At 45.0% G+C, this 144179-nt stretch overlaps 4 protein-coding genes across 5 annotated transcripts; 1 reads left to right on the forward strand and 3 right to left on the reverse strand.

Annotated features, from left to right (window-relative positions):
* Nucleotides 1-5972: 5972 nt before the first annotated feature.
* On the reverse strand, nucleotides 5973-47511 carry LOC146046424 (synaptotagmin-2-like). Its single transcript, XM_083165713.1, has 7 exons — nucleotides 47063-47511; nucleotides 46750-46934; nucleotides 44698-44760; nucleotides 43789-43953; nucleotides 29124-29232; nucleotides 21380-21513; nucleotides 5973-6487 (listed from the first exon to the last, which is right to left on the reverse strand). Exons 1-7 carry the CDS (start codon nucleotides 47175-47177, stop codon nucleotides 6242-6244), a joined length of 1017 nt encoding a protein of 338 aa, XP_083021839.1. The 5' UTR covers nucleotides 47178-47511; the 3' UTR covers nucleotides 5973-6241.
* Nucleotides 47512-57428: 9917 nt separating this feature from the next.
* Nucleotides 57429-63203, reverse strand: TMEM258 (transmembrane protein 258). Its single transcript, XM_083165716.1, has 4 exons — nucleotides 63046-63203; nucleotides 59991-60100; nucleotides 58288-58422; nucleotides 57429-57596 (listed from the first exon to the last, which is right to left on the reverse strand). Exons 1-3 carry the CDS (start codon nucleotides 63046-63048, stop codon nucleotides 58296-58298), a joined length of 240 nt encoding a protein of 79 aa, XP_083021842.1. The 5' UTR covers nucleotides 63049-63203; the 3' UTR covers nucleotides 57429-57596; nucleotides 58288-58295.
* Nucleotides 63204-63308: 105 nt separating this feature from the next.
* On the forward strand, nucleotides 63309-70008 carry FEN1 (flap structure-specific endonuclease 1). 2 transcript variants are annotated; one of them, XM_083165714.1, is made up of 2 exons: nucleotides 63309-63461; nucleotides 68681-70008. In XM_083165714.1, exon 2 carries the CDS (start codon nucleotides 68733-68735, stop codon nucleotides 69876-69878), a length of 1146 nt encoding a protein of 381 aa, XP_083021840.1. In that variant the 5' UTR covers nucleotides 63309-63461; nucleotides 68681-68732; the 3' UTR covers nucleotides 69879-70008. The 2 variants fall into 2 exon arrangements, with proteins under 2 accessions (XP_083021840.1, XP_083021841.1); XM_083165715.1 differs by lacking the exon at nucleotides 63309-63461 and adding an exon at nucleotides 63476-63583.
* Nucleotides 70009-93526: 23518 nt separating this feature from the next.
* On the reverse strand, nucleotides 93527-114734 carry FADS1 (fatty acid desaturase 1). Its single transcript, XM_083165719.1, has 12 exons — nucleotides 114180-114734; nucleotides 110794-110904; nucleotides 108440-108637; nucleotides 105944-106045; nucleotides 105285-105413; nucleotides 104368-104428; nucleotides 104202-104278; nucleotides 102208-102305; nucleotides 100688-100784; nucleotides 97755-97834; nucleotides 97551-97676; nucleotides 93527-95332 (listed from the first exon to the last, which is right to left on the reverse strand). The coding sequence occupies exons 1-12, from the start codon at nucleotides 114351-114353 to the stop codon at nucleotides 95281-95283; spliced, it is 1305 nt and encodes a 434-aa protein (XP_083021845.1). The 5' UTR covers nucleotides 114354-114734; the 3' UTR covers nucleotides 93527-95280.
* Between the last annotated feature and the right edge of the window lie 29445 nt (nucleotides 114735-144179).

Here is a 144179-nt window from a genome sequence, read left to right on the forward strand (position 1 = left end):
TTTACATTTGCTGCGATGCACACACAGGTCACATATAGTGGGTTGCATGCATACGCATTCTCCAGCTAGGCATACGTTGCTGGCCCCCAGCAGCAGGGATGGATTTTCCACAAGGTAACGAGCATCAGGCTGGGAGAGCCTGAGAGCTGTGCAGGGAGCGTGACACATGCAGGGCCGCCGAGAGGGGGGGAGTGGGTACTTATTACCCAGGCCCGGGCTTGCTAGAGGGGCCTTGGTCCTTCTCCCCCCCCCCCCCCTTCCCGGGCAGCAGCAGCACACACCTCTAACAGCATGTCTCACTGACAGCGTGAGAGCTCATGCTGAGCACATGCTGTAGGTGTGTGCTGCTGCTGAGAGGGGGGAAGACAATACCAACACACACACCCCCTCCCTCGACTTTAGACTGCCTAATTGCTGTAGGTGGCAACGCCCCCCCACGATTAGGCCACGCCCCAAAATTTTACCGGGGCCCGGCATACCTCTCGGCGGCCCTGGACACATGCAGTATACAGTGGTGAACTAGACACATGTAGCATATTACAGACAGTGGTCAGATCAATGGGAATTTAGGGCCTGTTTCCCCCTGTGAAAATCGCTGGCATGGGGAAAACCGCTCAGTGTTCATGCACCTTTAGTTATAGTTTCAGCTTTCCCATCAGGGATACAACATGCTGATATAAAACTAACAGTAATCTCTTTTTTTAACATGACAAACATATTTACTGTATATAATAAGCTGCTTCAAAGCAGAGATGTCTGTAGTTTCATCACACTGAAATATTCTGCTGAATGTAATAAAGTATTGTGCATCTTAATTGTGAAGCTAGTGGGGGCCTATAAACGTAGCGATTTTCAGGTTATTTTCTGAGCGATGTTCCTTCATTTAATTACATCGCTGTGTGTGTGGGGGGCATAGCAATAGCAATGCGCGGCCCCACGAATCACTATAGCCCGGCGATTCATATCCAGCACGCTGGATAAATCTATAATCACCGGGTGTCAGGGCCAGGGTAACTGGCTTTCAAGATAATGGACCACAATCACTGGGTTGCACAAATAATTTCCATCAGTCTCCAGACACTGACCCGCTGTTGAACAATTGTATTTATGTAACAGAGATCACATTCAGTGGATACAAGAAGTCGGTCTCTATTGGTAGCAGGCAGTCAGCATACAGACTCCGCAGTTTGCCAATTTACAGGTTACAGCATGGCAGTGTTTCCATCAGGCAACATACAGGCTTCACAATGTGGGTACAACACTCCAGAAGGCCCTAGCATAGTCCCCAAACCCCAAGCCTATTGCCCAGTCACTAACTGGCATTGGGAATCCTGACCCTCTGCTCTGAAGATACATTTAACAGGAAACCTCAGGTGTTGTTAATTAGCCAAAACATGATTCACATCAGATATTAGGATAACCTGGACTGGATCTAATCAGTCCTGCTGCTGCTGTAAACCCTGATATTTCTGTTCCATACTAACTCCATGTAGAACTATGCTGTCCCTGCCACAATATGAATAGAAACAAATACAGATATCAGTTATATTGTGTAATCATATTTGTAACCGAAAACATTCCGCTGTACATACAGTATCATAAAAAAGTAACAATATTGATATATAGTTTACGTTACACATCTCATTTCTGGATAAACGCTGATTGCTGATTTCACATAAAACTATTAAAGGAGTGCCATAGTGTGGTTTACTATCAGTCTCTCCCTTGAAATTGGATTTACACCTTCTTCATTGGACCTCATTGCACACTCATTGTCCAGTTTTAGTGTAACCCGGACCAGACCTCAGCACCACAAATCTGCATATTATTTTCCAGATGATCTTGAACATCTACATCATTGATTGCCAGATGATTACCAGATCCCTTTGGCTCTGCTCCAAGAACTCCTACTGCTCCCAGTAAGCCATCAAGAAAGGCAAACCTAACCCTAGTGAGTGTTGAAACGATTGCATCCGAGAGTATTGAAATCAGTGTCCATTAGAGGTCTTTTATATCAGGCATGGGGAACCCATGTCTTGCCACCTGTCTGTCTTTCCACCTGTGGTCGGAGCCCGGGACCTGCAGATTTGTCTTTGGTCGCGGCTCCCCTGTCCGCTCCTGGCTCCGAGTTCAGCGTCTAATGAAAATGGACTATCACAAAATGTCTGCCCCCATACAGCAGACAGTTTTCTGCTGTATGGGGGCGGACATTTTGTGATGGTCCGTTTAGATTAGAAGCAGAAGCCAGGAGGGGACAGGGGAGCCGGGACCACAGACAAATCTTCTGCGGGTCCCGGGCTCCGACCACAGGTGAGCTCCCGGAAGGCAGCAGTGGCAGTGGCATTACATAGCCCCGCAGACCCCGGCGCCCACAACTATACAGCACCTCTCCACCACCTGGGGGACTGCGGGGCTATTGTTACACCACTGGCATGCTGGGATGTGTAGTTCAGCAACAGCTGGAGGGCCAAAGGTTCACCATCCCTGGTTTATAGGAAGTTGAACGGGAAATGATACCATGCAAAGTACTGTATCATAGTGAGAGAGTGCACCTTCCCAATACCTGGTTTTATACATGTTTTTTAATATGATTCATTTTTTTTATCTAATTTACTACATCTTATCAGCCTAACAACTTAATCAATTGTGTGTTTTATATATCCCATAGTATGTTTATATATTTATCTATCTGCCATAAGCTACATTTCTCACATTGGGGCAGATGTATTAAAGAGACAAAGTGGAAGGCGATAACGCACCAACCAATCAGCTTTGTTTGAAAAATGGCAGTTAGGAGTTGACTTGCTGATGCTTTTTCACCTTCCGCTTTATCTCTTCACCAGGCCTAATACATCTGCCCCATTGAATCAGATGGATGTGTTATGGCCTTCCTGAGTAAGTTGTGGATCTACAGTAGAGTGTGTGGTAAATAAATATACCATGGTACACATGTTCTGTCCTTGATGGGGAAATACACCTTCTTTGTGGTAAAACTAGAGCTGTGCAGGTTCGGATTTATTAGGTTATTATCACCAAATTATCCCAAGTTCAGATTTTTTCCGATTGGCCATCGGCTGTCATGTGATTTGAATAGCCAATAAGATCCCGCTTTGAGATTTGTGTAAATCCAGGTAAAACCGAACCCAGCATATCTAGTTAAAACCTGAGGTAAAGCTGCTGACACTATTTCAGTATCTTCATATATTTTTACTAGCTCGAAGCAAAAACTTTGAAGGGTAGTCTGCCACCTTGTGATTGCCTCTGTGTTTCTGTATGTGTGAAAGAGAAATAGATGTAGTTTCACAAGACATGTGTGTGTATATGTATATATATATATATATATATATATATATATATACTAGGTGATTCATCGCGCCCTACGGGCGCTCTTCACACCGTCGTAAGGGGCTGCGCCCCCTTAATTTGTGAACATTTGTATATGAGAAAGATGGTTAGAATTGTATGAAAGATGGCCTGTATTGCAACTTGAGTTATAGGTGAAATGTGTTAAATAGAGAGCATATGATGTGGAAGGGGTGTGTATTGTTTTGTTTAATTAAAAAGCGGTTACAGAGTAAGATGTACATTGATAGTGTGGATGGTACAGTGACATTTGTGGGTGTGGGGGGGGCTGTGTGTGCATGTTGTTTAGGTGTGTGTGTGCAATAGTATAGTAGGGTGTTTTTGAGTCAGCGGATCCCCACTGGCGGAGGTCACGACACAGGAAAACAGGAGGCTGGGTAGTGATAGGGGTGTGTGGGCATAAGGGGGACTAAAGAGGAGGGTGGGAGATACTGTGCAGCTTCTGCCAGTGGGTGAGGGTCCAGCGTGGCAGTACAGGATGGTGGCCCTCAGTCAGTGTCTCCTCTTACTGGGTGGGAGTTCGGGTGCATGAGAGCAGGAGGCTGGGCTATGAGGCATGATAGGGGCATGTGGGCAAAACAGCGTCAGCGACTCCCCAGTGGTGGAAGTTACGGTTCAGGAGAGCAGGAAGCTGGGTAGTGATAGGGGTGTGTGAGTATACGGGGGACTAAAGAGGGGCTTAGGGGTGCCGTGAATTGCGGGAGGGGCGCGGGTGGTGCCGTGAATCAAGGGAGGGAGGGGGCGCAGGTGTCCGCGAATCGCTGGAGAGGGCGGGGGTCCGCAAAGCGTGGAAGGGGGCGTGAATTGCGCGAGGGGGGGTTGCGAATTGCGGGAGGGGGGGTGCGCGGGGGGTGACGTGAATCATGGTAGGGGGCGTGAATCGCAGGAGGGGGGTGCGCGGGGGTCCGTGAATTGCGGGAGGGGGGGGCACGGGGCGCGATGAATCACCTAGTTGGTTATATATTCTTGTAGAAGGATGGTAGGATGTTGCTGTCATTCAGAATGCATTTACATAAACAGTAATAGTAGCAGTAAAAGATCTGACTTAAAACACCTACAGTAAAACAGAACAGGTGTTATATATTATACAAAGAATTGGTTGATGATGTGTAGGTTGACGTGCACATAGTTGTCACTGGAAAAAAATTGCTACAAGAAAAAAATCAACACAGAAAGTTCAACACATGTAAATGTTGACATAAGTGTGGCACTTCATTGGTGTCCATGTCGACACATGAGAATGAATATGAAAACATTCAAAAAAAGAAAAATAAATCTTCAAAAACTCATGTCAACCTTTTTCATTGTCGACCATAGCCGTGCCAGTGTTTTGCATGTGCCATTTAATCCTGGGGTTGCCGTGAATCGCGCGCGGGGGTGGGGGGGAGGGAGGAGGTGAGGGGTGTCCGCGAATCACGGGAGGAGGGGTCGTGGGTGGATGCCGTGAATTGCAGGAGGGGGGGTCGCGAATCGTGGGAGGGGGGGCGCGCGGGGGGTTGCAGTGAATCGCAGGAGGGTGGGTCGCGGGGGCCGGGGGGTTGCCGCAATGACAGGCGGGGGGGTCAGGGGTGGGGAATCGCGGTAGGGGGGGTCGTGGGGGGCACCGTGAACTGCAGGAGGGGGGGCCCGGGGGGTTGGCGCAAATCGTGGGAGGGGGGGTCGTGGGGTGCCGTGAATCGCAGGAGGGGGGTGTCACGGGGTGGGGCCGCGAATCACGGGAGTCACCGGGGGTGCCGCGAATTGCGGGGGGTGTGCTGCAAATCGCGGGAGGGGGGTCGGGGGGGGGGCGCCGCGAATCGCCACAAGAAAAAATCAACACAGAAAGGTCAACACATGTAAATGTTGACATAAGTGTGGCACTTCATTGGTGTCCATGTCGACACATGAAAATGAATATGAAAACATTGAAAAAGTGAAAAATAAATCTTGTCAACCTTTTTCATTGTCGACCATAGCCATGTCAGTGTTTTGCATGTGCCATTTAATCGTGGGGTTGCCATGAATGGGGGGGGGGGAGGGAGGTGCATACCTCCCAACATGACCCTCTCCAGGAGGGACACATTGCTCTGTTTCTGGACTTTCTTCTTAATTTATGGATTACCATCACCTGTGCTTAAACACCTTTCTTATCAATTACCCTGTTTAAAACAGGTGATGACAATCATAAATTAAGTTGGAAGTCCAGAAACAGAGCATTCGGTCCCTCCTGGAGAGGGTCATGTTGGGAGGTATGGAGGTGTGGGGCGCTCACCTGGTGTGTCTGGTGAGTACTTGTGTCTTTGCTGTGTAACATGGAGAGGCAGAGGGTGTCTGGCACTGTGGGCTCACTGGGCTGGTTCTCTGTCATGTGAGTCAGTCATGTGAGTCAGTCATGTGAGTCAGAGGCTCCACCCAGAGTTAGAGCTTCAGACACACTTTGAGTGACAGATGTAGCCAAATATAAAAGATATATATATATATATATATACACACACACACGCACACACATGATGATTTTTTTTTTTTCAGTTTTCTTGGGTGTAGACAGGTTGTGTATCTTTCATTAATAATCATTAATAATCAGAACGGATATACCTTACGGTTGTATGATTTTTATTTTTTAATTTTTTTTATAACATGTACCATCAGTCCTCTGTTCCTGACATTAGGACTTTTTTCCTTATTGTGCAGGTAGGTTTGGAGATTTAGCAGCGCCACGCGCTGTGGATGCAGTTGGTGCCCACAGCCTGCAGCATAAAAAGACGTGTGTAAAGACCATTCCTACAGGAGATGTGGTAATGCCCCTTGCCAGCATGTCCACACCCCCCATGTGTACCACAACAAGATGGAACTCTTGAGTCATTTAGCAATTTGTTGAGGCCTTCATTATTTGGGTCATTCAGGGGTTGATATTGAAGCCTCCTTGACACCACAATATGCACATTTCTGTATGAATGGATTTATGTCTGTGAATCTCTGGTGGCTGAAGACTGTGCCACTGGGCTACCGAACTTCCAGTATGTGCAAGCATGTAGGACCAGTGCTGTAATGCATTCTCTGAAGCTCCGCTGCCTAAGTGTATCTTCCCGATCTCACAGTTATTGACTAGATCGTGGTCCCACACTGAGATTTTAAGATCCATTTTCTGAAGAAGGAAAGAAAATAAATGTTATACAGTCACACAGACTGGAATTGCCACGAGAGTCACCCATACTACAGCTGGTGGTCAATTAATCATGTCAAATACCCCATACAAATGGTTATATATTGAGGTCACTGTAAGCAGTAGAATTCACTGGTCAATGTTTAACCATTTAAATGGCTAATATTTATTTCACAAAATGGTTGTTTTTTTATAATCAAAATAGTTCAATGATTATACCTTAAACCTGATTAAAAATCATTTGTTTTCAACAGAAATTCTAAATAGAAAAAGTTTAGAGAGCTATTTATACTGTATAATGTGATATAAATATTATAAAGCAGGCAAAGCAGTGAAGAGTGAACAATACACGTGTTCATGTTTGAACAAGAAAATTCCTTCTTTTTCTCTGACATCTCCATCATTTCAAAGATCATCATGTATGCACGGTACATAGATGACCTCCTGCTCCTGTGGGGGGGAACACCTGAAGAATTACAGAACATCATTGATAACCAGGGGTGCCTAAAGAGGGGGGGGAGCAGGTACAACTTACAATTTTGCAAAAAAAGAAGAAAAAGACTCTCTCTTTGTTTGGGGCACTCTTTGAAAATGATTACAATTCAGTAATCGAAGATTTGTAAAAGTATGTCATAAGGTATTGTCAGTGAGTAATGAGTAACAACACAAGTTTGAGTAGGATGATATAAGTGGATATATCGTGGAGCCAGTGTCACTGGGATAGGGTAGGCTAGTTATGGATGCTAGTAACACTTGAAGGGGTGGGTTTGAGTGACCCAACCCAGAATGTGGTATAAGTTAAAAACTAACTTTTATTTGGTTTTATTAAAATAAACACTAGACAAGAACGTTTTTTAGGCGCTCACACACAAACATATAACATATATATATATAAAAATTGAGAGAATCACACTGACTCGTGTGTGCCCTGTGGGCATGACATCCCCTGGTTCGGCAACGCGTGTCTAGGCTCAAGAGGATACGTATGAGTCCTGAGTATAAAAACTCTAGAAAATGTCTCAGTAATGAGCCTATGAGGTAGGACTGAATTAGTGTAGCCCCACCCACAGCCCAGGTGATGATATTCCCCAACACAGGTAGTGGGTTAGAGGGGGTCACCTGCGTGTTGCTAGAACGGGATGTTATCTTTTAACACTTACTAGGATTCACTTAGTCAGAGCCACAGACTATCAATTAGAGAGTGGAGGTATAATGAATAGGTCAATACATGAAATTTCACCACAGTAAATAAATTGTATCAAGTATTACTGGAACAGTTAGTATTTCAACATTGTATCGAAAGGGTAGCAATCCCTCTGCAAAGTTTATCTGTTCTTGAGAAAAAATATAGTGTGGGCTGACATGTGACCCTCCTAGTTTATTTGCCAAAAAGGGAAAATATACATTTAGTTATAGTGAGATTCCGCATACTTAGGAATCTACTTTGTAAAGGACACTTTCCAGTGCCTGATGTTACGGACTGTTATATGCATTTGTTTGAACCGTACTTTCTGGTATTCTTTGCTACAGTCTATAAAAGTGTCATTCATCAACAATGATAGGCTTGCCTTCCAGGCCGGCAGTCCTATCTGCTTTTAACCGTCTATAAAGGTGCCCGTCGTCAAAAGTGTACTAGGGTATGACTCATTCAATGTAGACAGGCTCTAGTTCGGCTCATGGCCGGCATGTAAAGCATTAAATATAAATCGTCACAGTCTACCTGCTACCTTGTCGGCAATTACATATATATATGCAACAAAGATTGGTGTCAATACAGATAGCAATTAGCGCAAGGAGATAAGTTTATCTGTGCTGTAACAATCTCATGTTAGTTCAGTTTAGCCGACAGCTGTAGTGTCGACATAGTATGCTATACTGTCAGTATTTTCTGATTTAGTCCAAGCCAATCTCTAAGTATCAACAATATGCAAGCTGTCAAATCGGCAGTCTAGATAAGAGTTTCTAGATGACAGTTAATGTTTTATTTAATCATTAGCGGCTCAGGTACTGTTTGTGTGTACAGGTCTCTGAATCACAACATGCTGGAAATAATACAGATGCTCCCGCAAAGTAGTTGGATGGGGATTGGGGATATTAAGGTGGGGGATGGGGGAGGGGGTTTATAAACACAGGAAAAGAGGGAGAGGAAAATGACAAAGAAGATGGGGAGAAGAAGGAAGGGACCAGAAGGAGGTGAGGGTCTGACTGTATCCAAAAGGGTATGAGTGATCCCACCGACTTTATATACCCTTAACAATGGTGGGGTAGTCTGGTTTGAGGATTGGAAAGTCTCCTTTCACCTCTGGCAGGCTGCCCACTTCCAATTGTCAGCTGCCACCTAATAGTAGTGGGCTCTTATGGGTATTGTGGGGGAAGAACTCTGCCCAGTATGGAGTCAGAAAGAAAAGAAATTAGTGTTACCCTTTTAGTGCGAAAGCGGCTGCTGCCCACCTAATATACCTATCACTCGGGGTGGAATACTGTATGGAACTAGGAGAGGTCACCCTTCTCCTGTCATACCTTCATACGTCCCAAGTTAGCTGCCATCATTTATTAGGTGGGCTTTTTCAGGTATGGTGGGTGAGCGGGCTTATTATCACACTGTGGGGGATTTATAACACCAACGGTGTGAGTGTAGAGGAGAAGGAACAGGTTATGAGGAGGAGGACGGAAGGTCGCAGGTAAGAGGTGGAAGAGGGAACCAGGGAGGAAAGGAGGTAGAGGGAGTGCGGGTGAGCAGGTACCTGTGGGTGCACGCTATGCGCTGAGCGGCACTATGACAGTCCCGTCAGGAAGACTGTGGCTGCTGCGGCTGTTTGCGTCTTCCACGGTTATCGCATAGGAGAGGGCTGCAGGAGCTGGAGCTGATACGGCTGGTACGGCTGTAAGTATCAGGAGCGCTGGATAGTGCTGTAGCCGGTCTGTAGCGCGGCTGCTGCTGCGGCTGGTATGGCAAGACTGGGAGGCGCACAGTATCTGCGTCACTCCCACTAGAAACCAACGATCGTTTCACCTCTCTGGCTTCTTCAGGGTTAAGGTGTGTGATTAAGGCAGGTGCCTGCGCTGTCTATTTATCGCGTGAATACTGGTGCCTAATTGGTTCTCCCTGCTGTCAATCACGCAGTGGGAGAAAAATCTGGCAATGCTGTCAAAACGTATTTAATTGGTGTGAGACTTAGGAGACCTTTATTTTACAGGGTATCAGAGCACCTATGAAATGTATGTTTGTAACTGGCTTATCTGGAGCAGTTTATATAATGTTTATTTGTGTGATAAATAATTTACCACAGGGCATGGGATTTATTCGTGGGGGACTGACAGTTCTGAACCTGATATGGGAATAATGTTATTGGTCCCGTCGGTACAGTGGGATAGGCATGAGGGAGAATATGAAAAATGAATGAGAGAAAAAATAATAATATGAAAAAAAAATTTTAAGGAAAAAGGAAATGAGAAAAAAAGGGGGGAACAAGTCGATATGCGTGGAGTTTTAAGAAGGGGGTGAGTCTCCCCTTGTATAATAAAATAGGATAAAACTGCGATAAAGTGACCTGTGATGAGGTGTGGTGTGTGTCCAGGAGGTTCTAATTGCCATTATGCAATCTGGATAACTCCTGATGAGAGTGGGGATTGTGTGGAATATTGTGGAATAGAATATTATAGATACAGTACTGTGTGCCCTAAGTGCAGGAGGGATTACTGCCCAGGAGGGATTATTGCACCCTCAACAGTTACATAAAACAGAAAATAGTGCCAAGAGGACTACGACCCCGGATCTTCCCAACCTTTGAGCTGGCGACAGATGCCCTAAGAACAGAATGGGAAACATGCCTCCTCAAATGTTCAAACGACCTTATGGGGATTCTTGTCAAACATAGCATGCTCACACTCAACAGCTGTGAGAAACTAATTGATGAACTAGGGACCAAACTGGAGACATATGAAAAAGATCTAACTTTTCAAAAAAACTTTGAGCAAAACAAAGAAGACCTCAAAAGATACGAGGACACAATCATAGAAAGGAAAAGGGGCAAATACCAGAGGGACAAAAAGGACTTTGCAAGTGGCCACATCTTCAAGTGGACAACCAACACGCGGAGCAAAAACCGAAATCCGAATAGGAGATATGTCCACAATTATAGTTCTTCAGAAACGGACATCTCGGAGATAGATGAACCCCCTTCAGCCCAACAAAGACCTCAGGTTCCTTTTTTAGAGGAAGGCCCCATTGGCAGGGGCTACCGACAGAATCCAACAAGAGGAAGATCCGGAGAGGAAAGAAGAAGAGGCAGAGACTGGAGAAATTGGGACCCACCTCAACCCCAACGACAGTCATCGAGAACCAGGAAACAGAACAGATAGATGATACACAACTCACAATAATCAACCTATCGAAACGAGAGCTTTCAACAGAACATCTCAAAATCCTGGGCAAGGGGTTATCCTTTTCTCCCAATGCACCCCTGAATCGGTTCACCTGGGAAAAAGACTTACGCTTATTTGGTAGGAAATTACTCCTCAAGAAGTATTTTCACAATAAGGACAATATGACCCTATCCGCTTTGGGACACCCTACCACCACTCAGCACCAGGAACATCCGGAACTTACGGCCCAAGACCTCCAGATGATCGAAATTCTGGAGGAACTACAAGACTCAAACTGCCAACAGGACCAAGGAGCTAGACGCCCTATTCTGAGGAAAAAGAGCTCCTTCATGCCCAATGAACACCTTAGCGCAGAAATCAAGATCTTTCTGGATATGGTGTCTAGAGACATGAATGGCCTGATGACCCAACTGGACATGAGAAAGAACCGTCACCCCAATCTTACGGAACAAGACAGACACACCCTCAGGGACATATCCTCCTGGGAGGACGTCACCATCAAGCCATCAGATAAAGGGGGCAATATCGTCTTGTGGCCTAAGGACATGTACATGAGGGAGGCGAACAGGCAACTCCAGGACCGGAAATGTTATAAACAAATGATTCTGGACCCTACGAACAACTACAAAGCCTCATATAATAGACTCATAAACCAGGCATTCAGGGATGGAGTGATCCTGAAGAGCGAACATGCGTTCCTCACAGTGGAAAATCCAAAAACCCCCACGTTCTATATGCTCCCCAAGGTGCACAAAAACCTTTCAAACCCACCCGGAAGACCCATAGTGTCAGGGATACAAGGCCTATCAGAACAGGCCAGCATATTTTTGGACAAACACCTCCGACATCATGTCCTGACACTCCCTTCCTATGTCCAGGACACCAGAGACATTCTCAAAAGAGTGCATGACGTACACCTGGAAGCGGATCAACTCCTGGCCACACTGGACGTTGAGTCCCTATACACGTGTATAGAGCACAATCTAGGGCTGTCAGCAGTGAAATACTTCATTACAACAGAGGGTATGACGGACTTTGGGGGATTCCTCATAACACTCCTGGAATTTGTCCTCAAGAACAATTATTTCACGTTCGACGACAAATATTATCTACAGACCCGGGGAACAGCGATGGGTGCGGCATGTGCACCCACATATGCCAACCTGTTCCTCGGGTGGTGGGAACGGGAGGTGGTCTTTTTGGAACAAAATGATATACACACCCAGAAGATAATATCTTGGGTGAGGTATATAGATGACATTATGGTCATCTGGCAAGGAGATCAAGAGAGTCTAGTCCACTTTATCCAAAACCTCAACAACAACGACCTGAACCTCAAGTTAACACACTATATCCATCCCAACGAAATCACATTCTTGGATCTGACAATTTATCGCTCAGAGGATAATCTCCTACTTACCAAACTGTTCCGCAAAGAGACAGCAACAAACAGCCTCCTGGTTTCCGAAAGCGCACACTTCCCTCCCACTATTAAAAACCTTCCGAAAGGGGAATTCCTCCGTCTGAGGAGAAACTGCTCCACGAAAGAGATGTACCTCAGCCAAAGTGAAGATCTAGCCTCCAGACTCCGCATACGAGGGTACAGCCAAAGATCTATCAAACATGCCAAATACTTAGCTCTGAAATGTCAGAGGGATGATCTCCAGTTTTCTTCAAAAAAAGCAATTACAGCGGAACCAGCCACTAGGTTCATCACGAACTTCTGTGATCAGTGGCAAGACTTGCAGGGCATCATCCGCAAACACTGGCATATTCTTGAGATGGACCCTGATTTAGCAGACATCACGAACAGAGGACCACAGTTTAGCTGGAGACGGGCAAGGAACCTGAGGGACAGATTAGTCCAAAGTCACTTTCAGTGGACACCTAAAATCAAACCCAGGATCAGAGGCACCTTCCCATGTACAAAATGCAAAGCATGCCCTCACATGAAGAAACTGAACAAAGTAACCAACCGCTTTGGCAAAATACTGACAGTGGAACACTACATCTCCTGCGAAACCACAGGGGTTATATACTGCTTGGAATGCACATGCAGGCTACGATACGTGGGGATGACAAGCAGGAAACTCAAATTGCAGATTCTGGAACACGCAGGCAACATCAGGAATGCCCAATCGGATGTCCTGAAATTTAAAAAACTGACGTCAGTGGCCAGACACTTTTTGGCCAAACATGAAGGATCACCTCGGGACCTCAAAGTGTTTGGGCTAGAACAAATCAAACTGGGCATAAGAGGAGGAGACCTGACCAATGCACTGCTACAAAGAGAAAGCAGATGGATTTTCGACCTAAATACCGTCAATCCTTATGGTTTGAATGAGAACAACTGCTTCGGGTCCTTCCTCTAATTTTTCCTCACTCACTACCAACGGAATATTCGCCTTGAGGACACACTGTCCTGTGATCCCACCACCGACACTATTCTGACCCAATTGGGACCTTTGATAAAGCTTTTCAAGACCCTCCGCACATTGCTGCGGTAGGTCCTTTGCCCCCCTTTTTCTTTTCTTTTTTTTTTCTTTCTTCTTTTTTCTCTCTTTTTTCTTCTCTTTCTTCCTCTTTTTCTAATTCCCCCCCCCCCCTTTGTCCCTATGTAGATGTCGGGACAGGGCTACGGCCCCGTTAAAACTCCCACACAGACGTCTTTACTAACATTATATGTAGGGATTATCACTACTGTATAAATCGGTATTACTTATTAAGTGTAGGGATCATCACCACTATATTATTGTCCAATACACTACACTTAGCACGTCACACTACCATTCACCATTTGGACCCTATAGGATATCCCCCCAGCTTTCACTCCTATCACCGCGTGCATCACCTTCTCACATTTTTATTTAAGTTTTTCACAACCTTTTACACATTATAATTTTACAACAACTTCCTACCCAATTTTGGGCACATATCCCCCAATCACTCACCTAAGTCAACTCGCTTTGATAAAATCATAGCGCTTCATTCTATACACTATCACACCCAGCAGGTGCAATAATCCCTCCTGGGCAGTAATCCCTCCTGCACTTAGGGCACACAGTACTGTATCTATAATATTCTATTCCACAATATTCCACACAATCCCCACTCTCATCAGGAGTTATCCAGATTGCATAATGGCAATTAGAACCTCCTGGACACACACCACACCTCATCACAGGTCACTTTATCGCAGTTTTATCCTATTTTATTATACAAGGGGAGACTCACCCCCTTCTTAAAACTCCACGCATATCGACTTGTTCCCCCCTTTTTTTCTCATTTCCTTTTTCCTTAAATTTTTTTTTTCATATTATTATTTTTTCTCTCATTCATTTTTCATATTCTCCCTCATGCCTATCCCACTGTACCGACGGGACCAATAACATTATTCCCATATCAGGTTCAGAACTGTCAGTCCCCCACGAATAAATCCCATGCCCTGTGGTAAATTATTTATCACACAAATAAACATTATATAAACTGCTCCAGATAAGCCAGTTACAAACATACATTTCATAGGTGCTCTGATACCCTGTAAAATAAAGGTCTCCTAAGTCTCACACCAATTAAATACGTTTTGACAGCATTGCCAGATTTTTCTCCCACTGCGTGATTGACAGCAGGGAGAACCAATTAGGCACCAGTATTCACGCGATAAATAGACAGCGCAGGCACCTGCCTTAATCACACACCTTAACCCTGAAGAAGCCAGAGAGGTGAAACGATCGTTGGTTTCTAGTGGGAGTGACGCAGATACTGTGCGCCTCCCAGTCTTGCCATACCAGCCGCAGCAGCAGCCGCGCTACAGACCGGCTACAGCACTATCCAGCGCTCCTGATACTTACAGCCGTACCAGCCGTATCAGCTCCAGCTCCTGCAGCCCTCTCCACGCGATAACCGTGGAAGACGCAAACAGCCGCAGCAGCCACAGTCTTCCTGACGGGACTGTCATAGTGCCGCTCAGCGCATAGCGTGCACCCACAGGTACCTGCTCACCCGCACTCCCTCTACCTCCTTTCCTCCCTGGTTCCCTCTTCCACCTCTTACCTGCGACCTTCCGTCCTCCTCCTCATAACCTGTTCCTTCTCCTCTACACTCACACCGTTGGTGTTATAAATCCCCCACAGTGTGATAATAAGCCTGCTCACCCACCATACCTAAAAAAGCCCACCTAATAAATGATGGCAGCTAACTTGGGACGTATGAAGGTATGACAGGAGAAGGGTGACCTCTCCTAGTTCCATACAGTATTCCACCCCGAGTGATAGGTATATTAGGTGGGCAGCAGCCGCTTTCGCACTAAAAGGGTAACACTAATTTCTTTTCTTTCTGACTCCATACTGGGCAGAGTTCTTCCCCCACAATACCCATAAGAGCCCACTACTATTAGGTGGCAGCTGACAATTGGAAGTGGGCAGCCTGCCAGAGGTGAAAGGAGACTTTCCAATCCTCAAACCAGACTACCCCACCATTGTTAAGGGTATATAAAGTCGGTGGGATCACTCATACCCTTTTGGATACAGTCAGACCCTCACCTCCTTCTGGTCCCTTCCTTCTTCTCCCCATCTTCTTTGTCATTTTCCTCTCCCTCTTTTCCTGTGTTCATAAACCCCCTCCCCCATCCCCCACCTTAATATCCCCAATCCCCATCCAACTACTTTGCGGGAGCATCTGTATTATTTCCAGCATGTTGTGATTCAGAGACCTGTACACACAAACAGTACCTGAGCCGCTAATGATTAAATAAAACATTAACTGTCATCTAGAAACTCTTATCTAGACTGCCGATTTGACAGCTTGCATATTGTTGATACTTAGAGATTGGCTTGGACTAAATCAGAAAATACTGACAGTATAGCATACTATGTCGACACTACAGCTGTCGGCTAAACTGAACTAACATGAGATTGTTACAGCACAGATAAACTTATCTCCTTGCGCTAATTGCTATCTGTATTGACACCAATCTTTGTTGCATATATATATGTAATTGCCGACAAGGTAGCAGGTAGACTGTGACGATTTATATTTAATGCTTTACATGCCGGCCATGAGCCGAACTAGAGCCTGTCTACATTGAATGAGTCATACCCTAGTACACTTTTGACGACGGGCACCTTTATAGACGGTTAAAAGCAGATAGGACTGCCGGCCTGGAAGGCAAGCCTATCATTGTTGATGAATGACACTTTTATAGACTGTAGCAAAGAATACCAGAAAGTACGGTTCAAACAAATGCATATAACAGTCCGTAACATCAGGCACTGGAAAGTGTCCTTTACAAAGTAGATTCCTAAGTATGCGGAATCTCACTATAACTAAATGTATATTTTCCCTTTTTGGCAAATAAACTAGGAGGGTCACATGTCAGCCCACACTATATTTTTTCTCAAGAACAGATAAACTTTGCAGAGGGATTGCTACCCTTTCGATACAATGTTGAAATACTAACTGTTCCAGTAATACTTGATACAATTTATTTACTGTGGTGAAATTTCATGTATTGACCTATTCATTATACCTCCACTCTCTAATTGATAGTCTGTGGCTCTGACTAAGTGAATCCTAGTAAGTGTTAAAAGATAACATCCCGTTCTAGCAACACGCAGGTGACCCCCTCTAACCCACTACCTGTGTTGGGGAATATCATCACCTGGGCTGTGGGTGGGGCTACACTAATTCAGTCCTACCTCATAGGCTCATTACTGAGACATTTTCTAGAGTTTTTATACTCAGGACTCATACGTATCCTCTTGAGCCTAGACACGCGTTGCCGAACCAGGGGATGTCATGCCCACAGGGCACACACGAGTCAGTGTGATTCTCTCAATTTTTATATATATATATATGTTATATGTTTGTGTGTGAGCGCCTAAAAAACGTTCTTGTCTAGTGTTTATTTTAATAAAACCAAATAAAAGTTAGTTTTTAACTTATACCACATTCTGGGTTGGGTCACTCAAACCCACCCCTTCAAGTGTTACTAGCATCCATAACTAGCCTACCCTATCCCAGTGACACTGGCTCCACGATATATCCACTTATATCATCCTACTCAAACTTGTGTTGTTACTCATTACTCACTGACAATACCTTATGACATACTTTTACAAATCTTCGATTACTGAATTGTAATCATTTTCAAAGAGTGCCCCAAACAAAGAGAGAGTCTTTTTCTTCTTTTTTTGCATATATAATTACTCTCTAGGGTGCACCTCCACGCTACTCACCTGGCTGAGATCCCTCTAAACAGGCCTCCTATACCATCTTGAATTGTGGATTCCTCGATATACACCCATATTTACTGTATTTACCAAAAATTACCTGTGCTCTGATCCATCTCCCACTTCCCCTTTCCCACACATTACAACTTACAATTTACCCGGGCCCGGGCCTGTCAGGGGGGCCCTGGTCTGGACACACAGGTTTTTTTTTATTTGGTGGCAAGTACCCCCAACATGACCCATTCCATTAGGTACAATATACTCTGTTCCTGGACTTCCCTGCCAGTGGTAGTTACAGAGGTTGGACTCCAGCACAGTCCAAAATTCAAAGAGGGGCAGTCACATCAACTGCCAGTGAGTTGCTGAGGGTAGCAGTATATACTGTATGACCCCCCCTTTTTGAATATTGGACTGTGCTGCAGGCTCACATCTGTAACTGCCACTGACAGGGAAGTCCAGGAACAGAGCATTTTGTAACTAATGGAATGGGCCACAACGGGTCCACAGAGTGTGCGGGAGCTCCGTCCGTGGGGGCCCCAGGAAGTTGTTGTACCGGGGCCCAGGATTTCTCTTGGCGGCCCTGTTGATAACATCAATACAGCAGAGGGACCAATCCAACTGACATCCACCATGGACAATACAACCATACATTGAAACAACTGTATTTGAGAAAAAAACAGACCGGAATACACTGCTGCAATACAGTAGCAACCATGCACCGGCATTAAAAAGAGGATTACCGAAATCCCAGATGATACGGATTGCCAGAATTACAAGTGACCGCTCCACACTAGCAGACAATCTAGACAATCTCATCACTAAATTCATCATAAGAGGCTACGATCCGAAAGTTCTTGAGATGCAGAAGAACAGGTTCTACTGATCCCTCGGGACTCTTTATTAAAATCCACGAGAAACACAGCCATTAAAAAGAAAATCCCCTTTGTGACTACATACTGTACACTCCAGCCAGCCAGGTCCTCCCGAGGGCACTAAATGCGGTATGGCCACTAGTCACCAGTGACAAGCAACTACTATGTTTTCAAAATCAGTCCAAATCTAATTCTCTCTGCACAAGTTACATCTGCCCCCCCTGCAGTGCACATGGTTTTGTCCATCTAAGAAGGATTTTGTCAGAAAGAATGAACCAAAATAAGGCCCTTAGTTAAGATTTTTCATCCAGCAAAGTTTCCTTGCTGGTCTCACACAGAGCAGCAGCCCTAGCCCAGCAGCGTCCCAGGTCTCTAGGCAATGGCCCGATGACATCACAGGGCAGAGCTGGGATCCCGGAAGCGCTGCAGGGAAGCGCAGACGCCAGAGAAGAGTACACGCTGCTAGATAAAAGGTAAGAAAGCGCACTGCTCCTGTTCTTTTCTTTCACAGCACTATATGCACTTTCTTTTAGCACAAGCCCTGAAGATAAAGCCGCACCGGCTTTGAAACGTCGGCAAATGCTTGTATACTTCTGATACAGTACATAAAATTGGATATATTTCCTATAGCTGACTGAGTGCCGCCTGTTTCTTTGTGGGTCCCTCCTGGACTTCGAAAAGGACTTTGCTCTGTATATTACTTTCTGAGGAAGGCACCTTGACGTGACGCCCTTTCAATGAGAGTGCCAGACAACTGATACAATATATATATATATATATATATATATATATATATATATATATATATGTCCTGTATATTAAGCCAGATCTGTCATGCAGTGGGAGTAGGAGCGGCAGCGGTGGGGAACTGTGAAGAACTGCGGCAGCAGGATCATCAGAAGCGGCAGTGGGAGCAGGAGCAGTGTAAGAAGCACAGAGCGGCAGTGAGAAAACGCTCCCCGGCTCTCCTGCTCTCACTGCCGCTTCTGATGATCCTCTCTGAATATCTCGGCGACCCCTGCGACCCCCATACCTCCCAACTTGCAGACAGACAGTGGAGGGACACTGAGAAGCGCGTCTCCATCACGCCGAAAATATCGGGGGTGTGACCTAATGAAAGGGGCTTGCGGCTCCAGGCTCTCTCGTGAGGCCACGCCCCCGTTTTGACGCTATGGGGGCATGACCCAGAGGCTCTGTGAGCCTCTAGCCATGCCCACAGCCCCCTGGCTGCGGGAATAGACGCTGTGCGTCTATAAAATGATCTAAACTCCTTCCTTGCTACAGTCACATTAAACAGCCCTTCTAATAACTCAGGTATAGTATAACTATCCGAAAGTTGGGATTCTGACCATCGTTTCTCCAACGTCAGAATCCCAACTGTCAGGAGCTCCACAAGGAGGGGTGAGTGCATTTAAGCCCCTTCTGGGCTCGCCATGCTGCCTATTCTATTCTCGCTCTAAGGGGGTTGTGAACCCCCACAAGGGAAAATAGCCTGTGTAAGCAGTGGTGTAGCTAGGTGCCAAGGTGAGGCAAGGGCGTGTTTTGCATAGCAAAAAGGGGGCGCGGCCTGACATTATACCACACACCACAATGCCCATTGAACATTTTAGCAACTTTGTAATACCCATTACACATAAAGCCACATGCCGTAATACCAATAACATACCCTCCAACTTGACCCATTCCATTAGGTACAAAATGCTCTGTTCCTGGACTTCCCTGCCAGTGGCAGTTACAGAGGTTGGACTGTAGCACAGTAGAAAATTCAAAGAGGGGGGGTCACATCAACTGCCAGTGAGTCCAGGACAGTGATGCTTGGAGTGGCAGTAGCTGTTGCTCCCCTTTTTGAATATTGGACTGTGCTGCAGCTCTAACTCTGCAACTGCCACTGGCAGGGAAGTCCAGGAACAGAGCATTTTGTACCTAATGGAATGGGTCATGTTGGAGGTATGAAATTACACATAAGGTCACACATGATGCCCATTACATATTATATAATAAACTGTAATGCCCATTACATACTATATAACAAACCGTAATGCCCATTACACATAAAGCCACATGCCGTAATGCCAATTACACATAAGGTCACACATGATGCCCATTACATACTATATAACAACCGTAATGCCCATTACATACTATATAACAAACCGTAATGCCCATTACATACTATATAACAAACCGTAATGCCCATTACACATCTGACACATAAGTACCACTTACATACATGCTCATTACTAGGAACTTCATGCTCAATGCCAGCGCCTTCATTCTCGATGCCAAGAGGCTTCATGCTCATTGCCAGGGGGGACTGAAATAGCTTGATGCCAAGGGGGACTAAAATTGCTCGTTGCCATCGGGGACTAAATTTGCTCATTGCCAAGTCTCCCGCTTGACCGCTAGCCAATAGGCGCTTGTGGTCCAGTAGCCATCAATGCTGCTTCTTGGCTGCTGGACCGCAAGTGCCTATTGAATAGCGGTCCAGAAGGAGACTTATTAGCGGTGGACAGGGCGGCAGCTGAGCTCAGCCAGCCAGAGCAGGTGGGGGAGCGGGCTGCATGGCTCTGGCGCCCTTTGATTTTTCGGCGCCCGGAGCTCGTGCTCCGCCCTCCCTACGCCCCTGCGTGTAAGCCGGGAGTCCAAATGTTGGGCTCCTGAAAGTCAGGATTCCGTTATTGGAGAAACGACCGTCAGAATCCCGACTGTCGGTGAGTCATTCGGCACCCTAATGATAAGCACCAAGCGTCTTTTCGTGTGACTACACTGTAATAATAATAAATATGCCACATATTTTAAATCATCAGAATTTGCTTTTGCATCCTATTGGCATAACATTTTCAGCAAGATGCATTTTCTGCAAAAAAGCCTCCCAGTGTTAGCAAAGTTAAATGGGAACTGTGGGTGCACTCCCGTGGTGCATAGTTTATTGAGGCTAGAGGGCTAATTCAGAACCGTTTCTCCAGGCTGTGAATTCGGGAGAAAGCCCATGTGCACGGTTAGCAAGAAGACTGACCCCCAGTCGGCATTTGTGGGACGCACCCCGGCATTTTCTGGGAGTGCTACAGAAAACACAGACAGCACCCGGCCTTGGGAAGGAGGGCTGCTGACATCAACAGCGGCACCGATCTCCCCAGGGCCACAGCAGTGCTGAGTAAGTCTATACTTACGTAGCCGCTGCACACGTGGGGGGGATCCCTTTCATGGTAAGTTATTGCTAATGAACTTCCCCCAATTCAGACGGATTTCACTCTGGCGGTGAGGTGGCTAACTGATTGCTTGGGCCCCTAGCTGTATGAGGACACATCTGTATATGTATAAAGGTTTGTATATATAATCTGGTGTAGCAGCCAGATACCTATGCATATAAAGGATAAATGCTATACCTGAATTTGTTCTGGTGTCAAATTAAAGGTAAACTCTTCGTTAAAGTATGGGTTCAAGGTGTTCTTCATCACTTTTGTCTTCTTACTGTTCCATTTCTTCTTATTCAGGATAACCTGCACTTTCACATATGGGTCTGTGGGGATAGGTAAGAGAAAAGAGAGAGAGAGAGTTGGTAACACGTAGTTGTTAGGACTCTGGAGGGTACCACCAAACCTGACCCCTAAGGGCTATTTCACACACTCCAGCTCTTGCCAGGCGGCGAAAACCCGTACAGCCAGGAAGCCGTGCAGCACACAGCAGTTTAGAATAGAGGGGATGGCCACAGGCCGGCAGCCGTCCCTTCCAGTGGTGGGATCCGGCTGCATCCGGCCGTCCCGTGTGAATGGACACAATAGTGTCCATTAACAACTACTGTGTGCGGCACGGCTTTTGGCCGTATGGGTTTTTGCCGCCCGGCAGGAGCCGGAGCATGTGAAATAGCCCTAACTCTGTTGCCTCTACTCATCATTGACGGACACATGCGGTGTTAGTCTTCACCTATAACAACCGCGTTCAAAGGAGCTGGTTATGCCAGCTCCAACCCCGATGTCACATGGGACAACATGTCCGTCAAGGCGAGGAGAGAGCAAGAGGAGAGCTGACTAAAGAGACACACAGGATGGGGTACCCCCAAAGTCTATAAAAATGTGGGTGCAACAATGCACTAAGGTGGTAAATACCCAATATAACTCCGGACTACTGCACAGGGAAGGAATGACCCCTAGGAGGCAAACGTGACCCCCAGTGCGAGCTGCTGCAAAAACCTTACAATATAATAATAAAAGAAGCAGCTGCAGGGGAAGCCTCTGACTTATCTGGAATGATGGTAATACTGCAGACAGATCTCAGGAGACTGCAGCGCAGGCAGACAGGACTGCTGACTGTGACCAGGAACACGAACACTGTAGCACAAGCCAGGCTTGGGGCTCAGGATGCTCGGCAGGTCTGCTTTGCTGGAGTACACAGTAGGAGGACTGTGACAGGATACAAACAAGGCTAGCGAGAACTCCACTAGGAAGTAGGAACTAAGACAGACAGAACTGCAACTAGGGGTACTTGTGTATTTTGGCGGCGCCCATCGCATCGCATACCATAACGCATACGATGGTATGCGATGCGACGCGATATCGTACGACAGTGCACGATGGCATACAATTTAGAAATTGTATGCCATTGTACATGGCATACAATGCCATACGATGCGATGCGATTAAACATTGTATAAGCACCCTAATGGGTGCTTATACAATGTTAAGCACCCTAATGGGTGCTTACAATGTTAAATGCACCCCCACGCCACCCCCCCACTATAAACGTGAACCCGAAGCGTGGCGAGCGCAGCGAGCCCGCGAGGGGCGGCGGTACACGTCCTACGACCTTTTCATACCCCCACTATCCACGTCGGCGTGGAGTTGAGAATAGAATAGTGTGGCGAGCGCAGCGCGCCACCGAGCCCGAAGCGTGGCGAGCGCAGCGAGCCCCGCGAGGGGACGCGGATACCTGTGAAGCCCGCGAAGGGACGCGTTTACCTGTGAAGGTATCCGCGTCCCCTCGCCACGCTTCGGGCTCGGTGGCTCGCTGCACTCGCCACACTATTCTATTCTCAACTCCAAGCCGACGTGGATAGTGGGGGTATGAAAAGGTCGTAGGACGCGTACCGCCGCCCCTCGCCGGCTCGCTGCGCTCGCCACGCTTTGGGTTCACGTTTATAGTGGGGGGGTGGCGTGGGGGTGCATTTAACATTGTAAGCACCCATTAGGGTGCTCAAAAGCACCCTTTAGGGTGCTTATACGATTTTTGATCGTATAGGGGGTCAAAATCGCGTCGCATCGCATCGCATGCCATCGGGTGCATGGCATGCGATGCGATACGATATGTTCATCGTACGACGGACATCGGGGGCGCTGCCAAAATACACAAGTACCCAACTAGGAACTGAGAACTATAACTGGCCGGGTAGTGCTGGCCAGAAAGCCTTATGAAGGGCTCAGGTGATTAACACAGCTGTGATAGATCCAGCCCTACTTCCAGCAGGGATAACGAGGTCATTACCTCTCAGACTTATGAATAAATTAGTTCACAAAAGACTGGGCTGCAATGGTAAAGACCCACCACTGGAGGCCACCAGAGAGTCAAATACCAACACAGCCAAACAGAACACAGAATAGACAAGACAGGAATGAGCCATAAATAATGGCTCCTAACAGTAGGGGTTGGAGATCAGGTGGTTGGAGTGGTCACTCCTATCTAGGCTGAGATTTTTCATGCTCCTATTTGCAAACCAGCCCTCTATATATCAGGATCCAGACATGTGGTCACTGAGCTAAAGACACCAGAAGCAGCAGGTGGTAGTGGGCCTACTTCATGTTTGTACACAAAGCCGATGTTAGATGGGGGGAGTAGGAGTGAATTGCGCTGCTGATTAAAGATAATTAGGCACTAAATGACTGTATAAAGATGAATGCAGGACACACTGTAGCCTTTTTTATATATAAATCTTTATCTAGAAAAAACACATAAAATTACAAATACATATACAATGATAAATAAATAAAAATTAAAATTAGGAATGTAGTAAGAGTTGGGATCCCAATCTAGACAGCTAGATAGCTTAAATAGCTTCACAGCAATATATATTTATAAGCTCAGCGGAAATTGAGATAGAATATAGCTTAGAGCTGATGGTTTTCTGCAGGTAGTAATTGAGGCAGAAAAGCTTTTTAAAGTCCGGTTTTATAGGACTGGCCAGTCGAATATATATATATGGTATTAAGCAGTCACATATATTGTATGCTCACCAACGTAGTGAAGTCCTTTGGGGGTAGTTGGTAGGTATTTTGCAGGCGGTCCCGTTTGGTGGAACTAGGGAATCCCACAGATGAAATAGCTACTCCACTCGGCAGCACGCCGGCAAAACCTCCCCGCAGTGTGGGCTGGAAACCACCGCTCGATCTGCGGCGGTAAGGAGCGGTTACAGTGGGTGTTGCGCCGTCCTGTACTGAACCCCGATCTCCTCTGTATGTCGTGGTTTGGGCTGTGCGCAGCTGATGGCCGGCAGCTCAGGATGGAGATGAGCCGCACTTCAGCTGGAGATGGATAAGTGCACAGTCGGCAGTAAGCCCGGGGGAGGAGGAGGGAGCGGGGATGCACGCTCGAATGAGGCTGGAGGTGTGGGGCTTGAAGCGGCTAAATGCCGTTGGTGTTCGCACAGAGTTTGTGCTGCTGGCTGGATACACGTGAGGCGGCTGCTCGCCGGTGATGTTATACGGCTGTCACTGCCTCCGTGAAGCTTTGCTGTGATGTAGCTGGCTGGATCACCTTCTCAGGTACAACAATAGTAACGTGTCAACGCGTTTCGTCCCCTGTTGTATGCTGGGAACTTTTTCAAGACAGATGGCTGTGTACTGAGGGCGTACCATATTTATAGGTGTATAATTGCTCCAGGTGTTAGTTAATCAATTACTCAATTGGTTCAGTTTACATTCCGTTTTGCTATATAGCGCTATAGTATACTGACTATCCTTTAAAATGCAAACAGTGTGTCCAACAAAATTATATAAAAACATGTAAGGTATATAAAAGCATATAGATATATAAAGAGAGGGGTAAATATTTCATGTTTAGGAAAAAAGAAGTCTCTATTTCAGAGACATATATTGACTTGAATAAGTCGATTGGTCATTAGCATTTTAGCTGGAGATCTGGTATCAATTTATGCTATCACATCAATTTAGACTTTTTGTCAGAAAACAGGAACGTGCAATATCATATTTTTATCTAATTGCTCCGCAGACATCAGATATTATTAAATCAATTAAACTAGCAAATAAATACAATAAATATATAAACATATAAAGGAGGTATGTAGAGAAATATCTAAATAGATATATAAGGAAAGTATCATTAAATACCTTCAAACAAAAGGTTTTAAGAAGATAAGAAACCATAATAAATAAATAAAGTATATTTATAGGTCAAAATTATTTATAAGCAAATATAAAGGGGAGAAACAAATACAATGAAAATTTATATATAATATATATAAATGGATGCATGTAAAGACGTCCAATAAACGAGAGAGAGCTTATCGGTACATGATAGTATTGTTATTATAGCTACAGGACTTGAATTTTATTTTCTTTTAAGTTGTTCTTTAATTTGTCCATGTTTTCGCCTAAGGGGTGTAGTGGATGTGAGTTGAATGAACAATTCAACGTTCAATATATGCACTTAATATAGATTGATATCACGCATATGTACATATATTGATTTCAAGTTTCACTTCAAATAGTAAATTTACATATACGGGGGGTCAAATATAGCCCAATAGATTCGATTATTAAGATAGCTCAAGTAATCAGTCAAACTCAATCTTTGTAATTATCTACGATAATATGCATCCCTACGAGTTCACTGTTATATCACAATATATTAAAATAAAACCACTAAATTGTAATTGTTCTAAATCAATTTAAAGTATTGAAAAGCAACTAAAATAACTAAAATAAATATGTTCTTATTTTTGTTTAGAAATAATCCCTGGATTTCATAATATTACCCTATTCTGTCTTTATCTGAAGTTATATTATTAATAATAATCAAATCTATTGGGCTATATTTGACCCCCCGTATATGTAAATTTACTATTTGAAGTGAAACTTGAAATCAATATATGTACATATGCGTGATATCAATCTATATTAAGTGCATATATTGAACGTTGAATTGTTCATTCAACTCACATCCACTACACCCCTTAGGCGAAAACATGGACAAATTAAAGAACAACTTAAAAGAAAATAAAATTCAAGTCCTGTAGCTATAATAACAATACTATCATGTACCGATAAGCTCTCTCTCGTTTATTGGACGTCTTTACATGCATCCATTTATATATATTATATATAAATTTTCATTGTATTTGTTTCTCCCCTTTATATTTGCTTATAAATAATTTTGACCTATAAATATACTTTATTTATTTATTATGGTTTCTTATCTTCTTAAAACCTTTTGTTTGAAGGTATTTAATGATACTTTCCTTATATATCTATTTAGATATTTCTCTACATACCTCCTTTATATGTTTATATATTTATTGTATTTATTTGCTAGTTTAATTGATTTAATAATATCTGATGTCTGCGGAGCAATTAGATAAAAATATGATATTGCACGTTCCTGTTTTCTGACAAAAAGTCTAAATTGATGTGATAGCATAAATTGATACCAGATCTCCAGCTAAAATGCTAATGACCAATCGACTTATTCAAGTCAATATATGTCTCTGAAATAGAGACTTCTTTTTTCCTAAACATGAAATATTTACCCCTCTCTTTATATATCTATATGCTTTTATATACCTTACATGTTTTTATATAATTTTGTTGGACACACTGTTTGCATTTTAAAGGATAGTCAGTATACTATAGCGCTATATAGCAAAACGGAATGTAAACTGAACCAATTGAGTAATTGATTAACTAACACCTGGAGCAATTATACACCTATAAATATGGTACGCCCTCAGTACACAGCCATCTGTCTTGAAAAAGTTCCCAGCATACAACAGGGGACGAAACGCGTTGACACGTTACTATTGTTGTACCTGAGAAGGTGATCCAGCCAGCTACATCACAGCAAAGCTTCACGGAGGCAGTGACAGCCGTATAACATCACCGGCGAGCAGCCGCCTCACGTGTATCCAGCCAGCAGCACAAACTCTGTGCGAACACCAACGGCATTTAGCCGCTTCAAGCCCCACACCTCCAGCCTCATTCGAGCGTGCATCCCCGCTCCCTCCTCCTCCCCCGGGCTTACTGCCGACTGTGCACTTATCCATCTCCAGCTGAAGTGCGGCTCATCTCCATCCTGAGCTGCCGGCCATCAGCTGCGCACAGCCCAAACCACGACATACAGAGGAGATCGGGGTTCAGTACAGGACGGCGCAACACCCACTGTAACCGCTCCTTACCGCCGCAGATCGAGCGGTGGTTTCCAGCCCACACTGCGGGGAGGTTTTGCCGGCGTGCTGCCGAGTGGAGTAGCTATTTCATCTGTGGGATTCCCTAGTTCCACCAAACGGGACCGCCTGCAAAATACCTACCAACTACCCCCAAAGGACTTCACTACGTTGGTGAGCATACAATATATGTGACTGCTTAATACCATATATATATATTCGACTGGCCAGTCCTATAAAACCGGACTTTAAAAAGCTTTTCTGCCTCAATTACTACCTGCAGAAAACCATCAGCTCTAAGCTATATTCTATCTCAATTTCCGCTGAGCTTATAAATATATATTGCTGTGAAGCTATTTAAGCTATCTAGCTGTCTAGATTGGGATCCCAACTCTTACTACATTCCTAATTTTAATTTTTATTTATTTATCATTGTATATGTATTTGTAATTTTATGTGTTTTTTCTAGATAAAGATTTATATATAAAAAAGGCTACAGTGTGTCCTGCATTCATCTTTATACAGTCATTTAGTGCCTAATTATCTTTAATCAGCAGCGCAATTCACTCCTACTCCCCCCATCTATCTCTTCTATTTCCGTGCGCCTAGACGGGCTCACAGGAGTATATGCTGCAGCTGAAGGATTTCCTTATGCACCACCTTTAGATATATCTAGATAAATTGGAATTGCCGAGCGCCAGGTAGTGTGTATCTAGGTGCCCCTTTTAGGGTCACTCTACTTCACACAACACCCCCTACAAAGCCGATGTTCACACAACTGTGCACATCGGTCATGTGCCAAGACACCTTTTTTGATGTCGCTCGCAGTTAGAATTCATACGCAGAGTGAATGACAGAATGGGAGCATTTGGGGCAGGTAATGGGGAGTAGCAGCAAAAAGTTATGACCATTTTTGGGGATTGTATATGCATTGAGCTACAGACATAAACTGTAAGCAGAGAAACATACTGCCAGCATCGCTGCTACCGCGGCCAGTCTGTTAAGGTGCCCACAGACGCATCAATTATCGAATGCGTTTTGTACTTTTTAAGCACAAATTGCATCTTATGTACAATTATTGGATGGTGTTTATGGGCTTGTGCGATGCGATAAGCCCGATATTGTATGTCTAAAAAAGTACGTGCTGCACGTACTTTTTAGACTACATCTGAAATTTAACATTACAAACATGGGTTCATCACATGCATCCAAGTGCACATCTCATAGCAAGCTGGAAGAAAAATTGTATAGAACCATTGTACAGTCAAAAACGCATAGCACAGTACAATTGTAGCGTCTGTGGGCACCTTTAGACCACAGACTCACTCAGGGAGACAATGTTCCTTGTTACTGCATCAATGCAGATTTTGACTACCTAGTTGCTGATGATACTATATACTGTAGTTCAATCCATATTTGAAAACTCTCCCAATACAGCGGGAGGCCTCCAGAAATAGGGTGGCACTCCCACCATCTGGAAATTTGAGCAAGCCTCCTGCATCTCGGTGGAGCAATGACACAATTGATGCTGACTCATGTCATTGTAGCCCACCCACTCCTTTTAATGTAGGTAATGTGGCCAATATCAAATGGGGAATGGAGCCACAATGATGTGATTGTGTCTTCACGGCTCTGGACCATCTCCTGTTTAGCCAACCTTGCTGCTCCCTCCCAGAGGTTGCAGCCGTTATGTCGGCAATGATGTATTAATCTCTCACTTTATGTTATTGTGTAAATATCACCTGATAATCCATCTTTGTCCATTTTTTTAATTTTCTGAGCCTCAATGATGACAACAGTGAGTTTAGAGTGCACAGGGTTATACTTCAGAGATAAGCAGATGTCCCCATACTGTAAAAGATTTAAGCAGTAAATATTAGTTGTTGCGGTAAATGTTTGTCATGTGTATATTTGGAATGTGCTGAAATTATTCCCACCACAACAAGCTGCACCCTCACCTCTGGTCTTAGTGTTCATTCTAGCACCCGCTATCTTTGAAAATCCATGCAGTTCCTTTTTCCTGCCTGGGGTGTCGCTGTTTGCTGTGGTGCTTCTAACACAGTGTGGTCTGTATATCAGCATTGATATGCAAACCAGATCTGTGCTAGAAACACCACAGCAGACCGTGACACCCCAGGCAGGGAAGAGGAACTGCATGGATTTTCAAAGATAGCGGGTGCTAGAATGAACACTAGGTCTGACTCTAGTTCCCTGCTCTGTCCACTCCTCAATGACGTGCTGCTTATGCATGTCCTTGAGCCGCAGCCGCACTTCCTTGATCACTTGAACATTGTATAATTGTTTAATTTCAATAACCTGCATCACAATCTCCTTTTCTTGTATCTCTGAGTGAGGCACCTGAAGTATATGACAGAGTTACTACAATCTACACAAGGAGCACAGCAGGGTGTACAGTATAAATTCCAAGATAATGTGGCATCTACCATAAGGTTTTTGTCACTGATATTGATTAATATAATGTATAGAACATACCTCCCAACCTCCCAACAGTGCAATGTAAGTGATTTGGATGCTCGCGTGGCATGCCCCCAAAAATGGGGTGTGGCCTCAGTCAAAGGGGTTCATGACCTCATGGGGATGCTGCGGGCGCAAGCCATGTGCCCGTTATTTTGTCACTTTGGGGTCATGACAGCGCTGCCCCACTCCCCCACTGCTGGCCCCAGGTGGGACGCGTGACCATCCCCAAATAACTTGGGACAGTTGGGAGGCATGGTAGAGGTTAGTGGTTCTCAACCTTGGCCCTAAAGTACCACCAACAGTTCACGTTTTTCAGGTCTCCACACAAATTATCAGGTGAAAGAATTAGCTCCACCTGTGATCTTTTAAAATGTGTCAGTGAGTAATGAGTGCACCTGCGCACCCACCATGTAAAGAAGCGGTCCTTCATGACTTAGATTGTATGAGAGCATGTAATTGGAAAGACAAGTGCAAAGTTTGGGACATTGATTTTTCCTTCAAGATTAAGTTTTGTATTCTTATCTCATGGACATCATTATACTATAGTAAATCATTTAAGGACAGACTATTAGTCGAAAATAGTGTATTATCCAGAAGCCACAATGACCCCATTGACATACAGGGTGTCAGTACCCCAAATTTAAACTTTAATTTTTATTTTTGAAATTAAATCAAAATTGTATTTTAAGGATTAATAAACCTATTCTCAAATTGTGATCACCATCCCAATCTTACCTGACAAGAAGAGGATTAATTTAGACATTTGAGCTTTAAATAGTCACCAATAAATCGATAACATTATTCATAGTCAAGAAAAGGAATTGGATTTCAGAGTAAAAAAAACACAAATGTAATCACATTGTAAGCACGAATAAATAATTAAAAACTAATGTTTCACTTATTAGCACTAATCAATAGGAATATTAATATGTAATAGGACACATGAATATAAAAATAAAAATAAAAAATAATAATAATAAAAGAAAGGGAAAATAAATAAATAATTTATAAAAACTATATATTTTATTGATGATAAATCAAGAATTAATACACTAATAAATAAGATGAGTGAAATTAGCACTATACCCCTATTAGGAATCAATTTGAGAATTTGAGGAGATGGGATAATAAATAAATTTAATCATTCACGTATCAATTGATAAAAAGGTTCACCCTAATTAATTATTTTTCATAATTATTATAATTTATTTTATCATTTAACAAGGGCGTAACTACCATAGGTACCAAGGGGTGCAGCTGCTATGGGGCCCAGAGCTGCAGGGGGCCCATCTTTGCTGTTTAAGTAATATGTTTTACATATATTTTTTACCATCAGTTGCTAAATAGGGGGCTCTTTACAAACTTTTGCTATGGGGCCTGTGAATATCTAGTTACGCCACTGGCTAGGAACCTGGAGAGGGATGCGGTTATTTGGTCTACAGCATGATGGTCGACAGTCATTAGGTCGACACCATTAGGTCGACATGGGGAAAGGTCAACATAGGTCTAGGTCGACATGATTCTAGGGCGAAAGGTCATTAGTTCGACAGGTCATAAGTTCGACAATGTCTAGGTCGACATTCAAAAGGTCGACATGGGGTTATTCACTGTTTTTTGAGCCGAAATGTGCCAATAGGCGGTATTTCATGCCCTACCATCCACTATGGTGTGGTGGGAGAATAAAATAGTGTCCCGAGTGTAGCGAGGCACCGTGCCCTAGGCATTGCGAGCGCAGCGACATTCAGGTAAAAAAAAACAGTGAAAAACCCCATGTCAACCTTTTGACTGTCGACCTAGACATTGTCGAACTAATGACCTGTCGAATTAATGACCTGTCGAACTAATGACCCATGTCGACCTTTTCCCATGTCGACCTAATGGTGTCCACCTTATGACTTTGGAACGCACTTCCGGTTGCGCTGGAACGCAACCCGGAAGTGCGGCTCACCACGGCGGCAGCAAGTTCTGCTGCCGATCGTGAGTGAAGGAGGGGGGATCAAGTTAGAGGGCAGTGATGCCCCACTCCTCCACTACATCACCAACGATATGGGAACATTTATAAACATATAGAAATGCCACAAACAGTTGGGGAACCGGACTGACAGCCGCAAAGCAGCATGGGTAGTCCTGCCCCATTTAATAAACTTAAATAAGCACAAATATTTTCTATGAACAACTAAGACCATGTAATAGTGGTCAAGTTAAGAATAAAGATAAGGTGTGTAGAATAATACTTTGAGTAATAAATAACCCAAATTAATTAAGCAACAATAGGAAGTGATGTCACGATATGAACCTATATATACCTGAGCCAGGAGATAAGGCAATCTCATTCTCACTTAACCTTTCACTGGCATACACCTCCAAAAGGGTAAGTCATCTACTATTTAATATATATCTAATGGGCTAAACTTTGCTTTTGTTAGAAAAATGCTCTTAAGGGATAATTGCTTAGAAAATGTATATGTGGTTTCTCTTGCTGTGGGAAAAAAAATGTTAAAAAGGTAAATATTTTGACATTCGAACCTAATATTGTGGGCAAATTATAGCTGGTGTATTTAACTCATGCAAAGTGGTCTAAGGTTATATTTCTCTACCAGACCACATTCTGAACAAACCGCAACTCTGTACTGGTTGTACCTGTCCTTCAGTACATATCGGTATGTATGCCTTCTCAGAGTTTTCTGTTAAAATAAGACAGGAGCAATCAAGGGAGATATTCCCCTAGCTGGTTATTTTACATATGCTGACAAACTTTATTCAATAATAGTAACCCCACAATTGAGATTAAGTTATTATCGGGTGGAGTAATAACATCAAACCACTGACTATAATCCCCGAATCCTGTAAATAAATGTATCATTTATATATGTTGAAATCAAGATATTCTGATATGGAGCCAAATACTGTAAGTTAATGATAAATATTTTATTTAACATGTTTAGGTTGGCCTTAAAATGAGATTGTCTATCAGACCATAGGTGCCGATTTACTGTATGTTTTTGCTGGTGGGTGCTCAAGCCAAAAATATAGAGGAGTGGCTTCATGGGAAGGGGTGTGGCCACAAAATAATACCAATTTATATTACTGCGCACAGTTGTCTCCAATATTCAAATTACGGCAACAGAGTTCCACATACATAAATGCCCCCACAGTGCAGGTACATAAATGACCCCACAGTGCAGGTACATAAATGCCCCCACAGTGCAGGTACTCTACGGACAGAATACACTCTTCCCGGCATACTGTTTCCCAGGTGGGGGGTCCGGTAATGTGGGTGCTACAGCCGCAAATTAGCAAGTTAATATGGCGGCCCAGCAGCGGGACTCGGGCCCGTGGGTGCTCATCAATTTCCGTTGGTGCTCGGGCCCTTGAGCACCCACAGAATCGGCACCTATGTATCAGACAGTGAGAATCACATTCTGTAAAGGTCATGACTCTATATTGAGTGTATTCGCCCTTAAGCACACATTGGTAGGTATGCACTTATGATAGAATATACTGTAGGACATTAAGGTTGTTACGCTTCTAGTTTTAATCAGGTATTTACTCATACAGACAGGTGTCACCTAACAGAAATACCCTCACAATTGTGATCGATGTAACATTGGATATATTGTTTGGGAGTAATTCTCAAACCCCTCAAATCCACAAAGGTAAACATTCAATCTATAGATTGTAAGCTTGCGAGCAGGGCCCTCCTACATTTTGACTGTCTGTAAATACCCTGTTTTGTTGTATCACTGTCCCCTTTGTAAAGCGCAATGGAATATGCTGCGCTATATAAGAAACTGTTAATAAATAAAAATAAATAAATAAATATAGAGTGAAATTTGGCCCCGGAAGAGGGGTATACTATAAACTTAGGTCTATAATAATCTAAATTGTTTATATGTCTACAGCTATCCGTTCAAATGTACGCGGGTATAACCTATAACGAGAAATAAAAGACCTTAATACTGATTCAATTATTGACAGAGAAAGTCTTAAAACAAGAGTGTAAGTTTGGAAAACCTAAATCAATTAAATTGTGTATAAAGTAAAGAGAGATCGTACCTATAAGGAGTAATTCTCCCTCTAAAATAGCTAGATTAAGAAGTTGCGTTTATTATGTAGTAATATTCTAAAAATAGTACATTATCTCCACCAGGCACCTCAGAATTTATAAAGGATCTATTCTTAAACATCTGGTTGGGGATACATCCCGTTTGTGAGAATCGTGGAAATTATGTCAATGCTATTTTGTACGTTACCTAAATGGTTTCAGTAGCCCTCAACCAACCTTGTGGAAACCTGTTTTTACTTTCACCTGTTCTTCCTTATCCGTGTAACTTTCTCCAACCATCAATTGATGTATTTAGATGACTTAGCCAATTAAGTTATAATCATAATTGTTTAAAAGTGAAGTCCATTGATTTTTTTATTGTCATTGTAGAAATAATAAATGTACGAATTGTCATTATGTATTTTTAACCCCTTCATGACAGAGCCAGTTTTTGCCTTCCTGACAGAGCCCTTTTTTTCAAATCTGGCATGTATCACTTAAGTGGGGATAACTTTTTTTTGCTTTTACTTATCCCAGTGATTTTGAGATTGTTTTCTCGTGACACATTGTACTTCAAGTTAGTGGTAAATTTTCGTCGATACAGTCTGTGTTTTTTTGTGAAAAATACCAAAATGTCGTAAAAAAATGGAAAATTTTGCGATTTGCAAAATGTTAAATTTTCTGCTTGTGAGACAAATAATCTTACCACTCAAAATAGTGAATAACTAACATAGACCATATGTCTACTTTATGTTGCCATCATTATTTCAACCTCATTTTCATTTTTTTGGACACTAGGAGGCTTCAAATATGAATAGCAAATTCTCAAATTTTCAAGAAAATTTCAAACTCTGATTTTTTTAGGGACCAGGTCAGTTATGATGTGACTTTGAGTGACTTGTATGTGAGACACCCCCATAAATGATGCCATTTCAAAAACTGCACCCCTCACAGTATTCAAAACAGCATTTTGGAAGTTTGTTAACCCTTTAGGTGTTTCACAGGAATTAAAAGAAAGTGTAGGTGAAATTTCCAAATTTCATTTTTTTTGCAGATTTGCAATTTTAATACATTTTTCTAAGGAACACAGTAGATTTTACTAGAGAAATGTGACTAAAAATTGATTCCCCCAATTCTTTGGTTTTCATAAATATCCTATATGTGGCCCTAGTGTGCACGGTGACCAAACCACAGGCTTCATAATAGAAGGAGCACCTACTTGATTTTGGAGCCTCCTTTTTATGAGATTATTTTTTAGGCACCATGTAGGTTTCTAGGCACCATAAGATGCTAAAAGTTAGGTACCCCCCCACAAGTGACCCCATTTTGCAAACTACACCCTTCAGGGAATTCATCTAGGGGTATAGTGTACATTTCAAACCCCCAGGGGTTTCACCAATTGTGGTACAACTGGGCAGTGAAAATGAAAAAAAATAATTTTTCATTTTCACAGCTCAGTTGTATCAAAATTGGTGAAACCCCGGGGGGTTTGAAATGTACTCTATACCCCTAGATGAATTCCCTGAGGGGTGTAGTTTGCAAAATGGGGTCACTTGTGGGGGGGTTCCACTGTATGGGTGTTTCGGGGGTCATTCAACCAGAATCTGTGCTGCAAAATCCAAAAATCACTCCTTCCCTTCTGAGTCCTGCCATGCACCCAACTGGTATTTTTTGGTCACATGTGAGGCATTGCCGTACCCGGGAGAAATTAGGGCACAGATTTTGGGGTGCTTTGTCTCCTTCATTCCTTGTGAAAATGAAAAATTTTGAGCCAGATCTGCATTTTTGTGTAAAAAAATGTAATTTTTTACACAAAAATGCAGTTCTGGCTCAAAATTTTTAATTTTCACAAGGAATGAAGGAGACAAAGCACCCCAAAATCTGTGCCCCAATTTCTCCCGGGTACGGCAATGCCTCACATGTGACCAAAAAATACCAGTTGGGTGCATGGCAGGACTCAGAAGGGAAGGAGTGATTTTTGGTGGTGGAATGAATGGCGGGTGCTATGTCGCATTAGCAAGACCCCCGAAGCACCAATACAGTGGAACCCCCCCACAAGTGACCCCATTTTGGTCACCAGCTTTGGGAGGGGGGCTGGCGCTGCGGCTGGCGGGGGGGTGGGAGGGGTGCTGGCGCTGCGGCAGCCGGGTGGGTGGGAGGGAGGGGGGCTGCCGGGTGGGAGGGGGGGGGGGGCTGGCGATCGTTGGTGATCGGTGCGGTATACGCACACACACACACACACACACACACACATATATATATATATATATATATATATATGTGTGTATATATATATATATATACATATATATACATATATATACACACACATATATATATATATATATATATATATATATATATATATATGTGTGTGTATATATATATACACACATTTGCACATTTTTTAATTTTAATTTATTTTTAACTTTTCCAGCAGCAGCATGATGCTGCTGCTGCTGCTGCTGCTGCTGCTGCGGGGGGGAGGGGGGAGGAGGGGAGCGCAGCGTGCGCTCCGGACGTAGCGGTTGAGCCGCTGGAGCTGCTGCTGCTGCCGGGTGAGTGCCCGGCGGGTGGGAGGGGGGTGCTGCCGCTCGGTGGTGATCGGTGCTGCACCGATCACCACCGTTTTCTGTGTTACCGAGCGGCTTAGCCGCCGGTAACACAGGAAACGCTGTGATTGACTGTTCAGATTTGAACAGCCAATCACAGCGATCGCCGACCGGGGGGGGCACCCCTGCCCCCCCTGGGCGACGAGGGGGGATGTCTGCTGTCAGGGACAGCAGACATCACCTAACTGTCACTGCGTCTCTAGACGCAGTGACAGTTAGAAGTCATGACGTATATATACGTCAACGGTCGGGAAGTACTTCCCGACCATGACGTATATATACGTCAAATGTCGTGAAGGGGTTAAAGTATATATTTTTATGTTTGTAGCGAACCCCTGATGAAGTCCCTTGTAGGGACAAAACGCGTTGGGTAAATCTTCTGTTTGCTAATCTGAAATATCTGAAATGCACTATTGAACTTTTTATGGTCTGGAACATCCACCACTGCTGTGTGGTTTAAGAGACTTTTTAATAAATGTTTATAAACAATTGAATTGGTCATTCTAGTTTATTTTCCATTTTTATTTATTTTTATCTTTATTCTTATTTTTATATTTATATATTTTTTTTGTTTTGTTTTGCCAATTCATTTATTTTCATTTTCATTTATTTTATTTTATTTCACCTCTCTACATCTTACTTTTCCTCTATCACCCTACCCCTCCTAGCGCTTGTTTAACATTGTGCATCCCGCAACACATCTATTGTCAAAAAAACAACCAAATCAGGCTGCTTTCACCTCCTAGTGCAAATCCTAAACAAAAGTAATGGTACTTGTTTCCTAGAACGGCGCCCACGATTTTGATCTTAGGCATCGCAAGGAAAAAAAATCGCGTCGGTCGCATCGCATGCGGCCAAAAAAAATCGCATGCGATGCGACCGACGCGATTTTACATAGGGAACAATGTTAAATGGCCCAATTGACCCGATTTCACATAGGGAACCATGTTAAATGGCCCACAGACCCCAAATACCCACCCTGAAGTGTGAAATGGCCCCCTCAATTGTTAACGCCACCCCACCATCAATGTCAACCCGAAGCGTGGCGAGCGCAGCGAGCCCGCGAGGGGCGGCGGTACGCGTCCTCCGACCTTTTCATACCCCCACTATCCACGTCAGCGTGGAGTCGAGAATAGAAAGTGTGGCGAGCGCAGCGAGGGGATGCGGAACACGCTCCCGAAGCGTGGTGAGCCCAGCAAGGGGACACGGATTACTTAACATGTATTCCGCGTCCCCTCGCCACGCTTCGGGCTCGTATTCCGCCGCGCTCGCCACGCTTTCTATTCTCAACTCCACGCCAACGTGGATAGTGGGGGTATGAAAAGGTCGGAGGACACGTACCGCCGCCCCTCGCGGCCTCACTGCGCTTGCCACGCTTCGGGTTGACGTTGATGGTGGGGTGGCGTTAACAATTGGGGGGGCCATTTCACACTTCAGGGTGGGTATTTGGGGTCTGTGGGCCATTTAACATTGTTCCCTATGTGAAATCGGTAATCGCGTCGGTCGCATCGCATGCAATTTTTTGTCTGCATGCGCTGCGACCGACGCGATTTACATTTTACCATGCATTTCTATGTAAAATCGCGGGCATCGCATCGGTCGCATCGCATGCCATTATTATGGCATGCGATGTACATGCGATGCCCGCGATGGGCGCCGTTCTAGGAAACAAGTACCAAAGGAATTTATTCCTTTTATTCTCCATAGATGAAATTATTACCAAAATATCCGGCGGTAAGTCGGTATGGCTGCCCCAAGACCGGGCTGCGAGGTCAATTTAATAAATCCCCTCGCTATCAATCTGCAGAATTTAAGGAAGCAAAAGCCTATAGGCCTGGTAGAGGTTTTCGGAGACCTGGGTTCGGCAATAGAACCGCTTTTCATGGCCAAAGGGGCAGAGAGGGCAGATTTGCCTTCCGTCAAAATCAGCAATGACGCCAGAGAGAAAGTGGGTGGCAGGCTACTACAATATCAAAAAGCCTGGTGTCAATCAACAGAAGACAGGTGAGTTCTAGAGGTCATATGATCAGGCTACGAAATAGAGTTTGTTACCATCCCAGGGACGTGGATAGAAGAATCACCTGTACCAAGCAACTGGGAGGAGAAGTCAGCTCTGTTCAGCAGCCTGCAAACCATGATAGAACAAGGAGTAGTCAAGAAAGTTCCGAGACAGTACAAAGATCAGGGTTGGTTATCAAGATTCTTCGTGGTAAAAAAACCCTCGGGAGGTTTCAGAACTATTCTGGATATAAGAAGACTAAATACTTACGTTCATGTGAAAAAATTCAGGATGGAATCGATCAGATCCATATTACCGGACATAGAAAGAGGGGTGTTCTTAACTACCATCGACCTAAAAGATGCCCATTTACATGTCCCTATATTCATAGGGCATCAAAAGTTCCTCAGATTCCGTATAAGAAAAATTACTCACCAGTTCACATCACTGCCATTCGGCCTTTCGACCTCACCAAGAACTTTTACAAAAATCCTCGTTGTATTGGCAGCCAATCTCAGGATACAAGGTATATCAGTCTGGCCATACCTAGACGACCTTTTAATCATGGCACAAACAGCAGAGCTTGCAGTCCTACACACGAAAATAGTGCTGGATTATCTCAAGCAACACGGATGGTTGATCAATTATCAAAAAAGTCATCTAAAACCTTCACAGGCTGTAAAGTATCTCGGAGTCATTCTGGATACAAAAGGCATGATGGTAAAACTTACACAGGACAGGTGTCTAAAGTCAATTGAAGAGGTAAAGAAGATACTAAGAAAAAAGGCTGTGTATTCAGAAGAATGCATGCGCGTGTTGGGTCTCATGTCTAGAGCATTAGACACCATTCCATGCGCCAGATTCCACATGAGAACACTGCAAAATTGCTTTTTAAGTCAGTGGGATGGAGACGCAAAAAACCTAAAGCAGAGAATTTACCTTTCAAAAGGGGCAATCTCAGATCTACTATGGTGGTCAAAGGTTCAGAGACTGAGCAGCGGAAGATCATTCGCAACCAGGCCTCAAACTAGAATAACTACAGACGCCAGCAAAACAGGCTGGGGAGCGGTATGCGAAGAGAAGTCGGCGCAAGGAGAATGGAACCAGACTATGAGTCAAGCACACTCAAATGTGAGAGAGATGCGAGCGGTATTTATGGCGTGTCAAGCGTTCCAAAATCTAGTATGGGACAAAGCCTTAGTGATAAGGTCGGACAACCAATCAGTTGTGATGTATATAAACAAACAAGGAGGTACAAGAAGCGAAAAACTAATGGCAGAAGTGGCATTAGTAATAAGGTGGGCAGAACTCCATGTCAAAAGTCTGACGGTGGTATTTATCGCAGGAAAAGAAAACTTCATGGCAGACACCCTGAGCAGGCACAGACTGGCTCCAGGAGAGTGGGAGCTATCTCCAGACGTCGTCCCAGAATTAATACAAAAGTGGGGGCTGTCAGAAGTGGACATAATGGCGACAGCGAGCAATGCAAAGGTACCTATGTTCATCTCAAGACATTGGGAGCCGACAGCATGGCAAACAGACACACTGACAGCAAAATGGAATGCAGACCTTGTATACGTATTCCCTCCGTTTCCAATTATTCACAGACTTCTGACCAAGATACAAAAGGAAACAGCCACAGTAATAACAATACTGCCATACTGGCCGAGGAGGCCATGGTTCGCCAAACTAGTGAAAATGGCGATTGACGGGCCGTGGTTACTGCCCAATCACAAAGATCTGATTCGACAGGGTCGATATTACCAGCTACTTAGAAGGGGAGATACAGCCAACCTCGATATTACCAGCCTCAGCCAAGCAGCTGGAAGCTTGCAGCCTGGTTACTGAGAACAGGACGCTGAATAAAAAAGGGTTCTCTCAAAAGGTAGTTGACACTATTAAAAGCGAGAAAGGCATCAACGTCGCAAACTTATTACAGGATCTGGAGTAAATATGTTCACTTCTGTAGAACCAACGACAGAAATCCCAGACTAATACCAACCATTCTTGAGTTCTTACAAATGGGACTGGAAAAAAAAACCTGGCGTCAAGCTCACTCAAGGTGCCAATTTCAGCTATCGGTGCAATGCTAGAGATGAAGATTGCAGACAACAAGTACATACAAAGGTTTGTACAGGCGATTAAGAAGATCAAACCAACGTTGCATAATCCTTTGGCCACATGGGATCTTAACATGGTTCTAAATGTATTGATAGAGGCACCTTTTGAGCCAATGGAAGAAATATCGCTGAAATATCTTACTATTAAAGTTGTATTCCTTATAGCAATCACATCAGCAAGGAGGGTATCCGAGCTGCAAGCCCTGTGGGTGGAAGAACCATTCTTAAACTTTTTCGAAGACAAGGCGGTACTTAGAACAAACCCACATTTTTTGTCAAAGGTAGTTTCTAGCTTCCACTTGAATCAGGAAATTATAATACCTTCTTTCTGTGCGAATCCCAAGAACTCTAAGGAACCTAGACGTGACTAGAGTTCTGAAAATTTATATACAGAGATTAGAACCCCTTAGAAAATCAAAAAGATTGTTTGTGCTGATGGAAGGTAGGAATAAGGGGCTAGGAGCTACTAAAGCAACTGTATCCAGATGGATTAAGATGTGTATTAATGAGGCTTACAAATTTAGGAACCTGGAGACTCCAGTAGGGCTTAAAGCACATTCGACTAGAGCCTTGGTGGCGTCCTGGGCCGAAAAAAAATCGGCATCGCTAGAAGAAGTATGCAGAGCAGCCTGTTGGTCTTCAGCACATACATTCAGCAAGCATTACAGGGTGGATGTCAGGGAATCCCAAAATGCCAGTTTAGGGAGAAAAATCTTAAGTGCAGTAGTGCAGTAGAAATAATATATATTCAATATTGGAGAAGGTGAAGCTACCGTATCCTTTGATGTATTATGTTCTATTACTTATGTGTGCCCCCCCCCGTGACGTAAACTGCTTGGGTATACCCAGAAGTATGCTGCCATAGGGAGGTAGAGGAAAGTACAGATTATTACCTGCTAGTATGCTTTCCTCTACTCCACTATGGCAGCCGTTTTCCCGACCCTATGTTGTTATGAAATATAATTTAGTTATGTATGAAAGCTTTATAATTTAAGACACAGAGCCCAGGGAAGGCGGTCCTTATATAGGGGCAATGTCTTTTTGTTCCTTTTCAGATATCTACCCAGGAGGGCATAACCCAGAAGTATGCTGCCATGGTGGAGTAGAGGAAAGCATATTAGCAGGTAATAATCTGTACTTTCTTTATGCCTGAGAGTGCCGCGCCTCCCTCCCGACTCTGTCTTACATAGAGGGTGGGATGTATTAATATACATCGCCACCCTTCGACTGACAGCCGCCGCGATGCTGCCGCATATGTACTAACATATGCGGCTAGCATCGGGTTGCGGTGACGGAGACCCCCGTGATACCTGTGATGTGGTCTGCGGGGGTCTCCATCACATCCCGGCGGCTGGCAGTGTCCCCCTGCGTCTCCTCCTCCCCCCCTGCAGCCGGATGTCCTGGGGGGGCACGCGGACGGCGATAGAAGCCCAGAGGGTGGCGATACCCTGCCAGGCGAAGACGGGGCGGACGGGTGATGGTACTGTAAATAGGAAAATGCGGTTTTACCGAATTTTCACTTTAGTACATCCCACCCAGCCCAGGAACCCCGCTCTGATGCCGTGGTAGTTGCCGGTCTTTTGTTGTGCGTATATATATATATTTATATATATATATAATATTATACACACACATACACACACACACACCACACAGGTACTGTGTCTATGCCGACAGTCAGAATGCGACTGAGTCTATGCCGACTGTCAGGGGCAAATGCAGGATTTTCAGAAGGGGGTTTCCAAAGGGGCAGAGCAAAGCACGGAGATGGACCCTTAGGTGACCCAGTATATGCCGGGTCAGTTAAAGTATTATAGATAGACCAAATATATATAAATAATAATAATTAAAAATATTATATATATATATATATATATATATATATATCTCTTATATATTTGGCTACATCTGTCACTCAAAGTGTGTCTGGAGCTGTAACGCTGGGTTGTGGACTTCCATCTTAATTTATGATTAGATAAGATAGACCAAATGTATATAAATAATAATAATAATAATAATAATAATAATAATAATAATAATAATAATAATAATAATATATATATATATATATATATATATATATATATACATACATACACACACACATATATATATATATATATATATATATATATATATATACATACACACACAAACATATATATATATATATATATATATACATTTCTCGGGGGTGAGAGCGGCACTCGCAGCATAAGAAAACACGTTGAGATATGGTTCAAAAACGCTATATATATATAAATACATACAGGGGCATCAACAACAGTGTAGACCCCTGGGCATAGCAATGTATTGGGGCCCCTACCGATCCTCCAGTGTTAGGGGTGGGGGAAGCTTTGATGTCCCGCGGGTGGTAGGGGATATTATATCAACCGCTCAGCATGTAGGGTCTGGATCAAGAATTTCCACTACCCATTTACTGCACAGATGGTGGGAGATGGGGTGGGAGAAGGGGACATTGGGCTGAATGAAGGGGCCCTGATACATAACTTCCAGGGTGGTAGAGGATGTTTAATATGCAGAGGAGGGGTGTATAGTGGAATGGGCTTATTATTCATAATTTTCAGGTGGACAGCTTGCTTGACTGTAGATATCTCCAGTTCCCAGAAATAGATTTCTTAGACTTTAATGGAATTAAAAACTAGAGAATCCCACCTACCAAATGGTATTGGGGACTAGGGGATCAGCATTCAGGAGGCAGAGCAATCTGTCAATGAGTATATAAAACTACATACCAGGTGTGTGGAGCTGGAGCAGTAACCAGCTGCTGGAAGGCTGATATCTCTGGTTCTGGGAACAGTAGAGACAGGCTACTAGTGTCCATCAAAGGGGGAGAGTCACAGCTTTTGGAATGTACCTCAGAAAAACTCTAAGTCAGACAGAACCTGAACTATCGGACTGCGATTAACAGGCTTGGACGGGGACCACTGCTTTGAAGTCAGATATCTCCGGTTCCCAAGGGCCGATTTTTAAAATTCTTTTACCCTTGAAAAGAGGGGACCCTCAGCTTTCAGCCTAGGAACTCAGAACCCCCCCCCCCCCCGAGTGCGCCACTGACAGTGTATGCCGAAAGCTTTGTATTGTTTCTGCCTTTCCAACCTTGTTATATTGGAGATGTTCCTCATACTGTACCTTAAAGGTGAAAATCTCGTTGAATGGTGTCAGAATTTGTCGTTGCATTGTTCCCTTGTTTCCCTTGTTGGTGTTATCGGTCAGGAACACTGCAAAGTATTTGTTTGATATCCTTCCATTGCGCATAGCCTTCAGAGGGTCAGTTTGCTTCACCGCAATAGCGATCTATGGTGAACATCAGCCAGAATTGGTGTCAGCTCATTATCTCTGTTACAACACCTCCCTATGGCATGTACAATTACATGGCCGAGATTGTGCAACACAAGCACAGTACAATATTAATGGAATGTTCCCTTTTTTTTTGTACGCATTGTATTGCCTTTATTATATATACTCAAGTTTAGTGCATTAGAAGAGACACAGGGACATGCTTTAGTTCTGTATTTTTGGAAAAGTTTTAAACCCAAATATGTGCAGATTAGAAAAACTACTGGGATTATAATAAAAAAAAAACTTCAAAATGGAATTTAAGCAGAGCCATCTTATTGAAAATGGACCTTTATGCTCGCTTAATAATAAGAATTTCTTAATAATATCACTGTACCTTTTAAAAAAGAAAAAAAACAACTTCAGGTAGTTCTCAAGTGCCTTAATGATGCAAAGCATCATGTAGATCTTATCATATGAATTGGTTTCCACCAAATAAGAACACAATACTGTAGGCAAGGGCGTAACTACCTAAGGTGCAAGGGGTGCAGCTGCTATGGGGCCCAGAGCTGAAGGGGGCCCATCTTTGCTGTCTAACAAAGATGTTTTACATACATGTATCACCATAATTTGCTAAATAGGGGGCCCTTAAATTTTTTTGCTATGGGGCCTACTAATATCTAGGTACGCCTCTGACTGTAGGTCAGCTGCTTAGTGAAAGGTGAAGGTTTTGGGCCTGCTCTCTACTATATGGTGACTTACCTTCTCCTTCTGATAGCTATACTCCACTGAGTACTTTAGATGTTCACGGTACGCATTCTGTGCCTGTAAGTACATATGGAGCAATGTAAAATTACACCAAATCTTCGATGTGCTTCATAAGGGCTTCAAAGATATGACTGTTTCCGACTGATCGGAATGACCAATCATTTAAAAAAAACTTACCGTGTGTGCGCTTGATGACGATCTGATGTGGGTGCACGCGGGTCGTTCATCGAGCAGGCTGAAAGATGAACAACCCGTCGGGCCCATTCATTTTGAATAGGGTGGCCGGTGACTTTTTGAGAGAGATCTCAGCCAATCAGTGGCAGCTTCTACTGCCCGATGTTGGCCTCTCTCTCTCTCTGTGTGCCAGCGGCGGTGGTGTGCCTCTCTATCTGCCAGCAACCCCTGATCATGGCCACACTGAACAATTGAGTATACCCTCTGATCATTTACTAATTCATTTTGTTGTTTGGCCATGAGTAGGGGTATTCTGGATTGCAAAGGAAATTGTATAGATATCGGATTGGATCCAATATCTATCTGTGTGTGGTAACCTTATGGGGCAATTATTACATTGAAATACAGACAGACATTACAGTTGCTGATCTGGTATGTTATTTAAATGCCAGACTCCTATGAGTTTATTTACTAAGATGGGTGTTCCATTGATGGTGTTATTTTGCAACCAATCAGAATCTACTTATTTATTTAGCATTCCCCCCTCACTCCCCTGTGTCGGACGGCCCAGTCACAGGGATGCACAGTGAGGGGTAGGAAAGATGCGCGATGCACTCTCTTCCCCTCAGCTTCCAACAGTCCCGATTACTGCGGGAACGTCCCGGTTTTCGGTGATGTTCCCATGTCCCTCCCATGGCTGGGGGCATGGCTAGAGGCTCACAGAGCCTCTGGGTCATGCCCGCATAGCGGCAAAATGGGGTATAGCCCACGCCCCCCAAAATTTTAGGTGCACCTCCAGCGCGCTTCTCAGTGACCCTCCTCCATCTGCATAGAAGTTTGGAGGTATGGGACAGGCTGCAGGCGGCTGCAGAGTGGTCGAGCCACCCGGATCAGTAGCTCCTGAGCGACGGGTTGGCTACCACTGAGGTAGAGGGTAACTATGTATCTATGGCCAAATACTCTCAATACGCACACTCCTGCAAATGTGCTAGAGTAAGTAATGAGCACACTGCCAGGGTTCCAGAGACTTTAAGGGCTACCGAGATGAATAAAAACAAAGTATAAGTACAAATGAAACACAGTAATTGCTTTGCAAAGCCACAGTGCACGATTCTAGCCATGAAATTACAGAATTGAGATGGAACTGATAATGTACTGTAGCTTTTAAAATCAACTGCTGGATGTGAATGATCTGATACTGTCAAGGTGCATACACACACAAAAATCGCTGGCCAATAAATCCGTGCATACACACTGAGCAATTTTCACGGGGGTGAACCACTTCCTGAAAAGTGGTTCACTCATTGTATAATACTGGGCAACGGGCGTGGGTGGCCGGTGATGATGTGGGAGCATGCCTCAATGTTCACTGCCCTCCCATGCACATTCTGTGATTTTGAGCTCAAAATTGCCTAATGTGTATGGGCCTTAACAGTTCTTAGTCACTGGATTTCAGATCCTGAATCTTGACCCATGCAGAGTAATGTTTCCCCTGGCAGAACAAGATGCTGGTGTGGGAAGCACGGATGGTGCAGTGGTTAGCATTACTGCCTCACACCGTAACTGTGTAGAGTTTGTATATTCTCCCCGTACTTGCGTGGGTTTTCTCCAGACACTCTAGTTTCCTTACACAATCCAAAAACACACTGGTAGGTTAATTGGCTACTGACAAATATTAACCCTAGAATGAATGTGTGTACATGTGGTAGGGAATATAGATTGTAAGCTCCACTGGGGCAGGGACTGATGGGAGAGGTCTCTGTAAAGTGCTGCAGAATATGTGTGCGTTATATATCTAACTGATAGTAATAATTAGCACATATAGGTCCACATCCACTGGCATTCTATGGAGTGTGTAATTGTTTAGCTTACCGTATCGAGTTCGTCCTTTGGACATAATAGTTCCCAAAAAAAGTTTTTAGATTTGGTTTTGTTTTTCTCTTCAACTTTTTTTCTCTTCTTTCGACTGCGGTACCAGCAGCGGCAGCAGGAACAGCAGATGATGAGCAGGAGGAATAGAGCCACACATCCTAGGGTGTAGATAGCCCAGCGTGGTACTGGTGGAGGAGTTTGTGGTCATAGGTGAAGTGGGTGAACAATCAGAAAGGTAACATTGGTTAGTTGGCATACAGAAGAGGCCCAGTAACATTCTCTGTGTAACACAGTGTTCCCATCACATACTTACAGGGAATGCGCTTCAAAATAGTGTCTATCCGAGACCATATCCATGAGGTGACGGCATTAGTGGAGTGGACAGCGTTATGAGCAGTTCTATGGGTTGTGTGTTTACCTTTAGCCATGGCTGTGATTGGAGAGAGGAAGTGTTCCCCTACCAGAGCAAATACCTAACAAAGTATTAGATGTATTTTACACATAGGAAAACTACTAACATTAAGTATATGCTGTAAACATACAGTATTGGCAGACTGTACCTATTAATCCGAGAAGCTGGAAATCTCACAGGGCTTCTTGTTACAGTGGGTACTAGAATAACGTTGTGTTATAATATTTTGAAGAGTGTGAGACAAGTACAGTATGTTAGAACCAAAGGGGAAAGACCCTCTGTTTCTATGAGGCCGATTTAAGACCTGTTTGCAGGTGTCCCAATTCAGCCCCTCTCCAATGGTTTGTAGTGTTCACTGTAGAATTTTTGTAGGGCAGGGTGCTGCACCCCTCCCTCATCACCGAGCAAGCATCCCCCCCCCCTTCGGCCCCACCTCGCATCATTGAGCAGGCATTCTCCCCCCTCCCCCCCAAAATAACTCTTAAAACTTGCAGCTGGTTGGGGGTGGCAGAGCGGTCAGCTACCCTGAAGAGCTGACACGCCACTCTCAGTAGAGCGTGTCAGCATGGTGGGGTGGGTGAAGCTTGAACAGCTGTTCTCCTCAGAGGAGGTGAGTCTAGCGGCATCAGCTCTTCCAGCTGCGGCAAGATGATCACTTCTACTGAGAGTGATGAATGCCCACCTCTACTGTGGCGACAGGCCGCTCACCTCTACTGAGAGTGATGAATGCCCACCTCTACTGTGGCGACAGGCCGCTCACCTCTACTGAGAGTGATGCGTCAGCTCAGCTTTTACAGCCCCATCCCCCACCGGTTTCAGGCTGTCAGCATGGCGGAGGGCAGCACAATACAATATGCTTATGGGGCAGGGTGCATGACGTGAAGTAAAAACGAACAAACAGGTAGGGCGCTGCGCCCTACAAAAACCACTTGAGTGAACACTAGTTTGTGTACTGCGCATGCGCATTGTCTGCACTAAAATGGGCTCCTTCAGCAAATTTTTCCATTTTCAAGGCACTCGGAACCTGATTTACAGGTGGGCATGTTGGGGTGGATCCCCAGCGTTTCATGGGCGTGCCCGCAAGAAAAAAAACAGTGGGCGTGCCAAACGCAGGCATGTTTTTGCCTGCTAGGGGCATGTGCATGACATAGAGGCCCGAGCAAAAACGGCTGATTTGTTTGCAGCTGCCGAGTGAGTCCTGGGCTACGTGATAGCTGTGAGCACCAGGGAGAAGATGAAAAATCATTCAATGGTAAGTTGTGGGGAGGTGTGTGTGTGTGTGGGGGGGGGGGATGGGTTGTTCCAATGTATAAAAAACAAAAAGTGTAGAAAAGTCCCAAGGCGCTGTCTGTCCTTGCAGCCACCGACCCAAATGGAGGAACACTCGGAACTCCTCACTGGCAAGTACTGTAGAACGAAGAAGGGTCTCGACGGCGCTGAACAAGTATGTCCCTCAGAATGTGTGTTGCTCGTGATGTAGGGCAAAGAATAAAAATATATGAAAAAACGTGTTAGATTTTTCAAAAAGACGGGATGTGTAAATAAACCACTTGGTAGAGGATTTCGTACCCAGACTCACAAGGTAAGGGTGTGGTAGAAGTGTATAAAGGTATCTTTAAGGGGGTCCACCCGTGCAGATAGATAATAATAGGAGTACCAAAATAATGGAACAGTGTCCAAGATGGCGTACCGTACTCACTGTATATACAGGAGCTTGACGTGTATAAAGGTATCTTTTGGTCACACACAATACAAAAAATATTTTAGAGATTGCAGATGCCTACCGTACTCACTATGTGGGTAGGTGGGATACACATATAAAGGTTTCTTTTTAGATGCAGCCGGGTCACTCAGATCTTTATAAGCCCCATCCCAGGGGTATATGATATATAAAAGGAAAGGAGGGCTGGTCTCAATAAACGAATTTATTGTAGGTACATCTGATATGTGGCCAATAGCCACAAACAGAAAGTCCAAAGCAATAAAAACAAAGCAATAAAAAACAAAGCTGAAAGGTAAAAACTCACTTCTCTGCCAACATGTTTCGGCTGTCACAGCAGCCTTTTTCAAGGTAGAGAGTGAGTGAACAGGCAGTGATTTAAATAGGGGATGGAGAAAGCACTTCCGGGTTATTGTCATTTAGACATAAAGTCTTAAAAACGAGTGAACTAACATATATAAATATAGTCCTGTAATGCCGCTGTAATAGTGAACAGGCTGGGAAGAAGTTCCACAGCGGGGAAACGTATGGTTTATAGTCTATCTACTACCATACGTTTTATGTAACTTCTTCCCAGCCTGTTCACTATTACAGCGGCATTACAGGACTATATTTATATATGTTAGTTCACTCGTTTTTAAGACTTTATGTCTAAATCACTCACTCTCTACCTTGAAAAAGGCTGCTGTGACAGCCGAAACATGTTGGCAGAGAAGTGAGTTTTTACCTTTCAGCTTTGTTTTTTATTGCTTTGTTTTTATTGCTTTGGACTTTCTGTTTGTGGCTATTGGCCAATTGGCCACATATCAGATGTACCTACAATAAATTCGTTTATTGAGACCGGCCCTCCTTTCCTTTTATATATCATATACCCCTGGGATGGGGCTTATAAAGATCTGAGTGACCCGGCTGCATCTAAAAAGAAACCTTTATATGTGTATCCCACCTACCCACATAGTGAGTACGGTAGGCATCTGCAATCTCTAAAATATTTTTTGTATTGTGTGTGACCAAAAGATACCTTTATACACGTCAAGCTCATGTATATACAGTGAGTACGGTACGCCATCTTGGACACTGTTCCATTATTTTGGTACTCCTATTATTATCTATCTGCACGGGTGGACCCCCTTAAAGATACCTTTATACACTTCTACCACACCCTTACCTTGTGAGTCTGGGTACGAAATCCTCTACCAAGTGGTTTATTTACACATCCCGTCTTTTTGAAAAATCTAACACGTTTTTTCATATATTTTTATTCTTTGCCCTACATCACGAGCAACACACATTCTGAGGGACATACTTGTTCAGCGCCGTCGAGACCCTTCTTCGTTCTACAACACTGTTCCAATGTATAAGTTCATAACAATTAGGTCAACAGTTCAAAACCAAATAGTTGACAGGTGAAAAGTAGACATTGAGTTCCAACGCTGCTGTGAGCGATCCTCAAAATATCCATTAAAAATCCCAGCATCGCTCACACCAACTGTTCTTTTAGTATAAATGAATACAGTACTTATGTAGCAGCCGGGAGCCCACTAAGCAATTTGCCTAGTGGGCTATTCTGCGTAGGAAAATCGCATCGCATTGCATGGCCCATTTTAAGGGCCGTGCGAGGCGATTTTCCTATGTGATTTACTCACTGCTCTCTTGGCCCCAGGGGATCGCATCGCACCTCCCGCAAAATCGCATGCGATTTTATAGGGTGTGCGATGCTATTACATTAGCTATACAATACTATCATTGTATGACATACAATGAGGTTTAAGGCACCCCTACACTATCCACGCCACCCCGAAACGTGGCGAGCGCAGCGGAACGCGTCCTCCAACCTTTTCATACCCCCACTATCCACACCGGCGTGGAGTTGATAGTATATAGTGTGGCGAGCGCAGCAAGCCACCGACCCCGAATACATGTAAAGTAATCCATGTCCCCTCGCTGCGCTCGCCACACTATATAAAGTCGACTCCACGCCGACGTGGATAGTGGGGGTATGAAAAGGTCGGAGGAAGCGTTCCACCGCCGCTCGGGGTGGCATGTATAGTGGGGGGGGGGTTCCTAAAACCTCATTGTATATCATACAATGATTTTATTTAACAGGCAAATGAACTGGAAGAAAAGAATTTTAGAAAAAGGCAACACAATGGATCTGGTAGGAAAAATTTTTTTTAAATGAACCAATATGGACAATATATTACTGCTCACGTGTAACTTGCATCACAAAATACAGTAGTGAAATAACAAAAATGTATAAAATTCTCAGAAAATACAGTCCGATCCTATTTTAAAGATGAAAAACTTAAATTCCAAGGGCACACGGATCAAGAATTTAATATACCAAACTAATCAGCAATGCACGTGAACCGAAGAATAAAATAGAAGAATATCAATCTTGGTTTAATGAACTAAGAAAGGTTTTTATTACTGTACTGCAGAAATTCAAAGGAAATTAGAAAATAATGATTTTAAATCAAATCTAAATGGGAATGTGCAAAAAAAATGTAAGAAAACCATCTCTGTATGGACACCATAAGTGTACCGCGTTCCTGCATTCGGCACACTATTCTATTCTCCCTATACAGTATGGCTACTGGGCTGGTGAAATATCAACAAGTCAGTTTAATTTAAAAAAAATCATGTTGACCGTTTTCCATGTCTACCATTTAGATGTTGACCAGTTGTGGCAATGTCGACCGTTTTCAAGTTGTCCTATTGTGTGTTGACCAAAAATGGTCGACCTATCGTAACCTAGACACCGCATACCAAGCTAACTATAGAACGTCTTGTGCGGCAACTGCTTTGTTATAAATGACGATCCAATAGTTGGTGAGGGATTAACATGAAGAGGCTGGCATCCCATCCTCCTTGTACCATGCATACTCACTTGAGGTGGTCTTTCCTGATTCTGCCCCTTTTCTCAAACTGGGTTCCTGGGAGTGCTGGTGAATCTTGTGGTTGTTATCTGGGAAGGGGAGGCTGGAATATCCCACTTTCCCATCTGTTGTGCCGGCTCCCGAATCTGGTGCGGTTTCTGCAATGGTCCTCCGGGGTGCACGGGTTGTTTAGTCTCTCTCAGGAATAGACACCTGTGCCTGGGTTCTGTCTTATGTTTACATACAGTGCTGCTGTCACATCCTGAGAGTAGTGGTCGGTTATGTTGATGTGATGCTTGTTACTGGTTGAGTTTATTAACCCTTGTAGTGCCTGAAATGTTATAGAAAGCTCCATATATTTTCAGTTGCTCGGCCTGTCATATGTTGTAATAAAAAGGAATGCGCAGTATGTGGCAGTTTCTCTATAACCGTGCTCTGTACATAAAGGAATGAATAGTATGTTGCAGATTCTGTAGAATTGCTCTTTGTGGCAGCAAAAAATTACATAGTGACTAGCAAATAGTTAATATATATATTTTTTAATAATACATGTTCTTAATATCAGAGATTCGATAAAAAAAAGGTACAATAAATACTATATATACTGTAAACTTTTTTTTTTTATATTCTATTTTATTGTACTCAAATCTAACAATAGGTGACCTCCTTGTTAGATGCAAATCTCTTTCCGCCTAGCCATTTTTTTATGTTTGGAAACAGGAAAAAGTTGCAGGGGACAAATCTGGAGAATATGGCTGATGCGGCAGAAATTTATTGCCCAATTCCATCGATTTCATTGTGGCGACGTGGGACGAGTGTGATGGCGCATTGTCGAGGTGGAACAGACCTTTTTTCATCACTATGCGGGGCCGTTTTCTCTTCAATGCATCATCGAATGTGTACAATAATTCAGCATAATACAGTCCTGTGATTGTGCTTCCCTTTTCCCAAATAGTCAATGAAGATTATGCGAGAAAATTGTGACCATGACCTTTTTCCACCGATGGAACGGTCTCTGCCTTCTTTGATGCACATATGGCGGGCGAAGTCCACGGTTTTGACTGTTCCTTCATTGCTGGCATGTAGTGATCAATCCATGTTTCATCAACAGTCACATAGAGGAGCAGAAACTCCTTCAGATTGCACTTAAACAGGTCCAAACATTGCTTTGCAGTTGTCATTCGATTCTGCTTGTTGTCCACAGTGAGCAAATGTGGCACTCGTTTTGCCAATAGCTTTGTCATGCCCAAATGTTCATGTAGGATATTCTGCAGACGTTCAAATGAGATGCCTACGATCTCAACAATCTCTTTGATCTTCACTCGCTGATCTGCCAATATGCTATCATGGATTTTGTTGACCATTTCATCCGTAGTCACCTCAGTTGGACACTCTTTGATTTCCTCACACGTCTTCCCATCCGAAAACAAGAATCTAATCACTGATCGGTAATGCACTTTCTCCATAGTTAGAAAAAGTTCAAACTTGTTCACTTCCAACAGCTACCAAAACAAAAGTACATAATACATTTATCTGAAATTCTGGCAGACGTTATTTGACATATACAAAACTAAGGGGGTTATTCTAGTTCATTCTTTCTGACAAAATCCTTCTTAGATGGACAAAACCATGTGCACTGCGGGTGGGGCAGATGTAACTTGTGCAGAGAGAATTAGATTTGGGTGGGGGTTTTCTTCAAAGTGAGATCTATATTGCAGTGTAAAATAAAGCAGTCAGTATTTTCCCTGCACAGAAACAAAATAACTCACCCAAATCTAATTCTATCTGCACATGTTACATCTGCCCCCCTGCAGTGCACATGGTTTTGTCCATCTAAGAAGGATTTTGTCAGAAAGAATGAACTAGAATAAACCCCTAAATGATGATGTACAGGTTTGACGTCAGTGCTATCATCTGTCTTCAAATACAGGTACTTATCAATCACCCCTCAAATAAATGTGTGTGTAAGCGAGAATGTTATTACCAAACGGTAGATAAAAAAGGCGCCCACTGGGGTGGTGTGGCAAGCTTCTCACACAAGGGAGGGTCGATTCCCTGAAGAGGGTAAATCACAATAAATAAAAAAATAGTGGAGTGCTGGTAAAATTTAATTGGATCAATTGGGTATTACAATAAAAATATATTTATTTTTCAGAATATCTATCCTCTCAGGTGTTAAATTTACACGAAGTAGCAATAAGTAAAATACAACATAACGGTCAGTGCTTTCGGACACGTTTCGTTGTCATCTAACAACTTTTAATAAAAAAAAATGTTGTTATATGACAACGAAAGCACTGACTTTCTAGCTATTGGACACTAGAGGCTATTTGAACAGACTCCTAAATTGCTACCTATTGTTTGATTCAGCCACCATAATATTGCAATACAGGTATTTGGAATACCACCACCTGCAAAGTCTTGGATTGCTGGTTCACAAGATCGTGAGGTCATCTTCCTAACATTACATGTCTGTTATTGTACGGACTGACTCCACCCTGCAATGTGTGGTCGACATTGCAGATGCCAATGGACACAATACAAAACTGTCAATAAAACATTTCTTCTGCTTTACCACAGCTTCCTACTATTTAACAAGTGGGATATCACTAATATCTCTTGCGGCACTTATATTTCCATTGTTTACATGTAAGCTAATTCATATAGAATTATTACTAATTATATAAATTATGGTATGATAATGATAAACTCATTTTACAGTCTTTTTGTGAATATGTATTGGATGGTCTCCACGAATGTAAACATTTTTACTACATATTTTATCATCTTCATGATTACATGTACTGTAACAAACATTTCTTAAATAACAAAAAGAAATAGGTAAGTTCAAATGCACTGTCTTATTCTACTAAGTAAATGTCCTCAGAATCTTCATATGCTTCCCCAAGAATCGGTTCTCACAGGTACATCAGGGAACACAAAAAGGGAGTAGTGAGCTCAATTCTGTGGATTTTCCAAATTTGGTTCCCCAACCAAGACAACTGACCTTTCAAAAAGGCCCTATAGCAGGGGTGGGGAACCTTTTGTATGGGGGGGGGGGGGAAATCATTTGGGGGCCATATGTAAAAATTTCTCTTACAAATCCTGCTGCAGTCGTCCCACGCTCCAGCGGCTGCCACTGAACAGGACTGACAGTCTCCGGCTGCTGTTGGTTCAGAGGAATCTTGCAAGAGGTCGGTAGTTCTCACGAGATTCCTCTTAATCAACAATCAATTCCCCAGTACTTGACTCCGGGCAAAGCTGCCGGGCAGGTGGGCGGGCCACTCAGACCTGCTACGAGAGCCACATATGGCCCCCGGGCCTGAGGTTCCCCACCCCTGCCCTATAGGCACATAAAAGGTATCTTTATCACTTCCCAAGTTTCTTGTCAACCCCAAATGGTTAGGAGCTTCCCTGCATTAGGTACACTATTTTCATCAAAAGGTTTCTTTAAGGGTAACGGTGATCCACACCCAGGGATTTCTAGATGACTCCAATGAAGGTTTCCAAAATGAATTTATTTCATATGCAGGACACCATACAATAAAACATATTTAAAAAATACATAAAAAAGACTGAATCCTGTATCAGAGTCCAAAAGTCAACACCAAAGCTCACCCGGGATAAGAAATGGTGGGTGTCCTAAGAGGACAACACATATATGTATAATATGGTTTTAAAACGGTGTTTGTATAAAATGAGTTATTGTCTGGCTAATATCATGTTAGATAATTTTTATTATTGTATCAATGATAATGGGATTTTTAATCATTGTTGTTAATGTATTATCCAGTCCAGATTTTAGTATGTCTTCAGGTATAAATACCTGATCAGTTTGCTTAACCTCCACAGCTTAAAAAAGGGCTTATATAGCCCGACACGCATCTATGGTTTGGAGGTCTGTTGCCCTGTATTTGAGCCCCAGTCCTCTGTGGTCATTTTGTTTTTATCTCCTATATATTTGCCCAGATCTGTCACTCTGATTGTGTGTATAACGCTGGGCGGAGTCATAGGGTGACAGGTGGGGCTATTAGCCTATCAACACAGCACAGGCATCCCTCCATCTCTGTCACTGTCCCACCTATGGCTCTCCCCCCTGAGATGGCTAGCCAACAGCCAGGCTGCCCTGCGGGTGGGCGGGGCTACACGGAACCCGATGGGGCAGGGCTACACAGGATTCATCCAGTGGCGGAGCTACAGGTAGCTGCTGCTTCTTTCTCAGCATGAGGGAGAGATTAGAGGCTGCTGTATTGCAGGCCTGCCCTGCACTCTGCAGATAATGTAGGTAGACTGAGTGCATATATGTCGGGTGCTTGGTGTAATACTGGGGGGGGAAGGATTTGGGGGGGGGGGGGGGGTGTTGGCCCGCAGGGTACGAGGGCTAATCAATAGCAGGGAGGTGCAAAACTAGCCTGCGGGGGGGTCTGGATGGAGGGTTAGGTAGTGTGTCATGGTGATAGAGCAAAGGCCCCAGGGTGAGGGTGTGCATCAGTGTGATATAGCACAGGCTGTGGGGTGAGGTAGTTCCTCAGTGTGATAGAGTGCAGGCTTAGGTAGTGCGTCAGTGTGATATAGCGCAGGCCGTGGGGTTAGTTCCTCAGTGTGTTACAATGTAGGCCTTAGGGTGAGGGACTGCGTCAGTGTGATAGAGCGCAGGGTGAGAAAGTGCGTGAATGCGATAAACGGTCAGCTGGCACCTTCTTCCGCCCTCTTTCTGTCAGTCCTAGCGAAGTACTGTGTGAACGCTTTCTTAGCACAGACCCCTCGCCCAGCAGCAATCTGCTTTGTGCGGGTACAACGTGCGTGTGCATTGCGGTGCATACACATGCCCAGTTTGGACCTGACTGCAGTCATGCAATAAACACAGCCGTATGATCAAGTCCAAATGACACCCTGTCTTATGGTCATTGACATTTTAACACAGTACGGTTTTTAAACCATATTTCACTCAATAAAGGCGTTTACAGGTTAAGCGGCAAAGCCCCTTACGACGGTGTGAAAAGCGCTAGAGAGATATATATATATATATATATATATATATATATATATATATATATATATATATTTTATATACTGTAATCATAGAGTTGTATGTGATTAGTGGTCAGAATTATAAAACATTGTGGTCAGACATCGCCCCCTGCTGTACTTTTGAAATATGGAATAAATCCAGCAAGAAGGTTCAATTTTGCATATGACATGTTGGAGTCGTGTTAAACTACATGTAGGTGCGACACTTATGCTGGCCACACATCAGACCAACTTTCCTCCAACCATCCAACTAGTTGCTTGGATGGAATAAAATATGGTAGTGGATAGGAGCAAATGTAATATTTACTTCAGAAATTTGCTCCAAAAATCTGGAAAAGGACAAAAACTGTCTCTCAGACACCGTACTGTAGTTGAACCCGTTTGATTTAAAGAATTTGACTGAAGTTTTTCATCCATTTTCCTGCGTTTGTGAGCACAATTATGCTTGTCCTTTTATCCCATACATTACCATCCTAGCAACTAGTTGGTAGGTTGTAGGAAAGTTTGATGTGTGGCCAGCATTACTTAAGTGTACAATAAAAATATATGTGTTTTATTAGATAAATTTCTACCCTGACAGGAGTTTTTGGCTGTAGAAACAATGTACATGGTAGCAGACACACGACACATAGTAAAGTATAGTAATAAAGTGTTTTATTGTGACTGATGAGCAAATCACAGTGCGAAAATCTCCATCACAGAACTGACAGTGCAACAACTGAGTGGACACCATATTCCATGGCCTGTACTGGTCCCCAAACACATGGCAGTAAAAAAACAAACACACCTAACCCTCCGACAGGACCTGAAAAAAAGTAATTAACATTGGTAAATCATAAATTGCATTGGAATTGCAACCTCCCCCACCAAGGTTCAGACATGGACACATTAGACCAGGGGTCCTCAAACTATTTTGCTCTGGGACCCCATCAGACAATAAAAATAGTTACAGAACCCCAGCAATTTACTGTAGAATGTTTGCCACACATGTGTAGTCAGCAGACAGCACATGCATGGCAGCATTGTGGAGGCACAACATGACTGAAGGAGTCTAAAATAACAGACAACTCAACAGACTCCTTGAATCACCGACAGATTAGAAAAGTCATCAGACTGATGGTCAGCATCATGGAGTCGTGACCCCATGGTGAGAAGGTCGGGACCCACTTTGGGGTCAGAACCCACAGTTTGAGAACCACTGCATTAGACAAACCATCATATTAGAAATATTCTACAGAACATCAGACTAGTGTTCCCCTATTTTTCATGGATCCCCCATTTTATTTACCACTCTTTTTTTTTTTTAACCATTCGCATCTAGTACAAAACGCATATCGCATGCGTTCTAAACTAGATGCAACTCGATATAGTTCAAAATTCACAGAGCACATTGTTCCGTATATGTGCACCCTTAGCATAACTAATTAATACAATGCCTTGAGATATACATAATATAGTACTGGAAAACCATCACAATACAAGCATTATTTACTTACCATGGAGGTCACACATAGATCCCGACCCACAATAGGAGAAACAAGACGCCAAATCCCATGAAGAGCGATGCTACCAGTGAAATAAGCAGCTCCTTGTACACATCCCTTGTGTATTTTGTGGACGTCACCTCATAGCTATATCCGAACATTAAGGAAAAACCAAAGAGAGTGAAAAGGGCTGATTGGCTAATTAATGCTGGGCAGTTCTACCACGGCTGCTATAGCAAGGAATCCCCAACCATGCCGTATACTATTCCCAGCAGTTCTGCAGACAATGAGAAAACAAACACAAGCGTCACACCTAATTAGTTTGAGGCTTAAGCCAATCTACACTATTTGTGGCATTAAACTACATAGCGAAGTACAATGGCAGCAAGCGGCCTAAACACCTATTTAAACAGTTATGTGCTTGATAATTGGTAACAAACATTTGCGGTTTATGCAAATTTCCAAATAATAAAACCTGAAATTCTGCAGATAAACTGCATATGTTCTGGCCTACATTAGAAGACAATTTTTTAAGCCCCATTACACATCAACTGTCCTGGCCGCGGTCGATATGGTTAACCACATCGGCCGCTGGTGGACGATATTGTGCGTACACACTGAATGAAATTGGCGTCAACGGGACATGCATGTCGCTATGTTCCTGAGACCGCAATTATCGTTAAGGATATTGAGGGTGCACACTTGACAATACTGTGAACAATATCGTTCAGAAGGCTCTTTCTGAGCGATGTTGTTCACAATATCCTCTAGTGTGTATGGGGCTTAACCCCATGAGTTGTGGGTTTGCCTGGGGCAAGACAAACTACCAGGGCAGGTTTGTCCTGCCCCAAAAATATTCACTACTCAAGATCCAGCAGCCCCTGCTTTTGGTTTCAGACGTTTCCGTCTGCTCGGCACTCAGCTAAGTTCAGAGCCGCTCGGGGGTAGGGGGCTCAAGCGTGTTCTGGTGTTTAGGTGCCTGGGCCATTGGTGTGTTTAGGTGCCGAGCATCCCCGGACCTCCCTGTGCAGGGCCTGGTGTAGGCGGGGGCAGCCCCAGGAATCCGGCAGTCGAGTTGTGTGTTCCCTTAGAGGTGTTGCACAGTTGGAGGCATCACTGGTGCACACTGGCAAAATTTCCTGAGAGAGCCTGCTCCTGCAGTGCAGCTCAACCCGGAAAACTGCGGCCATACCAACAAAGTGGTTAAGTGAGGTGTAGCAAGAAAGAAAGAGATTGTGGGAATGCATAAAGATATTACGCCTGCTTGTGAATTATGGCTCACAGAAAGTGTTTAGGTAAGTGTTTTGTTTTTAATCCAATTTTTTACCATCTCTATATTTAAGTTTTCCATGCTTTACCATCCCTGTGGGGGTGACTGGGAAAGGTAGTATGCCAAGGGCTTTGGCAGCAGAGTGATGCACCTGAACCGGGGGAATGGCAAGCCACACAAGGGTACATGCTAATCTACTTGGGGGTGCACGTGCTCAGGATTCAACACTGACAAAACCAACCCTGAAAAATCCATGACCGACCTTTTTACGTGTCGACCTGGTGCATGTAGACCTTTTAGCGTCGAACCATTGACTGTCTACCTAGATAATGTCCGTGAGCTTACCCACACTAATTTCCCATGGACCAGCCACTTCCCTGTTATACAACAGAAATTAAGGATCACCAATATAGTCAGAAAATCAGATTTTTCAATGAAAGGATACACAAAAAACCAGGCTGTGAAAAACATGCCGATTGCCAGGAGCACGACTGTGAGGTGCGGGAACACTGCCGGATTCACCGGGCTTGTATATCGGCTCATTGCTTCCAGCTCCTGCAGATAAAGAAGGGTGTAGCCAGGAATGAGATTAGGAACAAGCAGCACTTGTAGAATACAGTACAATTTACAGATGTGTCCACATACATCTATCCTCTGTGCACTACATGTCATGTTACGCATAAGACATGAGTGCAATGTGACTCGGTAAAGCCAAGAGTCTTTGCGTGTGACTTTCATTAAAAAAAAGGTCTTATTTGCAAATGGGTGTGAATAGGGCGCACAAGCAGATTCTGCTGATAAAAACGATATGTGGCATACCTATATTCCTCTGTGGCTGTATCTGCATGGTATGAAAAAAACTAACGTAGCATTTAGTATACACATACAGCCGCAGTCGCACGCAGAAAATAGGCATGTTGCATATCATTTTAATCAGCAGAAGCAGATTGTTTTCTGGTGCGATGTAATCTACATGTGATGCGTTTTGAACAAAAAAGTTCAAAACACATGCAATAACCGTACCATGTGTGGCCACCTTGTGGCCTGAACAAATTGTGACAGCCCCATAATTGCATACACAAATGGCAGAACATCTGGACAATGCAAAGCAGAACATAACTATAGCAGTCCATAACTCGACAGACTTGGATAGGCTATACTGATCATAATAGCTGTGCCAATCACGGTGTTGCTACCAACTGACTAAAAATTATCATTAGCTTTCCTACTGGTTTACTCAAAGATTTCCTTAATGACTTTGTCAACTGCCTCTGATCCAGTTTCACATTAGACACTCCATCTGCATTTGAGTAGCTTTTAACAGAGTACATACAACTCTGCAATACCTTGGCCTTATTCGCTTACTACAGTTTAAGAGATGTCTTACTGAATCATTTAAAAAAGTTAGGGCGCTACTAGGGATCCTTATTATTACAGGCATGTGTGATATACATGTAGCAAAATCCCAATTCTACTCAGCTTTTAAGCAAACTATTGCCAACATGTATAAGTTGCAGCAGTGGAGGCTGTGTGTTTGCCCTCCTCGTCCAACCTGCAGACGCTGCGGCCCGCAGGTTGGACGTCTCCCGTTCTTGTAAACGGGAGCTGGGTCGGATGACCCAGCGTATTCATTTACACCGCCCTCTACCCAGGTCCTAGCCATGTTCTATCCAGATCAGGACCTAGGCAGAAGTCCCGTGTAAAGAGACACGGCATGACCCATTTACACCGCCGCTGACCCGGGTTTTGCAGCAGTGTAAAAGGGGTATTAAAGAGCAGCACACTCCACTTCGGAATCCGACCTGAAACACATGCGATTTTTACACTTTTCATACGATTTCTCGACCCAATCCGTAGGAATCGGAGAAGAACCCAAATTACACTAGCGTATCGGCAACTTTACACACTAACCACATATCCTTGTTTTCTTACTTTCTAAAAGCAATACTACATAGACCTGCATTAAAAGATAACCATAATTCCAACAAATGCTACTGTTAAGGTGCATACACACTAGGCAATTTTGCCCAGCATCTATGCTGACCAATAATGGGAAAAAAAAAGCCTGAAAATCGTTCAATACACACTGAGCGAATGTTGCCTGTTTTAGGGATTTTTCCCAGGGTTGAATAGCTTTCCATAACAGGATGCGATGGAAAGCTGTCCACCCCATCCCTCATCTGCTAGTAATCCCAGCAGATGAGCAGCGGGGCCAGCGGTGAAGCGGGAGTGCACATCATTGCTTACAGCTGCCTTGTACACACTGTGTGGCTTTTGAGGTGAAAGCAGCTCAAAAGACAAAACTGAGTTGCTTTCAGCTCAGTCATCCAGTGTGTATGGGCCTTAAGAGCACTTTAGAAATGTGGCTGATTGCAAACAACCCGATAGCGTGTTATGATTTATATTTGGACATTATCAGAGAACACTGTTGCGCTTGCACAAATAGTGTGTTAGCACTTACTGCTTTGGCTAGTTGGGACCAGGCAGAGCTCCTATACCCCAGGTGCAATTACAGGTCCAGCATATGGTCACCACCAGAAACACTCTGCTGCTGGGGACCAGTCAGGGCTTATATTCCCCAGATGCAATTGATGACTCAACGACAGTCGTTTCTCTGACAATGACTGGCAGGAGCCCGGCTTTTATGGGCTATTTTCCCTTGCGGGGGTCTACGATCCCCATAGGAGGGAGAATAGCAGGATGCTAGTACAGCGAGCCCACAAGGGGCTTGAATGCACTCACCCCTGTCAAGCTCCTGATAGTCGGGATTCCAATGTCGGAGAAACAACCATTGGAATCCCGACGGTCAGAGAGTTATACCATACCCAGGCAATTACAGGTCTCAGCATACAGTCATCAACAGGGACACTCAGCTGCTGTGAACCAGGCAGGGCTTGTTTACCCCAGATACAATAACAGGACTCAGCAGTCATCCCAAGGGACTCCCCCAACCCAAATCTGGCAAAATGGAACTTGGTTTTCCTTTAAACCTTTGCGTGCCAACGTTGCTGTGAGAGGTGCAAAATATCCCCTAAAAATGTCAGTGTCGCTCACAGCGACTGTTTTTATTTTTGTGGGCACAAAAGGAAACTAAGCTTCAATTAATTGACTTTCGATCATTTGCCAGCAATAACTACAGTGATTCGTATTCCTCAACTATGGCCCTGGGATTTTTAGCGGATATTTCGCACATCTCTCACAGCAACGTTGGCACTCAAAGGGTTAATGGGTCTCCTCAGTACTAACGTAGATAGGTCGACATGGAAAAATAGGGACAACGGTAATTGTAAAACGATGGGCAGCTGATACTGCAAGCTCTAGGCCTGGCTTCTGCAGGTATAGGGGGGACTACAAGTCCCAGCAGTCAGTCAAACAGAGGCAGGAAGGATTGTACCAGAAACTGTATTCCCAGGCACCGGAGCGCATGCGATGTTAAAGCAGCAATGGCCAGATACACACATGCACGGCTGATGACCACTACAACCTGATACCCTCCTCACCATGTCTACGGTTCTGACGGGTCCCGGTTACGCCACGTCTCCCACTGCAGGTAATACGGCTGAGAAGGAAAGATGGGAACGGAAGGAACGAACGAAAAGTCGTGCTCAAGAAGCCAATCCCCGAAGCCGAGACAGCGAGCGGCCAATCATAGCACGGCACCTGTCACTCCCGTTGCCAACCGCATCATGGCGCCCATTCCGGAATCCACATCAGCATGACATTTCAACCAATCACGCGTAACGTCGCCCGTTAGCCAATCACAGTGCGCAAACGTAAACCTCAACCAACCAGAAAACGCAACACCACAGGTTAGCCAATCAGAGCAGCAGTCGCGTCCAAATGAGCGACAAGACAGAGCGGCGGGAAAGTATGTGACGTCACGGTTGTACGAGCCCGCGAAATCTCTGGGACAGAGGTGAGTGTGAGACGCCGGTGGTCTGTGCGAGGATGAACCGTGCTCCCCTGTCTTGCCGGCACCGTACACACGTCGCTGCTGCGCCCTGTCACTAGTAACAGATGCTGCTGGTGGCCCTGACGGTTAGCGGCGTTAGTTAATCCCCCACTGTATACAGTATGTGCCTTATGGTATAAACACGTTAAACCTCTTTTCTGACATATTAAAGAATGTAAATCCATAGTTAAGGGTATTTGTTTTGCAGAGAGATAGTGTCCCCATAACCAGCATGCAGTGCTTGTGCATCACTAGTACACATAACTAAAGGCCCCATACACTAGTGCTATTTGGGGCCTTTTTGCACAATTTCAACTCATTGGTCTGATAAATTGTGTGAAAAGTGTCCTACCGTATTGGATCTGCAGATTTTTACGCTGCATTAAGGATATGTAATGTCTCGTAGTAGGAAAGTCCATTGATGGCAATAATGGTTGTATATTATGCAATGGATGACCATCAATGGTTTTACCTGTTGATGGTTATCGCGTTTCTTTGATTGGCCTGTGAGACAATCAGGGGTTGGGGGAGGAGCTATGCTCTGTATCCTGGTCCACAAAACTATTAATTTAACCCCTTCACGACATTTGACGTATATATACGTCATGGTCGGGAAGTACTTCCCGACCGTTGACGTATATATACGTCATGACTTCTAACTGTCACTGCGTCTAGAGACGCAGTGACAGTTAGGTGATGTCTGCTGTCCCTGACAGCAGACATCCCCCCTCGTCGCCCAGGGGGGGCAGGGGTGCCCCCCCCGGTCGGCGATCGCTGTGATTGGCTGTTCAAATCTGAACAGTCAATCACAGCGTTTCCTGTGTTACCGGCGGCTAAGCCGCTCGGTAACACAGAAAACGGTGGTGATCGGTGCAGCACCGATCACCACCGAGCGGCAGCACCCCCCTCCCACCCGCCGGGCACTCACCCGGCAGCAGCTCCAGCGGCTCCACCGCTACGTCCGGAGCGCACGCTGCGCTCCCCTCCTCCCCCCTCCCCCCCGCAGCAGCAGCAGCAGCATCATGCTGCTGCTGGAAAAGTTAAAAATAAATTAAAATTAAAAAATGTGCAAATGTGTGTATATATATATATATATACACACACATATATATATATATATATATATGTGTGTGTATATATATGTATATATATGTATATATATATATATATATACACACATATATATATATATATATATATATATATATGTGTGTGTGTGTGTGCGTATACCGCACCGATCACCAACGATCGCCAGCCCCCCCCCCCCTCCCACCCGGCAGCCCCCCTCCCTCCCACCCACCCGGCTGCCGCAGCGCCAGCACCCCTCCCACCCCCCCGCCAGCCGCAGCGCCAGCCCCCCTCCCAAAGCTGGTGACCAAAATGGGGTCACTTGTGGGGGGGTTCCACTGTATTGGTGCTTCGGGGGTCTTGCTAATGCGACATAGCACCCGCCATTCATTCCACCACCAAAAATCACTCCTTCCCTTCTGAGTCCTGCCATGCACCCAACTGGTATTTTTTGGTCACATGTGAGGCATTGCCGTACCCGGGAGAAATTGGGGCACAGATTTTGGGGTGCTTTGTCTCCTTCATTCCTTGTGAAAATTAAAAATTTTGAGCCAGAACTGCATTTTTGTGTAAAAAATTACATTTTTTTACACAAAAATGCAGATCTGGCTCAAAATTTTTCATTTTCACAAGGAATGAAGGAGACAAAGCACCCCAAAATCTGTGCCCCAATTTCTCCCGGGTACGGCAATGCCTCACATGTGACCAAAAAATACCAGTTGGGTGCATGGCAGGACTCAGAAGGGAAGGAGTGATTTTTAGATTTTACAGCACAGATTCTGGTTGAATGACCCCCGAAACACCCATACAGTGGAACCCCCCCACAAGTGACCCCATTTTGCAAACTACACCCCTCAGGGAATTCATCTAGGGGTATAGAGTACATTTCAAACCCCCCGGGGTTTCACCAATTTTGATACAACTGAGCTGTGAAAATGAAAAATTATTTTTTTTCATTTTCACTGCCCAGTTGTACCACAATTGGTGAAACCCCTGGGGGTTTGAAATGTACACTATACCCCTAGATGAATTCCCTGAAGGGTGTAGTTTGCAAAATGGGGTCACTTGTGGGGGGGTACCTAACTTTTAGCATCTTATGGTGCCTAGAAACCTACATGGTGCCTAAAAAATAATCTCATAAAAAGGAGGCTCCAAAATCAAGTAGGTGCTCCTTCTATTATGAAGCCTGTGGTTTGGTCACCGTGCACACTAGGGCCACATATAGGATATTTATGAAAACCAAAGAATTGGGGGAATCAATTTTTAGTCACATTTCTCTAGTAAAATCTACTGTGTTCCTTAGAAAAATGTATTAAAATTGCAAATCTGCAAAAAAAATGAAATTTGGAAATTTCACCTACACTTTCTTTTAATTCCTGTGAAACACCTAAAGGGTTAACAAACTTCCAAAATGCTGTTTTGAATACTGTGAGGGGTGCAGTTTTTGAAATGGCATCATTTATGGGGGTGTCTCACATACAAGTCACTCAAAGTCACATCATAACTGACCTGGTCCCTAAAAAAATCAGAGTTTGAAATTTTCTTGAAAATTTGAGAATTTGCTATTCATATTTGAAGCCTCCTAGTGTCCAAAAAAATGAAAATGAGGTTGAAATAATGATGGCAACATAAAGTAGACATATGGTCTATGTTAGTTATTCACTATTTTGAGTGGTAAGATTATTTGTCTCACAAGCAGAAAATTTAACATTTAGCAAATCGCAAAATTTTCCATTTTTTTACGACATTTTGGTATTTTTCACAAAAAAACACAGACTGTATCGACGAAAATTTACCACTAACTTGAAGTACAATGTGTCACGAGAAAACAATCTCAAAATCACTGGGATAAGTAAAAGCAAAAAAAAGTTATCCCCACTTAAGTGATACATGCCAGATTTGAAAAAAAGGGCTCTGTCAGGAAGGCAAAAACTGGCTCTGTCATGAAGGGGTTAAGGAGGCCAGTGGTAGCCAACTCCAGTCTTCGAGAGCTACCAACAGTTCACATTTTCCAGACAACCTAGCTGCTGCACAGGTGCACTCATTACTCACTAGCACATTTTAAAAGATCCACAGGTGGAGCTAAATACTTCACTTGTGATTCTGTGAGGAGATCTGGAAAACATTAACTGTTGGTAGCTCTCGAGGACTGGAGTTGGCTACCCCAGATGTAAGCTGTGCCAACGATGGAGGGAAACAACTGGTTATACCCCATCAGTGGCAAAACTATTTTACATAAATGTTTGAGCCATCAATGGCCACTTCGAACTTATCGCAGTTAATGGGATTGCATATGATGTATCGGATTTGGTATGAAATCCCGAATGGGTCATAATCCCGACAAGGACAAAATCCCGACATTTAAAATCCAGACATGGTAAAAATACCGACATATAGAATGTGCAGGTGAAACGGTCAACGTGACTTTGGGTCGACAGGTCGCGAGGTCGACATGGGTTTTTTCACTTTTTTTTTACCCGAATGTCGACAGTTGGAGGTGAACCGCAGCCCCTCGCTTCGCTCGCAATGCTTTGGGCACTATTTTATTCTCCCACCATGCCCTAGTGCAATGGTGTCAAACTCAAATTCCTCGGGGGCCGCATCAGCAGTTTGGTCACCCTCAAAGGGCCGGTTGTATCTGTAGGTCCCCCTGTATAATTATAATGCCATGACACCACAGGCTGCTCCCCCTGTATAATATAAAATGAATGCCATGACACCACAGGCTGCTCCCCCTGTATAATAATAATGCCATGACACCACAGACTGCTCCCCCTGTATAATATAATAAAAGTAATGCCATGACGCATAAATGATTATACAGGAGGAGCAGCCTGTGGTGTCATGGCATTATTATTATTATTATACACAGGGACACCTCAGGAAACAGCAGATATATAATTTTTTTTATTGTGAGTGTGATCCTCATCCTCACTTACTGTTTCTCCGTCCATCCTGAAGCTGCTGCGGCTTCCAGCTTTTCTTCACTGCTTGCTGCGGCCACACTGTCCCCAACTCCCGGTCCAGCTTCCCTGCCTGCTCCCACTTCTCTACAGACGCATGGGCGGGCGGCGTCATCGTCATGACGTCCCCACCCAGTGTCTGTCACTGCCGGGCATCAGAGGGAACAGGCGGCCGGGCCCTCCTCCACGTAGCCGTGGAGGCCGGCGGCCATGTTTCTATAGCCGCATACATATGTGCTTTAGACACACTGCCCCTGCATGCTATCTCCTCGCGCGGGCCACATGATGAGGTCTGGCGGGCCGGATTTGGCCCACGGGCCTTGTGTTTGACACCCGTGCCCTAGTGGATGTAGGGCATGAAATACCGCCTGTTGGCAGATGTCGGGTCAAAAAACAGTGAAAAAACCCATGTCGACCCAAAGTCAAGTTGACAGTTTCACCTGTACATTCTATATGTCTGAATTTTGTCCTTGTCTGGATTTTAAATGTCGGAATTTTGTCCTTGTCTGTATTTTAAATGTCGGGATTTAGTCCTTGTCGGGATTCTATCCTTGTCGGTATTATGACCCATTCGGGATTTTGACTGCATCCCATGAGATCTACCCGCCAGGTCAGTTGTCGGGGTATTGCGTTCGATAACTCGGTCTAGTGCAGTGATGGCTAACCTTGACACGCCAGCTGTTGTTGAACTACACATCGCAGCATGCCCTGCATCAGTTTTAGCATGGCCAAATAGTAAAACTGTAGCAGGGCATCCTAGGATGTGTAGTTCAATAACAGCTGGAGTGTCGAGGTTAGCCATCACTGGTCTAGTGTATGGCCACCTTAAGGGCATACCTATCAGGTGTCCGTAAGATTGGATCAGTGTTTTGAAATTAGGTCCTATTTATTATTAAATATATGAGAGAGATTCCCTGAAAACTGCTGTTTTCTCTGAGAGCTAGAGGTATTTCCAACACAATATACAGAATCACACACATTTTGTCTTGACAGATTTGTGTCACTAAAGCATGCATCTCCTCATACTTTTTTTTTTACGGTCTATTTTGTGACATCTCCTGAATCGTGCCATCACTAAATGTCTAAATATAATATATATGTACATTACATATATTTAGATACACAGTAACTAATTGTCACTCCTTTTCCCAGGTTGGTTGTATATAGATTTGCCTTAGCTTATATCGTCCTTTACCATCGTGCAATGGGAATTCAAGGTCTGGCCAAACTGATTGCCGACGTGGCTCCTGGAGCTATAAAAGACAATGACATAAAGAGTTATTTTGGGCGTAAAGTAGCCGTGGATGCTTCTATGTGCATTTACCAGTTCCTTATAGCTGTACGACAGGATGGCAACATGCTTACAAATGAAGAGGGTGAGACTACCAGCCACTTAATGGGAATGTTCTACCGTACAATTCGCATGGTGGAGCATGGCATCAAGCCAGTGTATGTGTTTGATGGGAAGCCTCCACACCTTAAGTCAGGCGAGCTGGCCAAGCGCAGTGAGAGGAGGGCAGAGGCTGAGAAACAGCTGGAGGCCGCACAGGAGGCTGGAGAAGTAGAGAACATTGAGAAATTCAACAAGAGGCTTGTTAAGGTCACAAAGCAGCACAATGATGACTGCAAGAAGCTGCTGACATTAATGGGCATCCCGTATGTGGATGCACCCTGTGAGGCAGAGGCCACGTGCGCTGCTTTGGTGAAAGCTGGAAAGGTCTATGCTGCAGCTACTGAAGATATGGATGCATTGACTTTCGGCACCCCTCTGTTACTGCGTCATCTCACTGCCAGCGAGGCTAAGAAGTTGCCAATCCAGGAGTTCCATCTCAGCCGTGCCCTGGAGGATATCGGTATCACACAGGAGCAGTTCATAGACCTGTGTATACTGTTGGGAAGTGACTACTGTGGGACCATTCGGGGTATTGGCCCAAAGAGGGCCATAGAACTGATCAGGCAGCATAAGACTATTGAAGAGATCATGGACAATATAGACCTGAAGAAATACCCAGTGCCAGAAAACTGGCTGCACAAGGAAGCCCGCCAACTCTTTATAGAGCCTGAGGTAGTTGATGTGGACAATGTGGATTTGAAGTGGGTGGACCCAGATGAGGAGAGCTTGGTGGCCTTCATGTGTGGAGAAAAACAGTTCAGTGAGGACCGTATACGCAATGGGGCCAAGAAGCTGACTAAGAACCGCCATGGTAGCACACAGGGAAGACTAGATGACTTCTTCAAGGTGACCGGATCCGTCAGCTCCAGCAAAAGGAAAGAGATCGATGTTAAAGGATCAGCCAAGAAGAAGGCAAAAACAGGCACCCCAGGAGGGAAGTTTAAAAGGGGCAAATAAATGTATGCATTTATTAGCGATAATAACAAGTGCTTATTTTGAAAATGTAAAGTGTTTAATTGTCTGTTTATTAAAATAAGTTCATATAAGTCTTATAGTTTGGCAAATAAACATGCAAGTGTGGAAACTACTTTAGTGATATTAACTTTTTTTTGTTGTTAATGGTTGACTGGATAAAGAATTATTTTTTTTTTTCTGGTTGGAACACTGGCGATCTGACTAGATCTTGACTACATGTTGATGAAACTGGAGCATTCTGGCGGATTGTATTGGAACATGGTTTTAAGTCAGATTAGTATGCAGACCTGATAGATATGCTTACAACTCTAATGGTGGGGGCACTGTTCCTGTGCTGAAAGGATCCTACCCACCATATGAGGGTTGCTTAGATGGTGGATATCACAAGTGATCTGATGCTACGTCTTTGGCTGTCTCTTGTAGCATTGGCATGTTTTGGCAGTAGTGACTGCGTCATCCTTCACAGCTGCTACTGATCACTATGTGCATTAAATCAGTATAACCACAAGGTGGCGTTGTTCACCAATTAATTTTATATGCCCAAGCAATTATAATGTTTTTTTACACATAATTATTACTTTGAATACATAATAACCTACTCCTCCTGATATTTCCCTCATGTCTGAAATGCTCCAATGAGACTGGCTGAGAGGAAAGAAAGTGAAGGAAGTGAGATACTGCTACATGAGAATTTTCACTTACTGTACTTGCTGGAACGCATATATAAGAAATTAAGAAGGATTGCCACAATATAAACTGTTTGAAACACTGAAGGCGCAGAAGTCATACCACTTTCTACATATATACACACTCTCAGTCCACCTGTCAGCATGACATATCTCTAGCGCTGGCAAATGCTTGAGTGGGGACGCACAAGTGCATCTCATTGCTGACAGCGTCTCGTGTGCACACGCCCTAATCTGGCAGACAGGGCAGGGATGGCACGGGCTGGTGATCGCATCGCCGGGAGCCGCTGAAATGAGATCGGCTCAATCTGTATATCTTTCCTGGCTGTTGCACCAGTAGCTGTTCAGCTGAACAGTGTTGTACACAGAATCTCTGTTCTAGAACTCCAAAGTATAAGCCTTTTTTCTTTGTATTCCTTCACAAACGTAAATGGTGTACATGCACGAAAAAGGGAATTGCACGTAGGAAATGTTGAATGTAAAACATATATACGCACCGTATAAGATACAATGGTACAGGGTGTATATACTGCTCTCACGCCATTGACCTCACAAATTCTCATTACTACACATAACACAGAGGCAGCGCTTCAGCCCATTCTTTTTCTCCTTTACACTTTATAAGATGTCCGCACCTTCATGTCTGTTCCTATTTACAGAGTGTGCTACAATTTCACACGCAATCCTATAAGGAGTAGTTTCCAAAATATACCATGCCAACACTGGTGAAAGCAATAACTGTTACCAGATCATTGTTACACTAATGCAGACCACACAATTAAGTGATAATTCCCCATTCTGGCAAATGGCCAGGGTCTAATCCTTGTTGGAGGAAGTGCCCTAATACTTGTCTGATGCATCTAAAATAGAAATACTGTATAGTGATCAAAATGTAACTGTTGTACATGCCTGTTCTACATACACCATTATGTCATTGTCATTTTTATAATCCCAGCATTCAATTGTATGAATTCAAAGGTTCAACCACACACACTTAATCGCTGCATATGGTCTTGTTGAAATAATAGGCTCTCTGGAGAAAAGCAATTTTTATTTTTGTTCTTCCAAGCAATCATATGCAGTGTTACATTATCAGGCGGTCTGCCCGCCAAGGGAAGACCAGCTGTCTAGCAGAGTGCCGTGGCCAGGCAAGGTGATCCCACTGGTGTGGTTCCTCTGTGCACACCTATGCACCTGGTCACCAATCGGTACTTGTTGCAGGCGGATGCTGATTCCAGACAGAATGCCCGATGGAAAGATGTGAATGACACGGCCGACAGTATAACAGGATCTTTCCATCGTATGCTCCGTCCAGAATCATTGACACCCTGCAACAAATTCTAATTGGTGACCTTGTAAGCAGGGCACCACATTATTGGGATTACCTTGCCCGTTCATAGCACTTTAGTGCTGCACTACCTTATGAAGTTAATTTCCTGGCTGTCCTGCATTGCACCGCTCCACCCATCACTGCACCTCCCACATCATTGGGTAGTGAGTGCCTCACTTAGCCCGCCTCCCTTATGTAGCTTATACACTATGAGATATTGCATACAATCATTCAATTTCAACCACATCTGTTTGATAAATTGGATGATTGTATGCACATTTTGTGTTAGTGTTCACTCTAGAAATTTTTTAGGGCAGGGTGCTGACCACGGGGAGGGCACATTTTTCAATTGTGAGGGCACATTTTTCATTCAGGGAGGCACATTTTAATTTTAAAGTGCAAAATGATGCAGGATATATAGAGGTAGATATATATCTTATTCTGGCAGAACAAAATTAAATACTAAACTGGCTGTGGTAACGTCATACACTGTAATGCCCATTACACATTATGCCACACACTGTGATGCCCATTACACATTGGGGGGTGGACGGAAACTTTTTTTCTGGAAGAGCTATGGACCGCTGGCTATGGAAACTGCAGGGGGGGTGTCCACACGCTGGCTATGGAGACTACAGGGGGAGTGTTCACACACAGCCGCCTTTCAGCGCAGGCTACGGAGATTGCAGGCGGGTGTGTTCACACGCTGCTGCCGCTCAGCAGCCGCACACACACACAATGTCAGCAGGTGGAGACTTTTGCTGCAGCCACGGCCGGGTAGGAAAAGCAAATTCTCAGCGTGGCTTTTATCTGTGCAGGGCGGAATTCGCCGGCTTGTAAAGGGGCAGGGCGTAGCACCCTGTGAAAGAAGCCTAGTGGGAACACTACCATGTGATGCATGTGTCCACTGGTTGAATTTCACGTCGATAGATATTGCAGATGGCATGTGACATCGGCTGCTAGAAGAGGGCACTTAAGGCACCATAAGATGTGATGGGATATCGTACTGCATCCGAATGCATAAGTGTATGGTCACCATAGGTCTTATTCATATAGCGCTAGCAGTGGGAATGAAGAGACGCAGTGACATTGTCTGTTTCTCCTGCTGCATTCAGAGGCGTTTCCTCATCTCATCTGGTGCAGGAGGAGAACTGAGCAAGACAAGTAGCCCAATTGGTGGGAAAAGGCTACATAAATGATTATATTTTACAAACAAAACTGCCCTTCCAACTAATGGGAGCATTTTGTGGCAGACTAATTGTGCACTTTCAGTGTGACGACCCCCAGCCGGCTGGAAAAAATTTGGTATCACATGGTCGAGTTAAGAACACCCATTTAGACATATAACAGCTGTTGCTATTGGTATTCCAAGTCAGATCAGTCACCCGGCTGCCCACCTGGGCTGCTGTGCTTAAGCAGTACCCAGCGCTGGCGAGACTACTGTATGTGCTTCCACATTCGCAGCAGGTTTGGCCGGGGAATCGAGAGATTACTGTGCAGTGCACGGGCCAGCTCTTTACTCCTCCTTTCAGTGTGTAAATGGCACTGCAGGGGGTATGTAAGATAATTTTCCTGCCAGGTCTTGCTGTTTTTCTATACCAGGTCACACCTTTGCAATTAAGCCACACCTCATTTTGGGTTTTCCACAATATCGGGGGGGGGGGGGTTGATTTTTTAACTATTCGCACTGGTGGCCAAATTGTCTAGAAGTGGCCCTGCATATAATGTTATCTCCTGAGATGTCTGCATATTTAGAATTAGAAGGCAGAGGATCATATGTCTGCTCTAGCTAAAAGGACATAGCCTTATGAGAAATGTGTTTTTAAAATAGATACATGACTATTGATTGCTGATATATTCTGGGAAGAAGGGTACTGAAAAGTCCTGAGTATGGACACTACTTCCCAGGAAGATGGTCACTGAAAAGTCTAGAGTATGGTTGCCACTGGTGGTGGTGATGTGTCACTTCCAGAGCCTTTTAGCGGCAATCAGGCCTTTAAAAAATAAAAGCCTTTTTGTGGCAATCAGGCATGCTTTGGTGAGATGCTGAAACGATCACCAGAGGCTGTTTTATTTAGCCAGTGAGTCCTTTTATACAAAATACTCATTTTACTTCTTCCTACTTCATGGCAGCCATAACATTGGGTTTTAACCCCTCCTCCTCGACAGGTACGTTTTTTGCCTAGGATACGCCCTCATCACTTATATCACCCTGACCCTCAGCCTTTTTCCTGTCTCCTCTGGAGAGCTAGGTATAGGTTTATTTTACTCACAGTAGGCAAGTTGCTGCTGTGGCTGGACGGTAGATGGGGTTGGCGGCGCCTTACCCAGTTTTTTTCAGCCCTTGCCGGAGGTTGGGCTTGGATTGGAACCTGTGCTGCGGTCTTCCTCCTTCATTCTACTGGGATTGTAGTGGAGCGGAGGCCGGCTGGGAGAGGCATGCAGGAGCTGGACACACGTGCCGGGCATTTCCGGGTGTGTGGCAGGGAACGCTGGGTGGGAGGCCTTGCGTTCCATGCAGCAGCGTTTTGCGTTCCACGTGACGCACTTCCGGCGCAACGGAGGACCGTGTGTCCTAATGTGTGCGGGTCACTCAGCGACTGCATGCGTTCCACATGACGCACTTCAGGGTGCGCGGCGGCGTCCTGTGTGCTATTAGGCACATGGGAGTTGTTTGTGGCTGCAGTCGTGAGACATGTCAGTGGAAAGGGAAGATGCCTCTGCCGCTAAGAGTAATACTCTGCTGTCCAGGTAGGTCCTCTCTGGTTTTTACTTATTGTACCTTATTTAAGTTAGTTTTTCTTTTCTGTTTTATTTAAGTGTGCCGCCCGGTCCTAAGAAAAAACTTGCTAAGAAAAACATTCTTCTAAAACTTGCCTTTCATGTTATAAGGTGTTTACAGCTATAGCGGAAGAGAATGTCTGCAAGGAGTGTTCTAAAGATATTAATCCTGGATTGGATGCACCCTTACAAATATCTGATTTAATGAATTGGATGAAAAAGACTTTCCTTTGGAAAGAGGTCTAGATCTCAAACCAGTATTTATCATGGCCTGGATACTTATTCCCCAGTCAGGAGAGATTCTGGAAGAAGACCGTTCATTGCATCTTGATTTGGTTAAAATGGTTTTAATGAAGTTGTATAAAACTATCAATTATAAAGAAGCAATTAAAGATGATAGATACCTTGTTTGAAGACAGGTCAAAAAAGGGTAGATGCTTTCATGTACACAAAGTAGTGAAGGAAGTATTACAAAAGGAGTGGATTAATGCAGAGAAACGTGTTGGCAGCTTTAAAAGAGTGGATAGGATGTACCCCATTCAAGAGGGTGTGGTATAGGGTACCGACAGTCGGGATCCCGACAGTCATTCGCCCGACGTCGGGATCCCGACTGCCCGGGCTCGCCACCTATTCTATTCTTCCTCTATGGGGGTCTTGGACCCCCACGAGAGAGAATAACGGGTGGCCGTCGGGCACCTGTCTGTTAGAGTTTTGACAGTCGGGATCCCGACGTCGGGTAAATGACTGTCGGGGCCGCGTCCAGCACCCATTCAAGATGAGTTTCTTAAGTGGTGCTCTATCCCTAAAGTTGATGCGGCGGTAGCCAAAATCACTACAAAAACTACCATTCCTGTAGAAGATGGGGCATCCCTTAAGGACGCTATGGAAAAGAAGATGGAGAGTGCATTCAAGAGGCTTCACATTTCTAGTTCGATAGCATTAAAATCTGGCGTAGCTATTGCCTCTGTATCCAGAGTACTCCGATTATGGTGTTCGTCCTTACAGGCGGATGTTCGTGAGAGTCTCTAGAGAGCAGATTAGTAAACATCTGGATTCTATTCAAGTGTCCATCGACTACATGTGTGAGGCCTCTCTAGATATGTTGACTTTTTCTGCAAAATCAATGACATTTGATATTATAGCTAGAAGAGCGTTATGGGTAAAAGCATGGGAGGCAGATATTCTAAAGATATTCTAAAAACCGATTGGTAACCTTGCCTTTTGAAGGTGCATGTTTGTTTGGAGGAAAACTAGATGCCATTATACAAAACGTTTCTGGTGGTAAATCAGTCAGACTGTCACAAGACAAGAGGGGTAAATTCCCTGAATATTCTTCCAGAGAATATTTTAGACAAACAAGAAGTTACAGACCAGTGCGTCTGTTTAGGGATAGATACTCTTCCGGATCAAGGGCATTTTCTCGCCAATCTGGGAGACGAGGGTCCCAAAGATAGTGACGGTGTTCAAACCGGGGTAACGGTTCCAGTGAAAGGAAGACTCAGGAAGTTTGCAACAACCTGGGCCCACACAATTCAGGACAAATGGGCACTGGAAGTAGTTACCATCGGTTACCAGTTAGAGTTTGTGGTCAAGCCAACTGTAATCAGATTTTTTATTTTAAAAAATTCCAATGTTTCTGGAAGAAAGTTTAGCTCTGGATCAGAGTGTAAGGGAGCTGGTCAATTCCGAGGCAGTGGAGAGTGTTCCAAGATCGGAAGAAAGAACTGGTTTTTACTCCCGTATTTTTGTTGTACCAAAAGCAACTGGTGGATTCTGTACTATTCTAGATCTAAGAGATTTAAACAGCAGAATATGGAAGAGAAAATTCCATATGGAGACAATGAAAACCATTCTCTTAGGAATAAAGAAGGGAGCTTATTTAGTCTCGATCTGAAAGACACAGTTTCTAGGAGTAGTCTTGGATTCAAGAAAATTCCAGATTTCATTGTCCAAGGAAAGATGCGAAAAAATTCAAACGTTGAAATCATTGGTCAAGTCTCATGATCAGATACAGTTAAGAACAGCATCAAGTATGTTAGGGATTATGTCTTCTACTATAGACATAGTGCCTTGGGCGAGATGGAGGATGCATCCATTTCAAATGATAAAATATGCCCTGAAACCAATGTCCTATTGGGTGAAAGTTTTGCAAGGAGTAAAAGAGTCCCTAAACTGGTGGGCCAGCGAGGGCTTGCCTCTGAGGGCTACAGCTTTTGAAAATCCGCAATTTCTAATTCTCACAACAGACGCCAGTTCGTTCGGATGGCTCATATGCAGAAAAAATCCTGTCAAGGAATTTGTTCTCTAATAGAAAGTCAAATGTCGTCCAATCAAAGAGAATTAAGAACAGTGTGGCTAGCAATATGTCAATGCCACACAGAAATTTCAAACTCCCATCTAAGAATATTTTCAGACAATGTAGCCACGGCCGCGTACATAAACAGACAAGGAGGCACAAGAAGCTGTGTACTTCTAAAAGAGATGGAAAATATAATGACTTGGGCAGAAGGTCATCTAAAGTCTCTATCAGCCTTCTACGTTCCGGGAAAGGACATCTCTTATATATTTAGCCAGATCTGTCACTCATCCCCTGTGTATATAACGTTCCCGCCCAGCAGGATACACAAACCCACCCCCCCCCCCCCCCAGGGAAAAGTGTTCTATGTGTATAACGTTCTACACACCCCACCCCCTTGACATCACCTCCCCCCGCCCAGCCAAGGCTACAGTACATGCCCACCATTACTCCACAGCCACTATCCACCATTACTCCCCCCCCCCCCCCCGCTCTGCCAGAAAACTCCCCCGGGCACCCTCCCGCGATTCGCGGGTCCCCTGTGACCTCCCACGATTCACGGGACCCCCTGTGACCTCCCACGATTCGCAAGAACCCCCCGACCCACCCTCCCGCTATTCACGGCACCCCCGCGGACCCCCACCCGTGATTTGGGGGCCCCCCATCCCGTCTATTCGCGGCATCACCGCGCCCCCTCCCGCGATTCACCACACCCCCCCTCCCGTGATTCGCTGCGCCCCCTCCCGCGACTTGCAAACCCCCTCCAACGATTCACGGCACCCCCCCCCTTCTCCAATTTGCGCACACACACACACACACACACACACACCCCCCCCCCCGGAATTTGCGGACCCCCGTCCCCTCCCGCGATTCACGGCGCCCCCCTCCTGCGATTTGCGGACCCCCACGGCACCTCCCACGATTTGCAACCCCCGTGACATCCCCTCCCGCGATTTGCAGACCCCCTCCCGCGATTCGCGGACCCCCCCCCCTCCCACGATTAATGGCACCCCCTCCTGTGCTTCGCGCCCCCTCTCTTCATTCACGGTGCCCCTCCTGCGATTCACGGACCCCCACAACCCTCTCCCGCAATTCACTGACCCCCACAACCCCCCCTTCCCGCAATTTGCGGACCCCTTCTTCCAGTGATTCAAGGCCCCCCCACGCCCCCTCCCGCAATTTGCAGACCTCCGCCCGCTAATCGCAGATCCCCGCACATCCCTACCCTCCCGCATTTTGCAGACCCCCCTGACCCCTTTCCAGCAATCCCCCCCCCCAGCAGACCCCCGCGACCCCGCTCCTACATTTCACATACCCCCGTGAGAATCGGGGATCCTGTACCGCCACAAGCAGGTACCGCCCCTAGGTGGGAAATCCGGCCCTTGCTGCTGCTTTGCAGGTTCCCCCACTGCCAGAAGTGTCCCCACGGTTCTCTGCACCAGCGCCACAACTTTTATCAATGTCCTGCCCACATACCACTATTATACAGCCTCCTGCTCTCATACACCCCCTTACTCCCTCCCAGTGCGAGGAGACGCTCACCCACTGCCGGGAGCTGCATACTGTCCCCCACCCTCCTCCAGTTCTAGGGATGCCCATCGACCATCAATGATTTCAAATCATCGATGGTTTGTGGCTGATGTTGAATACTTTTGCCATCGATGTGGGAGGACCAGATGGTTTCCCTACATCAATGGCAAAGGAGAACCGATCAAGTTTAAAAAAATTTTAATGTGCCGGGACACGGAGCAAAGCTCCGCCCCCCCCCACACCCGGAAGTCTCGCCACCGAGTTCTGATTGACCCACGGCCTATTCAGTCAGATATAATGGATGACCATCGATAGCTACAACAATCGATGGTTATGCAAGTAATATGTTACTACTATCGATGGCATGGTGCAAAATCGCCATCAATGCCAACCATCGATGGTGTCTGCACCAATGCCCATCCCTACTCTGCAACAGCCAAAAACCTTTACTACCCCCTTATGCCCACAAACCTCTATCACTGCCCTGCCTCCTGTTCTTCTGCCCCGTAACTTCCACCAGTGGGGACCTGCTCACCCTGTGTTGCCCACATTCCCCTATTATGCTTTACAACCCAGCCTCCTGCTCTCATGAACCCTAACTCCCACCCAGTAGGAGGAGACACTGACTCAGGGGCATCGTCCTGTGCTGCCACGCTGGACCCTCACCCACTGTCAGAAGCTGCACAGTGTCCCCCACCCTCATCTTTAGTCCCCCTTATGCCCACACACCCCTATCACTACCCAGCCTCCTGTTTTCTTGTGTCGTGACCTCCACCAGTGGGGAGCCGCTGACTAAAAAACACCCTACTATACTATTGCACACACACACACACCTAAATAACACACACACACACCCACAAATGTCACTGTACCCTCCACACTATCAATGTACATCTTACTCAGTAATCACTTTTTAATTAAACAAAAGAATACACACCCCCTTCCAAATCATATGCTCTCTATTTAACACATTTCACCTATAACTCAAGTTGCAATACAGGCCATCTTTCATACAATTCTAACCATATGTCTCACAATACAAACGTTCACAAATTAAGGGGGCGCAGCCCCTCAGGACGGTGTGAAGAGCGACCGTAGGGCGCGATGAATCACCTAGTTATAGTAGATTTCTTAAGAAGCAGAAACCAAGTTTTACCGGGGGAATGGAAACTGGAGAAATCATTGTTCCATCAAGTAATCAGGAGTCTGGTACAGGTTGTGGGGTGGTGCTAGCGCTCTGGGGTTGCCGTGAAGGATAGGTAATGTCTAAATTCACTGGTAATGTGATCTTTGGCAGTGGGCAAAAACTGTAGGCTGGGTGTTTTGAAAAATAACTGGTGTTGATCTGTTGACCTGAGTAACCTGTCACACAAAGAGAAATGTTTTAAATCAGGGGGACTTGTGGCTGGGAGTTCTGAGGATATGGGTCTCTTGATGCAAGGGATTGTGTCAGAATTGGTTGACAGGTTTGGAATTATGCCTCTGTCTCAGTCAGGAGGTTTCGGCACACCAGAAATAGATCTGATGGCATCTTCCGGCAACAAGAAGCTTCCACAATTCTTCTCAAAGGACAGAATTCAGGGGTCCACAGGAGTAGATGCTCTGTCCCTCAAATGGGATTTCAATCTAGCATACATATTTCCTCCGTTTGCTCTAATTCCCAGAGTTCTCAAAAAGATCAGGGAAGAAAAAGCCCAGGTGGTAATTCTACTTCCATATTGGCCATGAAGACTGTGGTTTCCTCTTGTGCAGAGAATGACAGTGGAGGATCCAATGCAATTGCCAGTTCATCCAGGGATGAGACATCATGGGCCGCTCCATTACACGGATCCTCAAAAACTAAAAAAAAAAATTATTTTTTAATTCGATAATTTTTATTGAAAATTTTGATAAGAGCAAATCCGCTTGGGTCCACAAATCACGGGAGAGGTGTCGCTGTGAATCGCTGGAGGGAGGGGTCGCGGGAGTCCCGCAAATCGCGGGAGGGGGGTGGCGGGGTCCCGCGAATCGCGGGAGGGTGTCGGGGGGGGGGGTGCGGGAACAATGGAGGATGGTGGCTGTGGAGTAATGGTGGGCGTTTACTGTAGCCCTGGCTGGGCGGGGGGAGGTGATGTCAAGGGGGTGGGGTGTGTAGAACGTTATACACATAGAACACTTTTCCGGGGGGGGGGGGGGGGGGGGGTTGTGTATCCTGCTGGGCGGGAACGTGTTACACACAGGGGATGAGTGACAGATCTGGCTAAATATATAAGAGATGTCCTTTCCCGGAACGTAGAAGGCTAATAGAGACTTTAGATGACCTTCTGCCCATCCAGAAGACGGCTTCTTGTGCCTCCTTGTCTGTTTATGCAGACAAAGAACAAAGGGTTGTCACCAGGGATTCTATATGAAATCCTGACGGTTAAAATCCTGAATGGGTCATAATACCAACAAGGACAAAATCCCGACATTTAAAATCCCAACAGGGTCAAAATACTGACATATAGAATTTACAGGTGAAACAGTCAACATGACTTTCCGTTGACAGGTCGTGAGGTCGACATGGGTTTTTTCATTGTTTTTTTTACCCGAGCAGTAAAAAAAACATGTCCTTGTCGGCGCAGCACTGTGCTGAAACACATCAATTGTCCTGTCTGTTTTTTCTTTTGTGTAGGTAATTGCATGTGTTTTTGTTTTTCCAGCACAGCAATTGCCATACACATTCACCCGGGTTACATTTTGTGTTGGATCCAGTGTATTTGTCACTAGGTCGACACCCTATTTAGGTCGACATGGCTTAGGTGGACACAAGCATTAGATCAACAATGGGAAGGGCGACTGAGTTTTTCACATTATTTTTTGAGCCGACAGGTAGTATTTCATGCCTTGTCATCCACTACAGTGGGAGAATAAAATATTGTGCCTGAAGCATGGCAAGGGGACGCGGTACACTTTGCCGATTTCCTTGTCGACATAAAAAATTGTGAAAAACTCATGTTGACATTTTGACCGTCGACATAATGCTGTTAGGGTATGTAAGGAACAAACCTCACTGGAGTATTCAGTTTTCCCATTTCCTGCAGTTCTTGAAACAAAAGGATGTACTGCGGCTTTTGAATCGCCCTGTAGTGTAGATCAGTGGTTCCCAACCTGGGGTACTAGTACCCCTGGGGGTACTCTGCATACCAGTTGGGGATACTTGAAAATAATATTGGTAATGGCGGAAGATGAAAAAAAGTATTTCAATGGCAGAAGACCCATTGCCATGGAGAAGAACCATGTTTTGTCACTTACGGTTCGGTCTTCAGCGTCATCAGTGTCTCCTTGTGCTTTTGCCTGACTAGCAATTCACGGGGAGCTATACATGCTGCCCTCAGACATCAGCAATCATCTGCCCCTGTGCTGACACAGGTGGAGGAAGCAGCGGCATTAATTCTACAGATGTTAGTGGGAACCCTGGAGACAATACACAACCAGCGACCAGACATGGAAGGGCACGTTTCCTATCCGTTACTCCTTAATATAAGGATATGCATAAGGAAAGGCATACCGCTCACTTCCTTTCCACTCGTAAGGACTGTCTATATTTCAGGGGGGTACTCTTCAATGAAAGCCTTATCAAGGGGTGCGGGAGAGAAAACCGGTTGGGAACCACTGGTGTAGATGAAGGTCATTGCCCTCTGGTGGCCTTACTGAAAAAATGCAGTCAGCAAGAGTTTTATTCCCAATAAGAATTTGTATTATATTAATATATTATATTAATAGAGGCAGCCTATACTTGCACTGCCCCTCATCTTTAACACACCCCCCCCCCCCCTTCGGCTAAACATTGAGGTATATTTTAGCTATATAGCCAATGAGTTGCATGTTCAGTGGGTCCCAGTGACGATACTGAACAATATAATTTACCAAAATCGTTCAGTGTGTATTCTCCATTCTGTCACCCACAGCCGATTTTGTTAACGATATTGGTCAAAGTGCGGGTCATCTAGTGTGTAGGCGGCTTGAGAAATAGAGGTGGAGAGACAGGGTTGTTTGTCACTCGCACAGGACTGTCCTCTAATATTAAAGGGACACTGTTAGGACCCCCGTATGTAATTAGTAATGTACTGTGTCTATAATCTAGACTTCGGAGGTGTGCTACCACTGGACAACAAAGTATACATGGACACAATGTTTCAGAGGAAACAAGAGAAAAAGATTGTCCCTGGTGTGGTGCACCTGTTACAAAAAATGAAAATTGATACAATAATATTTAACTTTTAATTCGTCGTTTAAAACTTGCGAAATATAAAACACAGAGAACATTAAATAGAAGTGATAGACAAAAAGATAGAATAAGTGTGTTTAAAACAAGGTGGCTGGATGGCGACGCACTGTCCACTGTTCTATTTCAATTCATATAAGAATATGTCCTCACAGGTTTATGGTGTTGTGACCCCTCAAAAAGAGAAATGCCCGTATCAGGCTATCTGAATAGTGAGTCAAACTACCGAGGCACTGTATATCATGTGTACCCTATATGGATGCCATATTGCTTAATACTATCCTAAAATAGGGGTCTCATGGAACCAGTGTCAGATAGTGGCAAAATGTGACAGTCTCAGGTTTGAGGGAAATCGAGTTACCAAATCTGTAAGTCAGATGCCAAGTGCTTTAAATGTATATATATAGTGAGTTGCAAATATATTTTGAAGCAACCACCTGTTATTCACAAAACTGTGCCCGTATGGCTGTGCTGCGTCCAAAAGCTGTATATGTGTATCACCAAAATAACTGCGTCAGCACGGCCCTTGGTTCATAGGGTCACTCCAGTATTAGCATTGTATGAATATCGCTGTGTCAAAGGGTGGTTATAATTCCACATTAGAGAGGCCCCCGTTTATGGGTCACTTCAGCGTTATTAATGTACGAATATATCAAGGGGTGGTTATAATTCCACATACAAAAGGCGATTGTAGAGCTAATACATAGTCTGGGATGTTGATGAAGGAATTGATCATAATTACCCTTAAGGGAAAGAGCTGACATGGGACATGGTCGTAGATGTTTATAATGATCCCATGTGGGGTGACCACGTTATGTTAGATAAGTGGTTATAATTCCACAGTCAATTATATTTAGGAGTGGTCTTAATTCCACAGTAACAGCGTGATGTTCAAGAAATTGTAGAGTAATACAGAATAATGCTGAAATTAGTGGTTTTAATTCCACTTTATAGGCAGTCAGAGATGGAGCACAGTTTGGAATGTTGGCGCAGTCACATGTATATTTAATATTCAGATGTGGGCAGGTGGACGTAGTGTCCCTCAAATACCAACAATGATTTACAAATGGTTTGCAGTTATGTATCTGCTTTAACAAAACAGGGCTAACACAAGGCTGGCTAGGACTCGCAACAAGCTGTAGATTTCAGCACCGTGGCTGTGCCTGCAGAGTCTTCAAAGTGATCGTTATACTATGTTTATTTGTACAAGATACATATTATGGTAACAGTATCAATATTGTGTTTGCAGCACTATATATATTCAGTAGTATAGTAATCCAGGCTGCATGTCGGATCTGCTGTCTGAATGAATAGAAGGAGATTCAAATAACCCCCTGGGATATATCAGCAGTCGACCATGCAGTGTCGACACTTTACTTGGTAATGACTCAAGGCTGCTATCGGTATTAGCACCGTGGCTAAGAGTCAGTGCCACAGTTTAACATGTTCTGTGGGTAACTTATGTAAATGCCCGAGCTGAGGTCACTCGATCACAGAGCATATGTCAACACTGCCGTCTGGGTAGACTTTAGAAATCGGTCTGCTACCAGGATTATATATTACAATGGGGCAGTGCACCTTATAAGTCTAAGGTGTTTGCAGGTAAAGCCCTATAATCGGGTTTTTACCTAATAACCTGTGGGAAAAGATTACAGATCAAAATACATTTCTAACAGAGTGCGTCGCCAAACAGCGCACCGCTAGCCGGCGTACGCTTCGCAAATTAGCTTTTTCAAGGCCAACCAGACCCGATACCCGGAAGCTCCTTTTAAACCTGCCGTCGGGCAGGGTTCACCAATCACGGCTATTCGCCGCATGTAGCTTAAAGGTTATTGGATGGTAATGCTCCCCCTGGTCACTGACAGCTATAATGTGTGACCAATCCCGGCTCTCATTATTTATTCATGAGTGCCGCGATCTGATAGGATTCTACACATCTCTCCCAGCCCCGTGTCTCGCGTGTAACCAATAGGGGTTCTCACCGCATACAAATCACGCCGGGATATGATCCTCCCCTTCTTCATATCGTACCAAATATTAAATATTGTGCTGTGTATATCTTCGTATCATTTACAGTATATGTCCTAAAAGTCCGCTCTTGCTGACGCTGTTAGTTCTATGGCATCATGATACTGTGCCTCTGTAGGTCCGACTGGACCCAATCCCTGGGAGCATAACTCAGTTAGTCAAAGTGGAGTCAGGATGCAGGATATATATTATATTATAACATGATATAAAGTGTATCAGTATATAATCGTGATGATATCCCGTCTAATAGTTGTAGACGAAGAGTGATTGACAGGTATTGCCTCGATGGGGCCAGTTGTATTATGTAGTTACTAGATGTATCCAGGAGAGAATAGAAAAGTAATAAAACAAATATATATATATATATAATGTGATATAATATATAGTGGGGGACCAATCATAAAGTGTGATTGCTAAATATGTCCAAGAGAAAGTAAATAAAAGGTATATAGTGGGGAGCAGTCTGGTATACCTCTGACAATGCAAACCTCACTGTCAGAGAGGTGTAGGTAGGATGCTTATTCTCAAATAGGTAATAAGCCAAACTAGTGGTACATCAGAATGTGACAGGTGTAAAGAAGAGTGATCAGAAATGCAATAGAGTGTTATATGATCGTGATCTTAAATGTAATGGTGTTAAGAGTAGATAAGTGTAGAATGAGGTGAGTCTGTATCGAATCATAATACGTACAGTAATAATAAAGTGTGAAACATACATTATGCCAAAATGAATTATAAGAGATAGAGTATGAAAGAAAAAGTGTGGGGAAAGATGTGTTGAATTCAAACAGGTGAAATATACAGCAAACCAAAACAGAACGATAACTAATGTGAATAGAAAAATAAGAGGGAAGGGGATATTAAGGAATATTAAAAGGTAAAGGCCCATATTCGCCTATATAGCAGCTCATCTGATAAGTTATCCCGTAAGACATGATACTTATAATTGTGTAGTGATGAATCTACAAAGAAGTTGTAGATCATAATATCAACCGGCAACCATACAAATGTTACACTGATCAATTTATATCTTCAAGTAATACGGCAAAGATACACATCTATACTAACATGAGGTGGATACTCCTATCTCCGCATGATGTGCACAAGGACCGTAGGATACGTATAAGGGGATAATGATTTAGCGTGTTCCCGCTGGAGGATGATGAATGGACAAGGTACATGGGATGAGGGGGAGGGAAAGATGGTTTCTGAATGTCTGTCAAACACTGGAACCAGCGATATTCCAATATGCATATTGAAGCTATCATAATGTTATGTGCTTCTTAAACATGTATGTGACTTGCCGCTGTTTCTACAATGATGGAGCGTATGAAAGAGTAACAGCATGTATGTCGCAGGTCCGTGGCCCCTGGATGGTGACCAGAGGCATTATATAGGATTGGAGAAGTCAGGACAACAACCAAAAGCAAAAACAAACACAGAAGTAAAGACAAAAGCAGAAGAGGGGCAAAGAAACGGGATTTGAGACAGAATTGGAGCAGCCCGTATGAGGAGTTTGAGAGGAAGGGAGGGTGCAAAAAATTGGATGGAGTTGAGGTTTATCAGAGAAATGCTGAGAATTTGTTCTCCTCATTTATGCCCTTAGGTGACATGGTGTCCATTAGGAAAATCAACCTGGTTTCCTGTCTCAGGAGTTCACCATCCAGGTCACCTCTACGGATTCCCAGGTCCACCTTCAACATGCCATAAGCCTTCAACCCACTTGGGTTGCTGTTATGATATTTATAGAAGTGGCGGGCCACTGGTGTCAGGGTTTTCATTGCTTGTCTGTCCCTGGGGGCATTCCTGATGCTGGCAACATGTTCCAAGATTCTTCTCTTAAGGGGTCTGATTGTCTTCCCTATGTATCCTTTCTGACATGGGCATTGTAAGTTGTATACGACCCCTGCCGTGTCACAGGTAATGTAGTTTTTTATCATCCATTCTTTTTGGAATTTATCTTGGTAGGAATTCTTGGTGTTCATGAAGGGGCATGCTTTGCACGTGCCACATTTGTATGACCCTTTTTTTCTGATGTTAGGCTTGGTCATCTTATCTAGGTGGCTGTGGACCAGGGTGTCTCGGAGATTTTTGCTCCTACGCCAACTTATTTGTATCTTATCCCCTAAAAGTGGGGATAGATCTTGATCCGTTTGTAACACATTCAGATGGTTATTGAGAATTTTCTGAATTTCCTTCCATTCCTGGCAATATGTGCCAATAAAACGAATCTTCTCATTCTGTCCAGAATTCCTCATGTTTTTCTTTGAGGGAGCAAGGAGTTGTTCTCTACTAACTTTCATGGTATCTTTGTATGCTGTCTTAATGGTTCGCTTGCTATATCCCCTTTCCTGAAGGCGATCACTTAGTTCTCCAGCCCTCTTTTTAAAGGTGTTTGTCTGTGAGCAGTTCCGTTTTGTACGCAAAAATTCCCCTTTAGGGAGCCCCTTAATGACCGGTGGGAAGTGCGCACTCGTATAGTGAAGTAAGGAGTTAGTAGCAGTTTTTTTGCTGTATAAATCCGATGAGATAGATCCATCTTCCTCAATCACCAAATGTAGGTCTAAATAGTTTACTTCTGTTTGGCTCATCTCGAAAGTAAGGTGCAGGTTAAGTTTATTGATGTTCAAAATGTTTATGAATTTGATGAACATTTCTGCACTCCCCTCCCATATAATCAACAAGTCGTCGATGTATCTGAGCCAGAGTGAGATGTGGTCCGTATAGATCTCATTTTCTTCACTGAACACAACTTCTCGCTCCCACCACCCCAGGTACAGGTTCGCATACGTGGGGGCACAGGTGCTCCCCATCGCAGTCCCCCGTACCTGGAGGTAGAAGTTCTCATCACACACAAAATAATTGCGATTCAGGACAAAGTGTAACAATTTGATGATTATGCCATGTAAGTCAGATTCACGGTCCATATTAAGGAAATATCTGGTTGCGTTGATGCCATGTTCGTGATGGATACTCGTATAAAGGCTCTCAACGTCACACGTTATGAGCCATGAGGTTTTGTCCAGAACAACATCCTGTAATTTCTTTAGGACATCGGTAGTGTCTCTCACATAAGAGGGCAGGGTGACCACATATTTGCGTAGATGGAAATCCACAAATTCACTTGCTTTCTCGGACAGACCTCCAATACCCGAGACAATAGGTCTCCCCGGTGGTGTCTTCTCGTGCTTGTGCACCTTCGGAAGAAGGTACAGGGTGGGTATACGCACCTCTCTTACCGACAAAAATTCGTGCTGACTTTTCGTGAGGACTCCATCTTTGGCTGCTGTGTCAATCATTTTGGAGTAAATCTCTAAGAAATCGTTTGTTGGGTTGAATGTTAGCTGTCTGTAGCAGGAGCGGTCGCCAAGTTGGCGCTTAATTTCCTTGATATATAAATCTCTTGCCCACAGAACCACATTCCCCCCTTTGTCTGAGGGCTTTATTATGGTATCGCTCCATCCACTGATTTCTTTTAGTGCCTTCTGTTCTGTTCGGCTTAGATTATTGCCAAATCGATAGGAGCGTTTGTTATTCTCCAAAGTGTCTAGATCTTTGCTAACCAATTCAACATAAGTTTTAACAGCCGGACAGATGTGAAAGTCCGGGTAGAAGGTTGACTTTTTCTTGAGTGTGGGGGTGTCCCCTTCTCTAGTGGTGATCTCAAATTGTGTGTCCTCTGTGATGTTGCTTTGGAGCTCTTCAAGTATTAAGGCTGCTTGCCTCTCTTCCTCTGTGTGCCAGTATTCACGAATATGTCGCATACCCTCCCATTCTGTTATATTCGGAGGGTTGGGAGTCCCATCTGTCTCTTGAGTTTTATCTTTTCTACTGAAAAATTTCTTCAACAGTAGCTTTCGCGCAAACAGGTTCACATCTTTCTCATAAGTGAATCTATCAAAAGATCTGGTGGGTGAAAAAGAGAGGCCTTTCTGGAGTAATTTTATTTGTGATTCTGTGAGGATGTGTTCCGTGAGATTGATGATTTTCAGCTTATCCCCTATCTCCGATACCTCCGCTGTTCTCTCGGGTCCTCTCTCCAGTCCCTCGCTTCTCTTTTTCTTCTTCCCCCTCCTCGTCCTGCCAGTTCTCTGCCTATAGTTTCTCTGATATATCCAGGGCTTGCCCCTAAAAAATCCCTCTGTGTAGTTCTTTGTGAGGATCTATCCGGAGCAGATTCATTTTCAGAGGAATCAATATCTGAGGTTGTATAATTTAGAGGGTCTGCAGATGGTGTCTTTCTCCTATTGTTGGTGTTCCACCTGTACACTCTGTCTGTGAGAAAGTCATTTTTATCACGCTGCATCTTGTTCTTTTTCCTGCTTATTATTTCTTTCTCTAAATTGTCAATCTCAGTTTTGAATTTATGATACGTTCTTTGGAACCTCTCCAATCCCTCATGTGCCTTGAGTTTACTACTGAGTACAGTGATGTCAGTGGTATATTTTTCTAACATAAGCTCATCATGTTTGACCAAGATGTTGATCAATTCAAAAGAGCATTTAGTTAGTGCTTTCTCCCACTCTGATCTTAGAGATGGCGTAGCCAGTTCAAAAGAGGGGAAGACCCTTGGTCTTAAGCCCCTTGGTGTCACTTGTTGTTTAAGATAGTTCTCAAATGTCATCTTATTCCAGAAAGTCTTAGTTTGTTTTATTAATATGAACTTAAGTTGTTGGAGATCGTTCATCCAATCTTCTTGTCCAGTGTTGAAGTGTGATATATCATTTTCCATCATAGTTTCTCTACATTTTATTAAATTAGCCTGTCTTACGTCTAGTTCATGACTTAGACTAAACGATGTGGTAGAGTTCCCAGGATTTTCAGGATTAAGCATAATGTAATCTTATCTGCTGTTGTAGCAGGATATAGGTGAGGAGTAGGGGTATCGGGTTTGGTTGCACGATCAGAAAACTTTTTTACATATAGTATTTAATGAGAGTCAGAAATCATAAGTCCGTGCTGAGTGAAGGGAAAGTGAACCAAGTTCACACACAAGTTAGAGAGACAGGGTTGTTTGTCACTCGCACAGGACTGTCCTCTAATATTAAAGGGACACTGTTAGGACCCCCGTATGTAATTAGTAATGTACTGTGTCTATAATCTAGACTTCGGAGGTGTGCTACCACTGGACAACAAAGTATACATGGACACAATGTTTCAGAGGAAACAAGAGAAAAAGATTGTCCCTGGTGTGGTGCACCTGTTACAAAAAATGAAAATTGATACAATAATATTTAACTTTTAATTCGTCGTTTAAAAACTTGCGAAATATAAAACACAGAGAACATTAAATAGAAGTGATAGACAAAAAGATAGAATAAGTGTGTTTAAAACAAGGTGGCTGGATGGCGACGCACTGTCCACTGTTCTATTTCAATTCATATAAGAATATGTCCTCACAGGTTTATGGTGTTGTGACCCCTCAAAAAGAGAAATGCCCGTATCAGGCTATCTGAATAGTGAGTCAAACTACCGAGGCACTGTATATCATGTGTACCCTATATGGATGCCATATTGCTTAATACTATCCTAAAATAGGGGTCTCATGGAACCAGTGTCAGATAGTGGCAAAATGTGACAGTCTCAGGTTTGAGGGAAATCGAGTTACCAAATCTGTAAGTCAGATGCCAAGTGCTTTAAATGTATATATATAGTGAGTTGCAAATATATTTTGAAGCAACCACCTGTTATTCACAAAACTGTACTTTTAGGACATATACTGTAAATGATACGAAGATATACACAGCACAATATTTAATATTTGGTACGATATGAAGAAGGGGAGGATCATATCCCGGCGTGATTTGTATGCGGTGAGAACCCCTATTGGTTACACGCGAGACACGGGGCTGGGAGAGATGTGTAGAATCCTATCAGATCGCGGCACTCATGAATAAATAATGAGAGCCGGGATTGGTCACACATTATAGCTGTCAGTGACCAGGGGGAGCATTACCATCCAATAACCTTTAAGCTACATGCGGCGAATAGCCGTGATTGGTGAACCCTGCCCGACGGCAGGTTTAAAAGGAGCTTCCGGGTATCGGGTCTGGTTGGCCTTGAAAAAGCTAATTTGCGAAGCGTACGCCGGCTAGCGGTGCGCTGTTTGGCGACGCACTCTGTTAGAAATGTATTTTGATCTGTAATCTTTTCCCACAGGTTATTAGGTAAAAACCCGATTATAGGGCTTTACCTGCAAACACCTTAGACTTATAAGGTGCACTGCCCCATTGTAATATATAATCCTGGTAGCAGACCGATTTCTAAAGTCTACCCAGACGGCAGTGTTGACATATGCTCTGTGATCGAGTGACCTCAGCTCGGGCATTTACATAAGTTACCCACAGAACATGTTAAACTGTGGCACTGACTCTTAGCCACGGTGCTAATACCGATAGCAGCCTTGAGTCATTACCAAGTAAAGTGTCGACACTGCATGGTCGACTGCTGATATATCCCAGGGGGTTATTTGAATCTCCTTCTATTCATTCAGACAGCAGATCCGACATGCAGCCTGGATTACTATACTACTGAATATATATAGTGCTGCAAACACAATATTGATACTGTTACCATAATATGTATCTTGTACAAATAAACATAGTATAACGATCACTTTGAAGACTCTGCAGGCACAGCCACGGTGCTGAAATCTACAGCTTTTTGCGAGTCCTAGCCAGCCTTGTGTTAGCCCTGTTTTGTTAAAGCAGATACATAACTGCAAACCATTTGTAAATCATTGTTGGTATTTGAGGGACACTACGTCCACCTGCCCACATCTGAATATTAAATATACATGTGACTGCGCCAACATTCCAAACTGTGCTCCATCTCTGACTGCCTATAAAGTGGAATTAAAACCACTAATTTCAGCATTATTCTGTATTACTCTACAATTTCTTGAACATCACGCTGTTACTGTGGAATTAAGACCACTCCTAAATATAATTGACTGTGGAATTATAACCACTTATCTAACATAACGTGGTCACCCCACATGGGATCATTATAAACATCTACGACCATGTCCCATGTCAGCTCTTTCCCTTAAGGGTAATTATGATCAATTCCTTCATCAACATCCCAGACTATGTATTAGCTCTACAATCGCCTTTTGTATGTGGAATTATAACCACCCCTTGATATATTCGTACATTAATAACGCTGAAGTGACCCATAAACGGGGGCCTCTCTAATGTGGAATTATAACCACCCTTTGACACAGCGATATTCATACAATGCTAATACTGGAGTGACCCTATGAACCAAGGGCCGTGCTGACGCAGTTATTTTGGTGATACACATATACAGCTTTTGGACGCAGCACAGCCATACGGGCACAGTTTTGTGAATAACAGGTGGTTGCTTCAAAATATATTTGCAACTCACTATATATATATACATTTAAAGCACTTGGCATCTGACTTACAGATTTGGTAACTCGATTTCCCTCAAACCTGAGACTGTCACATTTTGCCACTATCTGACACTGGTTCCATGAGACCCCTATTTTAGGATAGTATTAAGCAATATGGCATCCATATAGGGTACACATGATATACAGTGCCTCGGTAGTTTGACTCACTATTCAGATAGCCTGATACGGGCATTTCTCTTTTTGAGGGGTCACAACACCATAAACCTGTGAGGACATATTCTTATATGAATTGAAATAGAACAGTGGACAGTGCGTCGCCATCCAGCCACCTTGTTTTAAACACACTTATTCTATCTTTTTGTCTATCACTTCTATTGAAATAGAGGTGGATCAGGGGGAGAAAGATTTTTATGGAAAAACGGAGTGAGCGTAATGGGGCATACACATGGGGGCGATTGAAGCTCCATTTCGAAGCAATGTGACTAGATCACTTAGAAATTAAGTACGGATCGGTCCTAGGACTTTATTCAGATCTGATCGCAGTACAAATTTGTTCTCAAAATGGCAAAACCATGTGCACTGCAGGTGGGGCAGAGAGAGTTAAATTTGGGTGGGGTGTGTTAAGATAACCCTGCACAGAAACAAAATAACTCACACAAATCTAACTATCTTTACGCTGCAATTTAGATTTCAGTTTCAACACACCCCACCCAAATATAACTCTCTCTGCACATGTTACATCTGCCCCACCTGCAGTGCACATGGTTTTGCCCATTTTGAGAACAAATTTGTACTGCGATCAGATCTGAATAAGGGCCCTAGTGTATGCCCCGTAGTGATGCTGCAGAGATAAACCGTGCATGCACTGCAGAGAGTAGCATACCATTGGTTCTGGGGAAGCCGCTTAGTCATAAAAGGCAGGGAAATGCGTTACCACTCTCATCTGCACCATTCGTTTTGAGAATACCTCTGCAAGCTACTGTACATGGGTAAGCTGCCGCCTGAACAACTGAGAAAGCAGCATCCAGACAAGGATTAGCACCAGCAGCTGGGAGGCATGGCCATCAAGCATAAAATAATGAGGTACTTTTTTAGATTAAATAATAAATGTATGTATAAATCTCTTTTGCTTGATTTTGCCCAGTGCAGTTTTGCGTGCTTTTTTTCAACCCGGGAATTTTATGGAAAAAAAACCACAGGTTTTCCAGCAGTGTGAGAGGTCAACCCGGGTCTTAGAACCCGTGTTTTTCAGCAAATCCCCGGTTGAAAGGCTTTAATTTGGTAATTTTGCTTCTGGTGTGAATGGGGTGTAAGTAAATCCGTACCGGGATATAAAAAACTCGTGCACACCGATCTGTCACAGGCAGAGTTGTGAAATCAGTTTATTAGTTTTTGCAATGAAAGCAAACCATGGATCAATTCCCATATACAATTATAACTTTTAAATTAGTTTAATTAGTGTATCGGCAGGAATGCAAAGTACAGCAAAAGGCATAGTTGGTATAAAACTACAAAATGGCCCCATCATCGCAGGGGCCTCAAAAATATTGGCAGCATATTTTTCTGAGCATTACGGTCAGGAGTGAGCATAATTTCTGTTGCACATAGGAATTTGGAATGGAAGGTTCTTATTGTCAGTGGAGGTCACACATTGGACCATGCTTATTGTTTTAGAGAACACGGGTTACTTATACCCCTTTCACATCGCACAAAATTACCAGGTTCATGCTGGTTCAACCTGGTAATTAGTGCAGTGTGAAAGGGGTTATCGGTTACAACTAACCAGTAGCAACACGGCAATACGAACCAGGTAAAAAGGATTCTTACCGGTTCGTTGCCATGAAGTGTAAACTGGTTAGTCGGGTCGAGTGACCCGTTTCCCGTTCACACTATGGAGGAGGCAGCGCCTTCTCCTACACCGCGCCCCAACATGACGTCAGCAAACCGTTTCGCTTATGCGATCTGAACAGACCGCACATGCAGAGTCATACCAAGGCTGAACCATTTCAATGTCCCGGTGTGACCCTGTATTTGCGGTCTGAAAGCAGTATTACACTACTGCTCGGAGGAACAGTGGTGTAAGTAAAGGGATAATATGGGCTGACTTAGGGCCTGATTCAGACCTCTTCGCAAGGCTAGGTAAATGCCACCCGCTGCGCGATTCCCCTCTCTAACATGCAAGGGGATGTGTACGGTAACACATCCCATCCGGCCACTAGGAGGAGAAATAATTAGATAGTGGCTCACTATCGAATGATTTCTCAAGCCTTCGCTGCTGTCCTCTAAATTCAGGGAGGGTATGTGACGTCAGCCTCCCGCCCCCAAGCAGACATCGCCACACCTGCAGATGCAGGGGAACAGGGCGTCGTCCTCCTTGGGGTTTGCACAAACTCCGAACATCGGGGATGAATTTGGCTCATAACGAAGGGCGAATCACACATGTAAGAGGGCAATATTATGGTCTGTTCTATAGCAATGCTCTGGCAGTATCTGGATGGAGTGTGGCCGTGTCAGAATGATCACAGTGAACCCTACTTCATGTTTAGTACAGGGATGTGTCGTTTAATGCCATGAAAGGTGTTTAAGCTGGCAGTACCCTGACGGTTCTCCCAGAGCATCAGCCAGTTGTCCATATTGTACAACATCACAGGGTGAAGTCATGGTCCCTACCCTCAGAGACATGATTAGGCTCCTAGGTTCTGAAAGCTGACATTGGAGAATGATTACTGTACGTTGGCATGTATGATGCATTCATCACTTACAGGGGAGATTTTAGAAATGTGTTTAGGACCACTATAATAATCACATGGCACTGTAGCACACACATTGCCCTATAGCTGCTTGATATAGCCACCACGCAATAAATATAACACAAAGATTTAGAGGTGTGGAACTTTTTGTTCTGGGGTTCTAGGCCTTCATTTATCATAGATTTGATGATCTACAGCTCTGCAGGTTTACGGGGCTCCAGCCAGTCACACTGCAGACTTGACACTAAAGTAAATGTTGAAAATGCAGCAGCCTCCTTGCAGCAATAGCTGACCCGGTCCTATCCGGCTCCTCCGCATTCAGGAGCAAATCCTGTAGCATTTCACTGAGGGAGGCCGTGTTACTTGTGCAGGTACGCATCCAGCCACAGCTCACCAGACTCTCTAAGGGAGCTGCAAGAAATAACAAGGGAAGTAGAAGACATTGGGAACATTTTAGACATGCAATGGGAATTACAAAAACCAAAAAAACGACAACTTATTTAGGTACTTGTTTCCTAGCACGGCCACAACGATCATAATCGCGGTCATCGGGGGTAAAATCGGGGACATCGCATGCGCAAAAAAATCGGGTGCGATGGGCCAGACGCGATGCCCGCGATTTCCCCATAGAGAACAATGTTAAATGCCTCAATTTACCCGCGATGACCACGATTTCTCATAGGAAACAATGTGAAATGGCTCAATTTACCCAAATTATCATAGGAACAATGGTAAATGGGCCAAAAACACCCCTGAACATTGAAATGTCCCCCCAAAAGTAGTTTACGCCACCACGTGATCAACGTGAACCCGAAGCGCGGCGAGCGCAGTGAGCCCGCGAGGGGCGGCGGTAGGCGTCCTCCGACCTTTTCATACCCCTACTATCCACTTGGGCGTGGAGTGAGAATAGAATAGTGTGGCGAGCCCGAAGCGTGGCGAGCGGACGCGGATACCTGTGAAGCCCGCGAAGGGATGCGTTTACCTGTGAAGGTATCCGCGTCCCCTCGCGGGGCTCGCTGCGCTCGCCACACTATTCTATTCTCACTCCACGCCCTAGTGGATAGTAGGGGTATGAAAAGGTCGGAGGACGCGTACCGCCGCCCCTCGCGGACTCGCTGCGCTCGCCACGCTTCGGGTTCACGTTCATCGCGGGGTGGCGTGAACTACTTTTGGGGGGACATTTCACTGGTCAGGGGTGTTTTTTGGGCTTTCTGGCCCATTTACCATGCTTCCCTATGATGATTTGGGTAAATTGAGCCACTTAACATTGTTTCCTATGGGAAATCGGGGGCATCGCGGCTAAATTGAGGCATTTAACATTGTTCCCTATGGGGAAATCGCGGCCATCGCGGGTGGACCATTTAAGCATTTTTAGGCGCACACGACGCGACCGACCCGATTTTTCACTGTTTTCAATGCATTTCAATGGAAAAATCGGGGGCGTCGCGTCGCAGGCCACTAAAATTACCCCCGATGGCCAAGATTTGTGGCCGTGCTAGGAAACAAGTACCCTTATTTATAATGGAAAATAATAGCTGCTGACACTGTCTAGGGTCTTGATGGCTAACCTTAACACTTCAGCTGTTGTTGAACTACACATCCCAGCATGCTCTGCATCAGATTTAGCATGGCCAAAATAGCAAAACTGAAGCAGAGCATGCTGGGATGTGTAGTTGAAAAACATCTGGAGTGTCAAGGTTAGCCATCCTGGTTCTAGGGCATAGGGTTTACAAATGGGGTCCTCAAGGCAGCCCAAGGCTCCACGTTTTAAGGATATCATGGCTCAGCACAGATGGTTAAATCAGATTGACTGATAGACTAAGTCACCTGTAGTCAAGCATGCATATACTTAAAACATGGACTGCTGGGGTGCTTTGAGAACCGGATTACTCATTAAAACTATTTACTGTATAAAAGTGCAAGTACAATTCCCAGGTGTCTCATTCCTCTGTATTGAATTAATAGTTCTCCTGCTATAGGTGACATTTCACGTATGTAAGAGTGGCACCTTATATAAAGTTCTGGTTAAATCCCGTCAAAATGATGGCTTCTACAATGTACTTTCACTTTAAACTGTGACAGTTTTTACCTTCACTTTGAGCTGTGATTGTTTTAGTCCATAAACTCTGCACCCTAGTCCCTATCTGCTCCTACCTCCAATCTCAGTCTTCACAGCTCCCTCTCTCCATATCCAGTGAGTTTGAAACAGATCAGTTTCCTTGCAAAAATTGCTTTCACTTTCTGTTATGGCATCTTTTAGCAAACAAAGGAGAAATGTGGCCGCTAGTGGTCAGTTGCGGTACTTCACCTTATAGAGGTGAGGAGTAGTTACACTTTTATAAATAGTTTCTGTATATTCATTTCCATGGTATTCCTGCTATTCCCAAACTGTACTATGTTTAGCCACGTCTGTGCTTAAAGAAATTAGCTTTTCCTCAGTACATCCCTCAGTGTTCCACTGGTTGGGAAATAGACTTTTCTACAAATACTGAAACTGTGGCACTTCCCAAACAGGGGATAAAGTACATCTCATTGTTGCTGAGATATCTAAATGGGCTACATTACACAGAAAAAGGTAAAACAATCTAATACAGCACAAGGCCTCACAGGCCTGGTATATGTCACTTACTGAACTATATCAGCAAACGCAGTAAACAGAGGTTTGGACTGGTAGTCGATGCTGTACTTCTTGCAGATCGAGCGGACAAGAGGCGCTACCTTCCAGTAATTGTGCCGTGGCATAGTGGGGAATAAACTGTAGGCAGAAAGTGGCAATGGTGAAACAACAAGACAGGCAGAGATAAACCGCTTGTGCCCAACCTTCATTACTTACTGATGTTCAATCTGGAAATTGAGGTGACCACTGAACCAATCGTTAAACAGAGACTGGTCCACGTTACAAGTGGCTTGTAGCTGTGGGAGGTAAAGGCAGACACATGTGTAAGACAGAGTACGCGAGGGAAGCAGTGCTCAGAGACTACAGATTACCTCACTACTAACAATCTGACATACATGTTACATGTGTGTAAATTCTTCTGCTCTGTCTAAGGACAAATAGTCACACAATGGTGGAGAAGAGATGTCTCTACACCCAACATAACGGAATCGCCCATAAATAGTGCACTGTGCCAAACAGAATGGTACTGCTTCATAGTGATGCATCTAAAGCTGGGTACACACCTATAGATTTATCTGTCCAATCTGTCTGGTGGGAACAAATATCTGGCATGGGAGAAAATGATAGTTAACCATTTGCTCCCATATGCTGCAAAATGGATAAAAATTATTGATTGGATAAATTTGTCAAATAGAACGGCTTTAGCTCATTTGTCTGAATGACATGCATTTGAGAGTACGTCTGAGTCTCATATGCTTCCATACATTACCAGATTTTTGTTCCCACCAGACAGATAAATCTTAGGTGTGTACCCAGCTTTAGTCAGAGGGTGGCGCTAAGTGGCCCTCCACCTACTGCCCACCCCAGGCCTAGATGGTTAGCAAAGTTGCACACCCAGAGTCCTCACATAGTTGGGCTGGTCTCTGCACGGATGCAAGTGGCAAGTCTTCGCATGCGCCGATTATTTTTACATCTCGGATGATACTTGGGTCCTGATTCAGACCTGCTCGCTAGGCAGCGTACATTTGCTGCCTAGCGAGCAGGTAAAAGCTGCTCCACCGAATGCACGTCCCCCCCTCCTCCCGGCAGAGTGAAACCCTGCAGTAGCATGCGAGTGGTTGTGTACGCTTACACATCTTCTCGCATGCAGACGCACAGAGGAACAATAATTTGATGGTTGCTGTCATGTGACGTCAGCCGCCCGCCCAGAGGACGTATGGGCGCGCCTGCATTCCCAGGGGTACACATGCCCATAAAATGATGCGTCTGCCCTATGCCCGCCCCCTTCCCGCCCATCCTAGTTCAAACATCTCAGCGAGTGTGAAACTCAACGAAAGCTTTCGCTCCCGGGGTTTGTGCATGCGTAAACTCCAAACATCGGCCGGGGCAGCAGTTTCGGACCTGAGTGACCGGGCTGAACAGCCTCCTTGGTGTCTAGCTTTCAAACTGGATGTTTCATAGTGGCAACAATGGAAGCAGATGGAACTACTGTCATGGGGGAGAGTTATGGGTGAGTAGACAAGTTCCCAAATCCTGTGGAAGACTTCTGATTGTTCGGGTAATGGGCCCCATACATCAGCAATCACAATTAATGGATTTCCAGATCCAGGGATTTTTTGGCCAGATAAATGGTTTTTACAATCTATCTGACTTTGCCCACACATTACAGATTTATTTCAGTGATCGGCAGATTTTTCCATCTAATGGGCCCCATACATCAGCAATTAATTGTGACAATCCTGAGATCTGGAGATGGTTGCCACAATTAATGGTACTTATGTAGTATCTGGGCGTCCGATTTAGAAATCGGATCGCATCGCATGCGACCAAATCGTATGCGATGGTCAAGATTTTTTCCATAGGATTCAATGTTAAAATGGTCTGAGTCCATTTTAACATAGAATTCAATGGGAAAAAGGGGTCCTTTTCCTTTCCCCACTATCCAAGTGGGCATGGAGTTGGATATAAACCTGTGGCGAGCGTAGCGAGCCACCGAGCCCGAAGCGTGGCGAGCGTACACAGAATACTTTTTAAGAAATATGCGTCCCCTCGCGGGGCTCGCTTCGCTCGCCACGCTTCGGGCTCAGTGGCTCGCTGCGCTCGCCACGCTATATAAAATCAACTCTATGCCCACTTGGATAGTGGGGAAAGGAACAGGACCTTCTTAACATTGAATCCTATGCAAAATCGCATCGCATCGCATCTGATTGTATTCCTTAAGGTAAGGCATGCAATCACAAAATCGGCAGCCCAGATACTACATAAGTACCCAATTAATTGTAGATGTGTGGGCTCCCCCTTTTGGCAATCCCAATCAAAAATTAATAGGGATCGCCAATCGATTGCTTAATCAGATTTTTAAACATGCTTAATAATCTGGTATTATCTGCGGATCTTTTTTATATGTGTGGGCATTCCCAATTCATCTTCTTCATCTATTTACATTATGAACAGCAATCGATTGGGCAATTTCCGGATATGAAGATGCAATCTTTATATGGAAAAATCTGCCGATCACTGAAATAAATCTGTAATGTGTGGGCAAGTCAAATGGATTGTAGAAACCATTTATCTGGCCAAAACATCCCTGGATCTGGAAATCCATTAATTGTGATTGCTGATGTATGGGGCCCATAAAGATTGCATCTTCATATCTGGAAATTGCCCAATCGATTGCTGTTCATAATGTAAATAGATGAAGAAGACGAATTGGGAATGCCCACACATATAAAAAAGATCCGCAGATAATACCAGATTATTAAACATGTTTAAAAACCTGATTAAGCAATCGATTGGCGATTTTGATTGGGATTGCCAAAAGGGGGAGCCCACACATCGAAAATTAATTGTGACAATCATCTCCATATCTGAAAATTGTCACAATTAATTGCTGATGTATGGGGCCCTTAATCCCCGGCATCCCTCCCGCTTCCTAACGAAGTGGGCAGAGTGTGCGGTTAAATGCCGTTGAATCTGGGCCCGTGCCGGAGAGGCGTGTCTTAATGACGTCATGCTATGGTAATTGTGTTATAATCGGCCACCTGCTTCTTCCAGACAGGAAAATTCAGAAGTAGGAAGTCAGAGCTTCTATTATAATCTTGTATGTAAATATGACTGACGACAAGAGCGCGGTACATAAGGCTGATCACCTGCGCATAAAGCCACTCTTTGTTCTGGTCATAGTCAATGTTCATTGGAATGTGATTCATCTGGGTCACCCACACAAACCAGTTGCTCTCCAGGAATCTAAAATACAATGAAATAACATAGAACCACATTAGCCTTGCATTGCGAGATCACCTGTCCTTATACAGTAAGTACGTACAGATGGGTCTGTTCCCATCTTGGCAGGGGATGGCGCTGGCGTCGCCAGCCGCCATCCCCCGCCAGCGCCATGGCGATCGTGAGAAGGGGACGTGCGCGCACGAGAGGCGCGCGCGCCCCCTTCCGACGGCGCTTCCATACGTTTCCCCGGGTCCCCGCCGGCTTGCCGGCGGTAACCCGGGGTCCCCGCCGCCTGCCCGCATCGCCCCTAACCCCCTCTAACCCCGTCCGTCTCCCTGAGGCGGAGACGGACAGGGTTTCCGCCACGCTAGCGACTGAGACGCGCGCGCAGCCTCGCTGGCGAGGCTGCTGGCGGGTCGCCAGCGCGTACGTTCTGGCGACCCGCCAGCAAGGATGTGCATAGGCACATACTGTACCTTGAAGAACTTAATACATTTGTCCCTGAACTACTACCTGATAAGATAGTAGTGGATGGGCAAATTTATTAAGCCAGGTGAAGTAATGAAGTGGCTGGTACTTTATCACCGGCCATTCATCCCCTAATTGTAACTTGACAGTTAGGAGCTGGTTGGCTGCTGATAAAGTACCAGCCGCGTTATCACTTCACCGAACTTAATAAATCTACCCCTTAGTAACTACGAGTGAGTTACTAATACATCCTCGGAGCACAATATTACTAGTTACTGATCTGAAAGATATTCTAAGTTTCCGGAGTGGAGTGAGTAAAAGAAGGTTCTGTAACCTGACCGTTCTCACATTGCAAATGTTTTTGGACTTTTAACAAAAATAGTGTTTACCGGTAATACTGTACATTTTACCATGTTACACGCTACGTACTCCTATGGGAAAAGCTCCAGCCCTTCTGTGACCCCAATACGCCCACAGGTGTTACAGAACATAATTCTGCCACCCGATCTTTAAGCTAGGTACACACTGTGTGTACCCAGTGACCATGCAAGTATACACACTGCAATGAGAGATGGAGGTAAGGGCCATGCTGCATTGCACAGCATGGCTCTCGCTAGGATGGGGAACCTTTGGCTCTCCAGCTGTTGTTGAACTACAGATCCCAGCATGCCCTGCAACAGTTTTAGCTTGGCCAAATAGCAAAGCTGTAGCAGGACATGCTGGGATGAGTAGTTCATCAGGAGGGCCAAAGGTTCCCCACCCCTTCTTTAGAAGGTTTGAACACACTGAACATATCTCTGGACCAGCCAAACCACAGCACCTAGGAGCTGTTACCAAGCTCAGCTTTCTGGGAACAGACTAAACATATTCACAGCATTTATATACATTAATTTGCCTTCCCACAATGCACTAGAACAATGCCCTTCTGAATAATGGACAGTTATTACCTAGAAGTCTTTGTGCACAAAATCCTTACCTGACTAACATGAACATGGTGATGGTCCCACCGATGCCAATGAGAGGGAAATAACACAGAGAAAATCTCACATAGAATGTGATCATCCAGGCCATGTCCTGTGGGGAGAAGAGAAACAGACGTGCTGATATTTGGGGTTATTCAGACCTGTTTGCAGAGCTCTGCAAATTAGCAGAGAAGCAATCGGGTATACGCCACCTGGCCGGAGTGAAATCTCGCTGTGTGCAAGGCTGTGATCAGCCTGTGAAAATGTTGCAGGCCTGCGATTAGCTTGAAATCAATTCGCAAGCACTCGCCATCAAATGCTTTTTGTAGCGTGTGCCGTCATGTGCACTGCAGGTGGGGCAGATGTAATGTGCAGAGAGAATTAGATAATGGGTGGGGTTTTACTTCAAGTGAGATGTATATTGCAGTGTAACAATAAAGCAGTCAGTATTTTCCCTGCACAGAAACAAAATAACTCACCCAAATCTAACTCTCTCTGCACATGTTACATCTGCCCCACTGCAGTGCACATGGTTTTGTCCATTTGAGAAGGAATTTGCCTTTGCGAGTGAACCAGATTAACCCCCTGTATGTGTTACCGACTGTAAAGGGTCACACAAATAGCAATTTGATGTTTAGAACAGGTAGGTCTATGGATTTGCAGCCGGACATGGTCACATCTTTGGAGATGCAAATACTGACACCGGTGAGGGCAGACATGTCGGTGCTATTCCTTTTGCACTTCCACACTTTGCAAATGATATAATCACAGCTCCGCCAATGGTTGCAAAATACTGGGCTTCATGTCATCTCTCCCTGATCAGTGTCACTGGGAAAGTGGGTGGTATCTGGGAGATTGGTCTACTCTCCCAGGAGTCCTCTCCAATATTCGGGAGTCTCTTGGACATTCTCGGAGAGTAGGCAGGCAGGATGTAAACCCGTATCTTCAAAGCAGCAGACACTTCCTCATACGTCCAGCCTCAATACGCCATGCAGCATGAGATGTCTGGTGTGAGCGAACTGCCAGCTCCCCTGCAACTGTGCTAATGTCAGGTAGCTTTGTTATATTGCTGACAATGCAGTTTAGGACACACTAGGAGATTGTGCTGATTAATCTGACAGACGACACTTGTATACACTAAGTGATACACTAAGTGATACAATGTAGCATCCACATTGTATCACTTAGTGTACAGATTCAGGGGTAGATGTATGAAGCAGTGATAAGGGAGGAGAAGTGAGTCATGGCAACCAATCAGCACTGAAGTAACATCAATCATTTGCATAATATATCATACAGAGCAGCTGATTGGTTGCCATGGGCCACTTCTCCCTTATCACTGCTTCATACATCTACCCTTCAGAGACTCATGGTGCCCAAACACCTAGTACACATCTCACCGTGTGTGGGCACCGTGTCACACACAGATATACAAGTGTCATATACAGTATCTAATTACTCTCATGCAACCTGTCATGCCAAAAGGGGATGTTTGGCAGGACAGCAGCAGAGACGTATCAGGACAATGCAGCCTGGCCAGATCTAGGGATGTCCATCGTTGCCTTTGCCATCGAAGGCAAAAGTGCAACTGACCATTAATTGTGTATTTCTATTCAATGGATGACCATCAATGTTTTTACATATCGATGGTCATCCATTTTCTTTGATTGATTGGCCTGTGGGCCAATCAAAAATACAGGGGCAGGGTGTCGCAGGTCTTGGGGTCGGAGCTAACCTCCGTGTCCCGGCTCCTTGGTGAAAAAGCAAGAACAAAACTATTCGTATAAGCTTGACATTGATGGTGGGGAACACTGTGTAGTGCGTATGGGGAGGGGCAGCTGCCGGTGTCTGACAGATCTGGTGTACAGTAAGTACAGTTACTAATGATGACAGTTGCAGGAGACAGCTCATATTAGTATAAGGTTAATCAGGCACCACCGCTGATTTACCTTATGGTTACATAGGGACCTGCAGCTAGGGCCCCTTCTAACGAGTATAATGCACTTACCAGCCACTGCTTGCGATGTACAGCAAAGTAGAATATGTACCACTGAAAGTAGAGAGGGAGCAGCGCTGGAGGACCAACTACAGAGAGAATAGGGTATACCATTATCATACAGTACTGTAGGGGTGGGAACCATGTTCTCCATGTATCTACACGGACGTATACTCACTCAGAAAGAAGTACTTGTGCTGGTGGTTATACGGCATATATTTCTTTTTCTTTATTCCGAGCTGTAGAGGAATGACAGGCAGGAGAACGGTATTCACAGGTGGTATATCACATTCCTTATCCTATCATCTGCTATGGGATGTGTCCAAGCTCAAAACTAAATAGCAGTGTAAAAATAAAGCAGACAGTATTTATCCTGCACACAGGGCCGGCGCCACCACTAGGCAGCTCTAGGCATTTGCCTAGGGCGCCGGCCACTGGAGGGTGGCAGTTCGCCCCTCGCCCCCAGCATGGAGGGTTAGCGCACTGTGTATAAAGCTGGCGGCGTCGCCGTCCCTGCAGTGATTAAGGTGCTGGAGCGGGCAGGGGTGTCCGTGCCGTGGGGGTACCTGCGGCGCTGTGTATAAAGCTGCCGGCGGGGTCCCTGCAGTGAATAGAAAATAACTAGCACTATGCGGGGGAATGGGAAGCTCTTCTGATTTTAAAAACACTGGCCACACTGGCCACATGCTCCTGTCAGACGCCGGCACAGACCCCCCTACCCGCTCCCCAGACGGCGCAGACCCCCCCCCCCCCCCCCCCGGCACCGGGGCGCCCGCACCCTGACTCGCCTGGGGCGCTCCGGCCCTGCCTGCACAGACACCAAATCTAACTCACCCAAATCTGACTCTATGCACCTGTTACATCTGCCCCACATGCAGTGCAACAAGGTTTTGGCCAGTTGTGTGCTTTTTTTATACATCTACTGTAAGTCAGTGATGGGAAATGAGCCACTGTACAGCAAGCCAAACATGATTGATTTCTGGGGTAGAAGGGTTCTAATCTTTCACCCTTCTCTATAGCTTATTAAAACCATAAATTTTTTGGGTGGTTCTAGTTAAATTTTAGGTAACACATAATCCTAGTATTGTCACTCACCTCCACGGACAGCTTCTTGCCCAGTGCAAAGAAGAGCGGGTGCATATTAATGTCAGGATCTTTTCGGAAGCAGTTGGGTTTGGCGTGGTGCTGGAAGTGCAAGTGATTCCACCAGCTGGCAGGAGCACCCTGGGGAAAAATGAAATCACAAAAGGAATTACTTCCCCGCAGGAAGAAACGAAGAGACAGCGACTCTCGCAGAAAGAAAGAAACGCAGAGACAGCAACTCTCGCAGGAAGAGACGCAGAGACAGCGACCCTCGCAGGAAGAGACGCACAGACAGCGACCCTCGCAGGAAGAAACGCAGAGACAGCGACCATCGCAGGAAGAGACGCAGAGACAGCGACCCTCGCAGGAAGAGACACAGAGACAGCAACCCTCACAGGAAGAGACACAGAGACAGCAACCCTCACAGGAAGAGACACGTAGACAGCGACTCTCCCAGAAACGGACTCAGAGACAGCGACCCTCGCAGGAAGAGACGCAGAGACAGCTACCCTCGCAGGAAGAGACTCAGAGACAGCGACCCTCGCAGGAAGAGACGCAGAGACAGCGACCATCGCAGGAAAAGACGCAGAGACAGCGACCCTCACAGGAAGAGACACAGAGACAGCGACCCTCGCAGAAAGAGACGCAGAGACAGCAAGAGGGTCTCTTACCTTCAGTTGGCCGATCACAAATTTATGCAGCAGATGATTCCATTTCGATTTACTGTAAACGGATAAGTGGCCAAAGTCATGTTGCAGCCACCCGGCCTGAGCCTGAGACAGACAAGGATACAATAACACAGAGAACACATCACAAGCTATTTAGTCCTCAATAATTACAATAGTGCTGGTCTGAGAGTAACAGGTGTGAGGACAGCTAGAGAGCGGAACATTTACACAGATAGGGCAGCATTTATCAAGCAATATTTGTGGCTAAATCCCCCAAAACATCCGTTTTCGGGGGTTAACCGCAAATATTTAGTATCCCCCAAATGTACGTATCCCTGCTGCGTTCCCCCCCTTCACCGCCGCCGGCCGCATCGGATGCGAAGCTGCCCAATGTATCAACATCGGGCAGCCCGGCTTCGCACCCCTGGGCTATCGCCATTCTGATATGGCAATAGCCCATTGTAGCCTATGGCTACACATCGCACTGCCAGAGTGGCAGTATGGTCAGCAGGGTCGCGGGGGGTCAGTGCATAACCGTGCATGCGCTGACCCCCCCGGCTTCTGGGTCAGGGCTTCGCAGGGACAGCCTTGTCCCTGCGCCCTCAAATTGATAAATCCCTGCGGCAATGCGATGCCCGGTGATGTCATCACGCCGGCATCGCTATATAATGATAAATGCGCCCCATAGTGAGATACCAGGAGGCACAATCTCCCCTGTATACTGCTGGTGAAGAGGACGCTATGCAGTGACTGACAGGACTTACAAGCAGGAAGGAACTTTCATAATGAATGTGACAGAGCTATCCACATAATGCTGAGTGCCACCCTGTGGCTCGGCAACCAAGGGCCTTATTCTAGTTCACTCTTTCTGACAAAATCCTTCTTAGATGGACAAAACCATGTGCACTGCAGGTGGGGCAGATGTTACTTGTGCAGAGAGAATTAGATTTGGAGGGGGTTTTACTTCAAAGTGAGATCTATATTGCAGTGTTACAATAATGCAGCCAGTATTTACCCTGCACAGAATCAAAATCTAATTCTCTCTGCACATTTTACATCTGCCCCCCTGCAGTGCACATGGTTTTGTCCATCTAAGAAGTTTGTCAGAAAGAGTGAACTAGAATAAGGCTCCAAGTACCCGCCAACCAGCTCCTACTTTTCAAGCACGGCCTGTAACATGGCACTTATGAGCTGCTGGTACTTTGTCTCTGTCTACTTTATATCTCTCTCCAATGCTTAGTATGCAGACCTCCTAGTCACCAGTGCCTAAACATAGATATCCTTAAAACCTGGACTATTGGGGTGCCTTGAGGACAGAGTTTGGGAACCGCTGGCTCAGAGACTTACGACATGTACCTGTACATTAAGCATTTTGGTTGTAGCTTGCCATGAGAGTCGCACTGATGCCAAAAGCTCTCATCCCTTTTATTCCAAATACCCTTTGTGAACATTCTCACTTTATCCCTGAATGTAGAAGAATGTCTGGAGACTGGACCTGGTGGACCCCTTGCTTCAGGAACTATTATATTCTCCCTTTGTGCCCACTGGGATTGTAAAACTCATGTCGTAGTGTTCCGTCTAGGAACTGGGCAGGGCGGGAGCAAAAAGAAAAGGGTGGACCAGGCCTGCCATCACCAAAGGGGGCAGGCCCGGGCCACGTTATCACCAAAGTAGGCGGGCCGGCCCATTGGGGGCGGGCCAGGCCCGCTGAAGTAACTGCTGGGGAAGCACTGGGCTTCAACATGGGCTCTGGGCTTCCCCGTGCGCATAAGCAGCAGTCTGTTCTAGCAGGGGCAGAACACATTTTGCCCTTTAAAAGTTGGGCAGGGTGCGGAGCTCCACTAAACAGTCTAGTGAGTACAGTACTGTCGAGCATTTTCCGTGTCAACCTTTGACCATGTAGATCTAATGCATGTAGAGTGCACAGTCAATAACCACCCATTTTCTTAGCAGACTATCAGAGATGGTTTGTTATCTAGTGCTTAGAGCTATATACACCCTCTGCTGTCATACATTAAGTCCTACAGCTGCTATCATCCGGTAACAGCAGGTGTAGCCCGCTAGGGAGACTCCCCAATATGCTGTAATGCTACCAGCTTACTGGCACCTCAGTTAACCCTCTCTCTGATGAAAGAGAATGTCATATCTCAATACAGAATATTCATAATCAACTTTATATTATTTTTTGGGCCACACTGAATAACCCTCCTCCAATCATGTACTGCACACAATATAATGATGGGCCTCAAGCCAATTAATATATTCTGTAATACACCTGTGCTTCCGACACCCAGGAAGTTGGAGAATCTGAACACGTTATGGGAGAACTGTCCTGTATGAAGTAAATTGCTGGGAGATGTCAGGCTCAGGGGCCACATCTATCCAAAGTGACATTACATTGAAACGGACAGAATGAAGGCATGAGATATTTGCAGAAAGCATCAGGCAGACACAAGAGAACAAACTGAATACAGAGCTAATCACATGAATTTCACATACCTGAACAGTGCCAAGAATTAATGCAGTGATCAGGAATGGTATAAGAGAGGGACCGAAATAATACAGATTGGCCCAGGCCAGAACATCCAGCAGCAGGATATGCAGCAGAACTCCAAAGAAGAAGAGTTTGTTGGGGTTGAGAAGGCCCATTTGCTCCACTGTGGAACGCAACGCACGGAAATCCTCCACCATAGCAGCCTGCGAGACAAAAGGGAAACATCAGCAATCCCACCCACACGGGCAGGTTACAGGGATGGGAACATTCGGCCTAATTCAGACCTGATCGCACGGCTGCAAATTAGCAGGCAGGCGTTTATGGATAGACTGCACATGTGTATAGCCCATAGAACGCATGCGCGAGGCCATTCGCTGGCCATTTTCTGGGAGTGTCAGGGAAAATACAGGCATGCCCAGGCGTTTTAGGGGAAGTCATGTGATGTCAGATCAGCCTGTTTCTATCGCAGAGTAAGTCCTGCGCTATGCACAGTCTGTACACACTGGGAAAGTCATTCAATGGTAAGTGGCTGTTATCTGGGAGTGTCAGGGATAATGCAGGTATGGCCAGGTGTATGAGGGGAAGTCATGTGATGTCAGCTCCGCCCCCAATCAGCCTGTTTCGATCGCAGCCGCAGAGTAAGTCCTGCGCTATGCACAGTCTGCACACACTGGGAAAATCATTCAATGGTTGCGAATGGATCTGTAGCACAACGCGGTGCTATAATATTTTAGGGTACTTGTGGATTATCACGGCTCCCATCGCATGCCATCGAATGCCATATATATAGTGGCATGCGGTGGCATGCGATTGGATACGATTTTTGCAGTTTTGAACCATTTTTTTCAAAATCGCATGCGTTTTTTTAACAGAAAAGCATCCAAATGCATTGAAATTAGTATCAAACATGTTCAATGGCCCCCAAATGTCACTTTTGAGGCTGTACCACCCCCACTATCAACGCGAACCCGAAGCGTGGCGAGCGCAGCGAGCCCGCGAGGGGCGGCGGTACGCGTCCTACGACCTTTTCATACCCCCACTATCCACGTCGGCGTGGAGTTGAGAATAGAAAGTGTGGCGAGCGCAGCGAGCCACCGAGCCCGAAGCGTGGCGAGTGCAGCGAGCCCCGTGAGGGGACGCGGACATCTGTGAAGCCCGCGAGGGGACGCGTATACCTGTGAAGGTATCCGGGCGGCGCGACTGACATCCCTGTAACACGCTATCACCAACCAGGAACGAAGTGCTGAGCGCTGTGTCCCCACACACGCACAGCAGGCATCTGCGGGTGATATAGCGTCATCTGGCAAACCCTACATGCACCATCCACCCCTCTTCCGAAAACCACTTACCACCAACGTCTTTATCAGCAAAGGGTTACCTGAAGACATCTCCAAAACATCTGAGTTAGCGGGACGCCGCGCTCACTGTTAAGCCCGAGACTGTACATTATATCACCTGCTACCCATCATTCCCGTTTATGACATTACTAGAAGGATTTACCTTTCTTCTCTGACGTGGCAATTGGATACAAAAGTTAGCAGATCCAATAGGAGCGTACACACTGCCCAACCAGGACAGACCACCAATCTGACTTTTTTTGGAATTTTGTATACATATTGGAAACTGTTGGACTCCATAATAGGGAGCCATCGAGGCTAACAGTTAGTTTTCACCGTGCTGCAATAATCTTGCAGTTCATGTCAATGTATGAACTTGTCATTTACCTTTCATTTTAAAATTCTTCATGTATATCTTTGTTTTCAATTTTTCAAGTAAAGTGTGTTTTGCAATTTATCAGTAGATTATTATCAGTAGATTGCACACACCACAACATTGGGGCGGAGCGCAGCACTAAAAACCCAAATACTATTGTGCAACTTAAAGGAATAGTCATCCTTCAGTGCAGCTGCTAGCCAAAACGATTTCTTAGGGTCCAAAGGTCGGCAGTCAAAAGGTGGACAAGGTCAAAAGGTCGACATTCAAAAGGTCGACATGGTCAAAAATGTCGATATTCAAAAGGCTGACATGAGTTTTTCATGTTTTTGGGTGTCTATGTCGCTAGTGTATGGTAGGGTAAGCAATACCGTCTGTCGGCACATGTCAGCTCAAATTTTTGTTTAAAAATGAATGTCGACCTTTTAACCATGTCGACATTTTGGCTGTCAACTTTTAAAACCTGTCGACCTTTTGACTCTCGACCTAGGGTCAATCTATCCTGAGTCCGGATACCCTTGCGCAGGGCGGGATTTCATGCTGATGGGGCTGGCGGCTATCTGATCGCATGGCTCGCGAAATTGGCAACGGTCCGATCAGGTCTTAAATTGGGCTAATGACCCTAGGGAACACATGGACTCCTTACATTCTTGCTGGGTTCCATGGACGGCTCCCCGGGCGCCAGCTCTCCGATCAGTAGACATTTCATATGCTTGCCCACCAGCTCCTTATCAATGTGGAATGCGGTGAACGGGTCCTATACAGATACAAATATTAAATGGAATACATCAGACGGACACGCCCCCACATAGTATAATATAGCCTCAGTCACACACAGAAAGCACTGGTGCAGCTGAGTGAATGACACTGTTACCCCCTCTTTGGAGACATGACTAAAGCTGTCATTAATAACAGACCTGTATACAGCTATTCTTCCAATTCATTTCCCATTTTTAACATGTAAAACCTGTCACAGGAGTCTAGAAATAAATAGAAAGTATGTTTTTAGTCTCTTCTACTTTATTCACACACAAACAGTACAGCTTCCTCTATAACCCATGGCTCCGGGAAGACCCCCTTCCCTGGCGGGCAAGAGGTTAATCTGTGCCGGATGCTGTGTATTTAATCACAATACAGGGGACCGCCTCTGGGGATGGAGCGGAGGAGATGCCTGTGGTGGGGGAGTGGGCTGAGCTATGGTGGAACCACAAGGCTGCACCAATCGGGTGAATGGACATGTTCAGCCAGTGCTGAGAGAGCATCGAACACCTGACACACTCAGAATACTGAACTCTGCAAAGGTTATACATAGATTTCTGTACAGTGGGTCAATGTGTTTATTTGCTGTACGCATAATGGTATACTACATTTCTTACCTGATGTGCTGATTGTATTACAATGTAGCTTCAGAAAATGTAACACTGATATCAACAAATATATACACTGTATAGTTCACAGCAAGCACTCTCAGGGCTCACACATTATCTGACAAAGACTGCACACGTTTTTTTTTTTTTTTTTTTACCATTATTAAGATCCTGGAAATTGTGTGCATAGTCTTTTTCGGACAATGGCCTTATTCAAGTTGATTCAGCCAAACACAAATTTGCACCGGGACCGATGTTTTGCGTATGTGTGCGAACTAAGCGCTAAATCTGTTCGCGGAGTGTGCGCTGCCTGCCTTTCGAGCGTGTGGTGGAGAGGGGCCTGGGATGCCGGGCAGGGCCATTAGCATATGCGAACATCCTGCATATCATGGGCGTTCTCACGAAAACGCTGGGCGTACACATGCTAATGCTTCGTGACACACGTGCGGGGGGCGGACAGCTGACATAACCGGATGTCAGCTGCCCGCCCAATTCCCTGGAAATCTACACGCATATGTATGAGTGGTCTGGATCACTCTTACATATGCGTGCGCTTTCAGCATCATTCGATGGTCGACGACCATCGAAAGATATGGGAGGTTCCCACTGACATGGGAATGGATGTTTCTGTTAAACATCCATTCACATGCCGGGTGAACAAACCCAGTGTGCGAGGGGGGGTGGGCGTACCACCAATCGCAGGGTGGGATCTGGATGACTCGCAAGGGTGCGAATTCACGCCTGAGTGAGTCAACCAGAATAAGGGCCAATGTTTAAGCCCTGGGAGTGCCGTGCTTGCTGTGTACTATTGTGGATGCTTTTTGCCTCTGTTCTGTCAAAGCCACACTACTTGGAGTGACAGGTCCTGCTGCATATACCCTATATATACAGCACATATATATATTACACACATGCATATGTTACAGTGAATACAATGAATTCTAATGAATGCTTACGATTAATCAAAAGCAGTGCATAGATTATACCAATATAATTATAGATTGTAAGCTTTCGAGCAGGGCCCTCCTACCTCCACGTCAGTCTGTCATTACCCAGTTTTTTTTTTATCACTGTTGTTTCCAATTGTATAGCGCAATGGAATATGCTGCGCTGTATTAGAAACTGTAAATAAATAATGATATATATTTTTTATATCGATCTTTAATGATGTGGATCAATAAAATGGATTTTTAATCTATCAAGACACTGGTACGTGCATCTTTACAAGAAAATGGATACTTATTTGATGCTTTTGCATTTGGATGTCTGCTGTTAAATCTTAAAGCGTGTGCCAACCTGTTCAAAGCAATATGCTGTGTGACTTGAGGAAGGGGTGTAAGCCCCAAAATGTCAACTAATAAACTTCACAGGTTTTTTTACACCGGTTGATGGCCTCCGAGTGCCGCCTTCTCTCTGGGAGTATATTATATACATATATATATATATATATATATATATATATATATATATACACACACACACACACTGTATATATGCACTCGTTTACACAAACACATACACTCACACACACACACACACACCTAGGAGATAACACTACATGAGAAGGTGTATACCTGTGCATATATTGCTTTACATATGTACTGTAGTGTATGTAAATCTAGGTATACATGGACAGTGACACAGGGTTTAAACTATTTCTGGTGTGAATTGTCCTTTGTATTATCCTGTCTGGACACAAACATGTGACACAGTTTCCCAGCGTCACATCAGTAGACTGCTCAGCATCAGAGTCCTGAAAGACTAGAAAACCTAACACAAAGTTGAGTGCATGCCTTCACATACACAGACATGGAAGCACATGGGATTTAGCACCATTTGTGACTTTTTATAGTACATGGAAGCTATAATTGCTAGGCCTGCTAGTGTCCACTGTAGTCAGATATTACAGGTTAGAAGATTTAAATAGACCTATTGTCAGGAGGTCTGGTCTGTATAAGAGAACCCCCCAATATAGTGTCACAGCTCCTGACAGGTACACCTGTATATACCTAAATAATACTTAATAGGTCTTTTAGATGAGGCAATTTGTATTTATCCTCCTCCATCACAAGACCCTGATAAAGTGTGGACGTGCTTCAGAGCCAATGGAAAACAAGCACACAATTTTCTAAACAAAATGTAATGTAAATAGCAAAATACTAAAATGTGATCAATAAAGTGCTTATTAGATTATCATCTATATATATATATATATATATATATATATATATATATATATATATATATATATATATATATGTCTAGTGTCTGTGTGTCACCAAAACACTGCCATCAGTTGGCAGCAAGTGAAACTACATCTCTGTCTCAGAGGCAATCATGTACGTGCTGCCTTACTAGCTTTTGAAGCATTTGCTTCGAGTGTCTTACTAGTAGTACATATTAGTGGCATTAAGTGAACCATTGCACCACCATGGGAGAGATCACTATGACAGCATCACTGGGATAGGTAGCGGCTGGCTTACTATCGCACCTTTCCAGAACTTTATAATGCTGTATTACATATGTTAGATAGTCCATTCATTGCTAGACCTGACGCTGCCACACTGATCATAGGTGTATTCTATCTCCTTATAGGCTCATTCATCACCTGATCCAATCCTTGGCTGTATGGCATTGCTGAAGTGATGGGTGTGACTGCACTCACCGTGGCATCCTGGCCTGCATAGTGGCTGATGACGCGTGGTCCTCCAGGGTGCTTGTAGCAAAATCTTGTGATGTCATACACCTTGCGGTGGATGACCAACCATCGTTCCTCGCGTGTGCATCGCTTCTGGACCTCTTCCCATGTGTAGTAGGCAGGTTCTCCTCCTGAACCCATTGCTATGTATATGTACCCCCTGCCTTACCAGAAACTGTGCTTTACACTGTGACTGTCTACACAATGCACTGTCACTACCACCTACAGGTCCTCCTTATCCTGCCCATACAGTACATACTCTATATGCAGCACACCATGCCAGCATATGCTGTGCACTGTATACACTAGAAACCTCCACCAGTAACCTATAGTACATCAGTATATATACAGTGCACACATCTTCTGCCTCTACCGGCCCGTTTATCCCTCACCCCGAACTCCTGTCACTCTACAGGTATCCCCTGATACCTCCCTATAGGCACAGTACTATCTGCAAGAGGAGCTCCGCTCTCCCGGACCGGCAGCAGCTCTCTGAATCTTCAGCACCAGATGCTCTTGGACTGCGGCTGCACGACACGCCCCCCGGCGTCAGCCCTCGGGTGTGATTCGCCACCATCTTGGCCAATCCAGCATCCGGCGTTCTTAGCGCCGACTCACTGCCACTGATTGGAGAGTTTTCGGTGACGTCACTCCCATACACCGGTCGTTATATAGCTGAAGAGAGAAAAGCCGACTGCTCACCGTTATCACATTTGTATCGAGAAGCTTTATTTACACAAAGAGATGACGACAATTCATTCATTCATCCAAAATGGCCGGAAGGTGGCAGTGTAACAAGCAGTTAGGGCCCCCTTGTATGTGTAATAATGCCGTCTCAATGCTTGGAGATGGAGAATGTAATGGTGCTTAGCCGGACCCACAACAATACGGCATAGTTACCTACCCTACTGCATTCTGCAGGAGACTCCCTGAAATAGCAGCAATCTCCCTCTCTTCCTCATTAGTCTAGCAATCTCCCTCATTTCACCTAGCCCACATTACTGTACACTATGTAGCTGTTACATTTTTTTGGGGAAAAGGAATGAGAGAGAGAGATACATTTTTACAGAATCATCAGCACCATTTCCTAGCATTAGTGATAAAACACAATGAAGGCTGCTTGCATTTCTTGTGTATATTTATATGGAACAATCCCTGACATGTATCAGTGACATTTCTTTAGCAAGTATAGTAGCTCTTACTAACTGCTTTGATGCTCATCTACATTTGTATAGAAGTCATTTTAAAGATTCCTCTCAGATATAGCAGCACACACCTACGATTCTAGGTGCCACGTTCACAATCTCACCATAAATGGAACTGGACACGCCCCCTCAATGGAGCGCTGTGTAAAATTCTACTACCAACAATAATCTCCCTGGAACTAGTTTTCAAAAATAGGCAAGTAAGCAATATGGTTCAGTTGGTGACATAAATTAAACTCCATTACAGTCCATGTAAATGATATAATTAAACAGTGCATGTATTGTGGGGGCAGTCATGGATATGTTGTACAAACACTTTTTCGGTACTTTCTCATCTTTGTGGCCACCTCTTATGCTACGTAATTTACATGGTAGCATACATTGAGCCGCAAGGGTTATTTTCAGGATCCACGCCACCCTCCTGTGTCCACGCCACCATCTATTACGTTTAGTAAAGTTGTGGAGAGTGAAGCGAGCCCACAAAGGGACAGGTGCAATCCACATAGCGGCTAATGTTACTGGCATAAGCGGTGGCCGCAAAGATGAAGAAGTACCCTTTTTTTATTCCAGACCTACTTTGTAATTCTTATAACTATTTATAGAAACAAAGCAAAGAAATGGGGATGGCTATCTGTGGCGCCATCTGTGGTTAACATCGATGGCATGAATCCACCAGATTTAAACCATCGATGGTTTGCACATATTGATGGCCATCCCTGTTATGTGGGAAGGTAGGTCAATCAAGGGAAAAGTCGAGACTAGCAGCATAGCCAGGCTGAAGACCGTGACATTTTGACTTCTCGCCCATTGGTGAAAATCATTGATGGCAATAAGAAATCAATTAAATCATTTCTGTACTGTAGGTATAGGTCTTGTGTTAATCTTCCAATTTATCTTCCAATAGTAGGTGAGCCTGTGACAAGGGATTTTGGACATATTTGTAAGGGTGCAAACAGCAAGCACATTCATTTGCAAGGTGGGAATTCACTGAATAAAGTGGCTCCTTTCAAGCTGCTGTGATAAAGTGGGATAGTCAGTCCCACAAAAAGCAATGCTTAACACAACGACAGAGATGCAGGGCTGGTATTGAGGAGAGAGATTGTAAAAACGAAATACCATGGGATAGGTAGTAGCAAATATAAAACAGGGTTGCCGACTTTAAAAACATCCTCTCCGGGAGAAGCCCGGAGAGGAATCTTGCGTTACGAGTTTGGGGGCGGGGCTTAACTGTGACGTCATTAAGCCCCGCCCCAATTACATCAAATAGCAGAAATAACTGATATCCATGGAGGGGGCGGGGCTAAAACGACACGATTGTGCCGTTTTAGCTCCGCCCCCTCCCCTGAGACCCGTGGATTGCGGCATATAAATGCCGCGATCGGGGTGCTCAGTGGGGGTCCCCCTGATTCCGGGAGGGTTGCCCACCCTTCCGGGGGCCGGGAGGAAGGACCCGATTTTCGGGAGACTCCCGCAAATTCCGGGAGGGTCGGCAACCCTGATATAAAAAAAATGTCAAATGGCAGTCGCTAACAGTGGATGAGTACCATTAATACCACATTATTGTGTAGCAGCAATTAGTCCCATTCCCATTAATGACCTCTTTGTATATGATATTCAAAATAGGCAGAATGTGGACTTGCTGTACAGTTGTTTCTGACACTCTCCAGATATAGGATCTTACTTGTGTTGATAGCTCACAAGAAGCAATGGGAGAACCTGAAGTGGAGATGGCAATCCTTAATAGCAGATTGTTGGTAGCTGTTGGCAAATAGGTCCTGAGATCTGGTCCAGGTTAGGCAATAAAGTGGCTAGTGCAAGCATCCAATAGGTTATGAAAAATTCCTTTTGATGGGAAGACTGCATGGTAGGTACTTTCAGGTAGGTACCACTGACGTGTTTCGCTGGTATTTACCAGCTTTAGCAAAGGTGACTCCCACTGCTTTCTGTGAGCCATCAACACAAGTGAGATCCTGGAGAACTGTACAGCAAGTCCACATTCTGACAATTTTGAATGTCATATACAAAGAGGCCATCAATAGTAACGGGACACATTACACTTTATTGACATCCAGCCATTCGGGTGAGAGACTGGTACACAATATTGTGGTATTAATGGTACTCATCTACTGTTATCAATTGCCATTTGCCTTTTTTATTGCTTATTTTTCATATTATCTTTTCATTGTTTATTTTTTAAAATAAATATTTACTACTACTACTACATATCCTCTCACTATCCTCACTACCAGCCCTGCAGCTCTGTTTGTTGTGTTAAATAGGGATTTCACCAAAGCAGGGCAGTGGCTTAAACTAATCGCTGGCTGCTATGAATTCACAGCCATGCAATCAGGCTTGAATTACCCCCATATTGTTAGCCCGGACGTTCAGCAGGAATTGTGTGTGTACCCGGTATCAGACCTTTGTATCTGTTTACCATAAAATATAAAAAGATGAATGAAGCAGGGTACATGCTGTACAGTGCAAATAACTGTAAAATAAGAATCATACAGTATACCTCATATTGTACTCATAACTATTGAATGTAACCAGAGGGCAGTTTAATACATTTTTTATTAACCGTTTTGCCGTAGTACATTTATACTGTTGGCATTGGTAATATTGGGTGTTATGTAGATTTACAACTGCTCATTAACCTATTCTGCAAGTTCTTGGTAATAATACTAATGTGATTGGATCTTGTAGCAGCTGTGGCTGTATTTACAGGACCCTGCTTAGTAATTAGTTCCAGATTGCTTTCAGCCATTTGCTTTACTTATTCAATTAAAACTGAAACTTTGGTTCTGATTCAGAAATGTTAGGAATCATTCCAAAAAATGTGGGGCATGTTGCTGGTGTTTTGTAGGTGTGCTGAGGTAAGGCTTTGCTTCGTTGGAAACAGATGACTGGGTCCTATACAGGAGCCCCTGCGGCCAGTCTCACACCGCTTTCAGACCACAAATGCAGGGTCACACCGGGACTTTGAAACGGTTCAGACCTGGTGCGACCCTGCAAGTGCAGTCTGTTCAGCAACACGGCAATGAGCCGGTAAGAAGTTGAACCCTTCTTTTACCTGGTTCATACTGCCGTGTTGCTACCGGTTAGCTGTAACCTTTAACCCCTTTCACATCGTACCAATTACTGGGTCGAACCGGCAAGAAACCGGCATTAACCCCGTAATTAGGTGTGATGTGAAAGGGGTATGATGTGAAAGGGGTATGAGTAAGCATTCAACTTCTATGGTTACAAAAGTGGTTCAATGACTACATCTTTTGATGCAACACCCAGATCAGAGCTGCATGAAGGGGGAGAGTATTCGTTACCCAGTTTGATATCTGAGTAAATCCAGGTAAAACCGAATCCTCAGATCTGTAATTATAAGCGCCCCTTTACTGCAAATGCATACCTCCCAACTTTCTAAAGCACGGTAGCAGGACTACTGCTCCCTGTGTAGCGGTGCGCTCCCGATAAGGGTGTGTGGCCTATCCAAAAGGGGGTGTGGCTTCATGGGTATGACGCCCCCGCTAGTCACACCTCCCGATGACATAATTCTTCTGGCATAGCCAGTGCTCTGTGTACTGCTGGCCATGCCCCCGGACTCTGACTATTACCTGCTGCTCCCCCCCCCCCCCCTCCGCCTGTGACAGGGGGGACTCCATGGGGCGATGCCAGCCCCAGGCAGGGCCATCCCTAGAAAAATGGGATGGTCCCATGAAAATCAGGCCAGTTGAGGTATGCAAATGCTGTGTGATCTCCCACTGTTGCACAAACAAAGTTGACATGAAGGTCTGTTATCTGCTGTGGGTACTGTATGTATATTGTGTTAGTAAAGACCAGATAAAGCCTCTATCTAATCTAAAGCGATGTTTGCTACTGACACATCAGCCTATTTGTCTGATGAACTCTGAGTTCCTGATTGATAAGCAGAAGGTTGATACATATGAGAGGATCAGGTGAGTAGTGCCCTGATCAGCCGATGTGAAAACAGGCTGCAGAAAACCAGGCTTATCTCCGTGCAGTAAAACAGAGCCCAGGATGCTCCAGCAACGCAGCAACAGAGATCCCGGCTGCAGGGTGCTGGGCCTACATTTGGGGGTATGGGTAAAAACCGGACCCGGACAAGACCCCAGAATGGCAGACCGGACATCAAACTCTGCATTCCGGAGCCTTGTCCGGGTCCGGTTTTTACTTAGTCCCTACATTTGGGAATGCTGCTGCTTAACTTACAAGCCTATGGCTGTAGCACCCCCCTGAGACGGTCAAACACTGTACAGGAGCATCTATGGTTTTGCACTACCAGATCTAATGCCAGTGGTTTCTGCATAGTCAGGGGAACACAAGCGTCATAGGAGTTTTTGTGACTTGTTGCACATAGGCAGTAGAAAATAATTGCTCAGCTTTGCAAATATCTGCACTTTGGGGGCTATTCTAATTTCCACGCACCCCTGCGTGTACTCGCAAGGGAGCAATTTTTCATTGCATTTAGTGGACTCGCAAGACTGCCATTTTTGTAATCCAATTTTTTGGCATTATAGTCTCGGTTTCGTGGGACTGTCATTCCCGCGATCATAAATGTCTCCATGGGAATGGGTTGTGGCATTAAAAATGGTATTGCTTAAAATTATCTTCTGGGGGAGGTGTGGCCATGACCACTGGAGGTGTGGCCACTCCCCAGTCCACGCCACCAGCCCCACTGTTGTGTCCTCCAATATTGGGAGGTATGCTAGTGACATTACTGAGGCCTGTGCGTCCACTGTTTATGGGTGACAGGTCCACATTACCGCAGACGCATATTTCATATTCAAGAAACAAAACAAAAGCAGGCATTTAGTGCAGGCCATTTTCATAAAATAGATATGAGTACATCGTTATTACATAGTTACTGACTTTCTAGTGCCCCCTTTGGTGGAGGGCAGCCATGTTGACAAGCAGGATACAGCGCAGAGGTCATGGTGCATCATGGTGGCGGGGCAAATCATTAGGGGTGTGGTTTCCCCGATTGCGTATTCATAGCCAGGCCCCTTGCTATACAATGCCGAGATTAGCGCCATTGCACCGTGGGGTTGCGGCTAGAATGACGCAATGGATTCAGGCTCTAATGCAGGGGTGGGGAGCCTCTGGCCCGGAGGCCGTATGCAGCCCCCGTAGCCGGTCTGAGTGTCCCTCCCACCCGCCCAGCGGCTTTGCCGTTGGTTAAGTACAGGGCAATTCTCGCGATAGGTCCGTAGTTCTTGCGAGATTCCTCTTAATCAACAGCAGCCGGAGACTGTGAGTCCTATTCATTGACAGCCACCGGAGTGTGGGGCGGCTGCAGCAGGACAATTTGTAAGATTTTTTTTTACATATGGCCCCCAAAGAATTTTTTCCCCATACAAATGGCCCTTGGCACAAAAAATTTTCCCCACCCCTGCTCTAATGCATCATAGTCCCGCTTTACCTGGCATGCCTGTAGCACACCCATGAGCTGTTTGTGCATACAGATAGAATGAAGCACACATGTTGAAAGGAGCCTCATACCACGTAATAGGGAAATTCGATACAGTATAATGACATTAAAATAAACTAATACATTAGACTGAGCACAAAATGCTCCTAAAATAAAACAGACTTGTACTCGTTACATAATCTGCCCAATTATCTAATCCCGGATTGTTCCCAGACAGTACACATGGTCCGTTGTATTGTGCCTGTGATTCTGTGGACTCTGCTTCTCTTCTAATGACTCAGCTCTCATTGTTTCCGTGGTGTGGAAGTAGATCCAAATACTTCACATTTTTTTCAGCAAACAGCTGCAGACTGCAGAGAGAATTGCAGGGCAGGACGTTAACTCCTTCATGCCAAACAAATGTCACATAGAATTCAATGAACACAGCTTCTAACGGATTAACATTGCTGGCAGGGCCATCTTCATGTATGGGCTTACTGGGCACCTGCCATGGGCTCCTTCTAGGGACCTTTGAGCAGAGACATTCTCGGCTTAAGCATTTGCCATTTTTGAGCTTATTGGGAAACAGGTAGAGGATGGTGTCCGACCATACTTGCCTACCTGACCCTCTCCATGTCGGAGAAAATGCTCTGCTCCTGGACTTCCCTGGACATGTATGATTGCCATCACCTGTGGTGAAACACCTTTACCTAGCTCCCCACAGGTGATGGCAATCATACATTACCAGGGAAGTCCAGAAACAGAGCATTTTCTCCCGCATGGAGAGGGTCAGGTAGGCAAGTATGTGTCCGACTGATTGTGAATGACACAGAGGCCCTTATTCTGGTTCACTCGCAAAGATAAATTCCTTCTTAAATGGACAAAACCATGCTGAACTGCAGGTGAGGCTGATTTAAAAGGCGGGAAAAAAATGCTAATGCTAAAAATGTGTGTGTCTATATTACAGGTTTCTTTCAGAACCATCATTAAATCATTACCCATGTTGTTAATGAGGTGTTTTATATGCAGAAGCACAGATAAAAATACATATATGATAATCTGCTGTTCCCTTCCCAACCCAATATATGAGGAGCACAGGACCGGTTGGGCTATGGGGTTGGGGGAGGGTTAGGGACATTCTCATGGGTAGGTGTGGGGGGGAATGTTTAGGCTTAGGCTGTGAGAGGGGTAGGTTACAGTAAGGAAATGGTTAAAATGTAGATATTACAAATACCCACCCATACAAATACCCACCTCCCAACATTTGGGCTGTGGCATGTGAGGGGTGTGACTTCATGTTTGTGGGTGTGGCCACCCGTGGCAAAAATATAACTTGAGCCCCCTTCTTCCACTCCAATCCAAGTTCACAATATGCCACACAGCAGTGGGTGGCAGCAGTAGGCTCCATAGTTCTCAGGGGACCCGGCTCTGCACCAATGGTAGTTTCGCCTCTGGGCCACACAAACACACCCCCCCCCCCCGCCACACACACACACACAATCTAGATAGACATCATCACTATTGAGAGATGTCCAAACAGACCACTGAAATTGGGACTATCCTGCCAACATGGGGATGGTTGGGATGACCCCCAGCTCATCCTGTTAGAATGAGAGGTTTAGGATTTCTTATCTATCTATACAATTAGTAACAACAAAAAAAGGTCCATTAAGCGGCGTAGCATACTGTAGTTAGCTAATGACCTTTCTAACAATCATGAATTCCTCTTGGAGAACGGGATTTATACAAGTCTCTGTAATTCCTCTTACTGGCCTCCTATGTTCCCAACTAAAGAGACACTATTGTGTGAGCTGTGAAGCAGTGGCTTTGGCTATTAGGCAGCTTGCAAGCACAGAACTATTGAAAGGACATAGGGTCAGTGCCTGAACTTCTTGCTTATTTGTCATGCAAATAGGCCTGGCGGGGAAACAAGTGGTGTTACACAGCAGGGAATACACAGCGCTGTGCATCTACATCTCTGTATGCAGGAGAAACAGCCATTCCTGGGCTGTTACATGGTGACCACAGAATGCATACCTCCCAACTTCTGTCCGTATGAAATAGCGTCCGAAAAGGGGGTGGGGCGTATGCAAATGAGGGCGTGGCTTATGCTAATTAGCCACAACCTCATTTTCATACGAGAATATACGCTGTGCGCATGCGCACAGCGTCTATTCTACTAGATTGGGGGTCTCCCAACTGTCACCCCCCGCAGCGGGACAATGCCTGCCGCGGGTGGGACAGCGGTACAGGACCCGAAAATCGGGACTGTCCCTCTAAAATCGTGACAGTTGGGAGGTATGAGAATGTACCAAGTCACTGTACAGATTAGGGTATCTGCAAACAGCGGTGTAGCTAGGTGCCACAGTGCCTGGAGAAAATGGACAGAGTGAAGCGGAGCATTATGTACAAGGATCCCCTCAAAGGTGGCAAAGGCATTCCAGACATTCCAACTATGCTGAGAGCCTTCTTTGTATGTACTTGCATCCGCAGAACTTTGATTGACAATTGTGCCGGCTCTGCGGGGAACTCCATGTCCCGCTTCTTCCTCCTACCATTATGGAGGACCCTTAAATGGGACAAGTGGGACAGCTCCATCCCTTACAACTGGACCACTCCGTGGTTTTACCTGGACGTGTCCAAGTTTGTGAGGGAACACCAACTGGAGGGATTGAATCCCGACTTGTGGAAGCCAAAAACTGTCCACAAGCTCATCAGAGCCAAAGACACTATGGAATCGATCCCAGGGCTCCCGGCGGCAACTGTTAAGTTTGTCTGGGAGTACGTGGCATCCAAGAGACTGACTAATAGACATAAAGACTTGTCATGGATGGCCATCCAGGGGGGTTTGCCTCTCCGGTCATTCATGCACTCCCGAAACTTGTGTAGGTACAGACATTGTCCCTGGTGCCTCGTTCGCGAGGAAACATCTATGCACCTCTTCTGGGACTGCACCTATGCACAGTTGCTGCTGGATGCCCTAGAGACTGAGTTTAAGGACTGTGTGCCCAGGAGCCACCTATCGTACCATTCGGTGCTTTACGGACTGTTCCCCGGCACACACACTGTTGGGGCGACCCAGGAGGCCTGGCGCCTTATAAACTGTTTTAAGGACGCTGTGTGGTTTGCCAGGAATCGCCTCATTTTGAGGAGGGAGAGGATGTCCGTGCAGGACTGCCGCAGGCTGATCCACAGCCTGCTCAGAGACTACTCCATCCGGGATAGCCCTGAGGAAGAAGAGGATTAACCCCCCCTTCTTCTGGCCCTTTCCCCATTGAACTGAGTGATAAGAACTGTGACGTGGCCCCACTCCCCCATTTCACGATGTTTGTTGTTTTATTGATGTCCTGTCTATTTATTGCCCTCCCCTTATATGTGTCTGTCTGGTCAATAAAGCTTCGGGCAACGTGACTCCCCCTCCCTCACCCCCCTCCCCTCCACCCATAGTCTTATCCATAGTCAATGATTGTTTAAGGTTAGAATGAATAGTGCATAGCATGTCTTATGGTATTTGATTTCTTATACTGTATTTCATGAAATGTACTATACAGTTTTGCATGTATGCTGTGTTTTGGCTGTGCTGCGACACAGTAGATATGTCTAAATGTTACCGTAGGTTTTTTGCTTTCTTTATGCACAATAAAGATTTGCCTTTTCAATCAAAAAAAAGGGCATACTTTGCGCCCCCCCCCCCCCCCCCCCCATTTGTAGCAGGCCGATAGCGATAGATTTTCGTTAGGGGGTTTCCACACACACACACACACATATGTATACATACATACACACACACACACACACATATGTATACATACATACACACACACACACACATATATACATACACACGCACACACATGATTTGACTGTGGAGGTGGATTACACACTGGGCTATTACGCTTATTTTACATGCATGAACACAGCATATACACGCGCACACATAGCATGCATATTATTATAATTTTATTATTATTATTATAATGCATATACATACCTCCCAACTTCTGTCCGGAGGAAATAGGGACACTCGCGCGGCGAAGCGCCCGAAAAGGGGGTGGGGCGTATGCAAATGAGGGTGCGTCTCCCAACTGCCACCCCCCGCAGCGGGACAATGCCTGCCGCGGGTGGGACAGCGGGACAGGACCCGAAAATCGGGACTGTCCCTCTAAAATCGTGACAGTTGGGAGGTATGCATATATATTATTATAATGCATATACATGCATATAGCATACCTGCACACATACATATTTACACACATACAAAGCATACACACAGTACACACAGTACACACAGCATACATGCACACACCCCACCTCAATAACACAAAGCAAAGACATCCCCTCCCTGCCCCTGCACATCCACATGCTGCTCACCTCACAAAACGACACTACATAGGCAGTGTGCCACTGTCCTCCTCCCTCCGGTCCACAGAGCGACCTTTCTTCCGGATGTGTAACCAGGGAGCAGCCTGGTTACATCCTGCCTCCGGCTCCTGCAGCCCCGGCTCAGCAGGCCACTGACTGTGCTGCACCGCGTCCCTGCGAACCCCATGGCGCCGGCTCCCAGCTTCACACAGGCACACACACACACCCTCTCTCCCCTGCACTTGCCAGCCGCTGCCGCCGTCAAAATCCCGCTGCTGCTGCTTCCGCTACAGTGAGTGAGCGGGCGGGCGAGCGAGCGGGAGGGCAGTATACAGCAGGGCAGGGTAGCGATGCCGTTTGCGGTGCGTGGCTCCGGCACCATGTCAACTTACTGCGCCCGGAGCTCACGCTCCGCCGGCTCCGCCCTAGCTACGCCTCTGTCTGCAAAAGGGATGGGCAAGGAACATCTATCTGTCTATCTATCTATCTATCTATCTATCTATTGATTCGTCTATCAATAGTGGATGTAGGGTGTGGGGTGCACATGGCCTCTGGATCCAGTGGGGCCCACTCCCAACACCCTGCACCCTCTTTTAAATACTTACGTTTCAGGAGTCCAGCAGGAATCACACAGATAATGATGTGGCTGCCATTTTCGCAAGGATTTAGTCACCGGAAATATGGTAAGCACCATGTACCAGAAGGTCTATCTTCATGCAAACAAATGCGCCACACCCAGATCATAGTTGCCTACCCTCCTGCATTCTGCAGGAGACTCCCTGAAATAGCAGCAATCTCCCTCTCTCCCTGATTAGTCTAGCAATCTCCCTCATGTCACCTAGCCCACATTACACTGTTACATCATAGTTACCTCCCCTACTGCATTCTGCAGGAGACTCCCTGAAATAGCAGCAATCTCCCTCTCTCCCTCATTAGTGTAGCAATCTCCCTCATGTCTCCTAGCCCCCATTACACTGTAACATTTTTTGGGGAAAAGGAATGAGAGATAGATACATTTACATTGAATCATCAGCACCATTTCCCAGCACTTTACCAAGTATAGTAACTATTACTAACTGCATTGGGAATCATCTACATTTGGAACTAGACACGCTATTTAAGTGGAGCATGACATGCCCCCTCAATGGGGCACTGTGCAAAATTCTACTACCAACTATAATCTTCCTGAATCTAGTTTTCAAAAGTAGGCAAGTATGACCCAGATGTCATCCACTGAGAGATGACTCCAAAATGCAGACTCTCGCTCAATTAAAGAAGCCTGGTGGTGCACTGTAAAGCCCCCATACACTTGTTCAAGGTAGGGCTAGGATCGCATATAGAGATGCCCTACTACCCCAATCCCGGGATTCCCAGGATTGGCACCCCCAATTAAAAAATCAAACTCCCAAGCCCTCCCCAACTGACTGCCGCTCGCAATTACTTACATAGTCGGTGCAGCAGGCGATGCAGCAGGGGAGCGGGCCAGGTGGTGCAGCTGGTGAGTGTGGTAGGTGGTGTGGGGGTGCTGCACTGAGCGGCCAGGCCTGCTGCAGCGGGGCAGGCGGTGCGGGAGTGCGACCTGTGGAGTGTGACCTTTAACATCACATTGCGCTGTGCAGAGCCACACGCTAGATCGCGAACAACCGGGCAGTGTTTGAGCGAGTGCCAATATTTTTCACAGTCTTAACATTAAAAAGATGTCCATATTACTGTACTGTGCAAAAGCTTAAGGCAAGTGTGGAAAAATGCTGCCAAGTAAGAATGCTTTAAAAAATGTAAGTGTTAAAGTCATACTTACTTACTTTACAAATCTCTTCTCCGAGAGAAGCCCAGAGAAGAAAGGCTGCGGAGAACTTCAGTTGATGGAGCTAACTCTGACATCATCAAGCCCCACCCCCACATTGCAAAACTGCCATGATTTGCAGCTCCGCAGAAAGGGGAATATGATGCACTTTCACAATTTTTGCCTCTCCCCATGTACAAGCGAATGCTGCTGATCCATCCCGCAGGTTTTATTAGGGTCCAGGCAGGATGAGGAAGATCTGGGTTTGCCCCAAATATTAGGAACCTCTCGCAACTTTAAGATGACTATGCAATTAGGCTTAATAGTTAACAGAAATGTAAATAAAATCAATATTTGGTGTGACCACCCCAGCATCAATTCTAGGTACACCTGCGCACAGTATGTGTGGGAAGATCAATTCTAGGTACACCTGCGCACAGTATTCGTGGGAACATCAATTCTAGGTACGCCTGTACACAGTATTCGTGGGAACATCAATTCTAGGTACACCTGTGCACAGTATTCGTGGGAACATCAATTCTATGTACGCATGTCCACAGTATTCGTGGGAACATCAATTCTAGGTAGGCCTGAGCACTGTATTCGTGGGAACATCAATTCTATGTACGCCTGTGCACAGTATTCGTGGGAACATCAATTCTAGGTACACCTGCGCACACTCGCACAGTATTTGTGGGAACACCAATTCTAGGTACACCTGCGCACAGTATTCGTGGAAACATCAATTCTAGGTACGCCTGTACACAGTATTCGTGGGAACATTAATTCTAGGTACGCCTGAGCACAGTATTCGTGGGAACATTAATTCTAGGTACGCCTGTGCACAGTATTCGTGGGAACATCAATTCTAGGTACGCCTGTACACAGTATTCGTGGGAACATCAATTCTAGGTACGCCTGAGCACATTATTCGTGGGAACATCAATTCTATGTACGCCTGTGCACAGTATTCGTGGGAACATCAATTCTAGGTACACCTGCGCACAGTATTCGTGGAAACATCAATTCTAGGTACACCTGCGCACAGTATTCGTGGAAACATAAATTCTAGGTACGTCTGCACACAGTATTTGTGGGAACATCAATTCTAGGTAGGCCTGAGCACTGTATTCGTGGGAACATCAATTCTATGTACGCCTGTGCACAGTATTCGTGGGAACATCAATTCTAGGTACACCTGCGCACACTCGCACAGTATTTGTGGGAACACCAATTCTAGGTACACCTGCGCACAGTATTCGTGGAAACATCAATTCTAGGTACGCCTGTACACAGTATTCGTGGGAACATTAATTCTAGGTACGCCTGAGCACAGTATTCGTGGGAACATTAATTCTAGGTACGCCTGTGCACAGTATTCGTGGGAACATCAATTCTAGGTACGCCTGTACACAGTATTCGTGGGAACATCAATTCTAGGTACACCTGAGCACATTATTCGTGGGAACATCAATTCTATGTACGCCTGTGCACAGTATTCGTGGGAACATCAATTCTAGGTACACCTGCGCACAGTATTCGTGGAAACATCAATTCTAGGTACACCTGCGCACAGTATTCGTGGAAACATAAATTCTAGGTACGTCTGCACACAGTATTTGTGGGAACATCAATTCTAGGTACACCTTCGCACAGTATTTGTGGGAACATCAATTCTAGGTACACCTGCGCACAGTATTTATGGGAACATCAATTCTAGGTACACCTGCGCACAGTATTTATGGGAACATCAATTCTAGGTACACCTGCGCACAGTATTCGTGGAAACATCAATTCTAGGTACACCTGCGCACAGTATTCGTGGAAACATAAATTCTAGGTGCACACAGTATTTGTGGGAACATCAATTCTAGGTACACCTTCGCACAGTATTTATGGGAACATCAATTCTAGGTACACCTGCGCACAGTATTTATGGGAACATCAATTCTAGGTACACCTGCGCACAGTATTTGTGGGAACATCAATTCTAGGTACACCTGCGCACAGTATTTGTGGGAACATCAATTCTAGGTACACCTTCGCACAGTATTTGTGGGAACATCAATTCTAGGTACACCTTCGCACAGTATTTGTGGGAACATCAATTCTAGGTACACCTGCGCACAGTATCCGTGGGTACATCAATTCTAGGTACACCTGCTCACAGTATTTGTGGGAAAATCAATTCTAGGTACGCCTGCGCACAGTATTCGTGGAAACATAAATTCTAGGTACGTCTGCACACAGTATTTGTGGGAACATCAATTCTAGGTACACCTTCGCACAGTATTTGTGGGAACATCAATTCTAGGTACACCTGCGCACAGTATTTATGGGAACATCAATTCTAGGTACACCTGCGCACAGTATTTGTGGGAACATCAATTCTAGGTACACCTGCGCACAGTATTTATGGGAACATCAATTCTAGGTACACCTGCGCACAGTATTTATGGGAACATCAATTCTAGGTACACCTGCGCACAGTATTTGTGGGAACATCAATTCTAGGTACACCTGCGCACAGTATTTGTGGGAACATCAATTCTAGGTACACCTGCGCACAGTATTTGTGGGAACACCAATTCTGGGTACACCTGCGCACAGTATTTGTGGGAACACCAATTCTAGGTACACCTGCGCACAGTATTTGTGGGAACACCAATTCTAGGTACACCTGCGCACAGTATTTGTGGGAACACCAGTTTTAGCTACACCTGCGCACAGTATTTGTGGGAACACCATTTCTAGCTACACCTGCGCACAGTATTTGTGGGAACATCAATTCTAGGTACGCCTGCGCACAGTATTTGTGGGAACACCAATTCTAGGTAGACCTGCGCACAGTATTTGTGGGAACACCAATTCTAGGTACACACCTGCGCACAGTATTTGTGGGAACACCAATTCTAGGTACGCCTGCGCACAGTATTTAAAGGAACTCGCAGGAAGATTGTTCCAAACATCTTGGAGAACTATCCACAGAACTTCTGTGGAAGTAGGCTTGCTCAAATCCTCTGAGTCTCTACATGTAATCTCAGACAGACTTGATGATGATGAGGAGATCAGGGCTCTATTGGGGAAATGGGCCTAATTCAGACCTGATTGCTGGGCTGCTAATTTTTGGAGCTCTATGATCAGGTAATTGCCACCTTCTTTACGCTGAAGATAGTCCTTAATGACATTGGTTGTGTGTTTGGGGTCATTGTCCTGCTGAAGAATAAATTTGGAGCCAATCAGATGCCTCCCTGAATGTATTGCATGATGGATAATTCATACCTCCCAACATTTTCATATCTGAAGTCAGGACTACCGCGTGACCCTGCATGCATGGCCCTGGGAAAGGGGACATGGTTTATGGACCTGACAACAATTGTGAGCCCACGACCCATTTCACCACTGTGGGGACCTGGCCAGCAGCCCCCTGTCCTCTGTCTTCCTGAATAGACTGTCCTGTGGAAATTGGCACAGTTGGGAGGTATTGAGGATACCATTAATCCTGACCAAATCACAAACTCAATTTTCTGAAATACAGCCCCAAACTTGCAAGAATTTTTTTCCACACCTGCTTAAAATTTTTACACATTACTGTATGTCAGCTTCATTAGCTTCAAGTTATATGTCAACATTCTGAGGTCGACAAGGTTCAAAGGTCGACAGGTCCAAAAGTCTACAGTAAAAAGGTCAACAGGGTCAAAAGGTCGACATGGTCAAAATGTCGACATGGGAAAAGTCCACATGAGTTTTTATGTTTTTGTTTTTGTCTATGTCGACATGGACACAGTCTAAGTGAACCACGTCCCCTCGCATGGCTCACTACACTCACCATGCCTTGGGCTCAGTGCCTCGCTGCACTCGCCACACTATTATATTCTCCCTCCATGCCATAGTAGATGGTAGGGTATTAGATACCACCTGTCGGCACATGTCGGCTCAAATTTTTTGTTAAAAAATGCATGTCGACCTATTTCATGTTGACCTTTTTCAAGTCAACATTTTGACCATGTAGACATTTTGACCATGTAGACATTTTGTCTGTTGACCGTTTGGCCATGTCGCACATCGGCTTTCAACCCTTGGACCCTGTCGACCTTTTGACTGTCAACCCTTTGACACTGTTGACCAATAGTGGTCGACCTTATGACTGTCGACCTAGAATCAATCTATTATGAGTCCAGATACCATAGTATCGACCCAACGACCTATACCCCTGCAGACAATGACAGTGGGAGTCCCAGTCCTTGCACATTCGGACCCATGGATCTGCACCAGGGAAGCACTATGTCATGGTATCATCATATACACACACACATGCTGCTGAGGCCAACAGACACATTCACGTCTACATCCAACCAACAATCAGCCCCAATGGCTTGCAGGGATCTCTACTTTTACAGAACTTTATATCAATGCACCAGCAGAGCTTGCACTCTAGCCCAGGTTTTATATGTATACAGAAAAAATATCAATGAGTACAGCCATCTTCTCCATAGTATAAATCAGATTATGCAGAGAATCTTTGTGCCAATAAGCTATGTATAGTATGTGTGTGTGTGTGTGTGTGTGTGTGTGTCGTGCTGCACTCTCAGAGCGTTCTATGAATCACCTCATCTAATCCACAGTATAACCCAGCTGCATGTGTGGCTTAGTGCTCACTCCCTGTCACTGAGTATTTGAAATAAGTCCATAAGTCTTCAGGGTAAGTATTTTGGACAGAGCACAAATTATAGAGGTCAGCGCTAGCAATAGCTACAGAGAGATCAGTACTATTCAGTACCATACTATCCAGTTGTAGTTATTGTGAACTTCAACTAGTAATTATATACTTTCCGTGTGCTTTTATTTATGCATTTAGAGATTATTTCCTGCGCTTATATGCTGGGTACACACCAGGACGACTAGGGCCCGATCCCCTCAATCTAGATCCAATTCCGACCAATTGGATGTAGATTGTGTGTTGATTGGGCCCTTTTCTGTCCTGGTGTGGACCGATACCGATCCGATGCGCGGTCCCGCGGGTCGGCCGCTCGTTATTGAGATCCTACTTGCTGCAGGTAGGATCTGAATGACAACCATACAGCCGGGTGCGGGTCGCCATCGGATCGGACCCGCTCACGGTGCACATCGTGAGCGGGTCGTGCCCCCCCCGCGTCACCGTGAGCGGGTCGGACGAGACACTGACGACCCGCTCACGATGTGCATCGTGAGCGGGTCGTCGTGGTGTGTACCCTACAATACTGTGAGGTGCTGGCATGTGGCAGAACAAAACAGTTGCTACTGCCACTGCATCACCTGGGCAAGATGCGCTCTGCCGACTGGTGTATGTCAGCCCCACTGTCTACCTATTTCTTCACCATAAATTATGTCCATGTAGACAGACATTAGTGACGTATAAACTGGAATCTATTGCACTTTTAGAGACATCATTATTATTTTATAATGTTAAGATGGTTGAAATGCAGACCTACAGCATGCCGACATTCATTGTGTTGACCTTGCTAAAATAGAATGTTGATAAATCACCCCTGGTGGCCCAGTGGTCACTAATCTGGCAGAGTCTCCAGCGGCGGCTTCTAGTTCCTGGCTGTCACATGATGAGCAGGTTTGAAGGATTCATCAGATAAACCAGAGTTCCGGAAAGTGAAGTCCCCCCATCCCCTAATTCTAACCTCTCCTCCCAGCTCTTAACACTGACCTACCCCTAGAACTCCCCCTATACCCTACTTCTAACTTCCTTTCCTAACACTAACCTAACTATAGTACTCCCTCTATCCGCTACTTCTAACTTCATCTCCTCCTAGTTCCTAACACTGATCTACCCCTAGTACTCCCCCTATGCCCTACTTCTAACCTCCTCTCCTCCCAGCTCCTAACACTGACCTACCCCTAGTACTCCCCCTATCCCCTACTTCTAACCTCCTCCCAGCTCCTAACACTGACCTACCCCTAGTACTCCCTCTATCCGCTACTTCTAACTTCATCTCCTTCTAGTTCCTAACACTGAACCTACCCCTAGTACTCACTCTATCCCCTACTTCTAACCTCCTCTCCTCCCAGTTCCTAACACTAACCTACCCATAGTACTCCCCCTATCTGCTACTTCTAACCTCCTCCCAGCTCCTAACACTGACCTACTCCTAGTACACCCTCTATCCGCTACTTCTAACCTCCTCTCCTCCCAGCTCCTAACACTGACCTACCCCTAGTACTCCCCCTATCCCCTACTTCTAACCTCCTCCCAGCTCCTAACACTGACCTACCCCTAGTACTCCCTCTATCCGCTACTTCTAACCTCCTCTCCTCCCAGTTCCTAATACTGAACCTACCCCTAGTACTCCCTCTATCCCCTACTTCTAACCTCCTCTCCTCCCAGTTCCTAACACTAACCTACCCATAGTACTCCCCCTATCTGCTACTTCTAACCTCCTCCCAGCTCCTAACACTGACCTACTCCTAGTACCCCCTTTATCCGCTACTTCTAACTTCATCTCCTTCTAGTTCCTAACACTGAACCTACCCCTAGTACTCCCTCTATCCCCTACTTCTAACCTCCTCCCAGCTCCTAACACTGACCTACCCCTAGTACTCCCTCTATCCGCTACTTCTAACTTCATCTCCTTCTAGTTCCTAACACTGAACCTACCCCTAGTACTCCCTCTATCCGCTACTTCTAACCTCCTCTCCTCCCAGTTCCTAACACTAACCTACCCATAGTACTGCCTCTATCTGCTACTTCGAACCTCATCTCCTCCTAGTTCCTAACACTGATCTACCCCTAGTACTCCCTCTATCCCCTACTTCTAACCTCCTCTCCTCCCAGCTCCTAACAATGACCTACTCCTAGTACTCCCTCTATCCGCTACTTTTAATCTCCTCTCCTCCCAGCTCCTAACACTGACCTACCCCTAGTACTCCCTCTATCCGCTAATTTTAACCTCCTCTTCTCCCAGCTCCTAACACTGACCTACCCCTAGTACTCCCTCTATCCGCTACTTTTAACCTCCTCTCCTCCCACCTCCTAACACTGACCTACCCCTAGTACTCCCTCTATCCGCTACTTTTAACCTCCTCTCCTCCCAGCTCCTAACACTGACAGACCAACCCGTAGTACCTAACCCCAGGGCTTAAAGTAGACCAGGGTTGCCTACCTGACCCTCTCCTTCAGGGAGAAAATGTTCTGTTCCTGGACTTCCCTGGTAATGTAGGATTGCCATCACCTGTGGGGAGCTATAAGAAAGGTGTTTCACTAAAGGTGATGGCAATCATACATTACCAGTGAAGTCCAGGAACAGAGCGTTTTTTTCCCTGAAGGAGAGGGTCAGGCAGGGCCGGCGCTACCCACTCAGCAGCTCCTGCAAAGCAGGGAGGTGCCATGCTGAAAAGGCGCTGTCTCCCTCCCTGCTCTGCTAAAGCTGCCTCAGCCCTCACTGTCACTGTTTCCTGCATGACGCCCGCAGCGCCTGTCTGACAGCGGGCGGGCTGCAGTATAAAGAGCTGCTCCCTGCACCGTGCACACACTGTCCTCCTCCTCCGACCTGCCCCCTCTTCCTCTCGGACACTTGCGCTGAGGCATGAAGCGCTGTCTGTGAATGCCTGGATGACATGTCATGTCCAGATCCGCCTCCTACCCATTGCTCCCTGCATCTGTCAGCTGTCAAACAAATGACGAACAGGCAGCAGCGCCATCTTTCCTTCCCTCTTCTCAGTGTGCTGTGCCCGTGCCAATCCTCAACATTTTTTTTATATTAATTTAGACACTTTTTAAATAATGGGCTGGGTTATGCGCCTAAAGGTGGCCATACACTCTGCAATAGCAGCGTGCGATGCGATGTGTGCTCCTGCGGGCATCGCACAGTACAAAAAGTATGTGCTGCACATACAGTACTTTTTGTACTGCTTTCAGATTGCATCGCACACACATTGCATGCATGCCATGCGATGCGATCTAGCACATAACGTATGCGATTCTCGCAGTGTGTATGGGCACCTTTAGTGCCTGCAACATTTTGGGGACACAGCACTGAGATGGTGTATGCATACCTGTACATGCACCCGAGATCCTCCATAGGATCGCATGTTGCATACGCTCCCACAATCGGGCTGCAGCTTGTTGCAATGGCAATGTGAAAGGGCGCAAAATTTATGGTTTGCAGGAGAGCACCGGACACCCTAGCACCGGCCCTGGGGTCAGGTAGGCAACCCTGAAGTAGACGGTGGTGTAACTCATTTCCCTCTGTCAACTAATTCCCCCCGCTTCCCCTCCTCACATTAGGCAGAGCCAGGGCCAGTGGTAAGGTTATTGGCAACCTCCTGCAAACTGTATTACTTTCTGTTAGAATTACTGTGCAGGGCCAAGGTGGAGGTTGAGCTAGTTCCTCCTCACATTTCAGGTGGTGCAGCACAGTTCCACCCCGTTCCCCCTCACTTTAACCCCTTCCTAACCCTATTTATGCAGCCTAACGCTAACCCCTCATGCAACTAAAGGCCCCCATCCACTAGGGCAAGGATCTGTAACTGCGATGCGAGGCACACGGGAATGTGCCTCGCATGATTGCATCGCAATCGCAGGAAAATTACATACGATGTGCTTTTTTCGTGCAGCCGTCATAGCAATGTGTTGGAATCACATAAAAAGTGGTCATATCCCTCTAGTGTATAATGGCCTTTAAGTACCCTAGCACCTAACCATAATCTCCCCACTGGTGCCTAGCCCTGACCTCTCCATTCCCTAGCCCAACCCTAATGTCAAAATTCAGAGTATTCACACGTCCACATTTCCAATGACACCGTGGCATCGACATTGTGAATACTGATCTTATTACTCCATGCTGTTTGTGTCATATGCAGTTTTCTGTTTAGTTATAGTACAATTAAAGCAATATGCTTACTTCATAAAATCCTAACGTAGATATATCTGCTGACACCTATCGTGGTATTGCATTATTGTACCACCGTGTGAGGACAGCTCAGTACAAAGTACACCTGCAGTTGTGTTAATATGCAGAACTGATCCTGGCTTTGGATCTCTTCTCCTTTCACCTACTTGGCAGTCTAGTTGGGGTTCTCAGAAGCTAGAGGGCGACGTGGCTAACAAAGGAACAAAGAGGAGCGGATATAATGACCATGGGAATTTAACCCAGAATACCGAGGTTCTGTGTGATTCAGACAAAACTATATTTATATGCAAGAAGAGAAGCAACTACTTATTTTTACTTATTTTGTGTACTTGTCTGGAACTACAAGTTCCAGCACTCCCTGACAGCCATTCTAAACCAGTGTGAGAGGCTGAGGTGGGCTACCTCTGATTAACAGACAGGACTGAGGCTGATTAAACGATGAGGGGATGCTATTGCCATAAGGTTTTATTATGATAACATAATGTTTAACCTTTTTTACACATCGCGACGTGAAAGCTGACATCCAATTTTGTTTGTATAACAAAGAGAAGCTTGTATCAGGGGCGGGAGGGGTGTACATGAGAAGCCTTGTTAGGCACTAGGACCTAGGGAAGTCTGTCCTCCAAACTGATGTGCTACTGCCATCTTGTTGATCCTTTATAGGAATGGCCATCGGTGAGGTAACCATCAATGGTCACCATCGATAGCACCACTGATGATTACCCTTGATTGTGTAAAACCATCTGCAAGGGAACAGTTATTGGTGTCACCCACCGATGGTCCCCTCTCTACTATTCACTGGGTTGCTGTCCAATAAAGCCTGGCTCATTATGTATTAACGATGGCGGGAAACAATCTGGTTCTCTGTCATAGATGGTAAAAGTATTCAACATCGATCATAGACCACTGATGATTTAAAAACTTGTCAATAGCCATCCATACTGTTTAACACTGTGTGAGAAGTGACATGATGAAGCACAAGTCTCCCCCTTAATTTCAGAGAGACCTTCAATATAAGGCTGTTCCAGCATCCTTACCTGCAAGCAGCACACACACCAGCTGGTTAGCTGTATAGAACCCTACTAAGCTGAAACTTTGATCAATGAGAACCAATGTGTATATAACAGTGAGTACAGCTGGACCTGTTATACTTCAATAAAGCAACATAGCTGGTTAAGAAACGGGGCTGTTAGTTGAGTCACAAGTTATAGGTAAATAAGTAGCAGTTTGCTACTGGTAAAAAACAGTATAGATGCATTTAGGGATTGCTTTTGCATGTAGCAAACAAATATTGGGTAACCTTCTTTTTACACTGACATTTATAATTAAGCTAGTACACATGCCTTCCCCACTATAAACCTCTCGGCCTAATTCAGACCTGTTCACTAAGCAGTGTATATTCACTGCCTAGTGAGCAGGTAAACTCCGCCCCGCCAAATGCACGCCTCCCGCGCCAAGCAAATTCCTGCAGTACAATGCGAGCGTATGTGTGCACTTACACATCCGCTTGCATGCGGACACAGGGAGGAATCATCATTCGATGGCGCTCACCATCAAATTATTTTTTCTCCCTTCCTGGATAAAAGTAAGTCTAGCACCAAGCAGGTCTGAATAGCCCCATTATATCTCTGCCCCACATGCAATGCAACATGACTTTACCAAGGAGCACAATCGCATCTCCCCCATGGCAGCATTAATTTCCCGCAAATTGTGGCTTTTCGGGGGAGGTGACAGGGCTTAAGATGCAAATCCCACCATTTAGTCTCCTCCCCTCGAATTGCGGGATTTGCAGTATTGGGGGCGGGACTTTATGACGTCTACATCAGGCCCTGCCCCTCAAAGTGCTGCTGACAGTTTCCTCCCGGACAGGAGACTTTGAAAGTAAGCAACCCTGATCTAAGGGTGGGTACACACTTGAACCGGCCTAATAGTCTCACCGAATTTCCAGGAAAGTTTAATGAAAGACGTAACGATCGCTGTTCTTGCTTTCATTACCATGCACTGGGTCGCATGCTTGTTGGCTGTGCAGCACAGCTTCCCATAAGATATTAAATGCGATCCATAGGAGCAAGCACTCACAGGTACACTCTGTACGTTCCAGCCGGATATGATTTTGTGTCACCACCGAAGACAACATATTGCCCTGGCTTCGTTCAGTTGTGTACCTCAATCACATTGTACAGACCTCTTAAAAGCTAGTAGCAGAAGCAGGGGGGACGGTCATCAATTTGCAGAGATCCGGCGGTTTCAATTTTCAGAGAAAGTCAAGCTGCAGCTCAGAATATTTATACTGAGAGACAAAGGGTTAAATTTACTAAGATGAGAGTTCTATTGAAGATGTGATGTTGTCCATAGCAACCAATCAAAATCCACTTATTTATTTAGCACCTTTTAGATAATAGACAGAATCTGACCGGTTGCTATGGGCAACATCCCACCTTCAATAGAGCTCCCATCTAAGTAAAATGCCCCAAAATGTTTGCCAGTGTGATTAAGGGGGAGATTCTCTAAGAATCGCTGCTCAGCTCCGCCCCCCTTCGCCGCCCATCACAGACATAATTATCGTATATGTTCTAACATATGCGATAATTATGGCAGAGGACAGCTCTTGCGTTAAGAGCTGTCCTTTGCGATAGAGTCAGCGGGCCATGGGGACCCGACAGCTCTCCCCTCCCTCTCTTACCCGGCGCTGCTGCTGCTGCACCGGGCTCTCCTCCTCCCTGCACCCGGAAGAGGATCAGTGCAGGGAGGTGGTCAGTGCAGGGAGGTGGTCACAGGTCCGGGCAGCACAGCTCTGTGCTGCCCGGACACAGGTGAGAGGGGGACGATGCGGGGCGGCGGGGGTGGGTGCGGAGCGGCGGAAGGTTGCGGTAGAAGCCCATTGGCTTCTATGGGGCATCGCCATAGAAGCCAATGGGCTTCTACCACGGTAACCCAGCGGGGGATGCTTACAGATAATGGGGGTTTTAATGCATTTTTAGCAGGCCAACATTCTTTTATTATTTTTGAGATTTTGCTTTCCAATAATTTGATTAATAATTCAGCCTGCTCTGATTAAGGCCCTGATTCTGGTTTATACGCTCCCCTGCTCGTTCACAAAGGGGAACGATGTTTAGCAACTGCGCATGCGCATAAACTTTAGTGCTCATGCAAATTCGCAGTTTTGCGAATCAATCAGAATGACCTCCTAAGTTTCAAGTCCTGAGTCAACATATTTGATTCTGTAACTACAGTACGCTCTAATCGCAATGCACGTACTTCATTCTCCTCTACCGCTCAGGAACATCTGGAAGGCTCCTCTGGATACCCCAAATCTACCAAAGGTCCTACACCACCCACCCGCTGACCATGCATGTACATCGTCCAATACCAGGGAGGGATTTCTCTTCTATTTTTTTTCCCAGCCAATTGTATCTCAAAGATCATCAGTACAGTGCCATCTGCAGATAGCGTTAGCTATGGGGGCCAGGCTGGTAAATATGACAGTAACGCATCCCCTGTTGAAAAGAACCTATCGAGGGCTGCAGCTGCTGTCTGGAATGTGCTTCCTTGCAGGTGTCCAACACTGTCCACATCAGCACCATAGTCACTACATTTACAGTTGCAATTAAGACAAAGCCAGGTTGCTTTTACCTTTAAACTTTAATACCAATGACTATCTCGGTGGAATCACGTATGCTCCCACAAATCAGTCTACAATGATGATATTTCTGGACATGTTATCTTGTAAAAATTTCATTTCAGCAAATGTGAGTCCAAAGAGCAGTGATGTAAGAGCAGAGCTCCTTACCTGGGAGATTTCTGTAGTAGTCCTTTCCTGGGATCTGATCATGTCATTGTGACCCAACAATCATAGGGGTTTATTCTGGTTCAGGCCGTAAGCGTATGTTCCGGGGTTTTTTTCTATCTGCGCATGCGTACCTTCCGTAATGCGCAGGCGCGATGACTCCACAACACTCACGGACAGTTGTTTCCGTGCGAAAAAACCTGTCCGCAAGAGTACGGTCATTGTGGGCGGCATAGGGGCGTGTTGAGGGGAGCGGCCGAAATAATGAAGAAAACTGGGCGTAAACATGGGCGTACACGGGGGTGTGCACAGAAAATGTACGCTGCTACAACCGCTCGATCGGCCAAAGCAAAGTGCATTTCGGACACCCCTACAGATAACGCATGAGAGCGGACTCCTGGGTCTGCTAATTTACGCTGATTACTACTCAAACACATACACCTGAATGTAATAAGCAATATTACAGTCTATAAGCCTATTAAGTCCAAACCATTATTTCACTACCTGCAAGCCACACACAGCACTCAAACACATTGGAAGCATATCTTTCTACACTTCTCTACATGTAAAGGTTGGTTTAATTTAATAAAGGCTCCCATACACGGTCCGTTCCCGGTCCGTCCGTTTTGTACTATGAGATGCGCGCTTACGCGCATCTCATCGTACGGTACAAAAAGTATGTGCTGCACATACTTTTTGTACTAGGTACACATCGCATCGGATCACAGTGCATGCACACTGCATGCACTAGGGATCCGATCCGATACGAAGTGTGCTAATTAAGTCCCAAACGGATCCGTTAAATGGACCGTGTATGGGCCCCTTAAGAATCATTTTAAGACCTGCTTATAGATGCTAAGGTAGGTATTTTTAAAACATTTATACACATTCAGTAAGTGTTTTCATATACTTTAAACAGCAGCACACTCAATCTACACAAGTCAACATGTGTCAACGTTATCACTCTAATACAAACAGATTTTTGTTCATTTTGCGAAAAATACATAAACCACATCTAAGACCTACAAGGATGTGCCAGCAATGTTCTAAGGCCATGGCCACTATTTTGCACACAATCTTTGTATAGTACCCAAAATACAGAACTGTACCACTTTCTGATCTGCTATGAATTGGATGTTACTACACTCTGGATGTAAAATGCCACCAATCACATTATTGCACTCACATCTCTCTAACAAAGGATTCCTACATCTGCTTATGACACTGAAAACTCATATATGTTACAATATTTAAACATGTTTGTTCACAATCAATTTTATCATGTTTGGTCGACTCACACATTTTTAACATAATTGTACCAAGACATGACTGGTTTTTTAGGGAGGACACATATGCATTCCTACACAAATGTCCCTTTTGACCCTTGTTTGCCTACCTCACCCACTCCATGACGAACTCATTGTTCTGGACCTGCTTTTACCTTCTAATGTAGGAGTTACCTCACCTGCACACAAACTGCTTTCTCACCTATTAAGTTGCTCTGCACATGTGCTGACACAAACTAATTAGATGGGAAAATTTGGATATGAACATGGGAATGGCCATGGAGAGGGTTAGACATGGGAAACTTCTACAACACGTCAATAAATGCACAAATATACCCTGGTCAGTAAGTACACATAAATGTATTATTTGTTTGACACAAGAAATTACACATACAACAATTGTGTGTTAATTTTGAAATTAAATTTATTTGCTGTTCAGCATCACAGCTTATGTGACAATTTAATATCATAAATAAAAATAAAATATAAAATATTGACACAAATAACAATCAAGAGGTTGCATATCTCCAAACATGTGTTACCCTGCAAATGCAATGGTGAAAGAAATGTGGACACCAGAATACGACCTGCAACAACCAGGGAGAATACTAAGCATGATACACACCACCAAAAATAAAACCTGCATTTCTTGAGGTCAAAATAAGCACTTTACTGCCCATGGCACGAAAATGGATAGATGGCCAACTCAGGAAGTGGATACACAGTGCAATTTAAAACTTTGGGATCCAAACACAGAGGAAGTGACCCAGGTGTTATTATTTTGGCCCTTTTTTCCCCTTTTTGGATGGGGTCTTGGGGACAGGGGCCTTTGGCACTGAAGGCTTGCGCCGTCTTGACCCAGTGGACAGAGGAGGGTCAGCAGAGGTGGTAGCTTGTGGAGCAGCTTGGGGTGGGCCAGCAGATGGGGGATTGTCCCTTTGGGACCTGGCGGTGGTCAGCAGCTCCGCCAGAATGTCATTCTGGCGTTGGAAGGCCTCAAACTGCTGGGTGTTGGTCTCCTTCCAAATGCCAATATACTCAACCAACTGATGCTGACGTTCTGCAGCCTCCATCTTATGCTGCTCTATCTTCTCCAGCATCTCCAACAACCTGCCATCATATGAGGCCACTGGATGGGTCTGGTGTATTGGTGGAGGCTGGACCACTTGCTCCACTTGTGGCTCTGAAGAGGAAGATGCTGCCGGTTCATCATGTGCTTCTGCTTCTTCTAGGATCAAAATTGAAAACGATGTCACCATCACATACACAAACAATCTCTCTTACCACAAACAATGCATTACTGTGACTTACCATCAAAAGCACCAGCAAAGACCTCCGCCGGGAGCTCACTATCCATATTGGATACCCCCCTGACCTAGACCACATCAATGACATCCAATGAGTCCTGCTCCAGGGGGGTATATTCTAAACTCTCTGGGATAGGCTCCCTCCCGGTGGACATGCTGTGGTTGTACCGGTCAGTCATCTTCCTCTTCAGACCAGTTTTGAAGTCTGACCACCTACAAATACAAATCAAAATAAATCAACATGAGATATGTGCACCACTGTGCTAGTGAACATCATGACTACTAGTGTGGGTGATATTATGTTTTTAATGCATATGTTTCCCACACACACATTAATGTCTCCATTATGAGGCATTTCAGTGTCTCATCTCATTCATGAGGCCACTAAATGCACATACATATTTCACTATGCAGAAATGACAGCAGCCATGGGCAAATTATGCACCTCCACCTGTTGTGAAACTACACATCCCACCATAGCTTGACAGTGTTGATAATATGAAGTTATTTCACTATGGGAAGGCATGCTGGGATGTGTAGTTTCTCACCAGCTACATGTGCACAGTTTTGAAATCCTTGTTTCAGTAGCATCATCAGGAACTTGTTACTACAACTCTTTTTCTACAACACACTTTCTGTTGTCCCATCACATACTTCACAGGAGCAGAACTGTGCCCATAACCTCACATCACACCAATGGTGCATGTTTTATATATAAATGTGGGTTATTAGACATGGTTGTGTTCACATGTGTCATTGAAGTGTAGCACTATCTACAAACACACCTTTCTATTATTCTCTAAACATACATGTAACATATGTACACACATATGACATTATCAGGGGGACAAACACACCTGCCTTTTCTTCACTGATGCCAAATCTCTGACCACTGTTGACACCTGGTTCACTTCCTCTGTGATCTTCTCCCAAAGCTTTCTCCATGCACTGGCACCCGGCTTCCTGCTAGGTAATTCTATCCATTCTCGTGCCCTGGGCACTAAAATTCTCAATTCTGCCTCTAGAAATGCAGGGTTTCTCTTTTTGGTGGTGGTATCCTGCTCAGTACTCGGCCTAGATGGTGCAGGTCATGTTCTGGTGGCCCCAGTTCTCTCACCATGCAGCTGCTGGGTCTCATATGTTTGGAAAGATGCAACCTCTTGTTCTGCCTGGTTGCTTGGCCCTTGTGGAGCTGGTGGCGTTATTAGTGAGGGGCCCCCTTGCTCTTGGGCCCTCCTTCTCCGCTCCTGCTCCCTCTGCCTCAAACTTTCAAGCAGGGATTCTGCTCGTGCTCTTTGTAGGGCGTCCTCAGCTGCGGAATCATCTGAGCTAGACATGTTTGCAGCAATTATGGCCAGCATCTGACTGGATATTTATATGGTAATCTCCCGCCTTGAACAAGGGGGCGTATATTTTTCACCGCTATGTAGTAGATAATTTCCGCCAATATTTCCCGCCGATAATTTCCGCCGTTATTTAAGGCGGAAATTACGCAGGTCTCAACGCACCTGAGCATTCACCTGTACAATGCACATACACAAGTTGTTGACCATTGTGTGCTACATGTTGAAATGTGTGCACATGTCATTCCAATGATGAGTTTTCATGTGGTCTCTGTTGGGAGTACGTGTATGCTTTCTTAAACCAATGTATTAACATACCAACGTTACAATGCTTTCCTTACTTTTATTATGAGGAATAACTTGTCAAATACCAACATGTTGTATGTGCCTTGTTATCAGCGTATGTATTAGTAGATGGTTGCGTGTATAATTTTTCGCACACTGTATATACAGTACGTCTCTACATTGAAAGCATAATGTATGTTATGGTGTGCATATCGGAACGGTCGTGAAAGTTTTTATTCGCATACATATTGTTAATGTACGATTGATTAATAAAGTTAACAATAAAA

This window comes from Crinia signifera, chromosome 11 (genome assembly GCF_055691185.1).
Source record: "Crinia signifera chromosome 11, ASM5569118v1, whole genome shotgun sequence".
In the NCBI taxonomy this organism is placed as follows: domain Eukaryota; kingdom Metazoa; phylum Chordata; class Amphibia; order Anura; family Myobatrachidae; genus Crinia; species Crinia signifera.

Coding starts and splice junctions, on each gene's coding strand:
- FEN1 (XM_083165714.1), top strand. CDS start 68,733: ATGGGAATTCAAGGTCTGGCCAAACTGATTGCCGACGTGGCTCCTGGA.
- TMEM258 (XM_083165716.1), bottom strand. Junction 58,423..59,990: donor TTCACAGCCTGGTTTTTTGT/GTATCCTTTCAT, acceptor GTTCGGATATAG/CTATGAGGTGACGTCCACAA.
- LOC146046424 (XM_083165713.1), bottom strand. CDS start 47,177: ATGGCTAAAGGTAAACACACAACCCATAGAACTGCTCATAACGCTGTC. Junction 44,761..46,749: donor CAAAGGACGAACTCGATACG/GTAAGCTAAACA, acceptor ATGTACTTACAG/GCACAGAATGCGTACCGTGA. Junction 6,488..21,379: donor TGACACCAGAACAAATTCAG/GTATAGCATTTA, acceptor TTCCTTCTTCAG/AAAATGGATCTTAAAATCTC.
- FADS1 (XM_083165719.1), bottom strand. CDS start 114,353: ATGGGTTCAGGAGGAGAACCTGCCTACTACACATGGGAAGAGGTCCAG. Junction 110,905..114,179: donor ATGCAGGCCAGGATGCCACG/GTGAGTGCAGTC, acceptor GTATCTGTATAG/GACCCGTTCACCGCATTCCA. Junction 100,785..102,207: donor ACCATGTTCATGTTAGTCAG/GTAAGGATTTTG, acceptor ATTGTATTTTAG/ATTCCTGGAGAGCAACTGGT.